This window comes from Haliotis asinina, chromosome 15 (assembly GCF_037392515.1).
Source record: "Haliotis asinina isolate JCU_RB_2024 chromosome 15, JCU_Hal_asi_v2, whole genome shotgun sequence".
Taxonomy (NCBI): domain Eukaryota; kingdom Metazoa; phylum Mollusca; class Gastropoda; order Lepetellida; family Haliotidae; genus Haliotis; species Haliotis asinina.
Genome location: NC_090294.1, coordinates 35,651,336 through 35,795,514, shown reverse-complemented (window position 1 = coordinate 35,795,514; position 144,179 = coordinate 35,651,336). Strand labels below are relative to the sequence as shown.

General features: G+C 40.2%; 3 protein-coding genes across 4 annotated transcripts; 2 read left to right on the top strand and 1 right to left on the bottom strand.

The window, feature by feature from the left end:
* The first annotated feature begins 37,068 nt into the window (after positions 1-37,068).
* LOC137264824 (large ribosomal subunit protein uL24-like) lies at positions 37,069-44,036 on the top strand. The gene is made up of 4 exons (XM_067800157.1): positions 37,069-37,116; positions 37,789-37,977; positions 38,226-38,366; positions 43,891-44,036. Exons 2-4 carry the CDS (start codon positions 37,810-37,812, stop codon positions 44,014-44,016), a joined length of 435 nt encoding a protein of 144 aa, XP_067656258.1. The 5' UTR covers positions 37,069-37,116; positions 37,789-37,809; the 3' UTR covers positions 44,017-44,036.
* A 4,624-nt stretch (positions 44,037-48,660) lies between these two features.
* Positions 48,661-95,258, bottom strand: LOC137265473 (VPS10 domain-containing receptor SorCS2-like). Of its 2 annotated transcripts, none has more exons than XM_067800878.1 (26): positions 94,940-95,258; positions 86,786-86,850; positions 81,429-81,531; positions 76,632-76,787; positions 75,653-75,726; positions 75,340-75,401; positions 73,340-73,461; positions 72,813-72,902; positions 72,035-72,202; positions 70,399-70,533; positions 68,557-68,727; positions 68,299-68,399; positions 67,604-67,714; positions 66,276-66,393; positions 65,144-65,283; positions 63,966-64,076; positions 61,270-61,441; positions 57,697-57,880; positions 57,029-57,165; positions 55,719-55,857; positions 54,666-54,781; positions 53,950-54,063; positions 53,335-53,446; positions 52,214-52,331; positions 51,228-51,385; positions 48,661-50,183 (listed from the first exon to the last, which is right to left on the bottom strand). In XM_067800878.1, the coding sequence occupies exons 1-26, from the start codon at positions 95,246-95,248 to the stop codon at positions 50,122-50,124; spliced, it is 3,348 nt and encodes a 1,115-aa protein (XP_067656979.1). In that variant the 5' UTR covers positions 95,249-95,258; the 3' UTR covers positions 48,661-50,121. The 2 variants fall into 2 exon arrangements, with proteins under 2 accessions (XP_067656979.1, XP_067656980.1); XM_067800879.1 differs by having other exon boundaries at positions 49,284-50,179.
* Positions 95,259-141,752: 46,494 nt separating this feature from the next.
* LOC137264995 (uncharacterized) lies at positions 141,753-142,109 on the top strand. Its single transcript, XM_067800332.1, has one exon. It carries the CDS (start codon positions 141,753-141,755, stop codon positions 142,107-142,109), a length of 357 nt encoding a protein of 118 aa, XP_067656433.1.
* Positions 142,110-144,179: the final 2,070 nt, after the last annotated feature.

Here is a 144,179-nt window from a genome sequence, read left to right as displayed (position 1 = left end):
CGCTTGTAAATATGAAGGCCATTTGAAACAGTCGAAGGACAGATTACTCTGAAATGTCTGTGCTCTTCCGGCACTTTTCGTGTGTGTGGGCCGACCTTCCTTCTTTGCTGCAGACTGTGTGTATTTTGTTTGCAATCTGTACTTAGTAATGCTGGAAAGGGTCTTTATGGATTGGTTGAGATGCCCTACATATCGCCTTGTCGCTTAAAATAAGGGAAGACGATTGCCAAAGAGATATAGGGTCTTGAAACGCTATGGAACACATTGCTGATGTTGCCAAGCGGAAACTGCTGGCGTCGACAATGGAGCCACGTCATTGTATATTGTGGCAACATAAGTAATGACATCACAGACAGAATACGTCAACAATCAGCTGACGTCATAGACAAAGGGACTGTGGGCAGTGAAGTGGGCCGCAGGGTATGCTGCGTTTGGGATGTACCACAAAAGCAGGTTTTGATCTTACATTAACGGAATTAGACAGAGGTAAGTCTGGGGCTACATTCTTTCATGCGAAACCATTTCCTTCAACATTCAACAAGGCCATTACTGTGCGCACACTTGCAACGACTGTCTACATTTGGTGATTATACCTTTCTTTGTGTGGTAATTTAGTAGAATGCGATAAAGGCGATGATCATGTGAGATATTGTTCTTGGAAACGCAAACATTGTGCCGTGAATGAGTGGGCTTGTCAGAAAAGTGAGCTCTACTTCTGACTGAATGTGTTTGGATCACTAGTTAGAAAGCCTTCCAAAGGAATCTATTCAGGTAAATGGCTGTGGCTGCAAGGGACGGATTTGTGTAGTGATTGTTGATTGCCGTCAAACATGACTGAGATGTGTGTGGCTTGACGAGATCGGGTAGGTGAACGAGAAACATTTGATTTGGGTTGTGGGCTCCGTCCGTTCAGACAGATCCTTTGGTTGCACTGACGCTGCAGTGGGTAAGGAAAAGCATTGTGTTATCATCCAGCTTAGCTCTCTCGGTTATCCTTTTCTTTAAAAATACATCAGCAAGTCTCAGACGTAGGCGTGAGATGAGACTGTCGTAGGTAGGTGTGCACGGCATGAGACTGACTTGGTAAATGCTATATGTTGAAAGACGTCTGAAGTTGCATGTCATTGCTTTTCATTTCGTTTGCGAGAACGTTTGCACGATGTTTGAGAGTGTGAGAAAAGAATTCGCTTGTAAATATGAAGGCCATTTGAAACAGTCGAAGGACAGATTACTCTGAAATGTCTGTGCTCTTCCGGCACTTTTCGTGTGTGTGGGCCGACCTTCCTTCTTTGCTGCAGATTGTGTGTATTTTGTTTGCAATCTGTACTTATCAATGCTGGAAAGGGTCTCTATGGACTGGTTGAGATGCCCTACATATCGCATTGTCGCTTAAAAGAAGGGAAGACGATTGCCAAAGAGATATAGGGTCTTGAAACGCTATGGAACACATTGCTGATGTTGCCAAGCGGAAACTGCTGGCGTCGACAATGGAGCCACGTCATTGTATATTGTGGCAACATAAGTAATGACATCACAGACAGAATACGTCAACAATCAGCTGACGTCATAGACAAAGGGACTGTGGGCAGTGAAGTGGGCCGCAGGGTATGCTGCGTTTGGGATGTACCACAAAAGCAGGTTTTGATCTTACATTAACGGAATTAGACAGAGGTAAGTCTGGGGCTACATTCTTTCATGCGAAACCATTTCCTTCAACATTCAACAAGGCCATTACTGTGCGCACACTTGCAACGACTGTCTACATTTGGTGATTATACCTTTCTTTGTGTGGTAATTTAGTAGAATGCGATAAAGGCGATGATCATGTGAGATATTGTTCTTGGAAACGCAAACATTGTGCCGTGAATGAGTGGTCTTGTCAGAAAAGTGAGCTCTACTTCTGACTGAATGTGTTTGGATCACTAGTTAGAAAGCCTTCCAAAGGAATCTATTCAGGTAAATGGCTGTGGCTGCAAGGGACGGATTTGTGTAGTGATTGTTGATTGCCGTCAAACATGACTGAGATGTGTGTGGCTTGACGAGATCGGGTAGGTGAACGAGAAACATTTGATTTGGGTTGTGGGCTCCGTCCGTTCAGACAGATCCTTTGGTTGCACTGACGCTGCAGTGGGTAAGGAAAAGCATTGTGTTATCATCCAGCTTAGCTCTCTCGGTTATCCTTTTCTTTAAAAATACATCAGCAAGTCTCAGACGTAGGCGTGAGATGAGACTGTCGTAGGTAGGTGTGCACGGCATGAGACTGACTTGGTAAATGCTATATGTTGAAAGACGTCTGAAGTTGCATGTCATTGCTTTTCATTTCGTTTGCGAGAACGTTTGCACGATGTTTGAGAGTGTGAGAAAAGAATTCGCTTGTAAATATGAAGGCCATTTGAAACAGTCGAAGGACAGATTACTCTGAAATGTCTGTGCTCTTCCGGCACTTTTCGTGTGTGTGGGCCGACCTTCCTTCTTTGCTGCAGATTGTGTGTATTTTGTTTGCAATCTGTACTTATCAATGCTGGAAAGGGTCTCTATGGACTGGTTGAGATGCCCTACATATCGCATTGTCGCTTAAAAGAAGGGAAGACGATTGCCAAAGAGATATAGGGTCTTGAAACGCTATGGAACACATTGCTGATGTTGCCAAGCGGAAACTGCTGGCGTCGACAATGGAGCCACGTCATTGTATATTGTGGCAACATAAGTAATGACATCACAGACAGAATACGTCAACAATCAGCTGACGTCATAGACAAAGGGACTGTGGGCAGTGAAGTGGGCCGCAGGGTATGCTGCGTTTGGGATGTACCACAAAAGCAGGTTTTGATCTTACATTAACGGAATTAGACAGAGGTAAGTCTGGGGCTACATTCTTTTATGCGAAACCATTTCCTTCAACATTCAACAAGGCCATTACTGTGCGCACACTTGCAACGACTGTCTACATTTGGTGATTATACCTTTCTTTGTGTGGTAATTTAGTAGAATGCGATAAAGGCGATGATCATGTGAGATATTGTTCTTGGAAACGCAAACATTGTGCCGTGAATGAGTGGGCTTGTCAGAAAAGTGAGCCCTACTTCTGACTGAATGTGTTTGGATCACTAGTTAGAAAGCCTTCCAAAGGAATCTATTCAGGTAAATGGCTGTGGCTGCAAGGGACGGATTTGTGTTGTGATTGTTGATTGCCGTCAAACATGACTGAGATGTGTGTGGCTTGACGAGATCGGGTAGGTGAACGAGAAACATTTGATTTGGGTTGTGGGCTCCGTCCGTTCAGACAGATCCTTTGGTTGCACTGACGCTGCAGTGGGTAAACAAAAGCATTGTGTTATCATCCAGCTTAGCTCTCTCGGTTATCCTTTTCTTTAAAAAAACATCATCAAGTCTCAGACGTAGACCTGAGATGAGACTGTCGTAGGTAGGTGTGCACGGCATGAGACTGACTTGGTAAATGCTATATGTTGAAAGAGGTCTGAAGTTGCATGTCATAGCTTTTCATTTCGTTTGCGAGAACGTTTGCACGATGTTTGAGAGTGTGAGAAAAGAATTCGCTTGTAAATATGAAGGCCATTTGAAACAGTCGAAGGACAGATTACTCTGAAATGTCTGTGCTCTTCCGGCACTTTTCGTGTGTGTGGGCCGACCTTCCTTCTTTGCTGCAGACTGTGTGTATTTTGTTTGCAATCTGTACTTAGTAATGCTGGAAAGGGTCTTTATGGATTGGTTGAGATGCCCTACATATCGCATTGTCGCTTAAAATAAGGGAAGACGATTGCCAAAGAGATATAGGGTCTTGAAACGCTATGGAACACATTGCTGATGTTGCCAAGCGGAAACTGCTGGCGTCGACAATGGAGCCACGTCATTGTATATTGTGGCAACATAAGTAATGACATCACAGACAGAATACGTCAACAATCAGCTGACGTCATAGACAAAGGGACTGTGGGCAGTGAAGTGGGCCGCAGGGTATGCTGCGTTTGGGATGTACCACAAAAGCAGGTTTTGATCTTACATTAACGGAATTAGACAGAGGTAAGTCTGGGGCTACATTCTTTCATGCGAAACCATTTCCTTCAACATTCAACAAGGCCATTACTGTGCGCACACTTGCAACGACTGTCTACATTTGGTGATTATACCTTTCTTTGTGTGGTAATTTAGTAGAATGCGATAAAGGCGATGATCATGTGAGATATTGTTCTTGGAAACGCAAACATTGTGCCGTGAATGAGTGGGCTTGTCAGAAAAGTGAGCTCTACTTCTGACTGAATGTGTTTGGATCACTAGTTAGAAAGCCTTCCAAAGGAATCTATTCAGGTAAATGGCTGTGGCTGCAAGGGACGGATTTGTGTAGTGATTGTTGATTGCCGTCAAACATGACTGAGATGTGTGTGGCTTGACGAGATCGGGTAGGTGAACGAGAAACATTTGATTTGGGTTGTGGGCTCCGTCCGTTCAGACAGATCCTTTGGTTGCACTGACGCTGCAGTGGGTAAGGAAAAGCATTGTGTTATCATCCAGCTTAGCTCTCTCGGTTATCCTTTTCTTTAAAAATACATCAGCAAGTCTCAGACGTAGGCGTGAGATGAGACTGTCGTAGGTAGGTGTGCACGGCATGAGACTGACTTGGTAAATGCTATATGTTGAAAGACGTCTGAAGTTGCATGTCATTGCTTTTCATTTCGTTTGCGAGAACGTTTGCACGATGTTTGAGAGTGTGAGAAAAGAATTCGCTTGTAAATATGAAGGCCATTTGAAACAGTCGAAGGACAGATTACTCTGAAATGTCTGTGCTCTTCCGGCACTTTTCGTGTGTGTGGGCCGACCTTCCTTCTTTGCTGCAGACTGTGTGTATTTTGTTTGCAATCTGTACTTAGTAATGCTGGAAAGGGTCTTTATGGATTGGTTGAGATGCCCTACATATCGCATTGTCGCTTAAAATAAGGGAAGACGATTGCCAAAGAGATATAGGGTCTTGAAACGCTATGGAACACATTGCTGATATTGCCAAGCGGAAACTGCTGGCGTCGACAATGGAGCCACGTCATTGTATATTGTGGCAACATAAGTAATGACATCACAGACAGAATACGTCAACAATCAGCTGACGTCATAGACAAAGGGACTGTGGGCAGTGAAGTGGGCCGCAGGGTATGCTGCGTTTGGGATGTACCACAAAAGCAGGTTTTGATCTTACATTAACGGAATTAGACTGAGGTAAGTCCGGGGCTACATTCTTTCATGCGAAACCATTTCCTTCAACATTCAACAACTCCATTACTGTGCGCACACTTGCAACGACTGTCTACATTTGGTGATTATACCTTTCTTTGTGTGGTAATTTAGTAGAATGCGATAAAGGCGATGATCATGTGAGATATTGTTCTTGGAAACGCAAACATTGTGCCGTGAATGAGTGGTCTTGTCAGAAAAGTGAGCTCTACTTCTGACTGAATGTGTTTGGATCACTAGTTAGAAAGCCTTCCAAAGGAATCTATTCAGGTAAATGGCTGTGGCTGCAAGGGACGGATTTGTGTAGTGATTGTTGATTGCCGTCAAACATGACTGAGATGTGTGTGGCTTGACGAGATCGGGTAGGTGAACGAGAAACATTTGATTTGGGTTGTGGGCTCCGTCCGTTCAGACAGATCCTTTGGTTGCACTGACGCTGCAGTGGGTAAGGAAAAGCATTGTGTTATCATCCAGCTTAGCTCTCTCGGTTATCCTTTTCTTTAAAAATACATCAGCAAGTCTCAGACGTAGGCGTGAGATGAGACTGTCGTAGGTAGGTGTGCACGGCATGAGACTGACTTGGTAAATGCTATATGTTGAAAGACGTCTGAAGTTGCATGTCATTGCTTTTCATTTCGTTTGCGAGAACGTTTGCACGATGTTTGAGAGTGTGAGAAAAGAATTCGCTTGTAAATATGAAGGCCATTTGAAACAGTCGAAGGACAGATTACTCTGAAATGTCTGTGCTCTTCCGGCACTTTTCGTGTGTGTGGGCCGACCTTCCTTCTTTGCTGCAGACTGTGTGTATTTTGTTTGCAATCTGTACTTAGTAATGCTGGAAAGGGTCTTTATGGATTGGTTGAGATGCCCTACATATCGCATTGTCGCTTAAAATAAGGGAAGACGATTGCCAAAGAGATATAGGGTCTTGAAACGCTATGGAACACATTGCTGATGTTGCCAAGCGGAAACTGCTGGCGTCGACAATGGAGCCACGTCATTGTATATTGTGGCAACATAAGTAATGACATCACAGACAGAATACGTCAACAATCAGCTGACGTCATAGACAAAGGGACTGTGGGCAGTGAAGTGGGCCGCAGGGTATGCTGCGTTTGGGATGTACCACAAAAGCAGGTTTTGATCTTACATTAACGGAATTAGACAGAGGTAAGTCTGGGGCTACATTCTTTCATGCGAAACCATTTCCTTCAACATTCAACAAGGCCATTACTGTGCGCACACTTGCAACGACTGTCTACATTTGGTGATTATACCTTTCTTTGTGTGGTAATTTAGTAGAATGCGATAAAGGCGATGATCATGTGAGATATTGTTCTTGGAAACGCAAACATTGTGCCGTTAATGAGTGGTCTTGTCAGAAAAGTGAGCTCTACTTCTGACTGAATGTGTTTGGATCACTAGTTAGAAAGCCTTCCAAAGGAATCTATTCAGGTAAATGGCTGTGGCTGCAAGGGACGGATTTGTGTAGTGATTGTTGATTGCCGTCAAACATGACTGAGATGTGTGTGGCTTGACGAGATCGGGTAGGTGAACGAGAAACATTTGATTTGGGTTGTGGGCTCCGTCCGTTCAGACAGATCCTTTGGTTGCACTGACGCTGCAGTGGGTAAGGAAAAGCATTGTGTTGTCATCCAGCTTAGCTCTCTCGGTTATCCTTTTCTTTAAAAATACATCAGCAAGTCTCAGACGTAGGCGTGAGATGAGACTGTCGTAGGTAGGTGTGCACGGCATGAGACTGACTTGGTAAATGCTATATGTTGAAAGACGTCTGAAGTTGCATGTCATTGCTTTTCATTTCGTTTGCGAGAACGTTTGCACGATGTTTGAGAGTGTGAGAAAAGAATTCGCTTGTAAATATGAAGGCCATTTGAAACAGTCGAAGGACAGATTACTCTGAAATGTCTGTGCTCTTCCGGCACTTTTCGTGTGTGTGGGCCGACCTTCCTTCTTTGCTGCAGATTGTGTGTATTTTGTTTGCAATCTGTACTTATCAATGCTGGAAAGGGTCTCTATGGACTGGTTGAGATGCCCTACATATCGCATTGTCGCTTAAAAGAAGGGAAGACGATTGCCAAAGAGATATAGGGTCTTGAAACGCTATGGAACACATTGCTGATGTTGCCAAGCGGAAACTGCTGGCGTCGACAATGGAGCCACGTCATTGTATATTGTGGCAACATAAGTAATGACATCACAGACAGAATACGTCAACAATCAGCTGACGTCATAGACAAAGGGACTGTGGGCAGTGAAGTGGGCCGCAGGGTATGCTGCGTTTGGGATGTACCACAAAAGCAGGTTTTGATCTTACATTAACGGAATTAGACAGAGGTAAGTCTGGGGCTACATTCTTTCATGCGAAACCATTTCCTTCAACATTCAACAAGGCCATTACTGTGCGCACACTTGCAACGACTGTCTACATTTGGTGATTATACCTTTCTTTGTGTGGTAATTTAGTAGAATGCGATAAAGGCGATGATCATGTGAGATATTGTTCTTGGAAACGCAAACATTGTGCCGTGAATGAGTGGGCTTGTCAGAAAAGTGAGCTCTACTTCTGACTGAATGTGTTTGGATCACTAGTTAGAAAGCCTTCCAAAGGAATCTATTCAGGTAAATGGCTGTGGCTGCAAGGGACGGATTTGTGTAGTGATTGTTGATTGCCGTCAAACATGACTGAGATGTGTGTGGCTTGACGAGATCGGGTAGGTGAACGAGAAACATTTGATTTGGGTTGTGGGCTCCGTCCGTTCAGACAGATCCTTTGGTTGCACTGACGCTGCAGTGGGTAAACAAAAGCATTGTGTTATCATCCAGCTTAGCTCTCTCGGTTATCCTTTTCTTTAAAAATACATCAGCAAGTCTCAGACGTAGGCGTGAGATGAGACTGTCGTAGGTAGGTGTGCACGGCATGAGACTGACTTGGTAAATGCTATATGTTGAAAGAGGTCTGAAGTTGCATGTCATTGCTTTTCATTTCGTTTGCGAGAACGTTTGCACGATGTTTGAGAGTGTGAGAAAAGAATTCGCTTGTAAATATGAAGGCCATTTGAAACAGTCGAAGGACAGATTACTCTGAAATGTCTGTGCTCTTCCGGCACTTTTCGTGTGTGTGGGCCGACCTTCCTTCTTTGCTGCAGACTGTGTGTATTTTGTTTGCAATCTGTACTTAGTAATGCTGGAAAGGGTCTTTATGGATTGGTTGAGATGCCCTACATATCGCATTGTCGCTTAAAATAAGGGAAGACGATTGCCAAAGAGATATAGGGTCTTGAAACGCTATGGAACACATTGCTGATATTGCCAAGCGGAAACTGCTGGCGTCGACAATGGAGCCACGTCATTGTATATTGTGGCAACATAAGTAATGACATCACAGACAGAATACGTCAACAATCAGCTGACGTCATAGACAAAGGGACTGTGGGCAGTGAAGTGGGCCGCAGGGTATGCTGCGTTTGGGATGTACCACAAAAGCAGGTTTTGATCTTACATTAACGGAATTAGACTGAGGTAAGTCCGGGGCTACATTCTTTCATGCGAAACCATTTCCTTCAACATTCAACAACTCCATTACTGTGCGCACACTTGCAACGACTGTCTACATTTGGTGATTATACCTTTCTTTGTGTGGTAATTTAGTAGAATGCGATAAAGGCGATGATCATGTGAGATATTGTTCTTGGAAACGCAAACATTGTGCCGTGAATGAGTGGTCTTGTCAGAAAAGTGAGCTCTACTTCTGACTGAATGTGTTTGGATCACTAGTTAGAAAGCCTTCCAAAGGAATCTATTCAGGTAAATGGCTGTGGCTGCAAGGGACGGATTTGTGTAGTGATTGTTGATTGCCGTCAAACATGACTGAGATGTGTGTGGCTTGACGAGATCGGGTAGGTGAACGAGAAACATTTGATTTGGGTTGTGGGCTCCGTCCGTTCAGACAGATCCTTTGGTTGCACTGACGCTGCAGTGGGTAAGGAAAAGCATTGTGTTATCATCCAGCTTAGCTCTCTCGGTTATCCTTTTCTTTAAAAATACATCAGCAAGTCTCAGACGTAGGCGTGAGATGAGACTGTCGTAGGTAGGTGTGCACGGCATGAGACTGACTTGGTAAATGCTATATGTTGAAAGACGTCTGAAGTTGCATGTCATTGCTTTTCATTTCGTTTGCGAGAACGTTTGCACGATGTTTGAGAGTGTGAGAAAAGAATTCGCTTGTAAATATGAAGGCCATTTGAAACAGTCGAAGGACAGATTACTCTGAAATGTCTGTGCTCTTCCGGCACTTTTCGTGTGTGTGGGCCGACCTTCCTTCTTTGCTGCAGACTGTGTGTATTTTGTTTGCAATCTGTACTTAGTAATGCTGGAAAGGGTCTTTATGGATTGGTTGAGATGCCCTACATATCGCATTGTCGCTTAAAATAAGGGAAGACGATTGCCAAAGAGATATAGGGTCTTGAAACGCTATGGAACACATTGCTGATGTTGCCAAGCGGAAACTGCTGGCGTCGACAATGGAGCCACGTCGTTGTATATTGTGGCAACATAAGTAATGACATCACAGACAGAATACGTCAACAATCAGCTGACGTCATAGACAAAGGGACTGTGGGCAGTGAAGTGGGCCGCAGGGTATGCTGCGTTTGGGATGTACCACAAAAGCAGGTTTTGATCTTACATTAACGGAATTAGACAGAGGTAAGTCTGGGGCTACATTCTTTCATGCGAAACCATTTCCTTCAACATTCAACAAGGCCATTACTGTGCGCACACTTGCAACGACTGTCTACATTTGGTGATTATACCTTTCTTTGTGTGGTAATTTAGTAGAATGCGATAAAGGCGATGATCATGTGAGATATTGTTCTTGGAAACGCAAACATTGTGCCGTGAATGAGTGGGCTTGTCAGAAAAGTGAGCTCTACTTCTGACTGAATGTGTTTGGATCACTAGTTAGAAAGCCTTCCAAAGGAATCTATTCAGGTAAATGGCTGTGGCTGCAAGGGACGGATTTGTGTAGTGATTGTTGATTGCCGTCAAACATGACTGAGATGTGTGTGGCTTGACGAGATCGGGTAGGTGAACGAGAAACATTTGATTTGGGTTGTGGGCTCCGTCCGTTCAGACAGATCCTTTGGTTGCACTGACGCTGCAGTGGGTAAACAAAAGCATTGTGTTATCATCCAGCTTAGCTCTCTCGGTTATCCTTTTCTTTAAAAATACATCAGCAAGTCTCAGACGTAGGCGTGAGATGAGACTGTCGTAGGTAGGTGTGCACGGCATGAGACTGACTTGGTAAATGCTATATGTTGAAAGAGGTCTGAAGTTGCATGTCATTGCTTTTCATTTCGTTTGCGAGAACGTTTGCACGATGTTTGAGAGTGTGAGAAAAGAATTCGCTTGTAAATATGAAGGCCATTTGAAACAGTCGAAGGACAGATTACTCTGAAATGTCTGTGCTCTTCCGGCACTTTTCGTGTGTGTGGGCCGACCTTCCTTCTTTGCTGCAGACTGTGTGTATTTTGTTTGCAATCTGTACTTAGTAATGCTGGAAAGGGTCTTTATGGATTGGTTGAGATGCCCTACATATCGCATTGTCGCTTAAAATAAGGGAAGACGATTGCCAAAGAGATATAGGGTCTTGAAACGCTATGGAACACATTGCTGATATTGCCAAGCGGAAACTGCTGGCGTCGACAATGGAGCCACGTCATTGTATATTGTGGCAACATAAGTAATGACATCACAGACAGAATACGTCAACAATCAGCTGACGTCATAGACAAAGGGACTGTGGGCAGTGAAGTGGGCCGCAGGGTATGCTGCGTTTGGGATGTACCACAAAAGCAGGTTTTGATCTTACATTAACGGAATTAGACTGAGGTAAGTCCGGGGCTACATTCTTTCATGCGAAACCATTTCCTTCAACATTCAACAACTCCATTACTGTGCGCACACTTGCAACGACTGTCTACATTTGGTGATTATACCTTTCTTTGTGTGGTAATTTAGTAGAATGCGATAAAGGCGATGATCATGTGAGATATTGTTCTTGGAAACGCAAACATTGTGCCGTGAATGAGTGGTCTTGTCAGAAAAGTGAGCTCTACTTCTGACTGAATGTGTTTGGATCACTAGTTAGAAAGCCTTCCAAAGGAATCTATTCAGGTAAATGGCTGTGGCTGCAAGGGACGGATTTGTGTAGTGATTGTTGATTGCCGTCAAACATGACTGAGATGTGTGTGGCTTGACGAGATCGGGTAGGTGAACGAGAAACATTTGATTTGGGTTGTGGGCTCCGTCCGTTCAGACAGATCCTTTGGTTGCACTGACGCTGCAGTGGGTAAGGAAAAGCATTGTGTTATCATCCAGCTTAGCTCTCTCGGTTATCCTTTTCTTTAAAAATACATCAGCAAGTCTCAGACGTAGGCGTGAGATGAGACTGTCGTAGGTAGGTGTGCACGGCATGAGACTGACTTGGTAAATGCTATATGTTGAAAGACGTCTGAAGTTGCATGTCATTGCTTTTCATTTCGTTTGCGAGAACGTTTGCACGATGTTTGAGAGTGTGAGAAAAGAATTCGCTTGTAAATATGAAGGCCATTTGAAACAGTCGAAGGACAGATTACTCTGAAATGTCTGTGCTCTTCCGGCACTTTTCGTGTGTGTGGGCCGACCTTCCTTCTTTGCTGCAGACTGTGTGTATTTTGTTTGCAATCTGTACTTAGTAATGCTGGAAAGGGTCTTTATGGATTGGTTGAGATGCCCTACATATCGCATTGTCGCTTAAAATAAGGGAAGACGATTGCCAAAGAGATATAGGGTCTTGAAACGCTATGGAACACATTGCTGATGTTGCCAAGCGGAAACTGCTGGCGTCGACAATGGAGCCACGTCGTTGTATATTGTGGCAACATAAGTAATGACATCACAGACAGAATACGTCAACAATCAGCTGACGTCATAGACAAAGGGACTGTGGGCAGTGAAGTGGGCCGCAGGGTATGCTGCGTTTGGGATGTACCACAAAAGCAGGTTTTGATCTTACATTAACGGAATTAGACAGAGGTAAGTCTGGGGCTACATTCTTTCATGCGAAACCATTTCCTTCAACATTCAACAAGGCCATTACTGTGCGCACACTTGCAACGACTGTCTACATTTGGTGATTATACCTTTCTTTGTGTGGTAATTTAGTAGAATGCGATAAAGGCGATGATCATGTGAGATATTGTTCTTGGAAACGCAAACATTGTGCCGTGAATGAGTGGTCTTGTCAGAAAAGTGAGCTCTACTTCTGACTGAATGTGTTTGGATCACTAGTTAGAAAGCCTTCCAAAGGAATCTATTCAGGTAAATGGCTGTGGCTGCAAGGGACGGATTTGTGTAGTGATTGTTGATTGCCGTCAAACATGACTGAGATGTGTGTGGCTTGACGAGATCGGGTAGGTGAACGAGAAACATTTGATTTGGGTTGTGGGCTCCGTCCGTTCAGACAGATCCTTTGGTTGCACTGACGCTGCAGTGGGTAAGGAAAAGCATTGTGTTATCATCCAGCTTAGCTCTCTCGGTTATCCTTTTCTTTAAAAATACATCAGCAAGTCTCAGACGTAGGCGTGAGATGAGACTGTCGTAGGTAGGTGTGCACGGCATGAGACTGACTTGGTAAATGCTATATGTTGAAAGAGGTCTGAAGTTGCATGTCATTGCTTTTCATTTCGTTTGCGAGAACGTTTGCACGATGTTTGAGAGTGTGAGAAAAGAATTCGCTTGTAAATATGAAGGCCATTTGAAACAGTCGAAGGACAGATTACTCTGAAATGTCTGTGCTCTTCCGGCACTTTTCGTGTGTGTGGGCCGACCTTCCTTCTTTGCTGCAGACTGTGTGTATTTTGTTTGCAATCTGTACTTAGTAATGCTGGAAAGGGTCTTTATGGATTGGTTGAGATGCCCTACATATCGCATTGTCGCTTAAAATAAGGGAAGACGATTGCCAAAGAGATATAGGGTCTTGAAACGCTATGGAACACATTGCTGATGTTGCCAAGCGGAAACTGCTGGCGTCGACAATGGAGCCACGTCGTTGTATATTGTGGCTACATAAGTAATGACATCACAGACAGAATACGTCAACAATCAGCTGACGTCATAGACAAAGGGACTGTGGGCAGTGAAGTGGGCCGCAGGGTATGCTGCGTTTGGGATGTACCACAAAAGCAGGTTTTGATCTTACATTAACGGAATTAGACAGAGGTAAGTCTGGGGCTACATTCTTTCATGCGAAACCATTTCCTTCAACATTCAACAAGGCCATTACTGTGCGCACACTTGCAACGACTGTCTACATTTGGTGATTATACCTTTCTTTGTGTGGTAATTTAGTAGAATGCGATAAAGGCGATGATCATGTGAGATATTGTTCTTGGAAACGCAAACATTGTGCCGTTAATGAGTGGTCTTGTCAGAAAAGTGAGCTCTACTTCTGACTGAATGTGTTTGGATCACTAGTTAGAAAGCCTTCCAAAGGAATCTATTCAGGTAAATGGCTGTGGGTGCAAGGGACGGATTTGTGTAGTGATTGTTGACTGCCGTCAAACATGACTGAGATGTGTGTGGCTTGACGAGATCGGGTAGGTGAACGAGAAACATTTGATTTGGGTTGTGGGCTCCGTCCGTTCAGACAGATCCTTTGGTTGCACTGACGCTGCAGTGGGTAAGGAAAAGCATTGTGTTGTCATCCAGCTTAGCTCTCTCGGTTATCCTTTTCTTTAAAAATACATCAGCAAGTCTCAGACGTAGGCGTGAGATGAGACTGTCGTAGGTAGGTGTGCACGGCATGAGACTGACTTGGTAAATGCTATATGTTGAAAGACGTCTGAAGTTGCATGTCATTGCTTTTCATTTCGTTTGCGAGAACGTTTGCACGATGTTTGAGAGTGTGAGAAAAGAATTCGCTTGTAAATATGAAGGCCATTTGAAACAGTCGAAGGACAGATTACTCTGAAATGTCTGTGCTCTTCCGGCACTTTTCGTGTGTGTGGGCCGACCTTCCTTCTTTGCTGCAGATTGTGTGTATTTTGTTTGCAATCTGTACTTATCAATGCTGGAAAGGGTCTCTATGGACTGGTTGAGATGCCCTACATATCGCATTGTCGCTTAAAAGAAGGGAAGACGATTGCCAAAGAGATATAGGGTCTTGAAACGCTATGGAACACATTGCTGATGTTGCCAAGCGGAAACTGCTGGCGTCGACAATGGAGCCACGTCATTGTATATTGTGGCAACATAAGTAATGACATCACAGACAGAATACGTCAACAATCAGCTGACGTCATAGACAAAGGGACTGTGGGCAGTGAAGTGGGCCGCAGGGTATGCTGCGTTTGGGATGTACCACAAAAGCAGGTTTTGATCTTACATTAACGGAATTAGACAGAGGTAAGTCTGGGGCTACATTCTTTCATGCGAAACCATTTCCTTCAACATTCAACAAGGCCATTACTGTGCGCACACTTGCAACGACTGTCTACATTTGGTGATTATACCTTTCTTTGTGTGGTAATTTAGTAGAATGCGATAAAGGCGATGATCATGTGAGATATTGTTCTTGGAAACGCAAACATTGTGCCGTGAATGAGTGGGCTTGTCAGAAAAGTGAGCTCTACTTCTGACTGAATGTGTTTGGATCACTAGTTAGAAAGCCTTCCAAAGGAATCTATTCAGGTAAATGGCTGTGGCTGCAAGGGACGGATTTGTGTAGTGATTGTTGATTGCCGTCAAACATGACTGAGATGTGTGTGGCTTGACGAGATCGGGTAGGTGAACGAGAAACATTTGATTTGGGTTGTGGGCTCCGTCCGTTCAGACAGATCCTTTGGTTGCACTGACGCTGCAGTGGGTAAGGAAAAGCATTGTGTTATCATCCAGCTTAGCTCTCTCGGTTATCCTTTTCTTTAAAAATACATCAGCAAGTCTCAGACGTAGACGTGAGATGAGACTGTCGTAGGTAGGTGTGCACGGCATGAGACTGACTTGGTAAATGCTATATGTTGAAAGACGTCTGAAGTTGCATGTCATTGCTTTTCATTTCGTTTGCGAGAACGTTTGCACGATGTTTGAGAGTGTGAGAAAAGAATTCGCTTGTAAATATGAAGGCCATTTGAAACAGTCGAAGGACAGATTACTCTGAAATGTCTGTGCTCTTCCGGCACTTTTCGTGTGTGTGGGCCGACCTTCCTTCTTTGCTGCAGATTGTGTGTATTTTGTTTGCAATCTGTACTTATCAATGCTGGAAAGGGTCTCTATGGACTGGTTGAGATGCCCTACATATCGCATTGTCGCTTAAAAGAAGGGAAGACGATTGCCAAAGAGATATAGGGTCTTGAAACGCTATGGAACACATTGCTGATGTTGCCAAGCGGAAACTGCTGGCGTCGACAATGGAGCCACGTCATTGTATATTGTGGCAACATAAGTAATGACATCACAGACAGAATACGTCAACAATCAGCTGACGTCATAGACAAAGGGACTGTGGACTGTGAAGTGGGCCCCAGGGTATTCTGCGTTTGGGATGTACCACAAAAGCAGGTTTTGATCTTACATTAACGGAATTAGACAGAGGTAAGTCTGGGGCTACATTCTTTCATGCGAAACCATTTCCTTCAACATTCAACAAGGCCATTACTGTGCGCACACTTGCAACGACTGTCTACATTTGGTGATTATACCTTTCTTTGTGTGGTAATTTAGTAGAATGCGATAAAGGCGATGATCATGTGAGATATTGTTCTTGGAAACGAAAACATTGTGCCGTGAATGAGTGGGCTTGTCAGAAAAGTGAGCTCTACTTCTGACTGAATGTGTTTGGATCACTAGTTAGAAAGCCTTCCAAAGGAATCTATTCAGGTAAATGGCTGTGGCTGCAAGGGACGGATTTGTGTAGTGATTGTTGATTGCCGTCAAACATGACTGGGATGTGTGTGGCTTGACGAGATCGGGTAGGTGAACGAGAAACATTTGATTTGGGTTGTGGGCTCCGTTCAGACAGATCCTTTGGTTCCACTGACGCTGCAGTGGGTAAGGAAAAGCATTGTGTTGTCATCCAGCTTAGCTCTCTCGGTTATCCTTTTCTTTAAAAATACATCAGCAAGTCTCAGACGTAGACGTGAGATGAGACTGTCGTAGGTAGGTGTGCACGGCATGAGACTGGTTTGGTAAATGCTATATGTTGAAAGACGTCTGAAGTTGCATGTCAATGCTTTTCATTTCGTTTGCGAGAACGTTTGCACGATGTTTGAGAGTGTGAGAAAAGAATTCGCTTGTAAATATGAAGGCCATTTGAAACAGTCGAAGGACAGATTACTCTGAAATGTCTGTGCTCTTCCGGCACTTTTCGTGTGTGTGGGCCGACCTTTCTTCTTTGCTGCAGATTGTGTGTATTTTGTTTGCAATCTGTACTTAGTAATGCTGGAAAGGGTCTCTATGGGTTGGTTGAGATGCCCTACATCTCGCATTGTCGCTTAAAAGAAGGGAAAACAATTGATGTCGGGTCTTGAAACGCTATACAAGACACTGGTGATGTTACCAAGCGGAAACTGCTGGCATCGACAATGGAGCCACGTCATTGTATATAGTGGCAACATAAGTAATGACATCACAGACAGAATACGTCAACAATCAGCTGACGTCATAGACAAAGGGACTGTGGGCAGTGAGGTGGGCCGCAGGGTATGCTGCGTTTGGGATGTACCACAAAAGCAGGTTTTGATCTTACATTAACGGAATTAGGCAGAGGTATGTCTGGGGCTACATTCTTTGATGCGAAACCATTTCCTTCAACATTCAACAAGGCCATTACTGTGCGCACACTTGCAACGACTGTCTACATTTGGTGAATATACCTTTCTGTGTGTGGTAATTTAGTAGAATGCGATAAAGGCGATGATCATGTGAGATATTGTTCTTGGAAACGAAAACATTGTGCCGTTAATGAGTGGGCTTGTCAGAAAAGTGAGCTCTACTTCTGACTGAATGTGTTTGGATCACTAGTTAGAAAGCCTTCCAAAGGAATCTATTCAGGTAAATGGCTGTGGCTGCAAGGGACGGATTTGTGTAGTGATTGTTGATTGCCGTCAAACATGACTGGGATGTGTGTGGCTTGACGAGATCGGGTAGGTGAACGAGAAACATTTGATTTGGGTTGTGGGCTCCGTTCAGACAGATCCTTTGGTTGCACTGACGCTGCAGTGGGTAAGGAAAAGCATTGTGTTGTCATCCAGCTTAGCTCTCTCGGTTATCCTTTTCTTTAAAAATACATCATCAAGTCTCAGACGTAGGCGTGAGATGAGACTGTCGTAGGTAGGTGTGCACGGCATGAGACTGGTTTGGTAAATGCTATATGTTGAAAGAGGTCTGAAGTTGCATGTCATTGCTTTTCATTTCGTTTGCGAGAACGTTTGCACGATGTTTGAGAGTGTGAGAAAAGAATTCGCTTGTAAATATGAAGGCCATTTGAAACAGTCGAAGGACAGATTACTCTGAAATGTCTGTGCTCTTCCGGCACTTTTCGTGTGTGTGGGCCGACCTTTCTTCTTTGCTGCAGATTGTGTGTATTTTGTTTGCAATCTGTACTTATTAATGCTGGAAAGGGTCTCTATGGGTTGGTTGAGATGCCCTACATCTCGCATTGTCGCTTAAAAGAAGGGAAGACGATTGATGTCGGGTCTTGAAACGCTATACAAGACACTGGTGATGTTACCAAGCGGAAACTGCTGGCATCGACAATGGAGCCACGTCATTGTATATAGTGGCAACATAAGTAATGACATCACAGACAGAATACGTCAACAATCAGCTGACGTCATAGACAAAGGGACTGTGGGCAGTGAGGTGGGCCGCAGAGTATGCTGCGTTTGGGATGTACCACAAAAGCAGGTTTTGATCTTACATTAACGGAATTAGGCAGAGGTATCTCTGGGGCTACAGTCTTTGATGCGAAACCATTTCCTTCAACATTCAACAAGGCCATTACTGTGCGCACACTTGCAACGACTGTCTACATCTGGTGAATATACCTATCTGTGTGTGGTAATTTAGTAGAATGCGATAAAGGCGATGATCATGTGAGATATTGTTCTAGGAAACGAAAACATTGTGCCGTGAATGAGTGGGCTTGTCAGAAAAGTGAGCTCTACTTCTGACTGAATTTGTTTGGATCACTAGTTAGAAAGCCTTCCAAAGGAGTCTATTCAGGTAAATGGCTGTGGCTGCAAGGGACGGATTTGTGTTGTGATTGGTGATTGCCGTCAAACATGACTGGGATGTGTGTGGCTTGACGAGATCGGGTAGGTGAACGAGAAACATTTGATTTGGGTTGTGGGCTCCGTTCAGACAGATCCTTTGGTTGCACTGACGCTGCAGTGGGTAAGGAAAAGCATTGTGTTGTCATCCAGCTTAGCTCTCTCGGTTATCCTTTTCTTTAAAAATACATCAGCAAGTCTCAGACGTAGACGTGAGATGAGACTGTCGTAGGTAGGTGTGCACGGCATGAGACTGACTTGGTAAATGCTATATGTTGAAAGAGGTCTGAAGTTGCATGTCATTGCTTTTCATTCCGTTTGCGAGAACGTTTGCACGATGTTTGAGAGTGTGAGAAAAGAATTCGCTTGTAAATATGAAGGCCATTTGAAACAGTCGAAGGACAGATTACTCTGAAATGTCTGTGCTCTTCCGGCACTTTTCGTGTGTGTGGGCCGACCTTCCTTCTTTGCTGCAGATTGTGTGTATTTTGTTTGCAATCTGTACTTATCAATGCTGGAAAGGGTCTCTATGGATTGGTTGAGATGCCCTACATATCGCATTGTCGCTTAAAAGAAGGGAAGACGATTGCCGAGGAGATATAGGGTCTTGAAACGCTATGGAACACATTGCTGATGTTGCCAAGCGGAAACTGCTGTCGTCGACAGTGGAGCCACGTCATTGTATATTGTGGCAACATAAGTAATGACATCACAGACAGAATACGTCAACAATCAGCTGACGTCATAGACAAAGGGACTGTGGGCAGTGAAGTGGGCCCCAGGGTATGCTGCGTTTGGGATGTACCACAAAAGCAGGTTTTGATCTTACATTAACGGAATTAGACAGAGGTAAGTCTGGGGCTACAGTCTTTGATGCGAAACCATTTCCTTCAACATTCAACAAGGCCATTACTGTGCGCACACTTGCAACGACTGTCTACATTTGGTGAATATACCTTTCTGTGTGTGGTAATTTAGTAGAATGCGATAAAGGCGATGATCATGTGAGATATTGTTCTTGGAAACGAAAACATTGTGCCGTGAATGAGTGGGCTTGTCAGAAAAGTGAGCTCTACTTCTGACTGAATGTGTTTGGATCACTAGTTAGAAAGCCTTCCAAAGGAATCTATTCAGGTAAATGGCTGTGGCTGCAAGGGACGGATTTGTGTAGTGATTGTTGATTGCCGTCAAACATGACTGGGATGTGTGTGGCTTGACGAGATCGGGTAGGTGAACGAGAAACATTTGATTTGGGTTGTGGGCTCCGTTCAGACAGATCCTTTGGTTGCACTGACGCTGCAGTGGGTAAGGAAAAGCATTGTGTTGTCATCCAGCTTAGCTCTCTCGGTTATCCTTTTCTTTAAAAATACATCAGCAAGTCTCAGACGTAGGCGTGAGATGAGACTGTCGTAGGTAGGTGTGCACGGCATGAGACTGGTTTGGTAAATGCTATATGTTGAAAGAGGTCTGAAGTTGCGTGTCATTGCTTTTCATTTCGTTTGCGAGAACGTTTGCACGATGTTTGAGAGTGTGAGAAAAGAATTCGCTTGTAAATATGAAGGCCATTTGAAACAGTCGAAGGACAGATTACTCTGAAATGTCTGTGCTCTTCCGGCACTTTTCGTGTGTGTGGGCCGACCTTTCTTCTTTGCTGCAGATTGTGTGTATTTTGTTTGCAATCTGTACTTATTAATGCTGGAAAGGGTCTCTATGGGTTGGTTGAGATGCCCTACATCTCGCATTGTCTCTTGAAAGAAGGGAAGACGATTGATGTCGGGTCTTGAAACGCTATACAAGACACTGGTGATGTTACCAAGCGGAAACTGCTGGCATCGACAATGGAGCCACGTCATTGTATATAGTGGCAACATAAGTAATGACATCACAGACAGAATACGTCAACAATCAGCTGACGTCATAGACAAAGGGACTGTGGGCAGTGAGGTGGGCCGCAGAGTATGCTGCGTTTGGGATGTACCACAAAAGCAGGTTTTGATCTTACATTAACGGAATTAGGCAGAGGTATGTCTGGGGCTACAGTCTTTGATGCGAAACCATTTCCTTCAACATTCAACAAGGCCATTACTGTGCGCACACTTGCAACGACTGTCTACATTTGGTGAATATACCTATCTGTGTGTGGTAATTTAGTAGAATGCGATAAAGGCGATGATCATGTGAGATATTGTTCTTGGAAACGAAAACATTGTGCCGTGAATGAGTGGGCTTGTCAGAAAAGTGAGCTCTACTTCTGACTGAATGTGTTTAGATCACTAGTTAGAAAGCCTTCCAAAGGAGTCTATTCAGGTAAATGGCTGTGGCTGCAAGGGACGGATTTGTGTTGTGATTGTTGATTGCCGTCAAACATGACTGGGATGTGTGTGGCTTGACGAGATCGGGTAGGTGAACGAGAAACATTTGATTTGGGTTGTGGGCTCCGTTCAGACAGATCCTTTGGTTGCACTGACGCTGCAGTGGGTAAGGAAAAGCATTGTGTTATCATCCAGCTTAGCTCTCTCGGTTATCCTTTTCTTTAAAAATACATCATCAAGTCTCAGACGTAGACGTGAGATGAGACTGTCGTAGGTAGGTGTGCACGGCATGAGACTGGTTTGGTAAATGCTATATGCTGAAAGAGGTCTGAAGTTGCATGTCATTGCTTTTCATTTCGTTTGCGAGAACGTTTGCACGATGTTTGAGAGTGTGAGAAAAGAATTCGCTTGTAAATATGAAGGCCATTTGAAACAGTCGAAGGACAGATTACTCTGAAATGTCTGTGCTCTTCCGGCACTTTTCGTGTGTGTGGACCGACCTTCCTTCTTTGCTGCAGATTGTGTGTATTTTGTTTGCAATCTGTACTTAGTAATGCTGGAAAGGGTTTCTATGGATTGGTTGAGATGCCCTACATATCGCATTGTCGCTTAAAAGAAGGGAAGACGATTGCCAAAGAGATATAGGGTCTTGAAACGCTATGGAACACATTGCTGATGTTGCCAAGCGGAAACTGCTGTCGTCGACAGTGGAGCCACGTCATTGTATATTGTGGCAACATAAGTAATGACATCACAGACAGAATACGTCAACAATCAGCTGACGTCATAGACAAAGGGACTGTGGGCAGTGAAGTGGGCCCCAGGGTATGCTGCGTTTGGGATGTACCACAAAAGCAGGTTTTGATCTTACATTAACGGAATTAGACAGAGGTAAGTCTGGGGCTACATTCTTTGATGCGAAACCATTTCCTTCAACATTCAACAAGGCCATTACTGTGCGCACACTTGCAACGACTGTCTACATTTGGTGATAATACCTTTCTGTGTGTGGTAATTTAGTAGAATGCGATAAAGGCGATGATCATGTGAGATATTGTTCTTGGAAACGAAAACATTGTGCCGTGAATGAGTGGGCTTGTCAGAAAAGTGAGCTCTACTTCTGACTGAATGTGTTTGGATCACTAGTTAGAAAGACTTCCAAAGGAATCTATTCAGGTAAATGGCTGTGGCTGCAAGGGACGGATTTGTGTAGTGATTGTTGATTGCCGTCAAACATGACTGGGATGTGTGTGGCTTGACGAGATCGGGTAGGTGAACGAGAAACATTTGATTTGGGTTGTGGGCTCCGTTCAGACAGATCCTTTGGTTCCACTGACGCTGCAGTGGGTAAGGAAAAGCATTGTGTTGTCATCCAGCTTAGCTCTCTCGGTTATCCTTTTCTTTAAAAATACATCAGCAAGTCTCAGACGTAGGCGTGAGATGAGACTGTCGTAGGTAGGTGTGCACGGCATGAGACTGGTTTGGTAAATGCTATATGTTGAAAGAGGTCTGAAGTTGCATGTCATTGCTTTTCATTTCGTTTGCGAGAACGTTTGCACGATGTTTGAGAGTGTGAGAAAAGAATTCGCTTGTAAATATGAAGGCCATTTGAAACAGTCGAAGGACAGATTACTCTGAAATGTCTGTGCTCTTCCGGCACTTTTCGTGTGTGTGGGCCGACCTTTCTTCTTTGCTGCAGATTGTGTGTATTTTGTTTGCAATCTGTACTTATTAATGCTGGAAAGGGTCTCTATGGATTGGTTGAGATGCCCTACATCTCGCATTGTCGCTTAAAAGAAGGGAAGACGATTGATGTCGGGTCTTGAAACGCTATACAAGACACTGGTGATGTTACCAAGCGGAAACTGCTGGCATCAACAATGGAGCCACGTCATTGTATATAGTGGCAACATAAGTAATGACATCACAGACAGAATACGTCAACAATCAGCTGACGTCATAGACAAAGGGACTGCGGGCAGTGAGGTGGGCCGCAGAGTATGCTGCGTTTGGGATGTACCACAAAAGCAGGTTTTGATCTTACATTAACGGAATTAGGCAGAGGTATGTCTGGGGCTACAGTCTTTGATGCGAAACCATTTCCTTCAACATTCAACAAGGCCATTACTGTGCGCACACTTGCAACGACTGTCTACATTTGGTGAATATACCTATCTGTGTGTGGTAATTTAGTAGAATGCGATAAAGGCGATGATCATGTGAGATATTGTTCTTGGAAACGAAAACATTGTGCCGTGAATGAGTGGGCTTGTCAGAAAAGTGAGCTCTACTTCTGACTGAATTTGTTTGGATCACTGGTTAGAAAGCCTTCCAAAGGAGTCTATTCAGGTAAATGGCTGTGGCTGCAAGGGACGGATTTGTGTTGTGATTGTTGATTGCCGTCAAACATGACTGGGATGTGTGTGGCTTGACGAGATCGGGTAGGTGAACGAGAAACATTTGATTTGGGTTGTGGGCTCCGTTCAGACAGATCCTTTGGTTGCACTGACGCTGCAGTGGGTAAGGAAAAGCATTGTGTTATCATCCAGCTTAGCTCTCTCGGTTATCCTTTTCTTTAAAAATACATCAGCAAGTCTCAGACGTAGACGTGAGATGAGACTGTCGTAGGTAGGTGTGCACGGCATGAGACTGACTTGGTAAATGCTATATGTTGAAAGAGGTCTGAAGTTGCATGTCATTGCTTTTCATTTCGTTTGCGAGAACGTTTGCACGATGTTTGAGAGTGTGAGAAAAGAATTCGCTTGTAAATATGAAGGCCATTTGAAACAGTCGAAGGACAGATTACTCTGAAATGTCTGTGCTCTTCCGGCACTTTTCGTGTGTGTGGGCCGACCTTCCTTCTTTGCTGCAGATTGTGTGTATTTTGTTTGCAATCTGTACTTATCAATGCTGGAAAGGGTCTCTATGGATTGGTTGAGATGCCCTACATATCGCATTGTCGCTTAAAAGAAGGGAAGACGATTGCCAAAGAGATATAGGGTCTTGAAACGCTATGGAACACATTGCTGATGTTGCCAAGCGGAAACTGCTGTCGTCGACAGTGGAGCCACGTCATTGTATATTGTGGCAACATAAGTAATGACATCACAGACAGAATACGTCAACAATCAGCTGACGTCATAGACAAAGGGACTGTGGGCAGTGAAGTGGGCCCCAGGGTATGCTGCGTTTGGGATGTACCACAAAAGCAGGTTTTGATCTTACATTAACGGAATTAGACAGAGGTAAGTCTGGGGCTACATTCTTTGATGCGAAACCATTTCCTTCAACATTCAACAAGGCCATTACTGTGCGCACACTTGCAACGACTGTCTACATTTGGTGATAATACCTTTCTGTGTGTGGTAATTTAGTAGAATGCGATAAAGGCGATGATCATGTGAGATATTGTTCTTGGAAACGAAAACATTGTGCCGTTAATGAGTGGGCTTGTCAGAAAAGTGAGCTCTACTTCTGACTGAATGTGTTTGGATCACTAGTTAGAAAGACTTCCAAAGGAATCTATTCAGGTAAATGGCTGTGGCTGCAAGGGACGGATTTGTGTAGTGATTGTTGATTGCCGTCAAACATGACTGGGATGTGTGTGGCTTGACGAGATCGGGTAGGTGAACGAGAAACATTTGATTTGGGTTGTGGGCTCCGTTCAGACAGATCCTTTGGTTCCACTGACGCTGCAGTGGGTAAGGAAAAGCATTGTGTTGTCATCCAGCTTAGCTCTCTCGGTTATCCTTTTCTTTAAAAATACATCAGCAAGTCTCAGACGTAGGCGTGAGATGAGACTGTCGTAGGTAGGTGTGCACGGCATGAGACTGGTTTGGTAAATGCTATATGTTGAAAGAGGTCTGAAGTTGCATGTCATTGCTTTTCATTTCGTTTGCGAGAACGTTTGCACGATGTTTGAGAGTGTGAGAAAAGAATTCGCTTGTAAATATGAAGGCCATTTGAAACAGTCGAAGGACAGATTACTCTGAAATGTCTGTGCTCTTCCGGCACTTTTCGTGTGTGTGGGCCGACCTTTCTTCTTTGCTGCAGATTGTGTGTATTTTGTTTGCAATCTGTACTTATTAATGCTGGAAAGGGTCTCTATGGATTGGTTGAGATGCCCTACATCTCGCATTGTCGCTTAAAAGAAGGGAAGACGATTGATGTCGGGTCTTGAAACGTTATACAAGACACTGGTGATGTTACCAAGCGGAAACTGCTGGCATCGACAATGGAGCCACGTCATTGTATATAGTGGCAACATAAGTAATGACATCACAGACAGAATACGTCAACAATCAGCTGACGTCATAGACAAAGGGACTGTGGGCAGTGAGGTGGGCCGCAGAGTATGCTGCGTTTGGGATGTACCACAAAAGCAGGTTTTGATCTTACATTAACGGAATTAGGCAGAGGTATGTCTGGGGCTACAGTCTTTGATGCGAAACCATTTCCTTCAACATTCAACAAGGCCATTACTGTGCGCACACTTGCAACGACTGTCTACATTTGGTGAATATACCTATCTGTGTGTGGTAATTTAGTAGAATGCGATAAAGGCGATGATCATGTGAGATATTGTTCTTGGAAACGAAAACATTGTGCCGTGAATGAGTGGGCTTGTCAGAAAAGTGAGCTCTACTTCTGACTGAATTTGTTTGGATCACTGGTTAGAAAGCCTTCCAAAGGAGTCTATTCAGGTAAATGGCTGTGGCTGCAAGGGACGGATTTGTGTTGTGATTGGTGATTGCCGTCAAACATGACTGGGATGTGTGTGGCTTGACGAGATCGGGTAGGTGAACGAGAAACATTTGATTTGGGTTGTGGGCTCCGTTCAGACAGATCCTTTGGTTGCACTGACGCTGCAGTGGGTAAGGAAAAGCATTGTGTTATCATCCAGCTTAGCTCTCTCGGTTATCCTTTTCTTTAAAAATACATCATCAAGTCTCAGACGTAGACGTGAGATGAGACTGTCGTAGGTAGGTGTGCACGGCATGAGACTGACTTGGTAAATGCTATATGTTGAAAGAGGTCTGAAGTTGCATGTCATTGCTTTTCATTTCGTTTGCGAGAACGTTTGCACGATGTTTGAGAGTGTGAGAAAAGAATTCGCTTGTAAATATGAAGGCCATTTGAAACAGTCGAAGGACAGATTACTCTGAAATGTCTGTGCTCTTCCGGCACTTTTCGTGTGTGTGGGCCGACCTTCCTTCTTTGCTGCAGATTGTGTGTATTTTGTTTGCAATCTGTACTTATCAATGCTGGAAAGGGTCTCTATGGATTGGTTGAGATGCCCTACATATCGCATTGTCGCTTAAAAGAAGGGAAGACGATTGCCAAAGAGATATAGGGTCTTGAAACGCTATGGAACACATTGCTGATGTTGCCAAGCGGAAACTGCTGTCGTCGACAGTGGAGCCACGTCATTGTATATTGTGGCAACATAAGTAATGACATCACAGACAGAATACGTCAACAATCAGCTGACGTCATAGACAAAGGGACTGTGGGCAGTGAAGTGGGCCGCAGGGTATGCTGCGTTTGGGATGTACCACAAAAGCAGGTTTTGATCTTACATTAACGGAATTAGACAGAGGTAAGTCTGGGGCTACATTCTTTGATGCGAAACCATTTCCTTCAACATTCAACAAGGCCATTACTGTGCGCACACTTGCAGCGACTTCTACATTTGGTGATAATACCTTTCTGTGTGTGGTAATTTAGTAGAATGCGATAAAGGCGATGATCATGTGAGATATTGTTCTTGGAAACGAAAACATTGTGCCGTTAATGAGTGGGCTTGTCAGAAAAGTGAGCTCTACTTCTGACTGAATGTGTTTGGATCACTAGTTAGAAAGCCTTCCAAAGGAATCTATTCAGGTAAATGGCTGTGGCTGCAAGGGACGGATTTGTGTAGTGATTGTTGATTGCCGTCAAACATGACTGGGATGTGTGTGGCTTGACGAGATCGGGTAGGTGAACGAGAAACATTTGATTTGGGTTGTGGGCTCCGTTCAGACAGATCCTTTGGTTGCACTGACGCTGCAGTGGGTAAGGAAAAGCATTGTGTTGTCATCCAGCTTAGCTCTCTCGATTATCCTTTTCTTTAAAAATACATCAGCAAGTCTCAGACGTAGGCGTGAGATGAGACTGTCGTAGGTAGGTGTGCACGGCATGAGACTGGTTTGGTAAATGCTATATGTTGAAAGAGGTCTGAAGTTGCATGTCATTGCTTTTCATTTCGTTTGCGAGAACGTTTGCACGATGTTTGAGAGTGTGAGAAAAGAATTCGCTTGTAAATATGAAGGCCATTTGAAACAGTCGAAGGACAGATTACTCTGAAATGTCTGTGCTCTTCCGGCACTTTTCGTGTGTGTGGGCCGACCTTTCTTCTTTGCTGCAGATTGTGTGTATTTTGTTTGCAATCTGTACTTATTAATGCTGGAAAGGGTCTCTATGGGTTGGTTGAGATGCCCTACATCTCGCATTGTCGCTTAAAAGAAGGGAAGACGATTGATGTCGGGTCTTGAAACGCTATACAAGACACTAGTGATGTTACCAAGCGGAAACTCCTGGCATCGACAATGGAGCCACGTCATTGTATATAGTGGCAACATAAGTAATGACATCACAGACAGAATACGTCAACAATCAGCTGACGTCATAGACAAAGGGACTGTGGGCAGTGAGGTGGGCCGCAGAGTATGCTGCGTTTGGGATGTACCACAAAAGCAGGTTTTGATCTTACATTAACGGAATTAGGCAGAGGTATCTCTGGGGCTACAGTCTTTGATGCGAAACCATTTCCTTCAACATTCAACAAGGCCATTACTGTGCGCACACTTGCAACGACTGTCTACATTTGGTGAATATACCTATCTGTGTGTGGTAATTTAGTAGAATGCGATAAAGGCGATGATCATGTGAGATATTGTTCTTGGAAACGAAAACATTGTGCCGTGAAAGAGTGGGCTTGTCAGAAAAGTGAGCTCTACTTCTGACTGAATTTGTTTGGATCACTAGTTAGAAAGCCTTCCAAAGGAGTCTATTCAGGTAAATGGCTGTGGGTGCAAGGGACGGATTTGTGTTGTGATTGGTGATTGCCGTCAAACATGACTGGGATGTGTGTGGCTTGACGAGATCGGGTAGGTGAACGAGAAACATTTGATTTGGGTTGTGGGCTCCGTTCAGACAGATCCTTTGGTTGCACTGACGCTGCAGTGGGTAAGGAAAAGCATTGTGTTGTCATCCAGCTTAGCTCTCTCGGTTATCCTTTTCTTTAAAAATACATCATCAAGTCTCAGACGTAGACGTGAGATGAGACTGTCGTAGGTAGGTGTGCACGGCATGAGACTGACTTGGTAAATGCTATATGTTGAAAGAGGTCTGAAGTTGCATGTCATTGCTTTTCATTTCGTTTGCGAGAACGTTTGCACGATGTTTGAGAGTGTGAGAAAAGAATTCGCTTGTAAATATGAAGGCCATTTGAAACAGTCGAAGGACAGATTACTCTGAAATGTCTGTGCTCTTCCGGCACTTTTCGTGTGTGTGGGTCGACCTTCCTTCTTTGCTGCAGATTGTGTGTATTTTGTTTGCAATCTGTACTTATCAATGCTGGAAAGGGTCTCTATGGATTGGTTGAGATGCCCTACATATCGCATTGTCGCTTAAAAGAAGGGAAGACGATTGCCAAAGAGATATAGGGTCTTGAAACGCTATGGAACACATTGCTGATGTTGCCAAGCGGAAACTGCTGTCGTCGACAGTGGAGCCACGTCATTGTATATTGTGGCAACATAAGTAATGACATCACAGACAGAATACGTCAACAATCAGCTGACGTCATAGACAAAGGGACTGTGGGCAGTGAGGTGGGCCCAGGGTATGCTGCGTTTGGGATGTACCACAAAAGCAGGTTTTGATCTTACATTAACGGAATTAGACAGAGGTAAGTCTGGGGCTACATTCTTTGATGCGAAACCATTTCCTTCAACATTCAACAAGGCCATTACTGTGCGCACACTTGCAACGACTGTCTACATTTGGTGATAATACCTTTCTGTGTGTGGTAATTTAGTAGAATGCGATAAAGGCGATGATCATGTGAGATATTGTTCTTGGAAACGAAAACATTGTGCCGTTAATGAGTGGGCTTGTCAGAAAAGTGAGCTCTACTTCTGACTGAATGTGTTTGGATCACTGGTTTGAAAGCCTTCCAAAGGAATCTATTCAGGTAAATGGCTGTGGGTGCAAGGGACGGATTTGTGTTGTGATTGTTGATTGCCGTGAAACATGACTGGGATGTGTGTGGCTTGACGAGATCGGGTAGGTGAACGAGAAACATTTGATTTGGGTTGTGGGCTCCGTTCAGACAGATCCTTTGGTAGCACTGACGCTGCAGTGGGTAAGGAAAAGCATTGTGTTGTCATCCAGCTTAGCTCTCTCGGTTATCCTTTTCTTTAAAAATACATCATCAAGTCTCAGACGTAGACGTGAGATGAGACTGTCGTAGGTAGGTGTGCACGGCATGAGACTGGTTTGGTAAATGCTATATGTTGAAAGAGGTCTGAAGTTGCATGTCATTGCTTTTCATTTCGTTTGCGAGAACGTTTGCACGATGTTTGAGAGTGTGAGAAAAGAATTCGCTTGTAAATATGAAGGCCATTTGAAACAGTCGAAGGACAGATTACTCTGAAATGTCTGTGCTCTTCCGGCACTTCTCGTGTGTGTGGGCCGACCTTTCTTCTTTGCTGCAGATTGTGTGTATTTTGTTTGCAATCTGTACTTAGTAATGCTGGAAAGGGTCTTTATGGATTGGTTGAGATGCACTACATATCGCATTGTCGCTTAAAAGAAGGGAAGACGATTGCCAAAGAGATATAGGGTCTTGAAACGCTATGGAACACATTGCTGATGTTGCCAAGCGGAAACTGCTGGCGTCGACAGTGGAGCCACGTCACTGTATATTGTGGCAACATAAGTAATGACATCACAGACAGAATACGTCAACAATCAGCTGACGTCATAGACAGAGGGACTGTGGGCAGTGAAGTGGGCCCCAGGGTATGCTGCGTTTGGGATGTACCACAAAAGCAGGTTTTGATCTTACATTAACGGAATTAGACAGAGGTAAGTCTGGGGCTACATTCTTTCATGCGAAACCATTTCCTTCAACATTCAACAAGGCCATTACTGTGCGCACACTTGCAACGACTGTCTACATTTGGTGATAATACCTTTCTGTGTGTGGTAATTTAGTAGAATGCGATAAAGGCGATGATCATGTGAGATATTGTTCTTGGAAACGAAAACATTGTGCCGTTAATGAGTGGGCTTGTCAGAAAAGTGAGCTCTACTTCTGACTGAATGTGTTTGGATCACTAGTTAGAAAGCCTTCCAAAGGAATCTATTCAGGTAAATGGCTGTGGGTGCAAGGGACGGATTTGTGTTGTGATTGTTGATTGCCGTCAAACATGACTGGGATGTGTGTGGCTTGACGAGATCGGGTAGGTGAACGAGAAACATTTGATTTGGGTTGTGGGCTCCGTTCAGACAGATCCTTTGGTTGCACTGACGCTGCAGTGGGTAAGGAAAAGCATTGTGTTGTCATCCAGCTTAACTCTCTCGGTTATCCTTTTCTTTAAAAATACATCAGCAAGTCTCAGACGTAGGCGTGAGATGAGACTGTCGTAGGTAGGTGTGCACGGCATGAGACTGGTTTGGTAAATGCTATATGTTGAAAGACGTCTGAAGTTGCATGTCATTGCTTTTCATTTCGTTTGCGAGAACGTTTGCACGATGTTTGAGTGTGTGAGAAAAGAATTCGCTTGTAAATATGAAGGCCATTTGAAACAGTCGAAGGACAGATTACTCTGAAATGTCTGTGCTCTTCCGGCACTTTTCGTGTGTGTGGGCCGACCTTTCTTCTTTGCTGCAGATTGTGTGTATTTTGTTTGCAATCTGTACTTATTAATGCTGGAAAGGGTCTCTATGGGTTGGTTGAGATGCCCTACATCTCGCATTGTCGCTTAAAAGAAGGGAAGACGATTGATGTCGGGTCTTGAAACGCTATACAAGACACTGGTGATGTTACCAAGCGGAAACTGCTGGCATCGACAATGGAGCCACGTCATTGTATATAGTGGCAACATAAGTAATGACATCACAGACAGAATACGTCAACAATCAGCTGACGTCATAGACAAAGGGACTGTGGGCAGTGAAGTGGGCCCCAGGGTATGCTGCGTTTGGGATGTACCACAAAAGCAGGTTTTGATCTTACATTAACGGAATTAGACAGAGGTAAGTCTGGGGCTACATTCTTTCATGCGAAACCATTTCCTTCAACATTCAACAAGGCCATTACTGTGCGCACACTTGCAACGTCTGTCTACATTTGGTGATAATACCTTTCTGTGTGTGGTAATTTAGTAGAATGCGATAAAGGCGATGATCATGTGAGATATTGTTCTTGGAAACGAAAACATTGTGCCGTGAATGAGTGGGCTTGTCAGAAAAGTGAGCTCTACTTCTGACTGAATGTGTTTGGATCACTAGTTAGAAAGCCTTCCAAAGGAATCTATTCAGGTAAATGGCTGTGGGTGCAAGGGACGGATTTGTGTTGTGATTGTTGATTGCCGTCAAACATGACTGGGATGTGTGTGGCTTGACGAGATCGGGTAGGTGAACGAGAAACATTTGATTTGGGTTGTGGGCTCCGTTCAGACAGATCCTTTGGTTGCACTGACGCTGCAGTGGGTAAGGAAAAGCATTGTGTTGTCATCCAGCTTAGCTCTCTCGCTTATCCTTTTCTTTAAAAATACATCAGCAAGTCTCAGACGTAGGCATGAGATGAGACTGTCGTAGGTAGGTGTGCACGGCATGAGACTGGTTTGGTAAATGCTATATGTTGAAAGACGTCTGAAGTTGCATGTCATTGCTTTTCATTTCGTTTGCGAGAACGTTTGCACGATGTTTGAGAGTGTGAGAAAAGAATTCGCTTGTAAATATGAAGGCCATTTGAAACAGTCGAAGGACAGATTACTCTGAAATGTCTGTGCTCTTCCGGCTCTTTTCGTGTGTGTGGGCCGACCTTTCTTCTTTGCTGCAGATTGTGTGGATCTTAGTTGCAATCTGTACTTAGTATTGCTGGAAATGTTTTTATGGGTTGGTTCAGATGCCCTGCATATCGCATTGTCGCTTAAAAGAAGGGAAGACGATTGCCAAAGAGATATAGGGTCTTGAAACGCTATGGAACACATTGCTGATGTTGCCAAGCGGAAATTGCTGGCGTCGACAATGGAGCCACGTCATTGTATATTGTGGCAACATAAGTAATGACATCACAGACAGAATACGTCAACAATCAGCTGACGTCATAGACAAAGGGACTGTGGGCAGTGAAGTGGGCCGCAGGGTATGCTGCGTTTGGGATGTACCACAAAAGCAGGTTTTGATCTTACATTAACGGAATTAGACAGAGGTAAGTCTGGGGCTACAGTCTTTGATGCGAAACCGTTTCCTTCAACATTCAACAAGGCCATTACTGTGCGCACACTTGCAACGACTGTCTACATTTGGTGAATATACCTTTCTGTGTGTGGTAATTTAGTAGAATGCGATAAAGGCGATGATCATGTGAGATATTGTTCTTGGAAACGAAAACATTGTGCTGTGAATGAGTGGGCTTGTCAGAAAGGTGAGCTCTACTTCTGACTGAATGTGTTTGGATCACTAGTTAGAAAGCCTTCCAAAGGAATCTATTCAGGTAAATGGCTGTGGGTGCAAGGGACGGATTTGTGTTGTGATTGTTGATTGCCGTCAAACATGACTGGGATGTGTGTGGCTTGACGAGGTCGGGTAGGTGAACGAGAAACATTTGATTTGGGTTGTGGGCTCCGTTCAGACAGATCCTTTGGTTGCACTGACGCTGCAGTGGGTAAGGAAAAGCATTGTGTTGTCATCCAGCTTAGCTCTCTCGGTTATCCTTTTCTTTAAAAATACATCATCAAGTCTCAGACGTAGGCGTGAGATGAGACTGTCGTAGGTAGGTGTGCACGGCATGAGACTGGTTTGGTGCCATTAGTAAATGCTGTGTGTTGAAGGAGGTCTGAAGTTGCATGTCATTGCTTTTCATTTCGTTTGCACGATGTTTGAGAGTGTGAGAAAAGAATTCGCTTGTGAATATGAAGGCCATTTGAAACAGTCGAAGGACAGATTACTCTGAAATGTCTGTGCTCTTCAGGCACTTTTCGTGTGTGTGGGTCGACCTTCCTTCTTTGCTGCAGATTGTGTGGATTTTGTTTCCAATCTGTACTTAGTAATGCTGGAAAGTATCTTTATGGGTTGGTTGAGATGCCCTACATATCGCATTGTCGCTTAAAATAAGGAAAGACGATTGCCAAATAAATATAGGGTCTTGAAACGCTATAGAACACACTAGTGATGTTACCAAGCGGAAATTGCTGGCGTCGACAATGGAGCCACGTCATTGTATATTGTGGCAACATAAGTAATGACATCACAGACAGAATACGTCAACAATCAGCTGACGTCATAGACAGAGGGACTGTGGGCAGTGAAGTGGGCCGCAGGGTATGCTGCGTTTGGGATGTACCACAAAAGCAGGTTTTGATCTTACATTAACGGAATTAGGCAGAGGTAAGTCTGGGGCTACATTCTTTGATGCGAAACCATTTCCTTCAACATTCAACAAGGCCATTACTGTGCGCACACTTGCAACGACTGTCTACATTTGGTGAATATACCTTTCTGTGTGTGGTAATTTAGTAGAATGCGATAAAGGCGATGATCAAGTGGGCTATTGTTTTTGGAAACGCAAACATTGTGCCGTGAATGAGTGGGCTTGTCATTAAGGGGGAACGAGGGTGGTAAGCTCGGTGATCAGACATGTTCCTTCTGGTCGGGCGGTCAAGAGTCTCCATGTTTTGTTTTGTCCAATCACCTACTCCAGAGGAATAGCAAAGTATTGGTGTTTCGAACATTCTGCTGTGAACTCTGAACAGATTTTCTTTATGTGAGATTAATACGCTGCCCGACGTTTATCTTGAATCTGGTCATTCCAAGCTTATCTCGTACTTGCATCCAAGATAGCTGTAGGCCTGATCTTCCTTAAGATGCTCAATAACTCCTCCCACTTGTAACGTGACCGATCTATCAGTACTTACCTTGACATGTTTCAAATGAAGAGTATTTCCTTTATCGAGTCCAAATGCCATGCCAGCATGATTAGAAAAGGACTCGATTAGGAGAACTGTTCTTTCAATTTGGTATCTCCTTTGGCAAGGAGCTCGGTGTCATCCATGTGGAGAAGATGAGCAGGAGGTTTTTGAGTATCTGTGCTGGTGAGGTTCGGGATGGTAACCCTTCTCCATACTGAGCAGAAAACTCAAAGGATGTAAAGACAGGCAAAAAAGAAAAGAACTGAAGGATTTCCCCTGAAATATTCGCCTTCTGATTGGAATAGATTCCGACGTCTGCACCTTTAACTCATTAATGACTTGAGTAAAGGGAGGTCAATACACTGAAGAGAGATCAGAATCATTCTGTGAGGGACACGACTTTTGGTAGTCAATCCAGTACATGGACAGGCTGCGGTGATACGTGTTAGTCTCTTCCAAAATCCTTTTCTGTACAAGAAGTTGATCCTTGCACTCCCAACATCCCCTCCTTGCCCTCTTCTGCTGACTGTATAGCGTGTCATTGGAAGAGCAGTAATATGACACAAGGTTTGTAACACACCCTAGGAATAATATTTATTGTGTATTCAAACATGTGATGTGGCGGAAGTTTTTGGAATCAGTTATGCCTCTTTTTTAAGGAAGGAGTACTGTGCGGCCTTTGCAGAACCATGGAGGAACATCACATGTGTCCACAAGAGATTTAAACAGTGAAGTAACTATCTGTTTACACATGGGAACAGTTTCCAGTACCGGTTTCGAATGCAAGCCGAACGCATGAGATTTTTAAGCCGTATGTGCATGGCATTGTCCCAATTCAGCTTAAGCGACGTAGCATTGATACATGGATTATCGGGTCACCCTGTCGCCTCCGCACACTCATGTGGTGTGGATATTAGACATTTACCAAGATATTCTTGGCCGGCTTCTGTGTCTTCACCTTGGAAGTCCTTCAGTCCTATCTCCAGTAAGGCTGGTTTGTGTACCGAAGGAAGGCTGACTTGGCTGCGGAAGTGAAATATTAAATTCTTCTTAGCTGTTGGTAACCTTGTGGAAAATCAAGCTTCGGGGGTTCAGTCCGCACTATGTGATGTACGTTTCATTAGTACATCATTAGTTGTTGTTGTTTTGTTTTGTTTTTAATTGCAGTAGTAGCAGTAGCAGTAGTTGCAGTAGTAGTAGTAGTAGTGGTGGTGGTGGTGGTGGTGGTGGTAGTGGTAGTAGTAGTAGTAGTAGTAGTATGTTATTGTGGCATCTTTCTTACATCTAAATTTGTTTATCTTCAGATTGTTGTGAGAAATTCGGAATTTGCAGTATGCACGAATTAGGTATTTGTTTTTCAATTCAGTGATATACGGTTCCAAGTGAAGGTTATATTTGAATTGTGAATAGTGTTTTAGAAAGGTTGAGCTGCAAACATCATTATGCCAAGTCTGGCAGGCTATATCTTTGATGCGTTGTTCGAAGGTTAGGATGAATAATTGTACATCGCCAACGCCTTGGTTTAGCCATACATGTGAAAACCCGTTTCTGAATAAAATAGATCTCACACTTGACACCCAATTAATTTTGCCCAAATCGTCAAACACTTTGAGCATCTTATAACACTGTATGGGATAACACTGTGGATTCATGTGTAACAGTCTGGACCAAAACTTAATTACTTTGATCTGGCTGAAGACATACATTGGATAACGTCCAAGTTCACCGAGGATGGCCTTGTTGGATGCAAATTTTCCAGTTCTGAGAAATCTTTTAAAATACATCATCTGAATCCTTTCAATTGAATCTGAATACTTGTGTCCCCAAATTTCAGCTCCATAGAGTACTATCTTCGTGTCAAATTTCATCCGTACCGTAGAGTATGTTATTTCCTGGCTTTTCCTAAAGATTCTAAACAACGAAAGACAGGCTTTGTTTGCTTGTTGTGCAAGGGTTTCACACGGTTTTGTCCATATTAATCTTGATGAAAACACAATCCCAAGATATTTATAGTAAGTAACAACCTCCATTGGCTGATTACCGAAGAACCATCTCTCCGATTTTGTCAGAATTCCGCCATTTCGAAATAACGATGATATTTGACTTTTTTAAGTTCAACTCCATTTTAAACAGAATGACTCCAGGATCCTTAGTTGTCGTTGCAGACCAATAACACTCATGGCAAAAAGGACGATGTCGTCGGCAAACATTAGTAGCAGTAGATCTCGTATATCCTGTGTAACGAACACTCCACTGTTACAAGACCTGTACAGTTCAGTGTCAAATTCATTAATAAACAGAATAAAGAGTACGGGACTTAAGACACATCCTTGCCTTGCCTTAGTAGTAGTAGTAGTAGTAGTAGTAGTAGTAGTAGTAGTAGTAGTAGTAGTAGTAGTAGTAGTAGTAGTAGTTTCATTTAATCGTGGGCGCGGTGGGATAGCTTTATGGCTTTTATTAAAGCGTTCGCTCGTCAAGCCTAAGTCCCAGGTTCGATTCCTATCATATGTGTGAAGCCCGTTTCTGGCGTCCCTCGTCGTCATATTGCTGGAAAATGTCTTAAAGCGACGCAAAAGTAAACCCACACTCAGTCATTTTTATCGCAACGCTTAGAATTCAGTTTACGGGTAACGTTAATTGATTAAAGGATATTTTTTTTATTATTTTCAAATTTCATCTGATAGACATAAGACCAGAATTGGTGGATTTGGCGAAACTAGTCCGTCGATCTTCGGAGCGATATCGGCGTACACTGAGAGACGGATTCTAGTCGGATGCGACATAAAATATTAGATAGATCTAGAGTGACTTCCCTTGGACGTAATAGTCCAGCACGATATTTTTGCTTCGGGCTTTGCAATGCGCTTGTGTTGTATCTTATGCGTGTATTTGAATCAAAATATGATAATATGAATATTTTAGGTAATATATATAAATATTATTTGTTCTCATTCAGTGACAATACAAATACTTACGAATGTTTTTGCAGGGGACATCATTCATGTCTACACCCCGGATGTTCCCTTTCAGCCGAGCGGCCATTGACGCGAGGTTTGTTGTTTGAGTGTTCACCAGCATCGATGCGCATCGTCACATGTGTTTATTCAGTTACTCAAATAAACTAATCGTACTTTTCCCAAGACACCCTTTCATTCATTTAGATGTTTATTTTTGAAATGATAAACTGTTTACACATTGAAATAGGCACGTAAACATCGCATGGTAAACACGTCGTAAACACATCCAGGTCGGTGAAAATTACTTGATATGGTTTCCATGATTTGATTCGTTGTAGTCATTACTTCGACTTAAATGTGGCAAACTGTACTGATGGGCCAATCTCTGAACATTTACATACAGTACGCTGCCTTCGAAGGGGTGTCAGTATTAGCGATTTAGTCTTGAACGAGCATAATTTCGACTATGCTGTTGTACCCATGTGTGTTTGTTGTTACATACCCGTAAAGGCGAGCTATTTTCCTTTAGCAGTACGTTTTGCATATGCTAATTCTCATCGAGTCTTCATATTCTCCAAGCTGAAGATGAACAAATAGCTTTGTCATTGATGCAGGTTTTATATTTTATGTCGATTCCTATTTACAGGTTTGTTTCCTTTTCCATCACATTCTAAACACATTCCCAGACCATAGGAAGTTACCACGTTGAAATTGTTTACTGTTACATTTATGTGTATCTCAAGAAAATCTGCATATGTCGTTTCAGGACGCTCCTCAGACTTCCACCATGAAGTTCAACAAGATGGTAACCTCCTCACGGAGGAAGAACCGCAAGAGGCACTTCAACGCCCCCTCACACATCAGGCGCAAGATCATGAGCTCAGCTCTTTCAAAGGAACTGCGTCAAAAATACAATGTTAGAAGTATGCCCATTAGGAAGGACGATGAAGTGCAGGTGTGGATTACTGGATATAAACATTTTCAAACTTATAGAAATAATGGTGAATTACAAGTAATGAGGGAATAGGGTCTTTTTTGTACAATTGTGTTAATAATGGTAAATTACAATGATATAGGGATTGAGTTTGAGGTAGTGCTCTGTTAAATGTGTTTCCAATTAATGTTAATATTCTAGAGTCAGAACTAATTGATATTAACCAGGTTTTCCAAATATTGACTAGCTATTGATGTTTACTTTTTCAGGTTGTCCGAGGCCACTATAAAGGTCAGCAGGTTGGAAAAGTTGTCCAGGTGTACAGAAAGAAGTATGTTATATACATTGAGAGGATACAAAGAGAGAAGGCCAATGGTGCCACAGTCCATGTTGGCATCCATCCTTCAAAGGTTTGTAATCGAACCAACACACTATAAATCTTTTGCAGGATTTGCTGATGTTTAGAAGATGAAGATTTTTTCCAGTTTTTTTTTTTTGGTCCTGCATTGTTGACTTTACACTGCAAAATGTACTTTAAAATCTGAAAACAAATGTTAGAATTGAAGACAGTAGCTTTATTAAAGGGTGCCGGATAACCATTTTTATTCCAGGCTGTTTGGTTCCCAAGAACACAAGGCATGAATGGGCCTTTTTCATGGGAATTCCTTTTAAATCATTCCGATGAGGGACAGGCTATATAATAACAGAACAGAGTTTGACAACATAAATGTTTTAGTTTAGAAGCCAGTTTGCTTGTATTTGTAACAGATAGCATTGATAGATTACAAAAATAGTTTATTGTGGGAGCTGGTACAATTATGACATTTCTCGAGCAAAGTACTAATCTCCCTTACTGTATGACAATTGACTCCCCAATTCATGCACTGAACGTGCTTTGTTTAGTCAGCACTAACTTCATTCACAGAAGTAACTGTTGGCAACCATGCTACTATTCATAATTTGGAAAGATGTTAGTTTCTTCAGTGGGATTAGGCTCAGTAAATCCTTCTTCAAACCTTGTGGTTTTTACGTTAAAAAAAATCCATCAAAGGTCCTGTCCAACATGTTTATGAACAAAAGGGAAAAACAATTATTATATTCATACACGATCAGTCACTTACATTAGCATTCCTAAACTGTCATTCAAGTCAGATTTTGTTGAGCTCTCAACCAATCAGTATCAGATATCAGTCTGTTGTACTAGAATAATAGCGTTAAATTTTGTTTCCTCAAAGTTTTTCATAATATTAGAAACTTGTAAGGTCTAAGTTGTAAAGTTCTGAGTAGCCCCATATTCGGCTGCTTTCTTGCTGACATTACAAGTTAGCATGCTGTAGCACGTGGACATGGGAAGAGTAAATGTTTGGTAAGCAGAGAACTGTTTTCCTAGACAGGTTCACTTTACCAACCATACTACAGGTGTTTCACTACTTTTTACCAGCACCTTGAGTGGAAGGTGAATATTGGAATGCATGCTGTCGAGCATAATTTTCAGAACATAACGTAATATTTCTGAATAAATGTCTCTTTTGCAACAAGTTTGAGTTAAATGCATAGGGCAGCCTCCACAATCATGTGTTCTTTGTGATTGCTCAGTTTAGGGCTGGAAGTTGCAAGATTGACCAAACAAATGGGTCTTTAGCTATTCAGGGGTTCAAAAATATTTTGGAAAACCACTTGCCACAGGGCAAGTGACTTCAAGAAATTAACTTGTCCGGACTAATTTTTAACTTTTATGACACAATGCGTGATGTTAATGATCTACTGGTCTATTTATATAAGAGTGATAATTTCACTCTCAACCACCTTTACTTTATAATTACTGCAAATTTTAATAGTTTCGTTATGAGCAGATATGAAATAAAATCCAAGATTATTTGCAGTTTGAAACCATAAGTGGAAATTACTTAGTAGTCCACGGACAAGTAAGATGCCCTAAATTAAAACTGACTTGTCCCCAGCTTCGGGCGATTGGACCTTTGAACCTCTGCTATTATATGAAAAGAATGAGACAGTGGAGCAGTTTTCACATTTCGCTGCTGCCCTGAAAGATGTTTTTCCTGAAAGTAGATTTCAGTTATTGAACAGAGGATATGTTGATCTTGAGTGTTGATCTTGACACATTAGACACAAAGGTGTTGACTGTTTGAGCATTTATGGCCCTCCAGGATTTACTCTTTGTGAACATGGTGTAGTAAAGTGTACAGTGAAATGCATAACATGGTGAAACCCTATTTCTTTCATTGTGTGTCTTGTCTTTTGGCAAGTGGCATTAGAGAAACTGATGATCATAAAGTTGTGTAGCTGGAGATATCCTTACCAATAGGATAGGTCCTTTACCAACCTCATGACATCTTTAGTCATTTGAAGTTTTCTTTGTCAATATTCCTTCCATATGCCTTTGTATAAATTTGTGAATACATTCAACTGCCTTATGTGGTGGTATGGTGTGTGGAATCCTATGAGGTTTTATTTTAAAAAAGCCTTAGCATTTGTATCAAAGATACTTGTTTTTTCCCTGGAATTTACTTCACCCTTCCCCTTCTTTATGATTTCGACCTGTGAAGGTCTCGGGGTAGAATTGGCCTTCAGCAACCAATGCTTGCCATAAAAGGCAACTATGCTTGTCGTAAGAGGCGACTAACAGGATCTGGTGGTCAGACTTGCTGACTTGGTTGACACATGTCATCGGTTCCCAATTGCGCAGATTGATGCTCATGTTGTTGATCACTGGATTGTCTGGTCCAGATCCGATTATTTACAGACTGCCGCCATATAGCTAGAATATTGCTCAGTGTGGTGTAAAACTAAACTCGCCCACTTTATGATTTCACTTCTCTTAAAAAACACATTTCTAATTTTCTCAATGGTAGGTGAACGGTGATGAAGTTGTTTTCTGTCAGTGTCACTTCTGCTGGTGTATTGTTGCTCATTTAAGGTGATTTAACATGTTCATATTAGTTGCTGAATAAGATGTGAGGATCTTGCAATAATTTACGAATTAAGAATAAATTCATTAAATTATCCACAGAAACGCTGTTTGTGTCAATTTCTCAGTGAGGTTTTTGTTTGTGAAGTGGGACCAAATGGTGATGTAGACCGCGGGTTTAAGCATTTCTAGGCCCACCAGGATCTGCTGTTGTGAACATACCATACTAAAGTGTAACATGGAATGCAATACTTATTGGAACCCTTTCTCTTTTATTGTGTTTCTCGTCTCTTATGGCGAGCGGCTGCAAGGAAAGGGGAGATAATAAGTTTGTGTAGCTGGAGATCATCCTTACCCATAGGATAGGTCCATTACCAACCTAACGACATCCCCAGTGATTACAATTTTAGTTGTCATTATTTCGACCATTCCCTCTGTAGACTTTGAGTAAATCCAGTGTACATTGAACTGGCTTGAGAGTTGTGGTGTCTGAGTTATGAGTCAGCTGGTGATAATGAAGTCTTATCTGTGCATGAACTATATGAATCATACAGTGTGTCTGCTGGTGTCATTACTGTGTAATGTCATGGAGGATACTATTGTTATTTGTCACAGTGGTTATTGTTGTTAGGTTTGGTCCTCTCAGACTCAAATTTTACAGTTTGTGTGTTGTTTCTTTTTCTGTATGAGATGTTTTATTTTATTGGTAGGTCATCTGATTCTATTATGGTTTAACTGTTTTGTATGGAATGCCAGGCTAGAAGATTTATCTTTACCTGAAGGCTGAGTTCGTGATTCATGTTTAAAACCCTCCTTGATATCTGTCTCACTTGTAAAAAGTGGCCTCAGAGAAACAGGAGATTATAAGGTTGTGAAGCTGGAGATACTCAGTCCCAGGATTTGGTCCATCCTAACCAAAAGCTTGTTCATTATACAGTCGACCCGTGAAGGTCCCGGGGTAGAATAGGCCTTCAGCAACCCATGCTTGCCATAAAAGGTGACTATGCTTGTCGTAAGAGGCGACTAACGGGATCGGGTAGTCAGGCTCGCTGACTTGGTTGACACATGTCATCGGTTCCCCATTGCGCAGATCGATGCTCATGTTGTTGATCACTGGATTGTCTGGTCCAGACTCGATTATTTACAGACCGTCGCCATATAGCTGGAATATTGCTAAGTGCGACGTAAAACTAAACTCACTCACTCACTCATTATACAGTCATTAAACTTCAGGTGATATTGTTGTATGGGTAAATATATATAGATACACGTGAAGGCCCTAAATCATTAAATGCAAACCATCTTAGATCAGCCATGCTGTATTTGTTCAAAGGACTGTAGTTGTACAACCTGAGTGCAGTTCCTTAAACTTCTTAAAGATAAACATCAATTCAAAATGATACTGATGTGGAAGACAGGGGGATATCTAGATGGGACTGAAGCATGTTAATGTTATCCCATGGAAATAATAGCGTCCTTGATGTTAACCTAGTAATTTCTGAGCCATGAGTGACAACCCATATTCGGCTGCTTTCTTGCCGACATTACAAGTTAGCATGCTGTAGCACGTGGACATGGGAAGAGTAAGTGTTTGGTAAGCAGAGAACTGTTTTCCTAGACAGGTTCACTTTACCAACCATACTACAGGTGTTTCACTACTTTATACCAGCACCTTGAAGTGGAAGGTGAATATTGGAATGTGTACTACCAGCTGTGATTAATTTTTGGAACATAGCATGGTATTTCTGAATGTTTCTTTGCAACAAACTGGACGTAAGCTTGAAATGCGTTACAAGATTTCTCGTTCAGCTTCATGTATGATGGTGACAAATTTTCACATCAACTATCAATAATATATGCATTTATAGAGCACAGCAACTCATAATCATGATGCATTCTGTGTTCTGGCAGAATTCGAGGCTGGAAGTTGTAGGATTGATTAAAGAAGTGTTAAGCTGTGATTTGAAATTAAGTTTAGGTACCTGTCACAGTTCCATTTGTATGACATCTTTTGAGAGAAGGATGTTGATCTCATGAGTGGATCTTGCCATGTCAGACAAAATCTAATTTAGATAGTGTTTGAGCATTTTGGGCCCTCTTGTATCACCAGTGTGTGGAAGTCAAGTATAATGTGAAATGAAATATTCGCTGAAACCGTTCTCATCTCTTATGGCGAGTGGTTTCCATGAAATTAGAAAGGATGTTTGTGTAGCTGGAGAATCATCCTTACTCATAGGATAGGTCCATTACCAACTAACTACATCCCCAATGATTACAGTTTTCGTTGTCCACAGTCCTACCATTCCTTTCATCATTTGTGTTGATCCCTGAATACATTAAACTGCCTTGGTTTGCAGTAATATGTATGATAGTAATGTCAAATTGGCTGTATTCTATGCTTGAACTGGGTGCATCATGATTGGTGTCATAACAGTGTAATGCTGTATGGAATTGAATGAACAATGGCATTTAGGGCATCAACGCTTGTCCTGGCGATCCTGCTAATCATCCTCAATAGATGTGTTCATGTCATCTGTAAAAACGACCTTGTACAAGCCTTCAAAATCAATGGTACTTTACGTACCATGTTGATATCCAGTCCTGAATGAAGCCCATGAGAGCAAACATGATTCCCATATTTGTAATGCAACATTCCAGAAAATTTAAGGTAACCTTATATCCAGTAAAATCTGTCAACACCGGCATAAAATCTCGGCGTCAATCCAGCACTTTGTTGGTGTAGTACCACAGGACGAATCTTATGGATAACAATTCTAATTTCTAATTTTGCTTTAGATTGAACCCATTTCTTTATTTGTGGCACCTCGTCCTTTTTGACAAGTGGCCTCCAAGAAAGGGGAGATAATAAGTTTGTGTAGCTGGAGATCATCCTTACCCATAGGATAGGTCCATTACCAACCTAACGACACAACTCGAATATGAATTTACTGTTCCTATAGTTGTGTAAACATATGGTTTATTACTTAGTATACTGTCTGTTTTAGGTGGTGCTGGTCAAGCTGAAGATGGACAAGGATAGGAAACGCATTCTGGAGCGTAAGGCTCGCTCTCGGCAACAAGCTATGGCCGACAAAGGCAAGCACACGGAAGAAACCATCATGGAGTCTTAAAAATAAATGCTTGATGTGTATTTATTATGTTTGTTTTCATGTCCAACTACATAAATTCAGAATGATCTGAAATGGTTTCTTTGTACTCTGTATTAATGAAGGAGGTAGATGTGTTCAGTATTCCAGTCAAGTGTTCCCATACATCATGGTGACATGCTGGAGTCCTTAAGGGACAATAACCAGAAACCCATAAGCATTTTTATGCTGACATCATCCCTATTATCATTCTTCATCAGGGTAAAATGGGAGTGAAACCCATGGTCATGGTGTACAAGAGGCACCAGCTTGTGAATGCAATCTCTTATGAGAAGAAACATTTCTCATGTCAGAATAGAAAACCAGTTATTTATGCCACACACAAAAGATACATTGTATTTTATTTGTTTATTTACAAGTAATGTGATTACTGGTATGTACAGCAACAGTTACCAAAGATGCAGATTCAACAAAAGTATCTAGTTGCATTACAATGAAATCAATGGCCTCTGCCTGTCCATTATTAAGGTACAATTATTTAGTAAATCTTTTCCCTCTGCCAAGTAATACATCATGGTTATGTCATGAAGGACAAGCATGATTGTGCTAGAGAATACTTCTGTACAATCTGTTTTCTGCAGAAGATTAACTTCACAGTTCCAATTCAGGTAAATACAGTTCTTCTATAAACAGCAGCTATATGTGTATATATAAATATGACATCATTAAAGGCGTGCTGGGATACTCACACGTTAAATGGTCAGGTATCATAATCAGCTATTTGACATTACACAATTTTTAATATTAAAAGAAAAGAATAGCCCACAAAATAGAAACAATATATTTATCAATACTATGTTTCAAGGTGTGCAAAATAACATGGACAACGGACAAGTCATGAGCACAAACCAAATAATCAATGACCAGTTGAGAAAAGACTGAATTCATTTAATGCCGCTTAGAAATGTGTTGGCTATATTACATGTCAGGTTCATGTTGAGGATAGATAAGTGCTGGGAGTGTCATACCTTTACCAGTTCATCAAACCCATACACAGGGGTTTGGTTCTGGCTAACACTAACACAGTTGAGGCAAACCAGCTTTTGTACTAATGATCATGGGTTTAAAGCAAGGCCAGGGCATGCAACTCTGTACAGAACATGGTCTTATGCCAGTAAAAGCATTGATCTAGCAAAACATGACACCAATAGTCTTCATAACCAAGCGTGTTACTGATGAAATGGTTATTCAGAAGGGAATTTCAGCGCCCTCAGTAACTGACTCAATGCTGAATCACTGACAGATCCTGGAGAATAAAGAAGCACTGGTCCAGAACTTCTGGGGGAAAGAGACAGCAGTTCTGTTCATAAGAGGGTGCATGACCACCATGTGCTCTGTTCTTCACTGCATGTTGCTTTAGAGCAGAAACAATGAACCTTTGGATCATAGCAGGAGGATTATTGTGTTCATGAAATAATAAACATGATTGAATTCACCATACAAGGATTCCCAGGCAAAAGATGGGATAATCCAATTTACATGTAAAGCAAATGCAACAATCGATCCGCTGTTATTAATGCGGAAAATAGGACTTTTTTTTTATTTTACTGACAAGTTTATTAAGATTTATAATTAGACTGAATCAAAACAGGCATGACCAAACATTTTGCTTCATGTATACTTCTAGTCAATATGACTGCAGTTGACTGTCACATGGACAATGTGAAAGAAAACTAAGGATTACAGAAACCTGTACTTGTATGGACCCATATGTCTTAACATGCTGCTGGATATGACTTCGTAACTGAGCTGGCAACAAAATGGCACATCTGCAGAATGAACTGTAACATTATCTTAGTGTAAAAACATGAAGTAAGTGTGTGCAAACCTTGAGAAGTCAAAGAAATACTGACTGAGCTGTGTGCTGATGATAATGTTTCAGTCACAATGAACAAGGTCCAAGAATTTCAAAACTGGGACCTGGCAACTCCAGTATGCAAATCTTGGCTTCAAACTCAAGCTCACTTTCTTTTTCTTGTCTTCAAGGAAAAGGCTGACTAACAATACTGACTTCAAGCAGAAGCAGGAGAACCAGAGTCAGTGGTACTCCATGTTCTTTTCATCATAGTTTTATTACTACCAACAATATGAACAGAGGCGGCTACAGAATGCCACATCAGATACAGTAAGAAACATCATTTGTCAGATCTTGAAACGTCACCATCTCAATTTGAACCTCTCAATCATAATCAGTTAGAGCTACCTTCCACAAACATGGACTGCGGACATAACAAACAAACATTAAACATTTCTTTTCCATCTGATAAAGCTGAAAAGTAACAATCATTTTGGGATGAAAATTGACAGGAATCTCTATCTTGTAAATATTTCATATCATTCTGAACAAATAAACACACCAACATAATACAATAATGAAACACAGAAACTGCAGTCAAATATACTGTAGTATGTCACTTTGAAACCACTCTCCAACTAAACATGAGTAGCATGAAGTCATATCCACAGAAATAATACACAATATACAGAAGAATATACAGTCGATTTCTACCATTACATGGATGGAAGGAACGTGTGGCACAACCAGGTGTAGCACTAAGTGTCAAGTAATACAGACAATATTACTCTATGCTATGGGAACGATGAATGAAATTTGAAAATGCAACCAATTCAATGACAAGATAATTGCCGTCATCACTGTATGGATCAGAATCAGATGGCTTTTATTCTAGGATTAAGTTAGGTTGGCTGTCAGTATGAATACTTTTCAATAGGAAGCATTGAACAAATTGTTTTAAAATTCCTTTGGTAATTGAGCCAGTTAACTATTAAATGGTATTAGGATTATTTCAGTGCACAAGCAATAAATCTGAACATATTATTTTTATGCAAAAAATGAAAAATCAATGGACAAAGTAACAAAATTGGACCAAAGATTCTTTGAGACTGAACAATGAGCAAAATCAGTGGAAATGGGGACAAAATGAAACTGGATGCAAATAAATATATTTGTGTGTACAAAAATGTGCGCATGCATTGTGTGGAAATGATTTATCTGCCTGTACAGGGACACGGATATGTAAAAGCAAGTGATCAACCTGGTCAGACATCAAACATGAAACCAAACAATACACATGGCTCCATTTGTTTCATGTCACTGTTTACAAATTATTCAACTGTACAGTTGATGAAAACAACAAGACGTACCATCACCCAAAACTAACCTTCAACACGCAAATCCCGAATAATAGATATAATTACTTTATCAACGATCATAGACAAGCCGAAGAGATAACAACATTGTTTACTACTGGTGTAACAACAGGATTTACTTGCACAATTCAATATGGATTGTTGTCACTCTATTTTCAGAAGTCTGATAGCGACAAGAAGTTTAACAGGGGTTCATGGCTTATGAAGGGCACATACTAGTTTAATGCTGATTACATGGGTCAAGTTAGGACCTTGGCTTATCTATGAGATCGGCTTATCTATGGTCATACATGCATTTATAATGATTTTGCTACCAGCAGACTATCCCAATCCACCAACAATAATTGGTAACCTATGTACCCAAAACATTAGTGTTGTCTACTATACAGATTAAACAAGGAAACACAACTTCTCACTAGAGACTCACCTGTTACAGAAGTAGACTGGTTAGTAGGATAATAGTTGATAAATGCATTATACAGGTACATTGGTTAGGTTGGTAGGTAGTTGACATTCGTTACTAAGTAAATAGTTCACATATTGCACAATTTAACAACACATCAAACAAAGATGATAATATCACAAAAAAGTGATTAATACAGATAGGAAGTACACAATATTCCTGCTTTGACTTCAGAACAACTAATTGCCACCACAATGTATCACTAACTTATCCTCGTGGACAACCAGATTCTTTAATTCAACTGCCATGTGGTAGGGTTAAAATTGGATATGAAGACATTTGTAGGTAGTTTACCTGGCAAGTTTTAGATCTAACCAGCCATATGGTCTGGCTGAAAATTTGGGGAGTTTCATACCCAGCATATTCATGATCAAAACTCTGACAAGAGCTATCAAGTGTCTCAACTCAAACAACTTAAACAATCTTGAAAAGGAGTAATCTCTTGCTTGATGTTAATACTAATTTCATTTTATGAACTGACTTCACTCAGAAGTATAAACATTTATAAACAGATGTACATACCCTTTACTTCAATATTTCAAAGTGGTTGTAATGTTTTGAACTCAGTGCATGCTTTAGTCACCAATGATATTAACAACTTCACACTCCTTACTTAATCATTAACACAAAAAGCATAAAAAATGTAGAAAAGAGTAAAAAATAGTGGTATTGCTCAGTGCAGAAGTGTAGTATGAGCCCTCAGACAATAGGGTAAGAGAAGGAAGCTGTGTTTTTTGCTGTACATTTGTTTCTTGACACAAACTAAAACATGTGCCATGGAATCACTTGCAATTTATTGGTAAAGGATTAAATTTTCAAAGTTGTTTCAGCAAAACATGCTATTTGAATCTCACAGAAATACAAATTTTATAACTATGAAATAGTATCCAGTTGTATTTGCCTGAAGCTCTTTGTACCGCAAAGAAATATTGAACTGTTTATGAGTTATGCTCTAGAAAAACATTGTAAAAGTTAGATTTACAATAGATTTTAATACAGAATTATAAAAATTATCACAAAACCAAACATATCTAATTATGATCATTGTTTAGGAGCACCCCTCATTACGCATTTCATGCACACAAGATGTAACAGGTGCATTGAAACAAGTTGCTTTCATTACTTTAGCATCTATACATTCCTTATAAATATTGGACTGCTAAAACAACAGAGTGCTGTCACAAGTGTAATTAAAGTGAGTTCACATGTACACACTAATGGCTATGTTAGTACAGCATTTATATATGTATTGACAAAGACGAAAATACACGCAAAACTGGCTTCAAAGAATTACTGACATGAAGATCATGGACAATAAGTATTCGTAATATATAGGTACAATCGTGAGAAAATATGTTTATATGTTATGGTGTTCTTCATTTTTAGAAAATGTGATTGTTTCTCATCACTTCCGAGGTATGTGAGCTTAATAAGCAGAAAATTCTAATATTCTTCCAAAGAAATGGAATATCCAAAATACTTTCGTCAAACCAACATCATATCAATTCCAGATATATTGGAAGTACCAATAATGTAGACACACAAAGATCAAAATCATCAGGTTATAAAATCAATCATATCAAATCATCTTCTTTACTTTTATCACTTAAATTTCAAATTTCAGACACCTTTCTAAAATAACATGCATTTAAAGCTTAACAATTTCAGGCACAAAACATAAAAAGTTAAGGAGACTATTTCTGATCAGCAAGCTTCAAACTTCAAAATTTCGAGTAAAATTTAGACTAGACTCAGTTTATAATGATTTAACAAAATCCAAACTTGTGGGCATGAAACAAAGTATTGTGTGGCCATTCATGGCAATATCCCAGTCTGCATGGCAACCTGTTTCCAGAAATTATAAATGTACAGAAAATATTCATCTGCACACAAAAAAATTAATGTTTCATCCAATCTTTATCTAGAACTACAAATATGGCCAACAAAGGGAGGTAATTCACATTTCAAGAAAGCTGAAACATCTCAAATCAGATAAGTATAAGCCCTTACAATTACGCTCAAATATACAAGCACGGCATCAAAAAGCAACAGAATCTCAACATCCACACTACCATATCATTTTAGAATTCAACTGTTTCAATTCAGCAAACGACACCATTAACTATATTTTTTAATACAATCACCAATTTGTTTCAGAAGCTATGCATTTTTCTTAACCAGATGGGTGTGATGTTACACAGTAAACAACTAACTGCAACATTTTCTAAGTGATCACGACAACAATCAGATTTCATTCTTCCTGGATACAAAATAACAAGCAATTTAACAATTGAGACTGTTTGGTTAACCAGTACTTACTAACAGTCACACGCAACACATTCACCCTCTCATCCTCCTGACTTTCTTCATCTATGCAACTACTTCATCACAGATCATTTTGGAATGTCCTTCATCATCGCTCATTAATCTCTTCTTCAGCAGTTGATAGAGTTGTCTCCCCCATCTCCACGGCCAGTGACCATCACCAGGTGGCTGCCTTAAAAAAAAAAATCCATATCAACAACGGGATATACAGAAAGCTGATGTCATCTCTTTGAAGAGGGATATCATGTATATTCTGAACAAAAGAAACAACTGGGGTTTTTTCTGTCAAGTTTTCAAATAGAAGACAAACATGAACTCTCACTTTAATGAGATTTCATTTTTTCTAAACTTTCATTTTTTTTGCTGTTCAGTACAGTCAAGTCTCGTTAATCCAACATCGTCTGTTGCACAGCAAAATATCAGCTGTCGAACTAAACAATTGAGACTAAATTACAATTATTCAATTTGTTACCAACAAAAGCGTCGGATAAAATTGAAAGATAAACAGAGGTCAGATTAACAGGACTTGACTGTATATGACTGATGGTAAGAAAAAAGAATACAAACTGAGAGAAACAAATAAAGGATCATTACAGCACTACTAAAAGATGATGAAAACTGGAAAATATGAAAGGAAGACATGAATTTTCCTTTGATCCTTTGTTTCTCTCAGTATACATTAGACTCCCCTGAAGCTTATCAAATTGGAGAATATAGAACAATTCTATTACAAATTGCCAGAGTGGACCTGACCAACACACATGAAACGTTTATAAAGATGTGACTGGAGTGCACTGATCAACACAGTAACAGATTCTGTGTCACTTAAGGATTTTTGATTGATCAGTCAAGTCTGACTGACAAGTGGATGGTTCCCAGTTCTCTCTGGGTCGCCAGTCTTTCATTTCAGTATATCTAACTCATGAAACCCTCTGCGCAACTTGTAATCAATGACATGTGTCAACCAAGTCAGTGACCCTGACCACCTGATCCCTTTAGTCACCTCTCACAACAAGCAGAGTCGCCTTTTATGGCAAGCATGGGTTGCTGAAGGCCTATTCTACCTCAGGACCTTCACGGGTCCAACAAACAAGACACAGCATCAATTCCAGTGTTGAACAATAACATCAAAACAACCAAGGTTGAGCACCAGATTTTACCATCTAACGAAACATTCAAGCACACTAGCATAAGAAAACTATAGTGAAACCCTAACCTGTGCCTAAGTCCAACTGGTCATCATCAGCACGGTCATTGTTACCAAAGTCTGGGTTCAAATCCAGTGGTGGGTCATCATCTTCATCAGCTCCTAACAAGGCATCTGAGTCTGACCTGTGTCTCAGGATACAGTAGCGACGTACTTCATTGAACTTCCTGCAGGGCCACAAAACACATAATCACTGGTCAGAAGCTCATCGGTGTGGGTGTTCACGGAGTATATCAGAAGTGAATAAATTAGTGATTATGGTTTTATACTGTTTTTAGCAAATATTCCAGCAATATCAAGGTAGGGGACACCAGAAATGGGTTTCACACATTGTACCCATATATGTGGAAGCGAACTCAGGTCTTTGGCATGACAAGCAAATGCTTTTAACCAGTAGGCTACCCCATCGTCCCTACATAACAAGTGACTGGCATTAAAATATGAACAACTCTATATGAAGGATTAATAACAGCCTCTACTCTCATGTATTTAATGTGCACTTTCACATCCTATGATGATTACATGACATTACAAAGGACAAAATGGCTATTGTCAATCACTGATAAGTTGTCTGTCCATATTTCCTGACATCTTCAAAAACATATTAAGTCTGTATCCTGCAGTTGTCAGTTCCTTATTGACAAGAGATTCAACAAAACACAGTCAAGCACTAGATGGCTTGCTAGATCTCTTGCTAGAACAAATCTGTCATATCACATGACTAGCAACAGTTCACACTGCAGAGATCACACAAAACCATAAAAACAAATATTTGCTGTCAGCGACATTGTTGTCCTATGGTCTATTTGTCTGTTGTAACAGCAACACCATGGACAGCAGGGATTAATGAGAAAACATGTCAGGTCTGATGCTAGCCAAATAAGGATCCAGTTGAATTATGGACTGGAACAGCAATCATGAATGCTGACATGGCTACAGACTACTGCTGCCAGTGACTGGTGGTGCAATGTTGAACAGGGCTATCTTATTGTTACCTTCTGTAGTACACGATGACAAGGATGGTGACGAAGGCTGCTCCCAGCAACACAGGCACGGCAATGTAGACAGCTCGCATATTGGGCCCCTTGTTGTCTGGTGCTGATGGGCTGCTGTCTGTAGGCAGACATTATGACAGTATGCAGTGATTTGTTTAAAAACTGTGTATGCATCCAGTAAGAAGGTATTTGTTGTGAGTATATCAGGTTGATGCGAGTGTTCATAAGGAGAGTGTGTGTGAGCTGGGAATTCATGAGGACAGGATGTGTTATGTTTGGATCTCTTTGAGGACAATTTATGTGATGATAATGCCGCATAAAAAAATCAAATGTTATCTTGGGGCGTTAGGACTTTATTTCTAATTTTTTTATAGAAAAATTTGTGGCGAGGGAGGAAGACAATTTATTTTTTTCTCTCACAAATACAGCTTGGGAAGTTTCACACGTATTAATGAATTGTAGACTCATTGACATTCATTCTTACAGACACTCAATCTTGTATGGGACAAATGGATGATTAGGACAGGGCGAAGTCAAAATTATTGTTTTTAAAACTGACAATAAAAAATTGTTATGCCCACAAACAGAAGTAACGCACTGATGCCTGAAAAATATTTCACCTTTTTTATTTTGACTAAGATCTGTATGAGGACAGGATCTGTGATGCAAGTGTCTCAATGAGGACAGGATATGTTACGTTTGGATCTCTTTGGGGACAATTTAAGTCATGATAAGATCTATATGAGGACAGGATCTATGATGCAAGGGTCTCAATGAGGATAGGATCCGTTACGTCTGGGTCTGTATGAGAACAAGGCCTACATTATTTCAATACCTTACTCCATGGTAGTATTTATCAAGATTATTTTACTGTCTGTCTCTGACAGGTTTTCATAATTTACATGTATTTGTGATGAATTTACAACCTGTTTAATCACGATATGCCAGAAATACTGCTGATGTGACTTTGAATTCTCACTCCCTCACTCACTCACTCACCCACTCACCCACCCACCCACCTCACTCTTATCAAGAACCCACACAAAAAAAACCCCACATTCCAAAGGAAGTTGTTGCAAAATATCAGCAGCAATGAAACCAGCCAAGTTGCTTTTCCCTACCATTGACAACCTGGGCTCCCACGACATAGATGAGTTTACTCCTGACACTACTTCCATCCATTGCAAGGACGATGGTCTTGCTCTTTGCAGCCTTCTGTATCCTGGACACAAACTGAAACACAATCCATAGCACCCAGTAGTGCTCAAACCCCTATCTTGGCCTTATTACCATCACATGTTGGACCAGTCTGTGTCTTCCTTAGATCCCTTCATTATACTGCCGCCATGGGAAACCACAGACTTGTGAAAGATTTGATTTCACTTTGTTGACTTTATTCTTTGAGTGGATATTAGAAGTTGGTGTAATGAACAATGGGGAGAGTTCTACAGATATACAACTTCTTTATCATCAATATGACATTTCATCATTTGCTTGATAACTGTGTCAGTAGCTGTGACACATTGCTCATATTAATAATCAAGAGGTTGTATCAATAGAACAGTTGTTCAATGAAAAATTGGTATAGCATGTTAACTTCCCTTAAATAAGTTTTTAAAAAAAAAACACGTAAAATGAAAGCTATTTACATTCATCCCTAAAAAATGTCAGAGCATTATTCTTAAAAAAACCCATTGTTTTTGTATGGAAATATACAGGGAGCTAAAGGTCCTCACATCAGCATTGGACATGTCCTCAGGGTGCTGGGGCGGGACAAGGAGGACATCGGCAAGCACGGGGCTGGTGCTGTGGATCTGGACAGCCAGTCGGTTGGCACCTTGTCCGCATGTCTGAAATAGAATGATAAGTGAATGATAGTGATGGGTGGAAATAACTTTGAAATTGCTACGAGCTCCACATGCTCCACACTCAGTAGTGGAGTGTAACAAAACATACTAAGACTAAATTTACTTAGACTGACAATAAATGAGGCTGATAATATAAAATCTTCAACACAAACAGTGTCTGTCATGAAGTAGGATAAACCACATATATAGGGCTCCACTTCCTAGATCAATTAGTCTGGGCCCAATGCACACAACCATTTAAGCTCTATGACTATCATAAGCCTATGGTAAAGTTACAGCATTGTTACAGATGCAATCTACTTGTGAAGATCCAGGTTGGAACTGATCTTCAGCAACCAATGATAGTTGTTTACGGTGACTAATGGGGTCCATTAGTGGAGTCGGGTGGTCAGGTTGATGTGACTGATACGTCATCATATCCTTAGTGCATAGATTAATGCTCATCATGTTGGTCACTGTATTTTCTGGTCCAGAGTCGAGTGTTAACAGTCCACAACCATATAGCTGGACTATTGCTGAGTGTGGCATTAAAGAACAAACAAACAAACAAACAAACAAACAAAATGCCAACTTCCGCTACTTACCTTAGACAGAACCTGCCTGAGTAACTGTATAAACAACATCTTGTTGTAGACATTTTTTTCAAAGTGCAACCTTTGTGCATTTGGTGAGAAACTGAGACGGACGATGGTAGCCTTGTCTGTAAAAACAATACGCCAAATCCCAGTACAACAAGTGTTAGCCACTAACATGGCAATGTCCCCTGCCGCTAAATAAGAATGAAATATTTATAACATATTCATTAGTCTTTACTTTTTGCTCACACACATGATGTGTGAAATGGCTGGTGTCTGGATAATCACCATTGGCCAATGCAGGCTGTCAACAAAATTGAGGACATTGGTCGCATTGTTTTTATGGAATATTAAGTTAACATAAGTTAGAAAAGTGGACGAAGTGTTGTGGTCATATTGAAATAAGATCATGGTCACCCAAATAGGCTGGTGTTTGCACAATCCCCTAATGTAGACTCACCAACTGTAGGATGTCACCAAATTTGAAGACATCAAATAAAATAGTTCATGAGATGTGTTAAAGAGTGTGTCAAGGTCACCACCAAAACAGACTAGTGTCTTCGTAATTGCCCAATGAAGGCTGTCACCAATTTTGAAGGTATTGGGTATAATAGTTCAGGATATATCGTGTTAAGAAGAATCTGAAAAATGGCCAAAGTGTCTTGGTAACCTTGAAGATATGCTCAAGGTGATCTAAACTCACTGGTGTCTGCATGATCACTCAATAAAGGCTGTCACCACATTTGAAGACATTGGGTACTACAGTTCATGAGATAACAAGAACTGAACAAGAACTGGACAAACTGATGGTCTAGATCTTTTTTTATTCTAGTCTAGTGTACATTTCAGAGCTTGTTTTGGTCCCATCTTCAGACAGAACTGAACAAGTCCTGAAATGTTGTACTCCAGAATCAAAAAGAAGATGTAACCCAGAAAACTATGTTCATCAAACAGCACCTTCTAAAATGCCAGTCAAGCATCTAGCTGCAGAGTTGGAGTGAAATATTTGTGTCTGTGGTCTAGAAAGTTACTGTTAGAAGTCTGTGGAAAGTGTTGACTTACCGAACACCTGGACATTGAAGCGCTTGTACACGGTGCCCACTGAGTTGATGGCTTCCACCGTCACGGTGTAATTGCCGTGTCCGCTGTAGGAGTGCTGGACATGTCTGTCCCATGACAACAGTGGCCTTGTATCTCCAGTCTACAGCAGATCAGTAGTTAAGTAGCAAGTGGTGCTCAACATTGTTAATGGTTTATAAATAGCTGACATCCTTCATACAGAAAAGTTGAATAAAATGCAGAAGAAGAAATGAAGATATGAATATATTTTTTGTGTTATAACAAGGGTGAGTGATTGAGTTGGGTTCTTCGCTGCTTTTAGCAACATTCCAGCAATAACATGGCGGGAAACATCAGAAATGGGCTTCACATATTGAATCCACGTGGACAATTGAACATGGAACTTGTGAATGCCATAACCACTACACTATCTCACTACTCCCTGTTATAACAAAGAATACTGACTAACTAGGAAACATAAATCAAGGCTAGTGAGGGTGATGAGGATTCTTAGGAGAAGCATGTACAGAGATAGTGACCTCCCTACATGTCATGCACAAAAGACCACCCCATGACCACCCTCAAAATCCCCACTTTTCTTAAGCATAAGTTTGTAACATTTCTATGTACAAAGCTGATGACACCCTTAGTTTATGTGTACAAATTTGATGACACCACCTCCATTGGGTTAATAATGAATGGTCCCTAGTGTTTGATAGAAAGTACAAAAGCACCATGCTGTCAGGCTTGAGCCTCAATGAAACATACTTACAATCCACACATCTATGTTTATAGGCAGGTCATTGTTAGCTGTTTAGTATCACATATTCCAGTTGAGTGTTAGCAGTCTATATATAATTCAGTCAGCTATTAACATTATGTGAGACCTTAGTACTTCCAGGGACCAACAGCCCTTCATACCTTTTCCAATAATTTCCTGGTAATCAGTTGACAGTAAGGAATTGATAATCCTTGCAGGAATAACTAATTTCCTATCTAACCATCCCCAAATTAGTCGACTATTATGACTGTGATAGCCATGCACGGTTGTAAACATGGTCTGGTCCAGTAAAGTTATATCTAGCAGTCGTGTAATTTGGAAACAGAACCGGTTCTTAAACGTCTGCCTGTCACTGGAAATCTGGTACCAGAAGTAAGCTGGAACGCGTTGGTGTATGCAAAGACAGTCAGGAACCAGCCTACAACCGGAAGCAGTGCTACACGAGACTTACATGCACCACTACAGTAACACCTTATCAAGTCAATGATCTGATCCATAGTGAGTTTTGAGAAGAGAAAAGGGGATGACTCACTTCATCACCAAATGTCCACAGGAAGTGTATATGAGTCTGCTTGTTGGTTACCAGTGGTCCAGAAATATCAATTTCAAAGTTGGTCAAGTGATTCACTTTTGTTGCTTGTGGTCCAACATTTGTGGTGCTGATCTTATCTATTGAATGAGAACAAATCAATCAGTACTCTCTCCAGCTGAAATCTGCAATATCATGGCTTTTCACAGTAGCATATCTGCATGTCTTTAACTAAAACAGACTCAAAGAGGTCAACATATCTCAACTATTTCACAATAATCGCAAAATATTTATTGTGTAATAAATGGGAAAAGAAGAGTATGTAAACATAAACAACAAACTGTTCACACAAATGACATATCAAAATAAGAAATTTCTATTGGACAGTTTCACTTCTCCATTAATGAGAAATAATATGAATAAATTTGTAATAACTAAATCAGCATATATACCGGTAACACAGACAGACAGACAGACACAGACAGACAGAGAGACAGACAGACACAGACAGATACATATGAACTGAAAATCTTAACTGCCTGGTAATACATCAAAACCATGTTGGTTTGCATCTCTGCTTAGCTATACTGTCGTCCTGAGGCGAAAACTGCAAGCAAAGCAAATTATGATACATTTCAGTTCACTTGTCTTATCAAGAAATGTTTACTAACCTTCAACTCTGAACTCCAGTGACGTGGTGACACTGCCCTTGACATTGGTGGCTGTGACCGTGATGTTTTTAAGTCCATGTCTAGAGAACCTGTGTGTCACAGAGCTGTTCTTGAAACTTGTCCTGTTTACAGGTTGGGATCCATCGTCGAGTGTCCATGTGTATTTCGTAGACATCTTAGATCCCTGATATTGAAGACGAATGACCATGACCAGACATTTAAGCAAATCCTAACTGCCTTTTCAAATAGCTAACATATATTGAGGGAAAAGATAATGGATCACATGAAAGGAAAAGTGTTCCTTTATTTCTTCAAGGTTTCTCCCCAAGCTCTGTATTGCATAGCTTGAAAGAAATCTCGAAAAAAATATGGGAACACTTGTGCTTTCATGTGATCCCTTATTTTTTTCCCTCTTTATATAAACAACTGTTTTGGACAAAGCTGAACCAATGGAAGGATGATGTTTTAATTCAGTTGAAATTAACATTGGTTGTGTTTTGGTAATGTTTTAATTTGGCAACTGTGACTGTTTGTCTGCTTATCAGAATCAGTGAGTGAGATTAGTTTAATGCCCCACGCTGGGAATTGAACCAAGGTCTTTGGTGTGATGGGCTATGCTTTAACAATAACGTTACCCCATCGACCCCTTGGTTGTCATACAAGATGAACTTTTTTCACAACTCACAAATATATGCATATCAGTTCAAGATACAAAATATCACAGCTAATAGTGATCACATTTGTAAAGTCTACTGTATAACGCAGACCTGTATAGTATTTTGTATTTAAGGTAGATCTTGGAATGGGTGAATACTGCATGTTCTAATTATCAATGAAACAGTAAAAGTTGTCAGTGAACTTGGATCATGAAAAGTAGTTCCGTCAAACAGTCATATTTCTTCTCTACTAAGCTGACCAATCAACACTGAGAATCACTGAAAACCACATGTGCAATTGTCACAAAAATAATCATGTACATAACCTAGCCTGCATGGGTAACAATATGACTTATACCACACACCATGTAGCTGAGCACATACAATCAGCCACCTGCAGCCGGACCTCTCCATCAGTGTAGCTGCTGACCAATCAAGAATGAAAATCAAAGCTAAGTTACTATGGGAACCAATCACATCAAAGAAGGGAGAAAACTCTACTGACTCAAACTCTATCTCCATACACAACTTGGTCATCAACCGTCTCAGCTTGTCACAGCAATATTCCAGAACTTTGACAACAAGCAGAAAATAAATAGGTCTGGACCAGAGAATCAGGTAATCAACATTGCAGGTAGTGAGTCCCTCCATTGGGCAAGACAAGTAATCAAGAAAATTTCTGAGTATGGCCAGTCCATTAGGCTACTACTACCAGCAGAAGTTACAACCGATCTATTCCAACCTGGAATCTCTGTTGAGATGGTAGGAGAAGGTTCCAAATATGTCAGAGATATTCTGTATATTACCGTGTATAAGCCGAATTTTGAAGACCAAAGAATGTTGTCTGTAGAAGGGGGTCGGCTTATCTATGAGGCACAATTTCACAAAAGTATTATTCTGGTTGTCAGTATGCTGTGAGGACGATTTTACAGGTTAGCGGTACATCTGCTAGAAAGTTTACGATGATTACACCCACTTTGTCAAACATGATCAATAAAATACAAAGTGAAGTATCCAGTTTTCATTATTTCAAATTATTTTGCCCATAGGCATTATTAAGTTCTGTACCTACCTATTTCCACACAATATTAATTTCTAAAAAGTTATAATCCTGTCCGGTCGCCATTTGATGCGACAATCAGATCAGTTGTTTCCTGACACTTCACATACGGTGATTGCTTCCTGTTGTTTCGTAGATGCCACGCAAGCGATAGGTGGTGAGATTGCTATTGTTTTGTTGAAGTGTTCAAGAAGTGAGCGATTATTGGAGTAGGGGCATTCATTTGTAACATGTAATTATACCCCCCAGCTGAGAGCCACGATGCAATACCGCAAAGTTTCCCTTCACCCTTTTATAGTTTCATTTTCGTGTAATCAAAAAATTATTACTATAGATTTCTCAGATAATATCTGTGGTCATCTTTTTCCCAATATCAATGGCATTCCGCTCGGTAACAGCATACAGCTGGGGCAAATACCTTCATTTTCAAAATTCCATACAATTAACATTTGAGGTGGCGATTCTTTTGATAGGGGATATCGTTCAAAAGCTCTGAACATCAACCTTGCCAAGAGTATTTTCCAATTTGTAAGAAGCAATCTTATTGGATAAAAACTAGTTTCTAATGATGCTTATTTCCCCCAGTCTGCTACAAGGATCGTGAATGGTCAAAATCAAACACGTGACCTGTGGCAGCCAATCAGATAACAGCAACGGATATTATCGTTTGTAAACTTATAGATTCAGACGAAAGTTTTGAGTAAAATCATGCTATTCTAAACGTGTTAGACAACATACCACCACCTATACATACATTACGGACCTTAGTGCATTTATCGTGCTAGGTTATGACCTTTCACAAAAATTCTTTATGCACATTTTTTATCATTAAACACCGTGTCCGAGCGTTAAGTTCGAGGCGATGAAAGCCGAGATGTCGCTTAAGTACAGCACACAATGGCTCAAAAAAGATGAACATAGTAAGTTATAATGTTCATTTGACAACTTTTACGAGTACTGTTGTTGATTGTATTCTTCAGCTTATTCACTTTGATTAATTATCCCTCAGAAACATTGTTACTTTGCTCTTTGACAACTTGATGATATGGACCCGTTGATGATGCACGTGTACGAGAATTTTTTCCGATAAAATAGGGAAAAATAGTTTATAATTCTAATTCTGTCGGGTTTAACCTCTTACTGTGGATACAGAACGGAAAACAAACACAGATTTTTAGAATAATGGTCAGTATAATCTTTATTAGATATTATTCTCACTTTGCATACTTACGTTTCACATCCAAGATTGTAAGTGCGAGATGTCTTGTGGTGTGAATTGACCGCGACCATAGTTACGTTTTACATGATCCAAGACTGTAACTGGCAGATGTCTGATGCAGGGGGTTGGCTTATGCACGAAACATACTATTTTGACACTGATTTGGGGGGCCAAGTTAAGGGATTGGCTTATCTATGGGTTCGGCTTATACACGGTAACATACTGTAGTAAATCCTATCTGATGCTGGATGTATCTTTACAACTCCACCTTATAATTGACCTTCCTCTGGATTCACTGCAGTATTATGGCAACAATATATTGATGTTGTTGTTGTTATACGCCATACTCAGCACTATTCCAGCTATGGGGTGTTGGTCAGTAAATAACTGAGTCTGGCCCATAAAATCCAGCGATCAACATCATGAGCATCAAACTACACTATTGGGATATGATTGACATGACTCGTTCCACCCACATCCACCACCAAGTCCTTGAGTCTGACCACTCAAATACCAAAGTAAAGGGCAATGATGTGGTACTCGCCTCTTATGACAAGCACCTGTTACTGAAGACGTATTCTAACTAAGATCCTCACAGGTGGCACAGGTTGATGTGATTACCTGATGCCTGCACTCACCTTCCCTTGTATCAGCCTGAACTCTACATCTGTGTTTGTAGCTGCAATGGCCTGATCTGTCTGAATCTCTAGATCCCCTGGTTTAATAGTTGGACAGGTTTCTGTCGAAGACTTGTACTTGTCATCATCAGCCTTGCCACCCGTACAAACATCTGCAGCAATCTTGCGGTATCTGTGCCAGAACAGAACATAACAGACCTGTTATTACACTACACAGATACCCCGCATAAATATAAGGCACAAATATACAGTTGTGACTACATGGGATGGTGTGATGGTTACATGGAAGACTGCACAGCTTTCATGATAGTTCTACAAAATATACACAGGTTTCTTCAAACACTACTTTGTTAAATAAGTTAAACAATTAATCAAATCTTAAAACAGTTGCGTTTTCTACTTAATGGTTTGGGATTTCAGTATACTGATGATGTCTGAAGATAAGGCAGACAAAAAAGTAGTGAAATTCATTGCTGACATAACAATTGTCGCAGAGGTTACACATTCTTCCTTCAGAAGGAATTTTGTGTCACATATCTACTTTTATAGATTAAAGAATGGCAGTAAGTTCTAAATGAGAGAAACTTAAAGGTCACATGCAACGTAAAACACAACTTTGCAGATTCTGGTACCTTTCGGTATGCACTTACCGAAACAAATCATCAAAAATGCCAATTCAGCCTATAAAGTTGAAAAAAACGCGATGAAAAAAAAGCCCGCGAAATCGGGGTTCAAACGTTTTACTAAATTCCCCCCAGCGCTGGGGGAAAAACTGGTTTCAGCAGCTGTGCTGCGCTGCGTCCATGACGCATGCGCAGTGAATAGGTTCGCGGAGCTTGAAACAGTATGCATGCCCAGCGTCTGAGGTCGTGAGCAGGAGTCTAATCTTGGTTGTGTACACAAACAAGTAAATAATCTACTCGTTACGTAAAACAATTTGTTGATTGTGGTAAGCAGTCTCTGTCACAGAGAAAGCTCAGTGTCTGGTTTATTTACACCTATATGTCTGTCTGCCTGTCTGCTAAAGACAACATGCAGTACACAGCTTCAATCATTGACCACATGCAATTTGAACTTAACACCTATCAGACAATAAGACATAAAGAAAATAAGTTGATTTATGACTCGTGCACCCGAGTCCCGTGTCTGCCACATTATGTAATCAGGCACGTGTGATACACACGACATGTTTTTATGTCTGTGGGTTGCAAACAAACTACATTCATTTTTTCGGATGACTGGATCTGACGGAAACTGGTGCAAACTCTTGTCAGTTTCAAGTCCTACTTTGTACTTGGACGAATGACAGATTCCAGCCACGCAGGATTTTTATTGGATCGAGCGCAAATTCAGAGAAAATGTATTTTCCAAACCCAACATCCCTATATACATTCTTCATGGATAACGACTTCTTTTCGTGTATATGATTTTGTTTGACAACAGTATATGAATCCATACTGAAACGACGCATCAAGTACACAAAAAGAAGTTGTTATGCATAAAGAATCTTACTTTCTTGTGACTGGCTATACTTCTAAAATGCCCATCAAAAAGATCATCTTTCTGTACACACAATGAACCCTCAGCATATCAGCAAATGAAACAGCCAATCGGAAGCCGCCGTTACACTTGAGTGCATATCCACCCGCTATGACTGGGTTCGGTCTCCCGAGGGCTTCATTTCGGGGGAAGTAAGCCCAAGTACAAAATATTGCACTTTTGAATCGCGATTATACACTTATAATTGTGTTTATTTGCTTTTTTAGAAGCAGCAATGTATATTATATGTCATGAATAAGTGATAAATGTGTTTTAATTATGTTTCATTTTTTGGTTGCATGTGACCTTTAAGAGCCATGGAGAAAGGGATATATGTGAGATATTCTTTAAAGATATGTTCAGCTAATGAAAAGAGAATGTTAAGTTTTATCAGACGAATTAGTGACTGATATGACACCACCTGCAATGGGGACTAAAACATCAGAGTTATATGTGATAGACACCTCAGAACTCTCAAAACGTCTTCACAAACAGTAATTCATCTATTCATTTTCTGCCAAATGTGTTGCCATTCATACCTAAATTATTTGTGAAACTAGTAAGCAGAACAATCCATTTAGGGTGTGGGCTAATTGAAGCTGTTTAAATCCCATTCATGTGCATGGATATGGGTAAATCAGTTGCAGTTGTAGATCTTGTATTTCAAAATGAATGTTCACAATTCTTAAAAAAGATACTTTTTTCTGTATCTTTATATATATTCAGCTTTTAGGTCATGATCAGCTATATCAGAGGTAGTGAGTGTGATTTGCCTTTTGTCAAAACTCAAGAGAGAAATATGTGCTGTATTGCAACTAAATAATGGCTTGATGTGAAAGGATAGCCTAGGTCAAAGACATATACAAGACTAACAAACTGAAGGCCACAGATATGGTGCTAAGGATAAAAGCACAACAATCATACAGTTATAAGAAATGATCTTCTCAACAAATTACCCTTAATGATCCACGAAAAAATTCTTTGAACTGCAAATTGTGCAGTCCTAAATGATAAATGATAGTTAAGTGTTCTTAGCAATTAAAGCCATGCTTAACACCTCACCCACAACAATTCAAAGTTGAATGTTTTCACATGTAGTGGTCATTGTCCACAAGACACAATGCTGTGACACTAAATAAGCACTACACAATGTTTACCCTTTACTGCGGTTAAACTCCTTTCCTTCCTCACACTCATTGATGATGCTTTCCTCTGTAAACCATCCTGCCTTCTTGCAGTTGCCTTTGTTGAGGACGTAGCCATAGTCACTGGAGAACAAATACTACATGCGTACTCACACTAAACCTCTCTTCACAGCGAGATGGTTACGTTTTATGCCACTTTGAGCAATATTTCAGCAATATCATGGCGGGAGACACCAACACACTTTACTCATGTAGGGAATCGAACTCAGGTATTCGGTGTGATAAGTGAACACATTAAGTATATGCAACCATCTTCTCACAGCAGTCTTTGTATTACCAAATGTAAGACTCGATTTGAGTCTTGACAAACAAAAATATATCAAGGCGGTTTCAAAAATAAGCCAAACAATGAACTTTAGCATAGCAACAGACATGTCAAAGGTCAGACAGACACAGTTGTCTTGGGGATTATATATGCGTCAAATTCTTACTAAGGCTTCAGCAGAGCATTCCTTTATACCTAAAATATTCCAAGTAAATATTGAAGTGTGAACTAGACAAACTGGTGGTTGATATTGTAAGCAGCATCCCCTGCTTTTGGGAGTGATGTAACAAAATCAACAAAGTTAGACCACCAGGGGGGCCACTGATCAGAGCGATCTTAGCGCTAAGGTGAAAGTAGCTTTCACTCTCTAACTTTCGACTGACATAGTGCCAAGACTGCTTTGTCCAATGGCACCCAGGTCTGACGTTATCTCCTTATTGGGAACCTATTCTAAACCATTCAAAACTCTGGGGGATATTGGGGTTTACAAGACATAAAATGCAAATGATGATGAAGATAGAGGAAACAGATGTTGAAGAGAAACTATGGCAAAATGTGACAAGTTATTCCATTCCTTTGCCAATGTTTCATCTGTATTGATATATATTACTTTTTCTCACATGCTTTGGCATTGGCTAGTGGTTTACACACAAAATGGAATATCCCCTTCTTTTTTTGAAAGGCATATATGCTTACATGGTCCATCCAACTTTGAAAACGAATCCTTGAAAAATAGCAGGAGTTTTCATAGTACTTAAAACCTTCAAATCCCCATCAGTATGACCTAACCTCAGTTTAAATACCTACTATTTGTCAGCTGTCGTCATTTATACCACAGGAGTGAGATATCCGACAGGATGCCTACCATTCAAAGTCCTCCTCTTCACATCGACAAATAGTAGTGTTTGTGGGTCTTCTGTAATCAGCTCCATTGTAGCATTGAGAATCTTGCTTTCTGCGCTCATAGACAATTTTGCCCCCCAAGATGCATTTTTGAGTATCCATCTATGAAATAAAAGTAATTTTTGTTAGATATTCAAGTCATAATGTCAATACTTTATTGCAGCACAATTATGTCCCATTGCCTAGAACCTATGATAAAAAGTTGTGGGCAATCTGTTTCATATGATCCTCATTTGTATGACACAAGCAATGACAAAAAAATATTTATAGTGAAACCTGCCAACCGGCACCTGTCTGATCTGGCACTCTGTCAAAACCAGCATAAAATCTTGGCCCATTTTACAATGATATTATGATCATTAAGACACTATCTAAATCAGCATCTGTCTATTCCACATTCCTGCACCACTTTCCAGTCCCTACACGGAACTTTAACACTGTCTAAACCGGCATGGGTACAAGGAGTCCAATCAAGCACCCATAATCCAATACGCTAATCAATCTTGACACTTGATAATCAGGAAGCAGTGATTAAGCAGTGAATTAAACGCTTGTAGGATTACCACGGTTATTCTTTATAAACACTAGGGGATTGTGTTAACTCTTTTCAAGTGAATGACTTGTCAGTAAATAAATATCTGACTTTTTCTGGCGAATTTTTTTATTTGTGCTTGTTATTTGATCAATGTTTAGTGGTACATAAAGACTGATTAGCTGTCATCAACACTGTTTTAGTTTGTTGCACAATTACAGGAGATCAAAGGCACACAAGAGATTGACGAATATAAATGGTAGCCATGTTGGAAAATGATTGCCAATCTCATCTGGCACCCTGTCTTAAGCATTTTGTTTTGGTCCCATGGAGTGCTATTCGGTTTAGACAGGTTTTACTGTATAGTGTGCATGTAGTCATTAGACCTTAGTATAGACATGACACAGCACTGAATGTACTTCTCTTTCTATAAGCTGACCAACAGACAACTCATTGAAAACCAATTTTCATTCTGTTGTATGTGCAATAGTGCTGGGCTGGTTAGCTGCCTTGCAGCATTGACCAATCCATAACAGGGACACCATGTTTGATGACTTCTCACCTGGTCAGCAGGGGTCCATGTTGTGTAGTTGTCCTTCACACATTTTTGGGTCAATACCGACGAGAAGTTGAGCTTGACCACTGTCCAGACACTGCTTCTGTTCTCATGGCCATATACACTGTAACCATAGTACCAGGAGCCACAATTTAAAAAATCTCTGATAGATAGATAGGATATCTATATAGCGCACATATCCATGCACCAGTGCATGCTCAATGCGCTGGTATTTTTCCCTCGATCACTGGATGTCAATCTCAACAGCACATCATATTTCAATCTCAACTCCCTGGGGAGTATACAACTCTTGCTGCCACTATGTAGGCGCACTGAGTTGATTGTGGCTCTCTCATCTCTCTCTGCCACCATACATATCATTAAAATACAAACATACCACAGCAACACTATTAATGAAACAAAAGTATAAACTGGTGCCACAATTGTTTTCAAGAAGTATAGAAACTCTGTGTTAAGCTAGTGGTAAGGGAGAGAGAGTGAATGAATTTAGTTTTACGCCACTTCAGCTGAGACACCAGAAATTGGTTTCACACATTGAACCCACGTAGGAAATCGAACCAAGGTCTTTGACATGACGACAAACACTCTAACCCCTACGCTACCCCTACTGCTCCTAAAGGAGATGGAAATAGGGACACCACCCTTGTTCTGTATCAGTGAATAATTTCATCATCTTCGACACAAGTTGTCATGGACATATACAACCTATAACAAACAATTTTGAACACAGAGTACCACAACTTTCAGATCAGAGACTCACATCATCTTATGATTACACGATGCCATTTAGAAAGTGGTCAAATGCAACATATGTCATATTTGGGATTTCACTTTCTTAGTAAAGTACACATTCTAGTACTTTTTTCGGTTTAGTCCCATCCGGGATTCGAACCCGCACCCTCAGAGTCAGGCACCTAATCGCCAGCACACAAAGTCAGCCGCCTAGCCCGTTCAGCCACCGCAACTTCCACAAAAATGAAAGTCGGACAACTGGTAGTCTAGACTGCGTACTTTGTGTACCCCTCTGATGAGTGTAAATTGGCACGGCTCCCACGGCCGAAAGCTATGATTACACGATGCCATTTAGAAAGTGGTCAAATGCAACATATGTCATATTTGGGATTTCACTTTCTTAGTAAAGTACACATTCTAGTACTTTTTTCGGTTTAGTCCCATCCGGGATTCGAACCCGCACCCTCAGAGTCAGGCACCTAGAGATTAATTTAGATAGGGCAAACAATACAAAGTGAATTCCTGTTGATTCTGTCACCTCTGTTGGAATGTACATGGTTATGATTCTGTTTTCTCCAAACCTTGCAATGAGTGAGGTTATGCCCGGCTCATTAAGAACCCCATCAACACGGATCTTCTTCCCTGACAGGAACTTCTCAGTGTGCCAAGTCTTGCCCTCATCAAGAGAGTAGCTGCAACCAATGAATGTGGCTTTACACAATGTTCAGCAAAATCAGCTACGCTCAGTAATGGCATAGCTGTGTTACACCATGTTCAGAAATATCACATCAATGTTCAGCAATATCACTGCAATATTACGCCAAGTTCAGCAATAACACAGCAATGTTCAGCAATATCATCGCAAATGTACATCATGTTCAGCAATTTTTCAGTATGTCCAGCGATGATACATCACGTTCAGCAATGTTAGAACATGCTCAGCAATGTGATAACATGCTCAGCAATGTTACACCATGTTACAGCAATGTTCAGCAATGTTAAGCATGTTCAGCAATGCCACAGCATGCTCAGCAATGTTACACCATGTTCAGCATTGCTTGCAGCAATGTTCAGCAGTTTTACAGCAATACTCATCATTTTATTACAGATGACTAAGTAACGTAGATGTAGGCAACGTCTCAGTAGTTGACATCTTTGATATCTCCAGGGTATACCACCCAATCAATGCTTAATGAATTGCATCATTGACCTGATGCAGACGTTCCTACATAATTATGTAAAACTTCCAAAAGCTACAAGGAGGTCATAGACTTACTGCACATTGTCTGTCTGGTTAATGGAGGCATCTTCTATGGCAGTCAGCACGCTGCCCTGGTCAAGGATGTTGAACTTGTACCGACCTGCCGCCAGTGAAGTCTGGACCAAACAAAAAACAGACATCCTTTGTATTGCAGGCTGTGATTTTTCAACTGTCTTAAAGATATTAACATAGTATGAAACAAGCCAAAACATGTCAGTAAGGGCCACCAATACTCCGTAAGCAGAATGAAGTTAGGGTTGCTGACACACTTACCTGGGTCCAGGTCCAGCCCCCATCACGACTGATGAAGACAGATAATGGTCCATCCTTGAGCTTGGTGCCAATGTTGCCGTGGGCCATTAGGATACCAGGCGCCTTGGCTTCTGCCAGGATGCTGATCACATACAGACTGTGGACCATTAAGTGGATGGAACAGTCGCTGGTCTGAGACAGAAAGTTGTAGATGGCGTTAATGTTAAAACGATGCTACTGAAAAAATTACAGAGGGTAAACTATACCCAAAAGAACTTTGCATGAGAGAGACAGTATGGTTTTACACCCCTTCTTATCAATAGTCCAGCTTTAACACACCAGGGAACACCAGAAAGGGGCTTCACCCATTGTGCCCACATGGGAAATTGAAGATTTGAACCCAGATCTTTAGTGTGATGAGCAGATGCTTTAACCACTTGGCCATCCAATCGCCATTACTGTGAACAGTTATTTCATTGTACCACCTATTAACACAGACCAGCAAACCACACTTTGAACCTTGTGCAACACACCTCGGTGGAGTGCAACCAGGTATCATATCATGAACCTGTCATGCAACCAATTGTCAGCAGATCCTGATGATGCTTAGGGACACCACTCTTGCAAGGCTTCCTTACAAAAACACCCTTTGAAAGCATATATTACTGTTCATGAACTACTGATTCTAATTGCATATTGAATAAAATGTCAATATAACAATGCTCAAAAAGTAGAAATTGTGGGAACATCACTAATACCAATGTGTAAAGGTATTCATGTCATAACATGTCAAAAGGATGCAATAATTGATTTTTTTTTAAAATTCAGACACAAATATTTCAAAGATAAACATGTCATTTTTATGAAATGCCATACAATACCATGGATAAGTTGATCTAATAGACATGCTGACCCCTGTAACCTGACCCTTCAAACCAGTATCAAAATGGTATGCTCCATGGATAAGCTGACCCTCCAGCCTTCAGTCATCTTTTCAGTGTGATCAGTTGTCAAGAACAGTGTATAAAGTCCATACTGAATTATGCAGGTTCATCCCCCAGTAATTACGGTAACAACCTAACAATCAGCTGTGCTAAACTCAATTTAACCAAGTCTAAGTAAACTTAATCTCAGTACTATTCGTTACAATCCTCCACTGAGTCTAACAAACCCTAGTAGTAGGTCGCGTCAGGTAACCTTTGAGTGACCTATGACTGTCCAATCAAACCCAAGTTGGCCGAACGGTTTCAACCAATCAGACAACAGCTACTGTTTGGGGTTTCCCAGCACTTATGAAATTCCCCTGTCACTGACACTGATCCCTCAACAAACGAAAAATCCACATAAAACACATATGCAGTAAACACTCTTATGGCTTTCTGATGACATGGTTACCATTGGCCAATATTTCTGCAAGCTGACATCCTTGAATACTGACAAAATGCAATTTCAGTGACTGTTTAGCATGCTCCATGTGGAAGCAATCATACAGAAAATGGCATTCAGAATCATTTGGGTACAAACCTTTTAGAGATAAAAGTTTAAACGGTATGAGCGAATGGTCCACTTTCGCAATTTGGTAAGTTGTGTTCTAATTGGCTAAAAGTTACCTGATGCCACCTCATACTAGGGTTTGTTAGACTCCTTAGTGGAATGTAATGAACAATACTGAGACTAAGTGTATCCTAACCTCGCCTCAGCTCTCGTACATATGAACAGAATAACCAAAATCATGGGAGCCATCTTGTGCACTAATCACTAATTCTGTGGGGAAGATCTGGGATGTTTTTCAAAATGACATTTGAAAAGGAACATACTGAAATAATTTCAAACAAATCAAAGATTAATTCTTAAGCAACTCACATTACATTTTGTCTTTGCTGATTTAGGAGTGGGAATGTCATTCCAGTTACCTCCCTTGTCAAAAGAGATTTTGGTATGGAAGCCACCATCATCCGCCACCTGGTTCACGATGTAAGTCCCAGATATGCCCTTCACCTGTTGAGACAAAAACTAATATTGAAGAGACATACTATTTTTCATGTTTTATTGAATAATACTGGTCATGCAATCATGAAAAACAAATGTTTACCACTTTCATGGCAATGTCCCCTCTGCTAAAGAACAATGTACCATAACATACTCACTTGTTTTATTTTTCTTTTGGTCAGATAAAATGGGGATTATGTATTCAGCTGCATAATCCCCCAGTGTAGGATGTCACTACATTTGAACACACTGCTTTCCACACTGTACACAATATTACATTAACAAGAGTTAGGAAAGTGGTCATTGTCATGGTGATCTTGAAAATAAGCTCGAAGTAACCCAAATTGACAGGTGTCTGAGTAATCTACAGTGTAGTCTGTCACCAAAATTTGTACAAACCTGTAGAGGTTATAAATTCTTTGAAGAAAGTCCTCCTTGAGGTACATATAAGAATTTATATATCTCTACGGCAGTTGTAACTACTTTGAAAATAAAATATTTACAAAACAAAAACCTCGTTTTTGTCTTGTGAGACCACCTTTACTGCCCCCCCCCCCGACAGTCAAGAGCAGGTAACTCTGATCACCTACCTCGCACCTCACTTTTCACACTGAATGTATCAGACAGAATGAGGGGAGGAGGGTGCCATACCTCAAGGAGGACTTTCCTCAAAGAATTCATAACCTCTACAGGTTTGTACAATTCTTTTTCAGAAGAAATCCTCCTTGGCGTACATATAAGCATTAAACTCCCAAAGATAAACAACAGATAGCGGTATTCTGTCTGACAGCACAGTCCATTCGATTGAAGTGCGAATCTACAACAACACAGATATAGAAAAAGCCGCTGATGTCAGTCATGGCAGGGCGTGACAAAGCTGAGGACCCACTTGTCAAAGCTGATATGCCCATTGGCTAGAAACCCCAAATGACAAACCCTGCCCACCCAAATCAAAGTTTGGAGACCTGGACATATGGGAAACTCAACAAACCAAACCCTGTCCATATCACATTAGCAAGCAAAGCGGGGAAATGGAAAGGAAAGTAAGGCATCCAGCCAAAGTGGGGCGGGACTACAAAACCATCACCAAATACCACCACCGATAAAATGCGAATGGATATTAACCCACCACCGAGTGCAAACAGATGACAAAGCTTAATCAGCTTGAGCTTAGCTCCTTTGTCCACTGTGGACAACTGACGAGGTAGACAGGCAGTTACCTGCTCTTGGCTGTGGGGGGCCCTGTAAAGGTGGTCTCACAAGACAAAAACGAGTTTTTTGTTTTGTAAATGTTTTATTATCAAAATTAGTTACAACTGTCGTATGGATTTTTAATGGACATAAAAATGCTTATATGTACCCAAAGGAGAACTTCTGAAAAAGAATGAAGACATTGGGTACAACAGTTCATGAGATATTGTGTTGACTAATAACAAATACAGGGATAATGAACGCAGTCCCGTGCAAAAGGACAGACAGATTATTCGCAGTTGTATGTAAATATACTCACCTCATATATGTCAACACTGAACCAGTTTGCTTGAGGCTTGAATACACAGTTAGCAATGGTCAAGACATAGTACTGTCCAGTGGCATCTGACAGGTAGAGGTTTGCATTGGTCAGGTGATTGACAGCAATGAATACCTGTCCCTCGTCTGCATTTACAATCAGGTAGTCCTGAAACACCAATCAGTTTATGAGTGAGTGAGTTTAGTTTTACATCACACTCAGCCATAGTCCATCAATATGACAGCAGTTTGTAGTTAATTACATCTGGAGCAGACAATCAAGTGTGAACAGGATCAGCATCAATCTTCTCGGTTGGATATGTTAACATGTCAACAAGTAAGCAAGCCTGATCACCCAATCCTGTTCATCGCTTTCATGTCAAGCATGAAGATCATTTGATCGTACTATGATCAGTTCGATCCCAAATCTCCACGGGTCAATAAGTTCATGCCATCCCAGGGGAACATATTATTTTTGATAATAATTCCGGCAATAACACCAGTAATCTGACAAGAAATACATCTCTCTCTGAAAATTCTATTGAATACAATGTATACTTGAATATAATACTCAACACTGAATGCAGGTTTCAGAAATAAATGTGATGATATGCAATAAAGTCCAATAAAAAATATTAATACCATGAGAAGAGTTTATAAAATGTTAAAACCAAAAGCAAGATGAATAGTGCTGACAAAGATACTCATGGGGACACAACATTTGAACCAACAATCATATATTTATAGCAAATCCTGAAACATTCAACTCAAGTACCTACCTTGGCGCTGGCCTCCGGGGGAAAGTAGGCTCTCTTGAAGTCTCCACCCTTGTAGGAGACATACATAACACTGTTGTACAGATCACTTTTCTGAAACAAAACGGATACATGTACCTCACTCAGTCAAAACTAATTCCTTTGCCCTAATGTAGACCCTAAATACAAAAACAAATGTATAAGGCTGCCCAAAAAAATTAAATGTTTCTCGGGCAGACTTTTTTTCAAACATGACAAGGGCATTATGATTTTCTTTCTTGATTTTTTGTAGAAAAAAGTGACAAATGAGGAGCACATTATTATTTTTTCCTTTCACAAAAATACCACTTGGAAAGTTTACAAGCATGTGTTATTAGGTAGTAGATTCAGTCACACTCGTTCTTACAGATATGCATTCTTATAGTGGACATATCAAGGTGTGACAAGGTAAAAATAATATTTTTAAAATGACAATATCAAAATAAAGTTAGGGGCACAAATAAAAGTGGCGTATGAATGTCCATGAAACACTTTTCTATCCACCATTCTACCTGCACAAAGATGTACTCATTGATGACCAGCATACTGAATGCATCAAAACTTCCAACACTGCTCTCAAACACCACAGCATCACACTTGCAGACAATGCTGCATTTCTTGTAACGAGCTAAACCTGTTGAAAACATATGAAAGTAGTGTAATACACAGTATATATGACATTGAGTGAGGGGGGTTACCTATTGTATTTAGACTTGTACTACATTTAGACCTAAAGGTCTGGAAAGTACTACAGGGTACTGGTCCCACTCTACTGCCTTGGAAGAAAGGTCTGGAATCTGTTTCTCTGGTATATAACATCAAGGGAGTTAACTCTTGTCTCACACTGCATCTCAATGAAAAAGGAGACTAGACGGTTGACTCAAAAGCACACTGATGAATTGCAAGTCAACTCGAATACTAATACACATGTAATACTCAATAAAATGCTGATTATTATCAAAACATCAGACCAACTGTGTGAGTTTTTTCACAGAATGTAAGTCCTAAAATAAAAAAAAAAGTTGTCTAACAAACTATCCTTAAAATATTGACACAGTACACGATTATGAGGGAGAAGTGCAATGAAAGTGACAGCCTGGTGCTTTTGGTTTGCAACCCACAGACAAAATAATGTCATGTTTACAAGTATCACCCCAGTCTGACTGTGTAGTTACAGAATGTGACAGAGACAGACACAAATCAATGTATTTTGTTTATGGTGTATAGCCAGAGAGGTGTTGCATGTGGTCAATGATTGAAGTTGTGTACTGTACACTAGGGGTTGTGACAACAAAGTTGACTCTCAGGTTTTCACACTCGGTCACAGGTGGGCTCGATCCGGGCACCTCAACCTCACTGGATCACTGGCCTGGCACTTTAGCCAGCACGCACCACAAAACAGGTGTAGTGAAACAGTGAAATGTCTAGATAGGGACATGTCATGTGAGGAATTGTCCTACCGGTGTAGTGAAATGTCAAGATAGGGACATGTCATGTGAGGAATTGTCCTACTGGTGTAGTGAAATGTCAAGATAGGGACATGTCATGTGAGGAATTGTCCTACTGGTGTAGAGAAATGTCTACATGGGGACATGTCATGTGAGGAATTGTCCTACTGGTGTAGTGAAATGTCTAGATAGGGACATGTCATGTGAGGAATTGTCCTACCGGTGTAGTGAAATGTCTAGATAGGGACATGTCATGTGAGGAATTGTCCTACCGGTGTAGTGAAATGTCAAGATAGGGACATGTCATGTGAGGAATTGTCCTACTGGTGTAGTGAAATGTCAAGATAGGGACATGTCATGTGAGGAATTGTCCTACTGGTGTAGTGAAATGTCTACATGGGGACATGTCATGTGGGGAATTGTCCTACTGGTGTCCTACTGGTGTAGTGACTGCTGTCCTACTTGGATGCAACACAGCACAGCACAGCTGTTTGTGTTAATCATTTGAACTCAAACTTCGTGGGGGTTTTTTTCTATCGCATTATTTTATCAACTTTAAAAGTTGAATTAGCATTATTGATAATGTATTTCCATATCAAAAAGTATCAGAATCTGCAAAGTTGTGTTTTGCGTTCAAGTGACCTTTAAGTTTCCCTGCGATCTAACGGTGCTTCGGTTAAAAACATACACAATATAACAGAATATTTACTGATGTAGTGAGCTGGGAATCTACAGTATCACAGAAATGAACGTACCGGTAATAGTCTTACAGGACAAATTTTATGGATAATAAGTTCTTGAATTTATTTCTCAAAACATTTCAGGGCTTGATCTAGCGCAATCATCAGGTTAAACGGAATCCAAAAGGCTTAACTGTTAATTCTGCCAGTGACGTCACAATGCTTATGACGTCACAATGCCATGACAACATAATACAAGTGGAAGTGAATGGTTATGAAATGTTGTGAGAAATAAATACAAGAAGTTGTTATCCATAAATCTTTGTCCTGTATTTCTACACCAACTTCTAAATGCCTTTGAAGAATCACATGTTCTGGTCTTACCACTGGTGGTCTGAACTTCCATATGCACAAACACATCATTCTTGTCATGCTTGGCATCAGCCCTGAAACAAACATCAATCCATGCTGCACTTTAACAAACAAGTGAATCAGGCTACCTAACAGTGTGTAGTACTACTACATCAGTGATGATCCATTACTGAACACGGAAATAGTTCTACTTTAAGTGAGTGATGTGTCACATTCATTTATCTTCAAACAATAACACTGCAGCCTGTGAATGAACTAATGCTCACCCAAGGAACCAGTGATTGATATCATGTAAAGTAAAAGTGAAGAAGAACTCAATACTTACCAAAACACCCGTGGAGTGACACCTTCTTGGTTCATGTCTTGCCATGTTTCACCAAAGTCCATTGACACATACAGCTGTAAAGAGGGTCAGTGTTAGAAAGTACTAACAATATGAATTAAGACATGTGAGTGAGTGAGTGAGTGAGTGAGTGAGTGAGTGAGTGAGTGAGTGAGTGAGTGTAAGTGAATGAGTGAGTGAGTGAAGTTTAGTTCTGAGTGAGTGGGTGAAGTTCCGGCATCTGTAACCAATTGAGGCTGGACCAGACAACTCAGTGATCAACAGCATGAGCATCAATCTGCACAACTGGGAACCGATCAAGTATCAACTAAGAAAGCGAATCTAACCACCAATCCCATTAGTTGCCTCTTACAAGACGTTTCGCCATGTGTGTTTCCGTAACACAGTATTATTAATTAACATCTATGTAAACATGCCAAAAATAATGCATATTTCATATAATGTATGACTTACATGATACAATGATCTATTGCTTATATTGGGATAGTGAGGTAGCCTAGTCGTTAGAATGTTCGCCGGTGCTACCAATAACATGGGTAATGATTTCCCACATGTGCCACATGTGAGGTTCATTTCTGAAGGTCTCTCCTGTGATATCGCTGAAATTTTGTTACAAGCAGCATAAAACAATATCACTCTATCATATACCCTACTGGACAAAAACAGTTAGGGATGTATGTAAATGTTGAAATTCTGAATAATTATCTATTTGTTCACTGAAACACTAACAAAATATCAATCCTTAAAATACCAATATCCCTAACCTTAAAATAATCTGACTTCAAAACCTGTTTTCACTTCCTGAAGTCACTCTTGAGAATAATGATAGCACTCCTTCATACTTCAAATTACTCAAGCTACACCATTTTTGTACTAATCAGATGGATAGGAATTGTACTGTACAAAACTAGTTTCTATGTCAGACTGGTTAAAAGATACACTGCTGCCCCATGTCACTCACCTTCCTCTGTGCAAGCGTGTACCCCAGGACATAGTCAGCCACAGTGGGATGGGGCACCAGTCGGTCCGGGACAAAGGGGGTGCTCACTGTCTTCACATTCCTCAGCTCGTCATATGTGATATACAACGTCTTATTTGCTGTGTCAGCAAAAATCAGCTGTTGAGAAAATGCAACAACTAGGTTACTGTTGTGTATATACAAGTTACTGCTTCCTTTGAATTGTCACTTGAATCTAAATAAGTAGAGAAGCAAGTGAGTTTAGTTTTATGCCACACCCATCAATATTTCAGCCATAGAGGGGCAGTCTGTATATAAGTGAGCCTTGACCAGACAATCCAGTGATCAACATCATGAGCATTGATCTACGCAAATGGGACAGAATGACGTGTCAAACGAGTCTGACCACACAATTCTGTTAGTCACTGCTTTTGACAAGTATGGGTTACTGAAGGTCTGTTCTAACCTGGATCTTCACAGGTATGGAACTACATGACAAGAGACATAAACATGATGCACAGAGCCATGATTGTACCTCAGCCAGATGTTTGTCAAGAATATGAAGTACCACATTGAACTTCATTACTAGGGCACTGATCTACTGCAATTCTTAAACTGTCGTTTTTGTTATGGCTTTTCATGTGAGTACCTGGACGATATCCCCACTTCAGATTTTAATGGCACTCATTCAAGACATCTGCTGGCTCTAAGGGTTATGTTCTCACATTGATCAACAAAGATGACATACAGTTTTCATCTTGGATTTATTTGGGAAATGTACTGATTCCATAATATTTTGAGATATTTTACTGACTAGGATTCCAAACTAGAACTCAAACTGACCAAAGAGTTGGGATTAAAAGAAAACACAATTCAACATGTCTTCATATACTCTTCAAAAAAAGTAGGGGATAATGAACTTTCAATTTGGATAGGAAGTGTAAACATTACCAAACGTATCAAGGACAGATATCTTATGAACGCATTACCATTTCCCTCTATTACCACCCCTTAACACAAAGCATGATATGCACATGCACAGCGCAGTAGACCCATACACGTGCATGGGGCCAATTCTTGATTTTGACATTTTTTCAAGAAGGTCAAGAAATCACTTAAATCATTAATTTTGACACTCATCTAGCATCACACATTTGTTAGTGTTTGTTTTTAGTTGTTTGTTTTAAAATGAAAATCATATACATGCAAATATACCATACACCAATCATATTTCAAAAGTGACTACATTCCAAATTACTATGGTTGTAGGGAAGTGCAAATGGTGATGCACTCTCAAAACATTCAGTAATATCATATCAACATTGATTGACTCCAATAAATCCCCTAAATATTGTTAATCGTAAATAAAAAAAATTACGATCCCCTACTTTTTTTTAAGAGGATATATATGGCTTATAATGATTGCATAATAAATCTATATTATGTTTCTATGCACCTTGGAACTTAAAAAAAAATAAATGCTGATCTGTTTTTTTTCACTGAATTGAAATAAATTTCCTAAGTGAGGCTTACTTTAGATTTACTGGTCCACAACGAAAAGATTTTTAAAACAATGACTTAGTATTGTCTTTCATCACTGAAGAAATTCCCAACCACAACGTAACTGAAGAGGAATGATTCTGTTCAATTCCACAACAAATGTGTGAAAAAAAATACAAATATTGGAAACTATTACTAACAAAACTTACATCAATAATATGAGTCAGTTACCTATTTGAGTTATGCATCTATCAATACATACACAAAGGAACAATACCCCATCAACCAACAGCTGTTCCATGTCATGTGTCTTTTAACAATCTAATATTGTAAAATCTATATAATCTTTGGGGATATCATAACTTATAATAGTTTCTCAAGTGGTCATGTAACTTTATTTCAGGTTCTTCACGTCAGCTTCAAGTTACATTGGTCAGCCAAAATATGATCTTGATGACCACAAGTCTTTATAAATTGATCAGCTTGAGTTCCACGACAATGAGCAATCAGTCAACAGATTATCAATCAATCCTCGTGAGTGATTGAGTGAGTTTAATTTTTATGCTGCAATTACCAATGTCACATCTATATGGTGGCGGTCTGTAAATAATAAACCAGACAATACAGTGATCAACAACATGAGCATCAAACTGGGCATTTGGGAAACGATGCCATGTGTCAACCAAGTCAGCGAGCCTGACCACCCGATCCTGTTAGTCATCTCTTACGACAAGCACAGATGCCTTCTGTGGCAAGCATAAGTTGACCTATTCTACCATAGATCCTACCAAAGATCTTCTTTGAACAAAGCATGTCGTCTTTACCCAAGACTTAACAACATATGTATGTATTCTGTCTGTGTTAGTCAACATGTATACATAAGCCTTCCAATATGCATGACAACAGTGATTAATCAACCAACATGGTATAGTTTCATCTGTATATTGTAAACTTAGATCATAGATCCAAAGATCTTCTTTGAACAAAGTATGTCGTCTTTACCCAAGACTTAACAACAACATATGTATGTATTCTGTCTGTGTTAGTCAACATGTATACATAAACCTTCCAATATGCATGACAACAGTGATTAATCAACCAACATGGTATAGTTTCATCTGTATATTGTAAACTTAATTTATGATACCCCCAAGATCTGAACCTGAGGTGGCTGCAAGATTCCATGCTCACCTTGATGGCTCTGTGCTTCCACGTGCATAGCACATAACATGTAACACATTTGCCAAGTCGGACTTGAATTTGTATTATTGAATAATTAAAGCCAATGCAAGAAAAACCAAATGGGTACCCTTTCGAGTCATGTGAGTGAAATTACCACTAATTATACCGGTTATGAATTCATTAACTGACCATCAAGTAAATAATGACAAGTAAACAGGTGTGGGTTAAGGCCAACAAACATGGAAAACATCAACAGAACAATAATTGCTGTACTACATGTAATTTAGTTCCCTGGAAATTGTATGGTCTTTGTGGTAATGTTGATATGAAAGGAACTTTATGGTGGCAGAAATAACATGTGCACAAATTTGCTGAGTGATAAAGTTAATAATTGTATGTATACTGTAAATTGTCTTATTTCTGCGCCTTTACATTTTGAGTGATGGTCACTAAACCTTTTCGCGCCTTCTTAATTTTGCGAGGTGATCTTGTTACAGGGGCGTCTCTGAATGTTTTTACACGACACACAGGTGTGTGACCATTGAGCTGTTATAAAATAAACAGATTTGCGAAGTGATCTAACAACAAATTAATGTAATTGATTTCAGAATTAATCCTTTTTAATTAGGTGTTAGAGCAATGAAAATAAATGTGATTAAGCCGTGTTAATCCAGATTAGCCCAGCGGTGACACATGATTGAGCAATGACACCTGTATTGTTTTTGTGTTGTTGACTTACCTGAATAGAGTGTATGATATATCTATATTATCGCATGTTTTTATTCTCATGTCGTTAAGTCTGACGCAAAGTTCACGAAATTTAAACGGTTGCGAAAATTTGGCTGTTTACAGTATATGGACACATCTATCTAAGGGCATTTTTAATTATAGAAAAGTGAGGTTTACAGCTTCAAAAAAATCAAACAAGTTTTTTTCATAGTCTACGTCAAATGAACTGACCTTATAAGTTGCATGCTTTTCTCAAGGGTAATATGGTCTGATGTATCTTTGTAGCAGTGTCATTCGAGAAGGTAGCCGAGGGTCAACATAGTTACAAAAGATGCATACATCAGACTGTATTACCTCAGGAAGACATTTATCCATGAATACATATTCATCTTAACGCTATGTTAAGTGTAAAAATATCATCTTATTTTATTTTGAAGATCGATAAACTTGCTACCGACTAATATAGCTATGTCGGCCTCTTGACTGGATTATCAAAATCAGTGAATCCCATTCTGACAAGCTTGAAACTGCTATGATCAGTATGGTTGATTGAGTTAAAACTGAGTGTGCATATGACTTAACGTACAAAATAGTTAACTCAAAAACCCATAGCAAACTAAGAAAAATCACTTGTTATCAGCTGACATAATAGGGTTTTACACATATATGTATGTCCAATATGCATAAATGTAGAGAATGGATGCAGAAAATATTATTCAGTGTACTCACAACATATCTATGACTTTGTTATTTGAATGTTTTTTCAAAGCAGTTACTTGAATCGTTTCATCCATAAGTCGACATGATCAATGATTCATTTCATGTTTTCAGATTCTAAAGAAATTATCAAAATATACACATCTCTACAGGAGACACACATCACACAAGACCCTGGGACCCCAAAGTTTGTAAGTCGAAAACAATTATGTTAATATTTACTAACCTGTTTCAACTATGTCAATAGTGTCAATGTTTGAATATTTTCCTGCCTACCTTAGGCCATATTACTTTCTGCATATTTCACTTTGATACACACAAATTCAAGTAAGTAACTCCTTGTCATAACATTCATGATTCCAGTGATAGCAAATAACAAATTGAATTCATGAAGGAATGAATACACAAATGGATCACATAAGCCTGAATAAACCCAATATCCTACAATATTTCCCCACCACAGTAAAACATTAGCATGTCACAATATTGTTTCCATACACCCTGGGGTTAACAAACGCTAACACAAAACATCACTTTCATAACCCACAACACAGAAAATCACTTTCTACTATGCTAAAACATTACTGAGCTTCCAAATACAATTTCTGCCACTATTATTTTAAAAAATACTAGATTGGTTTCACAATTCTCACAATGTGATGGTTTTCTTACCCTACTAGAGTTGGCAGGGGAGACGTAGAAGAAGGTGATCAGAGCCTCTTTCCCGGGATGTCCAAGAGAAACTTTCGTGTATGTGGATCCATAGTCCTGGGATCTGGAATACAAAGCACTTGTGTTACTCGGACATGTAAGTCTTCACAACTTTGATACCTAGCACACCTTTGCTTTTAAGGTCAACAAGTACAGTATCCATGCTCTACTATCCATAAATAACAAATGTTTGCCACAAATATGGCAACGCCCCCACCACTAAAGAACAATGAAATATTTACAATATATTCACTACTTAGTCACAGCCAAGATGCCTGAAATGACTGGTTTCTGCATAATCACCCAATGTAGGCTGTTGACAAAACTGAAGACACTGGGTGCAACGTTTTATGAGGTACATTTGAAAAGTTGTCAAAGTATCATGGTCACCTTGAAAACAAGGTCAAGGTCAACCAAATCAACAGATGTATGTGTAATCCCCCACCAATGTAGGTTATCACCAAACTTGAAAACATTGGGTAAAACAGTTCATGACATATCGTGTTAACAAGACTTGGGACGTTTATACGGTCGAACGCTGCTGAAAACATAGTGTCCCATTCCACACTGCAGCAAGGGACAAAAAGTCAGATTAATCTTGGTTGTATATTAGTCATATGCTTTAAAACTGAAGTCTCACAAAGTCTGAATGTTGAAGTTCTACAATAGTTTTCAACAGAAGTCCATTCTTCAATAATTTGAAGTTCCTGCCACAAATATTCATGTTCATGTCATCATCAATCATGGTGATATAGCAAACTTTCAAAGCTCCTTTTGGCTTGAAAAAAAATTCAAAACAAATGGCCTTCCAGTATCTATGCATGTGCATATTGGGTGAGCACTAGTTAACCATTTTACAATTTTTCAATGTGATTTTGCTGGGGTTTTTTAATTGGGTCTTTCAAAGTCATGATTAATTTTACATGAGGGGCTCATTTTTGGTCAAGTCACGTAAAGTCGATCATGACTTTCAGTTTCAGACCATACCCTACTCTTACATTTGTCAAGTTCCATGGCAAACACCAAACCATAAGTGCATACAACATTCATCATTCTGTGTAACAACACAATATGGTCACAGATGGAAGCTCATTTTCATCCAAGTTCTCTTAGATATTTGATTCATTTCCCTGATTCAACTGAGGTGTTGGTGGGTGTTATGTCACAATGAGACAGTCGGAGAGGAATTGGAGCTCAGTCATTTGTCTGTCGAGGCATGATGCCCTGTGCTGCATATTGTGGAAGGCAAGATCAAAACAATGTAGGCCAGGGATGTTCACCATGCTTGTGAGTGAGTGAGTAGGTGAAGTTCAGATTTACTGTCTCAGCAATATTTCAGCCATATTGTAACTGAAACAAGCTTTAAATTCACCATAAATTCATGTACATTATAAAAAGTCTGTCAACAAAGGACAGTAAAACAACTACAGTATCACAGTTGTGAATATCAAAGTAGTATACAAGTCTAAACTATTTTAACTACAGAAGAGATTACAATATAAACAAGATGACAAAGACATCAATATCTCCACAGTGACAAAATACTTTTAATGAATAAGGAAAATTGAAGAAGAGTATTGAAAGGTTTAGAGGTTCTGCACCAAAAAGGAGCACTATCCTACATACAGTATAAGTCAAACTTCTTGTCATGGAAACGCAAATATTTCACTCAGTAATCCAAACTACTGAAAGGCACCACTTCACCACTTGACCTACCTATATATGAAATATTGAACAGTTTCAAAGGAAAAAGAACACTATTACCAATTTCAATTTCAAAGTCAAACTTTGTGCCATGTTTAGTGAAGAAACAGTGAATGGTTTTAAGTTCTGCTCTGGTAAAAAACACTACCACCAAATTTCAGTCTATGCCAAACTTGGCCATGTTGCCATGGAAACTCATAAATATCTTATTCAGAATTCCAAACTATCAAATGACACCATTACACCACAAGGTCTATCTATGTGCCAAGTTGGTGAAGAAACACTTCAAACAGTGAACCATTTTAACATTCTGCTCCGGAAAAGATAAATGTGTATGGACACATGCACTGGTGCAGTCCATTTTACTACCCCTAGGAAATCGTGCTGTGCAGGATAAAAACATGCTGAAGATAGATCTACATATTACTGCTAGACACATATTAGATGATTCTGCGCACTAAACGCATTTGTGACATGAGAGGCGGTACAACGAACTGGGCGGCTGCTACACGTCGCTTGAAGATTATGCACATGCAATACATGCTAACCGAGACATGAAATCAACACCGCATATTCCTTCGAATGATAAGACTGCAATTTCAGGCATAAAAGACTGATATTCCACACTAACCTTTAGTTAAGACAAGACAAATAGATGATTGGGGCATTGACAAGCATTTTAGATATTCAACAATTTTGTTAAAAAAAACCCAGGAAAAGTCATTTGCTTCGTGAATGGATCGGTGGTCCTAAACATATTTGCTCAGTATATTGAGTTCATTCAATTCGTTGGGATTGTACCTGTTCCCATATCGAGTGTACTACAACAATTCATGCGTGAAACGTACTGGGAAAATGAACTTCTCGATATTTATCAGACAACCTGTCTCCCTCTTGTTCCCAAGTATGCAAATTGGGGTCATTTGTCAGGTCGTGGATCATCTTATATGTGTTTACAAGTAGGAGTCCACATACTAGGAGTAGGAACCATGGGGACTTAAATTTACAGTATATTTGCTTCCTGCATGGACCACAGCTGGATTTACACCATTCCTTCAGCTGTTAACAAACAAGCCTACTGTTTCACAATCTAGCCATAACTTGAAATAACACAAATTCTATGATTAAAACGGTGGTATCCTCTCTGGCAAGTCGGGCAAGTTGTCTATTTAAGGAGTAAGAGGGTTATGAGACATCGTTGATTGGGTTTGTTTGTTTGTTTGTTGTTTAACTAATCCCTCACAGTTTGAAGAGGGTAGAGGGAATGATTTTTATTCAGTTATTACATTGCTTTATAGCTAAAATGGATAGAATTATCATTAAAACAACCACATGTTACAGGCCACAGTAACTTGATAATGCCCGTCATAAGTAGCTCAGCTATTGAAGTTCAATCACCTACGGCTCGATTGAACTTGGGTTCATTATTGACCATATATCTGGCTCACATTCGTCACATGTGCCTGTGCCATTATGCGCTTTCCTGCCTGTGCCAACCATAACAATTGTACCATAAATTACAACATACAGCAATGAAAATGTTGACTTGAAGTCTTAACGTTGTTGATCACTGAAAACAATGGCGGCTGGTAGTATGAGCAAAGGTCAAGGTCGAATGTCGTCACTCTCAATAGTGACGTCATCTGTGTTGTTCTATGACGTGACTATATTTGTAAAATGTGTGTCAGTGACCTCTGTCATTTCATTGTTGGCAGTAAATGCTTCTAAACCGATGCCGCTGTTTTTATTCTTATTTTATTAAAAATTCTATTCATTTTAGCTATAATAACGGTAACGCTATTTTTCAGGGCATTGTCATTTGCAGAAGCCCTCGGTCTTTTCGACTGCCCTCCTTCGTTGGGTTAATGAAAGACCTCGGATTTCTGCAAATGATTATCCCATGAAAAATTGCGTTACCCTTATAGTTCCTTATACATCTCCATGTTCTCTATGCTGTTGTTTTTCGTAAACATATTTTTATTCATAAATATAAATTGAAATTAGTGAACAAGCTTTACAACTCATATAAACACCAGTCCCATACAACATGTAGTACAATATATAAATGAAGCATGAGTCATCATTGATAAGGACTATTTCATAAATAATATGTATGTATACATATTACATCAAATACAAGTACAACTATCAACTAAGGAAACAGAGTAACAGTTTGGTGTGACAAACAAGCCATTTGTAGAAACACAGAACAATTATGAGAAGGGCAACTCAAGCTGTGAGAAATCTACATTTAATGCTGTGATCTTAGATACACCATGCTGGTGAGACCATGAACAATGATGAACATGCAGACTGGGGAATATAATAACTACTGGTGTGAAGATTCATCGATACGTATCATGGCATTGATTCATACGGCATTAGTTCATGGGTCACCGATACAGTGATTCCCGATACAAAGCTTCCAGTCAGCCAAAAAAAAATCAATCTTTTACTCTGAATATTGCAAAATCGTGATATCTGTCAAGAAAAACTTACATTTGTTTGATGATTAAAAGATATGCATACTTATTTGAAACTCTTGCATCTGGAACTGTATCAAACATAATACTCGCATTTTATCATCATTCACAAAGTCCATGTATAAACTTAATTAATCCATTTCTGAATAAACATTGGAAAACATTGGCGTGATTAGATCAAATACTTTAAAATGGTTTTGTTTTGACCTCAAGGTGCTGGTGTTGGAATTAAAGATTTTAGCATCATGATAAGCATCGTATTGCCACCACAGTATCAGAATTGTATCGCAGCTTCAATCGAAAATACTTTGGTGATATATCGTGATGACTATAGTGTTAGTATCGTGATGTATCGTATCGCTGGTTGTATGCCAATACCACAACTAGTAATAATAATACAAGAACTAGTAATAATAATACCAGAACTAGTAACAGAACTAGTAATAATAATACCAGAACTAGTAATAATAATAATACCAGAACTAGTAATAATAATAATACCAGAACTAGTAATAATAATAATACCAGAACCAGAACTAGTAATAATAATACCAGATCTAGTAATACTAAGGCAGGAAGGAACAATGAGCATGACTATGAGTGAAATAATATGAAGACATGGAGAAAACATGAACATATTGATTGCCATAGCAATGTGTGACTGAGTTTAGTTTTACACAGCTTTCAGCAATATTCCTGCAATAACATGATGGGGAACACCAGATATGAGCTTCTCACAATTTACCCATGTGCAGAATCAAACCTGGGTCTTTGGTGAGATAAGTGAATGACTTAACCACTTGGCTACCCCACTGTCCTCATAAGATGTGAAATAACAAGACATGGGGAAATTTAATAATGAAGCATGAGCACAAGTGAACATAATAACACAACATGGATGAAAATCAGTGAGAATCTTTGGTTCAAACACAGAAAAAACCTGAAATTTAAGTGTACACAGAAATGTATAGTATATCGCATGTAGCTCAGCAGAACCAAAGGGTATCGACAGTTTAACAATAACATCCCAATCACTTATACACTTTAAATAATGCTCATGTGACTTAACACCTCAATTTACTCACAATAATATCAAACTTACATTAATTCGAAACACAAAATAATACCTACTGCCAAAGTTTACTGCTGGCTACCTGTCCTGACAGGGCTCTTTGACGAGTGAGAATGAAAATCACCTGAAAAAGACAGAAGAAGAATATAAAACATGTTCAGCTGTTGGAACATGACTTGTGAATGGGATGAGTCAATACTGAACAATACAAGTCTAAACACATCCAAGGTTAACAAAATGACAACAAATACAAGGATGATTAATGTTACCAGGATCTAGGGCTACCCAGAGCTCCACATAAGGCCGGTATTTGCGTATTTTACTGGATAAAAATCACATTTACTCAATCAATTACAAATCTAGGGGTACAAACAACACATAAGAATTACTTAAAACCCATTAAACCTAAACCCAAACTGGCTTGCATATGATAATTCAATGTGGAGCCCGCACTCTACAACGAATGTCCTAGCTACATATACTAGTATGGCCGCTGTGGCTACCAGCATGACCAGTTGGTAATAAGTTTCAGAATATATTTCTCACAAATAAAACAAAATCATAATGGTAATACCAAGCAGTTCACATAGCTCAAGGATATATAGCTTTTAGTTTACAAATCACACATATTAAATAACCCTTGAAGATCAAGGTTACATTTGATCTTCATCAACCCATGGTTATCATAAGAGGTAACTGATGGAATCTGGTGGTCATAGTTGCTTGACACATGTCATTATAATCCAATTGTGTAGATCTTCATCAACCCGTGGTTATCATAAGAGGTAACTGATGGAATCTGGTGGTCATAGTTGCTTGACACATGTCATTATATCCCAATTGTGTAGATCTTCATCAACCCGTGGTTATCATAAGAGGTAACTGATGGAATCTGGTGGTCATAGTTGCTTGACACATGTCATTATATCCCAGTTGTGTAGATCTTCATCAACCTGTGGTTATCATAAGAGGTAACTGATGGAATCTGGTGGTCATAGTTGCTTGACACATGTCATTATATCCCAATTGTGTAGATCTTCATCAACCCGTGGTTATCATAAGAGGTAACTGATGGAATCTGGTGGTCATAGTTGCTTGACACATGTCATTATATCCCAATTGTGTAGATCTTCATCAACCCGTGGTTATCATAAGAGGTAACTGATGGAATCTGGTGGTCATAGTTGCTTGACACATGTCATTATATCCCAATTGTGTAGATCTTCATCAACCCGTGGTTATCATAAGAGGTAAATGGTGGAATCTGGTGGTCATAGTGGCTTGACAGATGTCATTGCATCCCAATTGTGTAGATCGATGCTCATGCTGTTGGTCACTGGATTGTTTACAGACCTCCGCCATATAGCTGGAGCATTGCAGAGTGAGACACTAAACAACAATTGATCATATTGAAATTTCAATAAAGGCACACATTTACTATCTGCACAACAGAAGTTACGTTCATTAAGTTTAAACATGGTAAATACTTGTTTTCCTATTACACGTGTATAGATTTACATAAATACTGATCCAAAAAGATAGGATTTGTCTAGGAATATTTCAAACTTTTCCACCCAAAATGACATGCCTATCTCAAATTTTACCAACTCGAATGTCTTGCCTACTTCAAACCAATTTTTGAATCACAAATATCTCCTCATGTAGAGACTGAGTATATTGTACATTTACCTTGCACTTCTAAATTCATATTCATGGAACCTTGCATACAGGATGTGTAACTATTGACTCACTTCCTGTATTAAGATGATTAGTTGTATATCTGTCTCAAGAAAATAATCATATAATGCAAATCTACCACATTTCTCCCTTCATTGTTGATCAGCACCAACTACAGTAGTGACAGCACATGAATGAGTCTTCATTCAATATTCAACCATATTGAGCTTGGGCAGTCCTTGGACATGTTGGATGGGTGACCATGTTTGGCAGTTTGACTCTTGAGAAATTCTAAGACTTCATTCCTGCCCCACAACAAAGCACAGAACACATGTGGTCTCACATCTGGCAAATGAGTTTGTTCAAAATTGCCTCTGTTCACCATAAATTCATGTACATTATTAAAAAGTCTGTCAACAAAGGACAGTAAAGCAACTACAATATCACAGTTCTGAATATCAAAGCAGTATACAAAACTATTTTAACTACAGAAGAGATTACAATATAAACAAGATGACAAAGACATCAATATCTCCACAGTGACAAAATACTCTTAATGAATAAGGAAAATTGAAGAAGAGTATTGAAAGGTTTAGAGGTTCTGCACCAAAAGGAGCACTATCCTACATACAGTATAAGTCAAACTTCTTGTCATGAAAACGCAAATATTTCACTCAGTAATCCAAACTACTAAAAGGCACTACTTCACCACTTGACCTACCTATGTATGAAATACTGAACAGTTTCAAAGGAAAAAGAACACTATTACCAATTTCAATTTCAACGTCAAACTTTGTGCCATGTTTAGTGAAGAAACAGTGAATGGTTTTAAGTTCTGCTCTGGAAAAAAACACTACCACCAAATTTCAGTCTATGCCAAACTTGGCCATGTTGCCATGGAAACTCATAAATATCTTATTCAGAATTCCAAACCATCAAATGACACCATTACATTACAAGGTCTATCTATGTGCCAAGTTTGGTGATGAAACAGTGAACCATTTTTTCTGCTCCGGAAAAGATAAATGTGCACGGACGCAGGCACTGGTGCAGTCCATTTTACTACCCCTAGGAAATCGTGCTGTGCAGGATAAAAACATGCTGAAGATAGATCTACATACTAGGAACCATGGGGACTTAAATTTACAGTATATTTGCTTCCTGCATGGACCACAGCTGGATTTACACCATCCTTTCAGCTGTTAACAAACACGCCTACTGTTTCACAATCTAGCCATAACTTGAAATAACACAAATTCTATGATTAAAACAGTGGTATCGTCTCTGGCAAGTCGGGCAAGCTATTTATTTAAGGAGTAAGAGGGTTATGAAGCATGGTTGATTGGGTTTGTTTGTTTGTTTGTTTGTTTAACTAACCCCTTGCAGTCTGAAGAGGGTAGAGGGAATGATTTTTATTCAGTTATTACATTGCTCTTCTTTATACATCTCAATGTTCTCCATATTTTTATTCATAAATATAAATTGAAATTAGTGAATAAGCCTTACAACTTATAGTATTCCCAGAAATTATTGAGAATCATGTTGCGTCATGTAACTCATTACGTTTATTAACTTCTGGCGTTTTACTTACATAAACATGTTAAAACATCATCCTTTTACAGTCTCAGTCTTGTTTTAGTACTTTGTTAGACCTCCTCGCTCAGCAATGCATGCCTGAATACGCCTAGGCACACTACCCATAAACGTTTGTAGGTAATCGTGTGACAGGGTATCCCAATATTGGACCACCTCGGCCTTCATATCTTCAATATTTCTCAGTCCCTTTTGGTTTATTCTGTCCTTCATGACTCCCCACACATTCTCAATTGGGTTTAGGTCTGGGCTGTAACTGGGCCAGTCTAAAACTTGAACATTTTTGCCCGACAACCACTGTTTTGTGTAGCGCGCAGTGTGTTTTGGGTCATTATCATGCTGGAAAATCCAATCATCTTCATACAATGTTTGTGCTGTCGGAAGAAGGTGACCATTTAGAATGTCAACGTATCTTTCTTTTGTCAAGTTTCCCGTGAAAACACACAATGGCGTCACTCCGCGAGCCGATATGCCACCCCACATGTGAAACTTTGGGCTATGTTTTGGTCGCTGGTAGATAGATTTGACAGTATCTTTGGTCCAAATTTTCACACAATTAGGGAAAAGCCAAACAGAACTTTCATCCGAAAAGAAAACATTATCCCAGTCTTGATTTTCATGAGCCCGACACCAGTTTAAACGTTTTTCCTTTAGTGCATCTTTCATCAACGGCGAGGGAATTCCACGTTTTTTCACCCAACTAAGTCTCTGTAATTCCTGCCTAACTGTATCATTGCATACCTGAGGACTTCCTCTGCTAATCATTTCATTTCTGATGTTCTCAACACTTTTCAATTTGCCCCTACTCACAATCTGCCCAAGTCTTCGGCGATCCACAACACTGAATTTCCTAGGCCGCCATGCCCCTGCTTTGTGCTCTATCCCGGTTCCTGTTTGAATATTCTTCAAAGTTCTGTATACTGTAGACAGAGGAATACCATGTCTACAAGCTAACACTTTAGCATCAGCCTCACCCCTTTCAAAATCATCTAGAATGAGCTTTCTTTTCTCTCTTGCTGTAAATTCTGCCATGTCAACACAGGAAACCGTCTGTTCAGACAAGGGAGATAACTCTTGACGTAATGAGCTGCCTTCTAAGCCTTCAAGAGTTGTCTCACTTATTTAGTATGCTTAGTGCATAGTGAAAGCCCTTTTTCCAATCTTAACATCATTAGAAAATAAACAAAGATTTTCTCAATAATTTCTGGGAATACTGTATGTGTCCCACTCCCATACAACAAATAATACAATATAATACTTTATATACTGCTCGGGTAGTCCTTGGATGGGTGAATGTGTTTGGCAGTTTGACTTCTGAGAGATTCTAGGACTTCAGTCCTTCCCCACAACAAAGCGCATAACACATGTGGTGTCAGCTTAGGCAAGTGGGTTTGTTCAGAATTGCCTCTGTTCAACCAGCAGCAAAAGGGTATCCGGTGGAATAAGTCATGTGACCACTAACCTTCTAGCATCTAACAGGCAGCTTGGGTTTATCGGGGTAATAATAATCAGATTCTTTGGGTGCTTCGAGCATCCATCGTGCATGGAGCAATGTGCATGATAAAGAGACTATTATTATTATTACTACTTATTTTTAACCATAAAAAACAACCTCCGTCTTTGTGAGTATGGTTTTATGGCACTTTTAGCAATATTCCAGCAATATCACAGCAGGGCACATCAGAAATGGGCCTCACACACGGTATCCATGTGGGGAATCAAACAAGGGTCTTAGGCATGATGAGTAAACACTTAAGCTACTAAGGCTACCCGCTGACCCCTCTTGTCATTGTTATTTGGTATGTCTACATGGTCTAGTTGAGCAGTAGATGATAAGTTTCCAGAATTCAACAATATGATCTGACCTTGTTACATGTAACCACAATGTTTCAACAACTGACAGGCGTGGGTTTAACAAAAGGTCGCTGCTATGAAAAGACTCATCCAAGGTAAACAGAGTGCAAGCTGTCAAGGTCGGCTGAACCATATCTAACGGAATGCAAGGACACTATTTGCAAGATCTATGGTGTTGGTATAAAAAGTCAAAAGATATGACTGAAAGGAAAAAGGCTTTGGAAGGTCTTAAGGGATTTTGATCAATGACTGAACACCAGATGTTTTAAAAATGTACAGCATCATTGATCATATGACATGTAAAATGGTGCTCAGTTGTCACTATGTGTTGTAAAAACACCACAGGACAGAAAGGTATGAGTAATATATTTTATTAGCTTTAATATTTGCATCTCAAAGCATGTGTTATTTTTAACTTGAAGGGTAGGTTTTTTCTGCTTCTAGATAGAGAGAGTTCAACATAGTCAAATGCTTGTCAAAAAATGGTCACTTTCACATGTGGTTTCAAAACATGTGGAAAGATCCATGTATCACCTCCAATAGAAAACCAATCTGAGTACACTCAGGATATGCAGTAGGGTAAATAGTAGGATATTCAAAATCTGCAAAATCTGAAGATTATTCAACCTGAATTCCAGCAGCAATCTTATCCATCAAACTTATTTGATGAGCATTCGAGACATTCTGACAGTACTGAAGTGGCTTACCATTTCTCCATTGAATACATCAATAATAATAATAATAACAATAATAATGTCAAGTATTATAATGCGCTAATCTCCATGCAACAAAACATGCTCAAAGCATCAACACACTGATCATCATTATTACCCCAGATAACCCAAGCTGCCTGTTAGGCACTAGAAGTTTATAGTCACATGAATTTTATCTCACCGGGTACCCATTTTCTGCTGGGTGAACAGGCAATTTTTGAACAAACTCACTTGCCTAAGGTGAGACCACGTTTCACATGTGCTTCGCTGTGGGGCAGGAGTGACCTCCTAGAAACTCTCAGGAGTCAAACTGCCAAACACAGCCACCCCATCCAAAGACTGTCCAAGCTCGACAGTGCATAACTTATTTGTGACCTGAGCACTACGCATAGGACCACTCGCCACCACATTCAGAATACTTTGAATGCAGTTAAAGTACTTCGCATGTACCTGAAATGAAACATGTTTGAAACATTCGGGAATGTTACAAGAATTGGCCCAAATAGTTGGAATGCATTTGGATTGCGGTAAGAAGTTTTTACAATTTAGTTAGAATTTTCAGGAATTTCCAGAAATTTTCATTGCAATAGCATGCCAGCTCATTTCGCCCTAAGTGTGAATGGGCTATAAGACCCATCTGTTTTATATAATAAAATCACCAATGTTTTATCTTTTTATTTGTTTGTGCCTCAAGCTTGCTATGTAGGTTGTGGAGTTCAGCACTGTCTTATTATTAGTATGTATTTGGTCACTAACTTAGTTGCCAAATATCAAGGTCAAATGCCTTATGCTTGATGTGAGCTCAACCAAAAAGTACCCTTAAAATATTTTTCTTTCTCACACTAGTAGACATGGTAATTTTAAGCCATGGCATCATCATAAAAGTGTTACATCAGGTAATATCTTCACATCATGAACAATAAGTGAGTGACTTCCATTTTACACTGCACAATAATCCAGCCATATGGCAGTTGTCTGTAAATAATCAAGTCTGGACCAGACAATCCAGTGATCAACAGCAGGAGCTTTGATCTGCGCAATTGGGAACCAATGACGTGTCAGCCATGTCAGTGAGCCTGACCACCGTGATCCCATTAGTTGCCTCCTATGACAGGCACAGCCACCTGATATGGCAAACATGGGTTGCTGAAGGCCTATTCTAGTATTTCTACTCCACACCTTCACGGGTGTCACAAACAGTAACTGGTAACTAGGTAATGGACATATGTCAATTTTATAATACATGAATACAATGATACCTCTCATCATATCTGAAGTTGTTTCCAACATTACCATGGTTACTGTCAGCTGTTAAAATGTCAACAAAGCCTTAGTACAGAAATAATGAGAAAACCTTCAATATTTGTTTTTACTGCAGAACAAAATACATGTCAATTTACATACTGTCACCATGTTCATGTCAAACATGAATGCAGGTGTAATTTGTAATATACAGTGGAAGCTGTCCAAACCGGCATCTTTCAAATTTGGCAAGTTGTAAACACTGGCGTAAAATCTCAGTCCCGTTCATGGCTTGTTCATTTATCATCAGCTCTACAATCTGGAACATTATTTCTTCAGTCCCAATGAGTGCTGGTTTAGACAGCTTCGGCTGTATTTAAGTAATATCTGCTATACACTAGTCGGTCAAGTCATGCTATCAAACATTTGTTAAATATAATCCTAAAACCTTCAGCGTCAGCTATTTACTTCTCAAATGACAACTTCCTCATTAGTTGGTTCTTAGTCATCATTTAGATTTACATGGAATATTCAGTTACCTAACCATGCTAACTGTGGCAAGAATATTTTGCAATCAGAACATGTCTACAGCAGCATATATGGATGGGATGTCAGTTTTGTTTTTGCAAGTCACTTGGAAGCATGGGACAGAGTACATAATCATGATAATATTGATCATTGGTTTGCATGATTCAAACTTTTGATTATTGTTATACATATCAGCATGTTGAGCCTGCAGTTAGTAACGGTTCGTGAATTCATTTAACAAGACTGATCACATATATTAAATATATTAATGACCAATTTGTCACACTATTTACTAACAAAGTGTGACCTTAAAATATATTTTCGTAACCCACTTGAACGGAATTGATTTCCCTTCCTCCTGTCATGTCCTTTGGAATGTCATGTGATTGACAGTCATCGAAATATCATGGGAAGAGTCATACGTAGGTCAGTGCACAAAATATTCGTCCGACAAAGGTCTAGGACACCATTAGCCTGTGTCCATGTCACATCGTACCTGGTACATCCCCTCTCCCCTGGCTACTTGACGTTGAAAGTAAACACACCTGTCTACACCCCACAATATATAATTCAGATATGTCTTGTCGTATAAATAACAATACATACGTTGCTTTTGTTCCCTGACCAATGCATATACGCCTCTCTGTGTCTTTCGGTCTCCGTGAGGTATGCATCTGTGAAATTGAGGTGTTTACCACCGGGGTTGGACGGCGCCGAGTTCGCGACATCGCGTCTCACTCTGACCGGAAGGAAATCCCCATGATGCTCGCTAATGTCGAGTTTCCTTGGAGTACAGCTAGCCGTGTATCTATCCTCATGTAAATGAACAGCTGAAACGTGTGAGAGTTCGAAGGAGACAAAAACAGCGATGCAAACAACCATGCACACAAAGCCCGGAATGTTTTGGTACGCCATCTTTGATCTACTACCGTCCGCAGCAAATACATTGAGCGTTTTGATTGGTTTAAAGTTTCTCAACTTCCGTGTTGGGAAAAGATCAAAGGATGCATGCATTAAATGACATTAAGCACTTACATGACATTACGTATGGCAGACAGTTTCATACTGAATTCAGTGAAGATATCTTGAATTGAGGAAATCGCGATGTCTCCAATGTGAATATAACTGATGATTTTTAATTCAGAAAATGTTGAAACCAGAGACCATATAATAGACTCTATATGGTCTCTGTTGAAACATATTAATGAGAACTTGAAATAAATTGCTGATGTCTTGAAGTGAATTAGATATATTTTTAAATGAATTTAGACATGTCATGAAATGAATTGGCGATATCTCAATCAGGGATAATGCACTGAGAAATTACCAATATCGTAATTTGTTTTGAAGATATCGTTAATTGAATTGGATAGAGGTATATTCAAAACGATTTCAAGATAACTATCTTCAAACATTTCTGCCTACATGTCCGTAAATACTTCCGGTTCTGTAAAGTACTGTGTGTAATGTTCATAATCATGGCGGGCGATTCTCCACGTGTTCTTGGTTGTATTCATTCCACCACGGGTGACATACAGCTTTCGTTGACTGAAAGTGCCAATGTTTCGTCAGCTCAACAACTCCTCCAAACTGCTTTCTCATCACATCGTATATCGCCTTCAGCTGGTAATGCGAAGTCCCTCAGAAAGCTAATCCAGCAGCTGTCATTGAAGAGAGGGCCTTGGTCATACCGTTAAACATCTTTTTCACTGTAATTTTCAGGCTGAGCAGGAGTTAGCTCTGGGTTAGCTCTGGGTTAGCACTGGGTTTGTCAGATTTTAGTTAGCTGAGGAGTCGTCGAATTTGAAAATGTTATTGTCATTCCGGAGGTTTGTGACTGTCATAACGCCGTGCCCTCATCTCGTGCCTTGACCATGAATGGTCTGATGTTATTCCTTACATTCTGCTCCATGTCAGTGAAAACCTAAGTGATGCTAATGTTACCCCATTTAAGGGTTTAGAAGACTTTAGCACATCTACTTTACCCCTGTAGAGACCCATTGACACTAACGTTGGTCTGAATCTGGTTGCTTTACTTGGAAGTCGACGCGCTGAGAACGTTTCCTGTCTGCAGCTACAGCTTCATGCATCTTTCCGGACATAACATTCTGTATTTTGTCTTCAGTTTCACCTTTACTTTCATTTCTCGATGCATCCAGATTAAAGAAGCTTAAATTGTTTCTTTTCTGATTATTTTCTAAGAAAATTATCTTTTGTCTGAGTCCATCCACGTCCGCTGATGAATATTAATGCTTTCTGTGCACTTAAGGGCACCACGCACTTTTTTTAGGCCAGCATTGCCTGCAATTAACGTTTTGTATTTCTTTCTCAACGTTGATATTTTGTCTGATAATGTATTAAAGCTTTCCGATGCTTCGATCTTTTCTCATAGTTAGAATTTCAGCAGATACCTCATGAATTGACAGAGGTGGTTAATTTAGAGTATACTAATGTACTTAATTTTGTTTGTGGGCCAGGGTTGCTTTCAATGTCATATGACAACAGTTTCAATGGAGTTACAGAAAAAGAAGCACAAACCCACCGCCATGCTTGTTGCTCGTTAAATGGGCAGATGAACGATGTCCACGATGATTCTACCGTTACATTTTGTTGTTAAAGACAAGACAAAATTCATGTTTTGTTGTATTTGTGACATTAAATTCTTATGAATTTCACTTTCGGTGTGTGTTTGTCCTCATTAGTTTTTCAGCATTATGACGGTTGGAATTAAATAAAAAAAATGAACGTTGATGTATAAAGATCTTGACCTTGTACCACGTGGACCTGAAAAGAAGTGGGTGACATTATGAACAGCGATCGTGATTATGAATTACGACGGCCCAGAAGATTTCTCTTGCAGCCAGCAAGCTTACTGTGTTTGAGAAACATCTTTGCCTCGGAATCCAATCAGACTAGATATCAAAGGTGTAATTGGTTCGTGTTGTTTTAAACATATTTTCTGTGATCTGAAGCAGATCAGGCAATGAGTACTGAAATATACAATGTCAAACGTTTCTTAAAACAGTACCTGTGAAGATCTGAAGTAGAACTGATCTTCAGTAACCCACGCTTGTCGTAAGGGGCGACTAACGGAATCGGGTGGTCAGGCTTGCTGACTTGGTTGACACGTGTAATTGTATCAGCAGACCAATGCTCATTATGTTGATCACTGGATTGTCTTGTCACGACACGATTATTTAAAGACCGCTGCCATATAGCTGGAATATAGCTGAGTGTGGCGTAAAACTAAACTCAATGACTTCCTAAAACACCACAGGAACACCAGTAGGTGACATGGCATATCTGTGCTGGAACAACGCATGTTACATATACTGACGCCACCAAATGTGATTTAGAACAGGTCATATAATGGTCATTTCAATAAACATCCCCAAGGGATATTTCTCAGTTCAAAGAGCAACGCACTCGCTTGCCTTTCACCGACGCACCGTTGTGTAACGGACCAGAATGATATGCAATGCGTGCTTTGTAATAACGAGGGTCAGGTAAGCAATGCTTGATATCGATATTAGAGCAAAAAGTAAAACAAAATAGAAAACAAAACAAAATGGCAAGCGTTATTAGAAAAAAAAATCTTGGTGTTAATCGAAATAGGTTGCTTCTGATCTCTACCTGACTTTATGGTTACAGAATTTACCCAGAGAGACACGTGATGTGACAATGATTTATGTTCACGGTTGGTTCAATCTGTGACGGACCATGAACAGTGAGATAAGTCACACCTTAAGGGCTAGATACAGGCCACCATTAGATATTTTTCACGTTTTGCACGCTCGGCACTGTTTTAAGGTTCACTGTCCTCCCGAAGATGATCAACGACTGGGGGTAGCGTGGTGGTTAAAACGTTCTTTCGGCACGGCAAACAGCGGGATAGATTTGCTATATGTACTATATATATGCAGCCTTTGCCCGTCGTCCTGGGAAGGGGTATTGGTGGAATATTGCCCTAAGTGGGGTAGAACCATATTTTATCTGTCACTCAGTCGTTCTCGAATGTCCTGTGTTTGGAAATATGTTCATACGAGCTTCCATAAGAGTGTTATGACTCGGAACCAATATTTGCAATACTTTAATTTGCTAGTTGGCCACCAGGGTCTGCTGCCTCCTGCAATTTTTAATATCTGCAGGACCGGACTGAAATCTGCGGGCCCATTTTGTTGACGTCACGCTGCACACAGTTTTAAACTGTTTCTACAAAACCAATTAACGAAGCAATTTAAGTCGGTGGCACAGAGAGATGTTCTTATTTGGCAAATATGCACAAAGCGCTGAAATACCAGTGAAACTGTATTTTACCTAACATAATGGATGATCCCCGAAAGATAACAAAGAAAACTATTATGGGAAAGATTCCATTTGAAAAAAACCCCAGACTGACAGATAATTTACTGAAACCCTCAAGGATTATTTCGAACGCTTCTCGGAACGCCCAATATGGCGGTGACTGATCAGGTGGAACACTCAGAGTGGGTCGTTACCCTTGAGAAGCCTTGAGGCCAGAGTTAGCACCTTTTGCTTGTGATTGTTATTCTAAGGAATGATGCCCACCGATACACTTGGGTTCGTGGGTCAGAGGATGTTTTGACACGAGGTAACTACGTTCGCCAGTTAGCCTTTAACCCTCTTGGGATTGGCATCAGCGCTTTAATTCTGGAACAGGTCTTTACAGTTCTTAAAGAAAGACTCCGAATGGCTGTCACCAGAGTTCTCACCGCAACAAAGATCAATTCACAGGGGCGCAGTATTAGCATTACTGCCTTGTCACAGACATGATTCATGGGATCTCATAATTGTTTCCATAGGTGCATATGTTTCCTGCTGTATCATTTAAAAGGGTAATTTGACCCGTGAAGATCCGGGGTAGAACAGGCCTTCAGCAACCAATGCTTGCCATAAAAGGCGACTATGCTTGTCGTGGGAGGCGGCTAACGGGATCGGATGGTCAGACTTGCTGATTTGGTTGACACATGTCATCGGTTCCCACTTGCGAAGATCGATGCTCATGTTGTTGATCAATGGATTGTCTGGTCTGGACTCGATTATTTACAGACCGCCGCCATATAGCTGTAATATTACTGAGTTCGGTGTAAAACTAAACTCACTCACTCACTCACTCACTAAAAGGGTAATTTAGAATATTTTACACGCAATTGTCACAATCCTGGCGATATCACTCAAAGCAATAGCCGGGTAAATTCATAATCTGATCTTTGGATTCCTTGTCCCTTAGTATAACGAGATTTGCATCAAAGCTGATCCGATAGTGAGTATTTTCGTTTTACGCCACACACAGCCATATTTCATCTTCATGGCATAGGTCTGTAGATACTCCAACGTGAACCGAGTAATCAGGTGATCAATAGCATCGATGTAAGCAGTTAGGTTATGACACTTGGGTTAGATAGATTCTAACCCGGATCTTCAGTGATCCAATGACCTGTGATCCAATGACCTCTGTTATCTAATGGCTGATTTTATTAACGTTAAGACCGATTCAGGTCTTGTGAAAATCGCAAATACACGAATGGATCATGAAGACCTACAACCTTGGATTCGAACTCAGGTACATTGGTTAATCTCAGACTAAAGTACGATGAGATGCACTTTAAACCACAGTGTCACTTGTGCACTAGGCGAATGGAAAACATGTTCTTGTCATTTGAACGCGTTGGAATTAATTCAACAGAAATATGCTACCTAGTCCTTAAGGCAAACTGACCTATGTGTTTTGTTACTCTCTTCCAAGATGCAAAAACATTTCCAAGTATCAAAAAATTCAAGTCAATCTGGCACTTCATTATTTTCTTCTGTGGTTACCTGGGCTACTGGAAAACTCGATGACGTCAATGTCAATAATTACGTTTGGAGTGTGGTGAAACGGGCCTTACGTTGAGCAATCTTCATCACCACATGGGCGCCTGTGTGCGTTGCTGTTTGTACCAGTCCTGATTTGTACTGTCATTGGGTCTTTCCTTAATGACAGCTCCTATGGACTCTGTAATCTGAGATAGTTAGTCTGTAGATCAACCCTTTGTTGGTTGCTTACAGAGAAGCAAGAGTGCACAACAAGCGTTGGTTCATTAAGCATGGTATATGGGAACAAACATGTTGTGACTCGGTAGGTTCATTTCCGGCTATTGACCTCCTTGTTTCAGATCTCAACCGATCACTTCTTCTTTACGTATTGATTGTCGAGTTGTCTGGTGAGGTCTATTAGATTTATCATAACATACCGACTGCGTGGGTCCGACAGTTCCACATCTCAGTCTTTATCAGGGTGAATAAATTATGCTTTGTGTCACTCAGGATTATTAGTGGTATGTCACAGGTCATCAGCGACTCTGGAATAGCCAACCAGTTGCAAGCGTAGTGAGTGAGCTGGGTTTTACGCCCAAATATTACAACGGAGGACACCAGAAACGGGCTTCACACATGGTACCCATGTGGAGAATTGAACCAGAGCCTTCGGTGTTAAGAGCCAACTCGTTAACCACTAGGCTACCCCACCGCCCCTGTAAGCATGGATGTCTACTATTACACGTTTTACATTTACCTGGGTATATTGTCACCCAATCTTAGACCTGGTGGTCAAAGAAATGATAGAGTTACGTCCCTTACATCCTACATGTACCCACGATAACGTGTTCGAATGCCAGATTCCACATGAGAATGCTTCCACGTTCTAAGCATTATGTTTAACACAAATGGTCAACAGTATAGGATCTGCATGACTTAGAACTCTCTTACTAAATTCAGATGACATCTTGTGCTATACCTGAAAATGTTCGCAGCGCAGTTTCAAAACTTACGGTTAAGGACTGATATCAGATATGGAGAGGGTCCTATTGAGTCAAAGTCTCTAGCACATGTTTACTAAATGCCGGAATTCGTCCTTGAACTCGCGGACTCGACGGCGCATGTTCTAAGCCTGGCATTATTGGATTCTCCGACTTAATGGATGCAACATCGTTACATGAGTAGTGTTCATGGGTGGAATTAAGTTGTTTTGAAGTTTGTGACACTATCAATTGTCGATCTGAGTTTGTTTTATATCATTTAATGATCATCTACAGAATGAAAACACCTTCGTATGTTGCACGACCATATCACGTAAACATGGATCATAGTAAAACCGAACATCATCACATATTTGTGTATTTTTGAGAACAATACTATGCATATCATAAAAATGGGGACATGTATTGTTGTATTGTTGATGTATTTGCTGGGAATCTGATATCTCACAAGAATACATCCAGTAAAGTCGGCATTCACGACATCTGAAAAGACAAATCCTTCTAGTGGTGTGTCTTGGGTTGCATTCGTTCATTTGCTTGTGTAGTGATACACTGATGAATACTGAATAACACTTTGATCAACTAATGCATTGTTTTATTACACGCAGAACGTTTAAAGGTGAGCGATGCATGGTAAAGTATCAATCATAGACACACTCTCCACCATACAATCGTTTGAGTGGTTTCGGCAAACCAGATCCCGGGGATAGCAGATCAAATCATACTCATTTACGTAATCAGTTCTGAGATGCATTCACGATATGAGAATCGGAGTTATGGGATTATTTGAATTCACAAACAACCCTGATAGCTCCTGTTTTGATTTCTTATTTGATTTTTTAAATCTTAAATGTTTTTCGTCAATGGAATGATAAACACCTTTGGTAAAGCTTTACTTCATTCATATTCTTCCAATATTCATGTTATGAACGGGTGTTGTTGGGCTGATTTGCTAATTGGGGATATACTGGTCAGAAGGGTGGAAATGTTGTAGACTGTGTTATTTCACTTCCACCTTAACAGACCACGTAAAATACTTGTCCATACCATCTCGTTCAGAATCATCACACCGCCCAGTCACACGCAAATTACGAGCGCTTCATGTACATTGACCTTCAGTAGGTAATAGTACTAGCTGACTGTATCAACAGTTTCAAGTTTGTTTGGGACAAGAATAAATTAGAAACTGTTAGCAGAATCAGTATAAGAAATATTAGATTAGAAATATTAAATCTGTGGATAGCGCTTTTACATGTATCGATAGAGGTATCGACTTTTCTGTAGAGGCTGTTGATCTTGCTGCACAAGTGGAGTCACCTCGAGTATTATGTCAACAATTGGCATCATTGTGTATGCAAAAGCATTAAGACCGATTGTTGCAGAGCACAGACCAGTTCCCGAGAACGGAAGGATAGTATCAGATCAGTATGATACTTCCAGAAATAGATACAATATTGTTTGTAAAAAGACACGGACTGATTATTAAATTTGTAGACGAAAGCAAGACAGTCTTGAAAACAAACATCAATAATTCTGAAATTTTTGGTGTGATCTACTAAAATGTTTGAATAATAGAAAGATAAAAAAAGTAAAATTCATGTCAGTGCATGGTTCGAACATTTTAGACCTTTGTTTGCTGTTGATGATGAAACCAATAATGAGAATAACAGTCGTAACAACCCATCACATTTTGTTCCAGATCAAAATCAAGAACTTCCACAAGACATTCTTGATTCCTCTATATCAAGAGATTTTACCATATCTTGAGCTTGTGTTCAATTTAATATTGGAAAGACTTACTTTACGTAAAGGTTGAAAGATATATACCAGCAAAACTTCTTGAATGCCCTCCCTTTTCTATGAAATGTGATTACAGTGGAAACTATCTAAACCGGAACTCATTGGGACTGAAGAAATAATAGACAATGTGTCGGATTGACGAGGTGATGATAAATGTACAAGCCAACTTGCCGGATTGGAGATATGCCGGTTTGGACAGCTTCCACTGTACTATTGATCTTTTAAACCTTACATTTATTCTGAGTAATATGTATCACATGTCACAGTAAAAAACAGAGTTAGTTTAGAACGTTTTCGATGCTCCTCATAAAATCTGTAGGCTGAAAAAGGTGAGTGAGTGAGTGAGTTTAGTTTTACGTCGCACTTAGCAATATTCCAGCTATATGGCGACGATCTGTAAATAATCGAGTCTGGACCAGACAATCCAGTGATCAACAACATGAGCATCGATCTGCGCAATGGGGAACCGATGACATGTGTCAATCAAGTCAGCTAGTCTGACCACCCGATCCCGTTAGTCGCCTCTTACGACAAGCATAGTCACCTTTTATGGCAAGCATGGGTTGCTGAAGGCCTATTCTACCCCGGGACCTTCACGGGTCCTGCAAAAGGTAGATTTCTGAAGAACAACAGAGAAGATAGATTACATATATCATGCAATACTAATGTCCACTTTTTGCTCGTATGTCCATTATATGTTAAACTACGTAGAATGTACCTTAAAGAATTTAATTATGACCACCTATCTGTGCGTGTGCGTGTGCGTGTGCGTGTGCGTGTGCGTGTGCGTGTGCGTGTGTTCTATGACCTTAAAATATATGTATAGGACTTGATTTTCCTTCCTCATGCACACACGCACACACACACCTACCTACCTACCTACCTAGTTACATACATACATGCCTGCCTGCCTGCCTGCCTGCCTGCCTGCCTACATACATACATACATACATACATACATACATACATACATACATACATACATACACATGCAAACACATGTAGACATACCTACCTACATACATACAAACAAAAGATACACATGTACTATGATCGTACATTACATACGCACATACATACAGATACCCTGTACACAATGCCATGTAACACAATGTAAACAATACAATGAAATACAAGGCAACTATAGAATACAACACGCGGTTGCATACGTACAGTTTATACAATACAGAACATTCACACACCAGTGATACGTGATAATTAATGTGGAGCAGTCAAATGAATGTAAAAGTAAAATGCTACAGTATCAAATAGTACAGCAAACCGTCATGTATGAGAAAATGAAAATTCTTATGGTTACCCCATCTGAAAGGTTTGGTTTTGATCGTTAAAATCCGTCCCTTAATGTTTGGCCTGGTCCATTGTATGAAATAGGTAACAGGCAGGAGATTAGCAGTGGCCTGGACCATGAACTTTGTTGTTCTAAGCTGTAGGGGTTATGAACTGTCGGGGTTTTGGGGAGGTTATCTCTCAGCCAGTTAGGGTTCGGTAGGCTAGTGGTTAGAGTGTTCACTTATCACGCTGAAAACTCGGGTTCGATTCTCCACATGAGTACAATGTTAGAAGCTCTTTTCGTGACATTGCTGGAATATTGTTATAAGCGGCGTAAAACCAAACTCACTCACTCACAGTTCCATTGATGATGTACATTTCATGTGCATACCAAGCGCTCAATAATTTACTGTCGCAAGGACCATCATCTACAATCACATGGCCTGACACACAGGGCTGAATGAACCCTGAATCCATTGAATTTGATTTCCTTTAATCAGAGTGACTTCAAACTAGAGGCTCAAAGCTTCTCAACCCGTTAAAAAAGACTTTGAATGGTGCATTTCTAATGGAGTTGATGTCTCGCTGGAGTAGAGATGGGATTGACAGTCCGCAAAGATGATGGAGGTGAGTGTTGGTGTACGGATGCTCTCGAGGACAGGAGGATCATCTCGGCTGTTACCGTCAGAATTCGGAATAGCGTGTGTTGTCCGGTTGTGGTGTAGTGGCGAGAGATGTGTGAATTTGTTTTAGTCAGTGGTGTGTTAGAAATGTGGTGCGTGAGCAGTGTGATGGTTTGACTGTTTTAATGTATGTTTTGATAAGATATATTCTGTTGAGTATTTTTATAAAGCTTACATCACAATAAAACGTTTGCCATTTAGGGACTGACCATTTTATTTTCTATTTTTACAGCTACAGTTCTTATTTTAAGCTAAACTACGATTGTTTTAGATTTTTCCAAATTAAGTCAGTTGTGTATTGCAACAGGTCCAAGCATAATTGTTTTCAAGCATTTTCTTAATTTGAATATTATGTTGATAAAATCGCTATCAATCAGCCTCTCCAACATCACTAGCAACATCCCACCCTACCTCACCCAACCCATCCCAATTCGAAGGATATAAAATGGCCGTACAGTTATCAATATCTCAACGTCACCACACCCTGTTACGATATACTGTCAATGTTCATTCTGAAGGAAGCTAGACCTTCATCCCTGTGAAAATCAGCTCTGGAAATGAAATGCATCTGCCATATTCCCGGAAAAAATTGAATCGGCCATTCTTTATACCATTCTGTCACGTTGACTGTAAAGTGTATTAAACGTATTGCTGCACATTGTGAATTGTCGTCGCGATCTACCATCCACACAGCGGTGATGCTGTCTCTGACAGACTGGAACTCATCAGAGAGACCGCTGTGAAGTGATCAATGGGCTCATTAAATTTTAGTAGGTTTTACTCTGAGAACAGTCTTTCACCACAAATAGCAAATATCATCAAGTCACATGGCAACAGACAGATATTTGCACATGCTCTTAATGTCTGGTACTTCCACACACGAGGTGCTGGCGTTATGTGTTGCCGGAGTAGGTATTCTTTCTTTATATCCCAACAAAATAGGACATAGATTTCTATGACTCATCCCGAACTTCAGTGACCTGGACGGCGGGAGGGGCCATCGTCGCATCGCATCGTCACAATGGAATCAATAGCCTGCGGAGAGATGTCCCGCTGTGAGGTAAACACTCGGATATGTCCCTTTCGGTGTTCCGTAGATCAGGCAATGAATACAACGACCCATATGGTTGATCTGAAGGATATTCTCCATGGTTTCGTATTGGTGCACTTTCAGTTCTTAGCAATCCTCGAGTTAATACCATTCATAAAAATGGCGCATGGAATGCCTTTACGAAACGGGGTTGCTTCTTTGAAGAACATGAATGAAATAGAATTTATAGCTTGTCACGTTTTTCTGTTTTGTGGTTGACGTTGTTTAAAATTTGTAATGATCTATTTGTGTGAACAGTTTGCTATCAAGTAGTATCTAACATCCACCATCAAACTGTAGCGTGAACCACCCAGTAGTGTCTAACATCTAGAAATAGCCACCATTAGCGGGTAACACACGATTGGAAACACAAAGATCCACGAAACAATTGGAAGCGGTAATTAGGTATAGCCCCTCACCTTACCTTTGGCTTCTGGAGTGGACTGTAATCCGCGTTAAATAGAGCAATGATTTGCTCTGAATGTTGTGCTTTAATTCAGCATGAACCTTTTTTATTGTAATGTATTCCAATTTCAAGTGGTAAAATTCAGCTCACAATGCCAAAAGGTAGGACATTGGGGGTATAATAAAGACATAATTTCTGATCCATATGGTGTGGGCACCATAGATGAATAGCCGATCAGATCCAAAAAGGTCAAGATTTAATGTTGACCTTGGCATGACATTCTGTTGAAATTGGGCCACAATCTTGACAGCATCAGTACATGTATTATATTTTTTAAAGACGAAACATTCCTCAACTAGTTGCGCAAATAAATTAAATTGACCTAACGACGATTGTTCCCGCTGTTGACATCACCGACACCACTAATGCCACCTGTTCAAAGGTCACACATGACACGTGGACGTCTTGCACTCAAAGACGTGCAGATGATTTGGCCCCGCACCTGTTGCGACCGGTTCCCTATCTGAGTGGCAGTTTGGAACAGATTCCTTGGACAGTCCTTTCAACTAATTTGTCCTTGGAGTGAATTGCCTTTGTGTGTCCACGTCGATTATCAACGTTTTGTGTTTGTTAGTGTCAGGTCTCAAATGTTCTTATTAAGAAACATGGAGTGTTTGGGCAATAGCATTCTGAGGTGACCCTCCTGAAACTTACTATTTTCATGGAAATGTTCCGCACCTTGAAAACTTCCCATATTTCATTAAACTGTTATGGTGAATAATTTGACGTGACAAAAGGTATAAGAAATCACCAGCAAAAATAAAGTTAAAATATGCAATATGTTTGTATTGAGCAGAGCGGAAGATACAAAGATCCACAATAGCAGTGAAAGCTGACGTATTGGGACACAAATATATTATCAGCTCACCAAGGTCTTGGTGTGAGAATGAGAAACAGTTATACACGGCGAGCGGTCAGGCTGCGCTTATGTATGTCAAGCGTTGACGGAGACAGGCTGATATATGTACTCTAGTTAATCGGTGTGTGTCCGTGTCGTCAACACAATAACCAGCCTAACCAATTCTTGATTATTCGAGCACATGTACAACCATCGCCATTAACGGAGAGGCTAATCGTAGTCTCCCGGAAGTACGCACAACTGATCAAATCACGTACTCGAAGGGAGATAACTCTAAAGTGCTGTCTTAAAGCCTGCTGCCAAAGAACGAAAACCACTGAACATTTATGATATGAAATGTGACCCATGATAATTATCACTCAAAACACTAAGCGTTGTGACCTCATATTCATTATTACTTAATCAATTGTACAGTTTGCAGAAAATACACTCTCGTAACAAAATGCATATATGAGAGGCGCAACATGCTGAAAACGTTTCTTCCCAGATGAGGAGAGCCGAGTTGGGAAACTTTCGGGACCTGTTGATACTGGGATCGTAGACTTCCGTAGGGCACATACTTGGTTAGGAGAGATGAGAGATAGGGAGGGGCAAGGTCGTTGAGACAATTAAGGACTGTGCACAGTACTTGCTGGTAGTCACTCTGCTAGTATTAACATCACTACTGTAACACTATTTTGCAATAGCATCTTCACATCTGCTTACATATAAGTTACCTTGTACGTGAATCACCAGTCCACCAGTCTAGTATCTACCGCTTCTCTTTATCTACCACGAACTTACATGTCTTTTTTTCTACCAGTGTGGATCATTCAGTGATATCTACCATATAGCCTCGTCTACTAGCACCTTGTATTTATGATCCAGTAGTATGTATCTACTGTTGACTTGTATCTAGATTCAATATAAGATTTAGTTGTATCTTCTACCAAGTAGTATCTACTATTTTGTTGGCGCTCCCAGTATCAGTACCAACTCTACTCAAGTAATAACCCTCTTGTCATGTTTACGCGAGATTTCAAGGGACCCGCCGACCGGAAACACAAGATCATCTGTGCTCGGGCGGAAGAAGGAAGTGGAAATGAGGCAGTTGAATTTATAGAATCGCCTCCTTGCGGATATTGCCATCGGTGGTATATCTGGCTCATGCGCGGTTATGAACTCTGGAGACAGTCAGGTAGATAACCCATATCTAACGTCAATATCGACATATTTGTTTCTAGCCAGCAATATTTCCTATGTTTTGGAAATGCAAAATTATTTCAAAACCATTGTCACCCACACGGTGATTGATTGAGTGAGTAGGTTGTCTTTAACACCGATTTGAATATGATCTTACTCATAGGGTACCCAGTAATATAAGTGATGAGACAATAACCTTCTAACGCATCACAGGTACCTTGAGTTATCCGGTGTAGGAATGAGCAGACTGTGCGTTTAGATCTGGGTGTAAGCCTGGAAAAGGCGTGTTATAAGTATTCTCATTTTCTTATCATTACTAGATGTTTGTCAACACTGAATGTGTGGAAAACATGCAACGCAAATAATATGTACTGACACCGAGGCTACCAGATTACCAGTACACTAACTTCTTTCGTCGCATTAACGTTGAGGCAGCGGAATAGTTGTCATTATATCTCCGTGTCTGTGCGGGTAGGACCACACAACGTTCACTTCCGGGCAGACGAAAGTGGTCATAAGCGTTTGTGAATGACTGTATTTTTCACATACAGGCCCCGTCAATATGCTCATCGAACAGTTGTTGTGTGTACGCAAAGTTAATTAATTCTGATCTCTATGTGGGCACATCTGGTATCCTTAAACTTTAAATATTATTTAGAAGAAGAGTGTCTATTAAATTGAGGCCCAATTTACCATTCGAGCAATTTGAGAAAAAAAATCGCCCACGAATGTTTCCTGTTTGAATTTAATTATTCTTTAAAACAATTGGCTTTCAAGCAAAACTTTGGAAATCGATGAGTTAATGACGTCACTTTGCTTACCCGAGAAAACGAAACAGGAATTGTATTATTTTCCAGAAAACCTTGTCACACTGCCTTCGAGACGCAAGACTATCTGTAGCTCAATCAACTTTTCAAATTTCGAGGATCATGAGTTGTTTTTCGAACGCCTATTTTTGTGCTAATCAAAGAGCCAGTGTTTGTCTAGCGAGGTTGATGACGTCACAATCGTCCCAGAGGACGGCGGTGATGAATCGGGCTGTATAAGACAACGATGGGTAGTCTGTCAAGCCAAGTCGTACTCTGCTGAGGTCGCCGTAGATCGACAAAGGCGTTCGGAAATAAACCCTCGGTTAGGGGTCAGACTCGCGTGTCCATTCTCAGACGCAGCCTTGCTTATTTTGGGCGCTAGTGCATTATTTTTGGTTTGTTTTTTTTTCTGTCAATTCGTAGTTGCGTGTGTTTAAATGTTTGGCAATTTCAGTCAGAAAACTACTAATTCCTTAAAGCCTTGTTTAGGAGAAAAAGACTTGCCCACACAATGTATGTATAATTAATTTGGTTAAACTGACTGGAAATACATCATTGTCACTCCCTCGTTGCTGTTTAAAAACAGTCGTAAAGAAGGCTGAATTCACTGCAGGCGGATGAGGTCGCCTAGCTGCTTATGGTACAAACATCAAAGGAAGAACATATTCTCGCCGCCGTTCTTAGATTAGCATTTTCTTATCGAGATTTAACGTGAACACGGACCCTGCTTCACGTCTTGTATGTTGTTTGTGGAGATTGATAACCCTCCGATTATCGAAAATCTTTGAATGGGCGACGGAGGCATATATTTTGGAGGGCTTTAATAAGTTTCGGCATTTATTTAAAAAGGCCCTTATCGTTGCGTCGATTCACTGCAATACTGTTCAAATAACTATTTCAATAGTCATATAAAATATTTACTCCGCCATGAAAAAGTAAACATATCCCCTATCATTCCTGGTTAAAACTGTCCTTTGCAAAGATGAACAAAATAATTCGAAAATGCGATTTGATTGCTCGAGAGCTTGAGACCTGTAGCGGTATTTAGGACAATTCCGGTGTCTTACAGCGACTAGTTGTATGCGATCTTAAATCGTTACGATTTGTGTGTTCACACGTTGCAACCGTACAAGTGTTGCGTGCTGCAAGTTGTTACTACAAGTCGCACCGTGAGAACGCACCTTTAAGCTACAAGGGAGAGAGCACAGAACGAATGTTGACACCTCAAGGGGCTACCACCAGCCTTTGTCTTGTGACTGGCGTTGAATGACTGTCCCCAGGACCTGATACAGGCAGATTGGGAGACGGGAATCAGGCGCAGAAAAGCCAGACCTTTCCCTCATCACTCAGGAAAACGCTTCATGTGTATCCTCCGTCTGAGGAATTGAAATATGACGGTGACGTCGTCAGCCGGAACATCCGTCCTGTCCGTCCAGACATCAGCGTCAGTGCCGCGGAGCATCTGCCAGATGTGGTACAGAAACTGGAACAATGTCATCGGTTGGCTCAGACACTGAAATGGTTTTGGAAAAAAGGATCATACTTACTGAAGGAAGAACACTCCACTTGTCAGGGCAAATAGTTGTGTCTGTGCTGGGCGGGGAGCATAGGTCGGGTTGTAGGGTTTAGGAGGTTGCCCTATGTAAAGGTGGCCTGGTCCTGTAACTTCACCATCTCAAGCTGTAGTCAAGGCAGTTTCTCCAGCCAAGTTAAGACGACTGTGGTTAATTTGGTACATAACATTACTGGATAGCCTTACTTAGACCATTCTACCCTTTGTATTATGTGTTGTATTATCTTCAACCACGTTACTTTTTATTACTTGTCCCTGTTACACCACCCTTGTCTGTTCTGGGCTAGGTGCTGTATTTTAGCCCAGGTGTGGTACAAGGTTCGGTTCGCTCTCCACTGTGCGTTGTCAGGTGTTCTTTGGCCTTCATTGCTTCCGTTGTCCTTCTGGGGTCCATTATGTTGGTCAGCACAATGACCAAAATGACTAAACATATCTCCTCTTGACCACTTGGGGGATGACGTTTAGAGTCAAAGTCTAGCACAGCCTTCCTTGTCTCCGTCGTCCTTCTAGTGTTCATTGCAAGGCAGTGCGTGTAATGTTGCCGGGCTCCATCCTGAGAATATGACTAATCCACCTCCATCTGCCTCTATAGTTTGGCATGAAATGCACGTGTACCCTTTTTTCGTAAATAACTCTTCATCCAATGATCCAATCGATCTCAAACTTTGCAAGTGATTATGTTTGCAGACAACATAATCACATTGTAAATTACCGATTTTATGTATTTGTATGTTACGAGACTGTATTTTCCGTGATTTGAGTTGTTACTAATTGTTACTGCAGTAGTTGTAATTGGGTCACAATATTTAAGGTTTTAGTGTGAGTTACTATTGGTCACATTTCACATTATTTATGCGACACGCCTGTAAGGCAGTACTTTAGAGTTACCTCCCTTTGATAAACATATAAACGCGAAATCCACGTTAGTGGCGATGGTCGTATGTGCTCGAACCTTCAGTAAATGACTGTATATATATATATATATATATATATATATATATATAAATGCTAGTTGGCGTGTTGGACACAGACACACATTACTGGAGTCTACATCATCATTCGCTGCCAACGCTTGATCTTCATAGCCGCCGTCAGACCGTTCGCTTTGTTACATTTTGCATAACTGTTTCCCTCTCGCACTATGACTTTGGTGGGTTTGCCATATATTTTGTGACCCATTGCCTCAGATTTTGTCTCAATGTATTGAATTTGAAATCGGTATTGTGAAATTGACCTGTGACTTTGTATAACTTGCTCTCTTTGCTAAATAATACAATATATGAATGTTTTAGACTTGTCTTTGTTCTGTTTTGCTGGTTCACAGGGAATTTCCTACACCTTTTGTCACGGCAAAATTCTTAACCGTAACATATGAAAGAATCTGTATATGTAACTGTCAACAGAAACAGCAGAATGCAGACTGCTTGCAGAGGGAGAGAGCCAATGACCTGTAACAGCGGCAGTGTTGGGTCAGAAAGGTGCAGTTCATGATAGTTATCTATTCACTGCACAGTGATAGACCGTTTGGATCATTCACATTGACTACTTCTAGCTGTCCTCATGAAAGTTTATTCAGATGATGCTAAACGTTTAATTAGGAAGGTGTTTAAGATTTTTGGAGAGAGAGAGAGAGAGAGAGAGAGAGAAAGAGAGTAAACGTAGCAAACCGATTTCTAAGGTGTCGGATTACATGAAACGTACGACTTTTACTCTTGGCATGAAAAAGAAAATTGTGAGAAATAAACCAACAACCAATAAACAAAACTAGTACAAAAAGGTAGGTATCCAATGTTCTTTTAGCATCAGGGTCATTAGAGATGTCATTCGCCGGCTATTTGCTAGAAATGAACACCTGTCCACAAGAAAGGATCACGGCATTAATGTTTCTAGGTTTGTGCTAAGCAAACTACTGCTCAAAGTTGGATACAAGTACACGAAGATAGCATTCCAGAAACTTGCAATGTGTGAGAGATCTGATATTGTGAAAATAAGGTGTAACTATCTGAGAGAAATTAAGCAGGCAAGAGAGGATGGGTTCGAACCTATATATCTGGATGAGACCTGGGTCAGTGAAAACCATACTGTTGCCAGTCAGTGGCTACTCATTGATCCCAGTGATGGTAGAAAAATACCAATCGGCAAAGGTGCACGTTTAATCGTTCTTCATCCTGGTTCCCACCGTGGATTCCTACCTGGGTGTGATCTGCTATTTAGGTCTAAGAGCACAGATGGTAGGACTGTCATACAGAAATGAACTTAACGGTTTTCACACAGAATGTTGAGGGACAATTGTTGCCAGCTCTGCTTGACAAAAGTCTTCTTGTCATGGACAATGCTCCCTATCACAGTGTTTGAGATCCAAACAATAGGTGCCCAACTTCCAATACAATGAAGTCAGATATGCAAAAATGGCTAACAAATAACAATATACAGTTTTCCATTATGAGCACTAAACCACAGTCGTACTCTTTGATTAAAACTAACAAACCTCCACCCACATACATCGTTGACAGCACACTACGCCCGCCAACACGGTCATAAGGTCTTGGGATTACTGCCGTACCACTGTGATCTTAACCAAATCGAACTTATCTGGAGAGACCTTAAAAGTACAACTAGTGGCCCGGAAAAAGCAATCATTCAATGATGTCAAGCACATTGTAAGCACTGCTATATGTGACATTGACATTGCACGCTGGCATGCATGTGTTGAACATGTCAAGAAGGTGGAGAAAGAGTACTGGTTCAAATATGGCTTGAAGGAGGAAACAGTTAAACCAGTTGTCATTCGTCTGGACACTGATGACTCCTCTGTGGAAGAATGGAGTGAACCTGATGGAGTGAAGATTGATTCTGTTATTATATTTACAGATAATAATAGTATCCAGCCAGATATGCTCAAAGAAATATAAATTCTTTTAACAATGACAGCACTGACTAATTCCAACGACTGATAGTGTAACATGAAACACTCATTTCAAATAAAATTACAATGAAGTAACTATCTATATGGTTAAAGCTATTAGAAATGCATTGCTGAATTTGGAATGTGAACGACATCAAAACATCAAAACACTTTTGACTTCATTATATCTTTTCTTCAGTGTGTGTGCGTGATTGTATGTGTTTGTGTCCGAGGGAACAGGACGTAAAGTTGTTGAGTTCTAACCATAGGTGTTCCGATTGATGATTTAGTGTATATATACTTTCTGTGTTCTTTAAATGCATTTCCACTTAGATACTGCATAAACAAAATATGGCATTAACATTAACATTACAAATTTAAAGATTTCAACCATCACTAATGGGTTTTGTGGTTCATGTTGAACAACTCAGAGAAAACAACTCCGTATGATGGTTAACAGTTGGCCCCTACCTTGCCCTATTCACGACATGTGACACCTCTGCATACCTGTCCCGTGCAGAGCTGTCCTACATTGACAAACGTTGACCTTTCTGACCCAACACTGGCGCTGTTACAGGTTATTGGCTCTCTCCCTTTGTAAGCAGTCTGCGTTCTGCTGTTATTGTTACATAGATTCTTTCATACAAATGCATAAAATCGGTGATTTACAATGTGATTATGTTGTCTGCAAACATAATCACTAGCACAATTTGAGATCGATTGGATCATTGGATGAAGAGTTATTTACAAAAAAAACAATAAACAAACCAAAAAAAAACCCGAGTCCACATGCATTTCATGCCAAACTATAGTTAAGATGGTATTTATGCTTTCCATTGTAGCATGTTAGCAGTTTGCTAACCATATACCCTTACATAACAGCTTGTTTGGATCAGCACAATGATCAAACCTATCTCCTCTTGACCACTTGGGGGCTGACGAACAGTACCAAAGTCTAACACGTCCGAGTCGCCCACGGACTAGGCTGAGCTAGTGCAGCCCTTTAATACCATCGTGTTGTGATCGCACGTCAAACTTCTTCTGGCCAGTGCGTCGTTGTAGGTAAATGCGACCTTGACTGACAAGCGTGACATTCTCATGGACTGAAATCTTCATGCGCTGTTATCTGTCTTTATTAATCGATTATTAACAACTGTCCCCAACAATTCTGAACACAATGCATTCATTTGTTTTGCTCATTCATCACTCTAATGATGTTTTTCATTCCTGTACTTAGACAATGCACGTATCTTCTTTGACCTTGGATGAATTATTGTTATTGCATTTCTCATCACAGTCGACGACGACAATCTCTTTCAGTCACATCCTAACAAGACAATGGCCTTGTCCAAGGATACACTGACTGAATGGAAGATTCGCATGACTTTAACTAAAGGTGTGTACACTCGTGGCTCTCTGTGAAATATTATGAGTGAGTGAGTTGGGTTTTGCGTTGCAGTTAGCAATATTCCAGCAATATCACGACGGGGGGCACCTTAAATGTGTTTCACACTTTGTACTCATGGGAGAATCGAGCCCGAGTCTCCAAAGTGGCTCGATGGATTCAGTTGAGATCTTGTGCATGGATTCGAATCAGAAACGGTCATGGGGCCACTAGACCGTCAGGTGGTTTACCAAGCGTTGTGCCTGGATTGATGTAGCATTTCATCGTTTCTCTCTATGATCATTTTCTCAACCACTATTTTTGAGTATTACTTGATCTCAGTGGAATAGTATTTGCACATTTCTAAACTGCGAACAAACATAAAAACATAATGTGCACAGGTTTGATACCCTACTGTATCGCGGATGTCGTCATTTATACAAAGCCATGTATCCTAAACATAACGACACTTTTCCGCTTTCTCTTTGAAGGCAGACCCAAATATGCCATCATATCTCCATCTGCATACGTATATATCATATTATATAGTCTTACTCTGTGATATTTACAACTGATGACATATGTATTCACGGCAATTATAGAGTTCGCTAACCAGGTCATATTCTTTTAAACCAAAAGCATTTATATCAAGACAGGGTGGTCTTTTGAATGGCGTTCTATATTTTATATTGACTAATTGTAGGAAATGTGAAATTGTTCACTTCCTCGTTCACAGACGAAACTTATGTTTGAGGAGATGGTGGTATTTTAATGAATTGATATTCTGCCTTGGAACATGTTATAATGTCAAAAATGTTATAAAGCCAAAGACTTTCAGCGATGCATTGGTGCATTTTTTAGAACATGCAGCGTTTTTGTGCAAGGAACGATAGTTGAATTAACAAGCGTGTTAATGTCAAGGGGCACTACCTACGAAATCAAAAGTACTTTTTCCTCCGCATGTTTGTTCATACTGCTAATTTAGAACACTCTGTCTGTATGAAATAACAAAGGTACAATTTGCATCCGCCCTGTCTACAAGCCTCTTACGTGGCGTGAACGCTGGGTTCCATTGATTACTGATATCGTTTCATCTTAAACACCAACCCTTGATCATTGAGACGATTAGCTGTAGGGATTATTAGATGCTCGGCTTCGATCTTCTGCCTGACATGATTACAGTCTACGGTACTGTGCCGATTATGTTCAAGGCTTTACCTAAGAAAGACCGTGAGGAAAGGAGAGCTGTTAACTTGTTAACTTGATAAAGCAAATAAAGCTAGTTTTTTTAGTTTTAGTTTTTTTTCTACTTATTTGATGATTATGCGTCAGGTAAAACGCCTCTGATTTAAAGCTGCGAGAAAGTGGCAGAATCTTCCTGAGTAATTGTTTTTATATGCAAATAACACAGTTTGTAATATTTCATTAGACAAAACACGTTTTAAAGTGTTCTTGTTCAACAAAGCGGTAATGCAGCGTATTGTGCTCGTTGTAGTGAGCAAAAGCATTATTTTATGCCTCAACATTCCGTATCCAGGGGGTAATGGAACCCTGGTCTTACTTGAAGAGAAATGGTTGTATCACTGGGCTATCCACAGTTTCGAAGAAAGCAAACTATTTTGAGAAAATAATCCTTCCAAACATTTTAAGTAAGTACCTCACGTAGCTAGAAATAGATTGAAATATATCAATATATGTACATGTGACAACATTTGACGGCCCACGCTACCTATCACACCCATCTCACTTCGGTCATTTGACTCGCAATAAAAATCACCAACGGGTCAGACAACAGAGCAGGAAAACCTTGGCACATAGAAGAATATATTTATAAACGATATCAATTTATTTCTTCGTTTCATGTGAATATACAGATAAGATGTCAATAAATAACAGTTAGATAGCTACACAACACATTCATTGGGTAAAACTTGATGCTGCATTATGAAGTACACGTGTACTGGGCAATAACACGACAATATCTTTTATAACATTAACAACAAGTCACTTTCCATCATTTTTTGGACATTTTCCAAGTCATGATTGATTCGCATCATCCTTGCACCTCACTGATTTTCCGACCCATCCACACCGACCTCAATCCCTCACTACCAACATCATGCTACAGATAAATAGACAGATACTCCAGAGAACAAAAGATTATTTCTCAAACCCATAAAACAACACCTATTCAATATATTGTTTTCAGTGGCTTCCTTGATCTGCTGGAAGCCGTTTCATGTTACACATCTACAAAGAAAAATAATATTCCCTGTACTATTCGTTAAGATTCAAGACGTTTATCAATCACCAAGACTACGGCTACATCAAACGATGCGGCATATGTCAATCATCCGCTAGAAGTTCATTCAGTTTAGGAAGTCAAGATGCTCTCGCAATCCAGTGTAACTATCATCAGCAATCTAAAGTTTGCACAAAACATTTTGATTGTCAGCAATCAGTTGGCGAAAGATTTATTCGATTATTAAAATAACATTTATTTGCCTTTAACGAAAATGTATATTTTTTCGTGAAAATAAGCTAATTACAGACGTGTTTTTATTACGTGGTATTGCCGAACTCTGATTTGTTGAATTTCTGTTTTTGCTTTTAAACTAGGCGTAACCACGGCAAATGAGACAATTTCAACAAATTGAGTTTTATGAAAATGCACATTATTGATCAAGGGGTGAAGAGCGGAAGACCCATTGAAACCAGGTCAGTCTTTGATGTGTCGTGGTTTGTTTGTTTGAAGAGCGGATGACGCAGTTATAAGTAGGAGAGGATTTTGTCTTGGGACCGATCACTTGATTTTCTCTTGCTAGACACTCCGAGGTGTGCCAGTAGGAGGTTAGCTCACCATGTATTATGTCTCTATTCTATTGTGATAAGCATAAAAAATAATATTAGTTCCGTCAGAATGGACATTCATGCAATGTTCAAGGGCTTCACGCAAAGCGCAATGGGTTTATGCAAAGCATGCAAAATGTTGTTGTAAAATATTGCCATTATCTAGAAAACAGATGGAGACAATTCTTGAAATAATAACCTTCCGCTATGTTTGGAGGTCGTTCTGTCCAGCGCGGTGGTCGCTTTCTTGATATATTGATATTAACTCGAAAACAGATGGAGACAATTCTTAAAATAATAACTTCAAAGACTATTTATTTGTCAAGTTTTGCATTTTGATTTCTTTGAAAGCATAAAAAAGCTGTATTTGTTATCCGATCAAATTCCAGAAATTTATTTACTTGTAGACTGAAGAATATTCACTAATCTGATGCTATGATGAAAATGAAGACAGAAATCAGGGCATCAGGGTTGTATGGCTCAATGGATAAAGCGTGCGCTCGTCACGCGGAAGACCCGGGTTCGATTCCCCACATGGGTACACCGAGTGTATTGCTAGAATATTGCTGAAAACGGTGCAAAACTAACTCTTTCCTCCAATCAGAACATATATATCTAGACTCAAGGATATCAACTAAGTCAACGATTAATGGTGGACATTTTGTCTTTTAAGGAGAAATGAAGTGCTGCAGGACAGAATAGGTCATCTTCCTGATGCAAGATTTTCCTCAAGCCTATACCACGGCCCAGATTTGATAAGGTTTACATACTGGCAGCTGGGCGTCCTTGTTTTAGGACGATTGTGTGAATGGTCTTCACTAGGTAGTATAGATGTTATGTCAAATTCATCCATCATTAATTTTCAATGGCAATAACAGACATATCAAGCTACTCACGATGTGTCATCCATAAAACTGCCACTGTATAAACGAACCGAGTTCAAGAGGTGGCCAGTTCTGTTTGTTATTAATCAGTTTGGAAAAAAAACGAAAAAAAGTATCAGAAAAGACCAAAACAACCTGAGGACCTACTTCCCTGCCTGGGAATATATACATATGCACTCGCTTGATTCATAAGGCACTCGGAGAATGAAACACTGTGAATTCACAAAATGTCTTGACTGGTGTGACATCAACTTCCTTAAATTAAATGTTAAAAAAATAAAAAAGAGATGATTATTTATTTTCGGAAAGTAAATGTGAGCTGTGACTGCGCGCGCCGATATTCAGAACAAACAGGGCTCGAAATTCTTTAATGCCAGCAAGCATCAGCGTTTTAAATGAAATGTTTTAATGTTCGTGAATCATTCTAATCATTTTATCAGTTGTTTGAAGCTAATACACTTTTAGTGCTAATATTCCTCACCAAACATTTGATATCGCCACTATACAGATCTGAATCTTAAATATATTATTATTATTATTTATCTTTTGAAAAAAATATGCTCAAAACAGTTGTTTACATATGTATACAAATGAAAGATATTTACTATTTTTATTGAAGTGATTCTGCTATCTCAACAGTATGACAAGAACGGGTTATAACGTAAACGGACACCAGCGAAACCGACCTTCCCCTATGTTTGGAGGTCGTTCTGTCCAGCGCGGTGGTCGCTTTTTCGCTAGGGTCCGTTTTCGGTGTATAAATAGGAAGATTTTGAACATTTCATTTCAGAAAAATCGATGTTTAAAAGCTGAATTACGCGGATGAATGTTTCCTGTTGAGCTGATAATCTTTTGAACATGTCTTATAAGCCCAGAACACCAGAGCGATGGTGAGTGTTAATGGTTATCCTCCTTTAATGATAACACGTCCCGATTTAAATTCTGGAACCCGTGTGGCGAGGATCTCCCTTCAGTGTGACTAATCTTGGGCAAAGGTAGTGACACATTTGAATGTGCGGTCTTTGTGAGCACATATCAAATAGAAAAGAAACTTCATGTATTGTTTGTGTGGCGTTAGACCGTTCATTTTTCTCTTTAGGAACTCGTCCTAAAACAGTCAATGCCTCCCTTCAAACGATATGTTTTTGAATTTACTTGGAATGATAAAAAGACTACAACATAGAAGGGGATCGTCTGAACTGATTATGTAAAGATGATGGTTTGCGAATGGTTGATACTTGACGTGTTAGGTGCTTTGAAATTAACCAACTTTAGAATGCAACCATCAATAACCCACGCAAAGTATATTTTTTTAACACTTTAAGATTTACAGCTAATTGTTATACAATCACTCACATTGAAAATCCTTACTGGCAATAGTGTGCTTCATTGCAACTGAAACATGGATAGCAACATGAAACTATGGGAACGACTAATAAGTGTACACGACACGAATCATGGTGTGTGTGTGTGTGTCTGTGTGTCTGTGTGTCTGTGTGTTTGTGTGTCTGTGTGCAAACAATAGTAGGGAGTTCATGTTGACGTATGAGAATGTATACAGCAGTAGGTAGTCCATGTTGAATGAGCGAGTGAGTTTAGTTTTACGCCGCACTCAGCAATATTCCAGCTATATGGTGGAGTCCAAGTGTGAGAGAGTATACAACAGTAGGATAGCCCATGTTGATGTACTAGAGTGTATACTATACCAATGTATGCCATGTTGAAGTATGAGAGTGTATACAACAGTAGGGTAGTCCATGTTGAAGTAGGAGAGTCTATACAACAGTCGGGTAGTCAATGTTGAAGTAGGAGAGTGTAGTAGGATAGTCCATGTTGAAGTATGAGAGTGCATACAACAGTAGGGTAGTCCATGTTGAAGTGTGAGAGTCTATACAACAGTAGGATAGTCCATGTTGAAGTAGGAGAGTCTATACAACAGTAGGATAGTCCATGCTGAAATATGAGAGCGTAGTAGGATAGCCCATGTTGAAGTATGAAGTGTATACAACAGCAGGGTAGTACATGTTGAAGTATGAGAGTGTATACAACAGTAGGGTAGTCCATGTTTAAGTATGAGAGTATATACAACAGTAGGGTAGTCCATGTTGAAGCATGAGACGTAGTATGATAGTCCATGTTCAAGTATGAGAGTGTATACAACAGTAGGATAGTCCATGTTGAAGTGTGAGAGTGTATACAACAGTAGGGTAGTCCAAGTTGAAGTATGAGAATGTAGTAGGATAGTCCATGTTGAAGTATGAGAGCGTAGTACGATAGTCCATGTTGAAGTATGAGAGTGTATACAACAGTAGGGTAGTCCATGTTGAAGTATGAGAATGTAGTAGGATAGTCCATGTTGATGTATGAGAGCGTATACAACAGTAGGATAGTCCATGTTGAAGTGTGAGAGTGTATACAACAGTAGGTTAGTCCATGTTGAAGTGTGAGAGTGTATACAACAGCAAGACCATGGTAAAGAGCGCGACAGTATGTTCCACTATGGGAGCGTTGAAGTGTGGTAGTCCACTTAGACGTATGAGAGTTCATGTAAATGTATGCGATCACTGAGCTATTCACAGAACCCTGTCATGAAATATGTAGTCCACGTTAGAGCGTTAGAATGCACAATATTGCAGAATATGTTACAACATTAGAGTACATGTGGAAGTATGGGAGTACATGTGGAAGTATGGGAGTACATGTTAAGGTCTGCGACAACTTAGCTGTCACAAACCTGTAACATTCCCCACTACACCGCCAACAAACAACTCTGCAGCTCAAAAGATGTCGCTTCACCATATTACCTTGACATCAGCACATGTTTTTTCTTCCATTCTTCCAACCTTGAACTATTTACGACGAGAATGTCACTCTGTGTAACACAATCTCCTTTGAGACAATGAGAACAATTTAAGTTGAAGCAGAATACCTATCGCCCTTTGATGTCCCTAAAACCTGATCGTAATAATAAATAATATTAATACATACAGCAATACATACTACACACAGTATAGCAATCTATTCCTGAGCTTTATTTATACCCCGAGTTTTGAATATATGGCCTTTCCTTTTCCTTGACACACAATCTCTCTTTTCAGAATATCAAATGCCACAGGGTTTAATACGATAGTGTATGTGTTTGTTGGCTATCACATGTATTGCTGGTGCTCGGTTTACAAGAACTACGCGAATCAGGCCCAGAAGCTGTTCTGGTGCACCTGTATGCTGGTGAACGCCGCTTTCGATCTACTGTTGTTACATCAGAAGGTAATCTGTATGTATAAGTTATTGCTAACTGCAACGTGCAACTACATTCACTCATATATATGCTAACAAGGTCTAATCAGATGTTGTGATTTGGCTAACACCATTTACCCCAAGAGGGTACTCAGTTAATTATTATTACACGATATCTATATGGCGCTCATATCCACACAAGTAGTGCATGCTGAAGACCTTGGCAATTTCCCCTCTATGACTGGATCTCGGCAACATCGTATTATCAGTCTCAACTCCCCGGGGAGTATACAATACTTGCAGCCACTAGGGGCACGGAGTTATTGTGGCTTTCTCATCCTAACGCGGTACCCATTCACAAACTGTGTGGGCCGGGAAAGACAGTCACAGTACTTTATCCAGGTTTACTGCACGTTGCTATACACGCAACTGAATGTTTGCACGTATTGATGTGGTCACCATCTGGTCATTTACTAACAGATTCATGGGTTTTTTCAAGTCTACATGGCTGTGTACAGTGCACTAAAGGTTGTAACAACACTGAAAAAATTGCAAACAAAGTTGGTGTTTGTGTTCTCGTTTTTACACCCGGTCACAGGTGGGCTCGATCCCGGCACCTCATTTTTGTTGAATTATTCGCCTGGTGCCTTACACACCTCGCCTCCCACGCCTACTTAAACCATATATATTTACAAAATAAAAAGTTAAATCCAAATGAAATCCAGAACCATGCTTACATAAGTTTGCTAATATTTCCAGACTTAGATGGCGTGTATGATATTCTCTGGATCATATGCAATGACACTTTATGAATGGTCCACAGTTATACGCGAGCTTGGACAGACGGGCATAGCAGCCATTGGTAAATGTCAGATATATGAAGGGTTGCATTTCAGAAGCTCGTCATCTAATTGGCCTATTGATAGTGGTGGGGGTCACTGGTTCTGAATGATTTAATCTCGACTAACGTTTAGTTTCCCTCTGTCATTGGATGTTAACCTCAAAGCCACATCGTATTACGTCTCAACTCCCTCGGGATTATACAACTCTTGCTGCCACTAGGCTACTTCCTGCGTCTGTTTGTATGTATACCAACGTCATAAGCAGTATACCAGCTGTATGACGACGGTCTGTAAATAACCAAGTGAGGGTCGGACAATCCAATGGTTGACATCATGAGTACGATATATGATGGGGTACGATGACATCGTCTCATAGCATGGGCACGCTAGGCAGTTGCCATGGGACCCAAGAGCATTAGGAAACCCATGCATATCTATGTATACATGTTGAGACCTGCTGTCAATAAGTAAAACAATACATGACAATAACAAACAAAATCTACACCCCAATACCAATCACTGCACTACATCACAATCATGTTGTTATGACGGTATTAAATATCATGCTTCATATGAAGTAAGCAAGTCTTACCACCCGCTAATCACCTCTTAAAACAAGCGCTGGTTGCTGAAGACCTGTTCTAACCCAGAAGTCCAGGTCTTTACCCGTTACATCATCCAGAAAGTAAAGAAAGGGGTTAACTTAGAAATATTTTTGATGCAATGAAAATGACACTCTGGTAACGGTCATTGCGTGATTCTGTGGCTGAAATAGCTGAAATAGACTTGGACAAGGTAATCCAGTGATCAACATCATGAGCATCGACCTACGCAATTGGGATGATGACATGTTTCAACCAATTCAGCGAGCCTTACCATCCGAAAAGCATGGCGTGTCGAAGAGCATTTCTAACCCTAATCATAACGGGGCTAGAAATGTCAAATCATTTGACATTCTTTAATCATACACACAAACATGGCTAAACTGAGTGATAACTATAAATGACAACGGCTTCTTAAATCTAACCTCAACCATAGAAATATGTGTCCCATGGACGCAAAAGAGGATGCCATCACACAATATGCTTTAAGAAGATGAACACGTCAATATACCTATCGCTCACAAAGACACTGAACAGTTGAAGACATATATCACTTTAAAGGTCAGGGCGCCTTTTATTACCTGTTTGGTCGATAAAACCCTATATTAAAGTGACCTTTTTAGTCTGATATTGATAGCCCTATTAATGTATCTGGGTCGTTGAATCCTTTTCATCGCATGCACATACCTTTTATGTCCATTCGCCTTCAGACAATCCATTTTTAGTTATAACAAAATACGCGTAAAGGATGTGTTTCTTTCTATTTCAATACGTGTGAGCAGATATTTAGTTATTTCAGGCAAACGCGGAGGTCTGTGTTGTGAGATTACATAAAGATGCCATCCAAGACACAGGCGTATAAGTTGGTTGTTATGGGGGCGTTGCAATAATCATTCACTGTGAATAACCAGTGTCACTTGTCGTTAGAAAAGATACATGCCAAATCCAACTGGTTTTTGTGTAAGTTTGTGAAATTCTAACTTGACATTGGCTGTCAATGTTTTAGCGACGTCACTAAACCCTGATTATCATTTTACAAGTTTGTAGGTAACAATAAAGGCAAGAGCTTCTAGGAATGAGGAATTCTCGATTCTATTATATTACAACGTCTCGCTGTATGATGTACAACGGTATAAGAATCTATGCCTAAACGGTACGTCATAACAGAATAAAGAATTTCTCATCCATAAAAGTGTCTTGCCGTCTCTACACTCGATGGTACCTTTACCGCCAACGCCCAGGGTCACTGACCGAAGCTGTTTGTTTATGGTTAATCCGTTATGTGAGTTTGTTCAACGAAGATACATACAGATCACACATATTCATCTGACCTCGCGTACCTTTTCGAGACAGCACTTCTATTCCAGTCCCAGGACTGGTGCAGTTTCCGGTGAAACACCTCATTCACCTCATTGGCATCTACCCAAACCTCTGTACTCGTAGCTTAAAAGTATACCATAAAAAACCACTGCTTACTCTGTTAAGGAACATGTGTTTTAACCGGATGAAGTTTGGAAGGAAACGTATACTCTCATAGGGTGATAGCGTAGATACTGCGTTACACCCTACACCTCCAGTCTCACCCCCTCCCCTATTCACGACGATCGTGGCGCGGGATCCTACCTCTGGCAACAGTCAGCACTGTTCGTCTGTCACATTATCCAACGAAGCTTACGTTCCTTCGATTATACATCAATGACAGAATCAACTTTGGGGGCTCAACACATGTTTTGACAGAATTCAGTAGTTCCATATAAAACTAAACGCCAAAATAAAAATAAAACAAGGACTGAAGTGTTCCAAGTTTAAAAAACACTCTCTCTCGTTCTCTCCCTCTCTCTCTCGGTCTAGACGTGTGCACAATGTAGGGGGGTAGTCAATCCACAATAATTATGGACAAAGTAAAATGGGATTAGTAGCTAGTGAGCTAGAGTCACCTCACCTCCAAATCTGTGGACACCATGATTTCACCTGGAGACATAGCTCATTCTCTTTATTGTCACACTGATTCAGCCCTGACGCTGGTAGAAAATTTGTGTAATATTTCTAATTATCAACATCGTTGATGAAAACACTGCCAAAGTCCAAGTATACAGCCTATTCCCAACACCGAGCTTCTGTTACAATCTGTTTATCTTGCCTTGTATATAAGCTGGCCACTTCCCAGCAACTTACAAAAGCAACTCGTGGGAAACAATACTATTCTAACAGCCATTCATCTCGAAGTGATATCATCACCATACACAAAGCATCTGTATCCTAGCTATTGTTTTTCATTTGCATATGATATGAAATATGGACAACTGTGATAGGGAAACGCTCCAAACCGGTTCGTTGGAGATCTGGTACTTCAAATCGTACTCACTGGATGTGACTTTAGCCCCACAACTATTAGCTGTATAGTTCCAGAAACAACACTGTCTCTGATTATTGTTTTATTGTTAATTGTGTCGACAGGCATGCAGTGTTATAACTGATAAATGGCCAACTAGTTCTTGTAGATGAGGAATCGCTCATGAAACCGTTCATTGACTGGTCCCTTCGTCAGATAAATCTATAGAACCTGTAGAACTAATTATTATATCACCAGTAAGAGTTCCTTGAGTCGACAGGTACGACGTGGTCTCTCACGTTGGATTCCATAACACTGGACAACCTTGACAACGTGACCTTTACAGGTCTCGCCAATGCCCGAAGATCTCGTCCGTGACGTCACTGTTGGTAAATACGAATGCCCCTGGCAAGGCCAACTGACATTTCGAGAGGCTAGCCGTGACGTCAGAAAGGGCTGTCTCGAGGGGCGACGGGCTGTAAAATGTGCCATCACCCCTCAGCATTGACTGGCTGGGGGGTAGGGTGCGGTGTTGGTGCAAAGTGTGCTGCATCGTCACGTTTTGTCTGTTTACAGCAGGATACTGTAGTATAAAACAAGTACATATGTTTAAGTATTAGGAGAGGAGAGTGTCTGTAGGAGGAATCGTGAGAAGTTACTAGTTACTGCCAGACCAACAAAATCGCACATATGATCAGATATGGAATCTCTTTTATAATTAATTAAAGGTATAAAAGTAGGACGCCAATAAAACTAGCCAATCCTTAATGCGCCCCAGCTTCTACTTCGATTGATCAACGATCCTTCCGACGTTGAAGTGGCTCAATGACATTCACTAAACAAAATACAAGCGCTTTAATAATGCTATTTAGCTTACTGCTAAGTCTGTTAGACAGTTTGTAATGAGATGTGTGATCATTGTAGACACGTCCGTGATGATGGATGTTGTATATATCTGCAATTAATACAGTAAATAAGTATTAGTTTTTGAAATGTCTGCAATACATAAATGACATTATTTACACGTTGGAGGAAATAGGTAAATGACAAAACGTGACCTTTGTGTACAGACTGAACTCTACCATACATACATTGCACGGAACTAAGAACATTATTGATTTTAAAACCCTTGAAGTTAACAACAGTGCTGCATGGAACAATCTGGGTAACATGAGGTTTCAGTTACGGAGGAGACATAGTACACTTCAGAGTGAGTAATCTTACAATTGTAAATTGCTTCACCTACACACGAGAATTACTGACTGATTCTGATAAATGCTGGAAACACGATAGAAAGCGCCCTGGGCATACGTGACGTTATTAGAGCCGTCTATCGAACAATACCCGTCATCCGCGACTATGTAGAAGGCGTTGCGTTGTAAGTGACTGTTTGGTGGGTCTGGCCGCGATGCTTGCAGTCATTGCTGTTGCAGTGTATAGGCATGCTATCAAGCACTGAGTTATCCCCCCACCCACCCTGGATCATGAAATGAAATTCTCAAGTCTGATTTTTGATGAGTTGACAAAACTCGATTCTCATTTAGTGGGTGATCTACGCAAATGTGTCAACCAAGTCAGCGAAGCTGATTACATGATCCCGTTAGTAGCCTCTTACGACAACATGGGTTACTGAAGATCAGTTCTAACCCGGATATTCACAGGTCGGTTCTCATTATATTTAAAGATAATGGGTCGCATCTTCCTGTGCTATTAAGGCGATAAGCACACTGTGGTATAAATTTCCTAACTGCAGTGTGTGTGCGCTACAGTTTTATGAACTGATTTAAAAGATGATTGTACCACATATTCACCATTGTAAAGACAAGACGCAGTTAATTCATGATGACAAGTTGCTGGCGGGCAACAGACTTTAACTTCTCTGAGAAGAATTCTAGAGGTTGTACAGGCAAAGTAAAACCAAATTCTATGGATAGACATTGTCGACTTCTTTCTTGCAATGAATGCTACGTTTCGGTGTAGATGCCAACACCGTTATCGATACAAAGAGGTGAGGCAAGACTATATAGTTAGCTACATAGTGAGTATATATCACTGACATGTTGATGTACAGTATTTACCAGTGAAGGTCCTGGGGTAGAATAGACCTCCAGCCACCCATGCTTGTCCTAAGAGGCGACTAACGGGATCGGGTGGTCAGGCTTGCTGACTTGGTTGACACATGTCGTTGGTTCCCAAATGTGCAGATTGATGCTCATGTTGTTGATCACTGGATTGTCTGGTCCAGACTCGATTGTTTACAGACCGCCGCCATATAGCTGGAATATTGCTGTGTGCGGCGTAAAACTAAACTCACTCACTCACACTCGATATTTAATCAGTGCGTTTGCTTCCTGAAAAAGGGTCGTCCTTTCGAAATACCGGTATTAACTCGAACATTTACATCAGTCGACTAAAGGGTAGGGACGTGGCCACCTGTGATGTAAAGGATCGTCCAAGACCCCGAACATAAAACAACTGCCAATGAATGAGTCCTGCGTCGTCAGGCAAGACTCAGTCCATAGGAAAATCTTTGGGTCTCTCTTGGACGCCAAGTCTGAGTTACAGTGGACTCTGAGGCAGCCACTATGAGGAGGTGACTGTTATCCGCCAGACACCAATCGCCAACACTCACGCCACCGATCTAACGTATTCAGTCACGGCGTAACACCAGTTATTTTGGGCATCACATTTTCTCATTAAAATACAGATTCTATTTCCTTTTCTCAGGTTACATACAATCTGGTTTTCGATCACTTTTAATAATTCATAGCTTTCGGTCGTGACAGTCGTGCTAATTTAAACTTGTCTGAGGGGTACACAAGTACGTGATCTAGACTAGCAGATATCCGTCTTCTATATTCGTGGAAGCCGTGGTGGCGAAGTGGGTTAGATTGCTAACTTGGTGTGCTAGCGATTAGGTGCCTTGGTGGAGGTTTAATCCTAGATGGCATTGTGAATGATCCATGGCGGCTTCTACAAAAACTGTCAGAACACTGGTAGTCAAGATCACGTGGGATGCGTACCTCTCTGACAAGTGTAAACTGGCACAGCTCCCACAGAAAGTGGTCAGATGTGAAATAACACATTCAAAGCAACGTACATGCAGGTCTTTTGAAATCAAAATAGTCTGGACAGCGAAAGCCTCCTCCACAAAGAAACATGATTTCTCAAACATCACTAAAGTACATTCATCAACTGCACACTGCAAATCTCTGTATAGAGTTACGTCCCTTAGTCGTCACTGACTCCTATAACCGTTAATCTAATTCGCTCTGATTACATTTACATGTTAGTCAGCACCACGACCGCAAAAGTGGATCTCATCCATGTGGATAAATGTCAAATACCTACACTGCTTTGGACTTACACCCATCCGATTGATTGAATGTTGTTTAACGTCGCACTCAACAGTATTCCAGCTATATGGCGGCGGTCTGCAAGTAACGAGTGAGTTTAGTTTTACGCCGCTTTTAGCAATATTCCAGCAATATTACGGCGGGGGCACCAGAAATGGGGTTCACACTGTGGATCCATGTGAGGGATCGAACCTGGGTATTTGGTGTGACGAGCGAACGCTTTAACCACTGGTTACACCGCCTCTCCCTGTAAATGATTGAGTCTGGGCCAGACAATCCAGTGATAACCATTGTCAACCACGTCTCCGAGACCACCACCTGTACCGGACCCTCTTACGACATCGATGAGTTTGCTGAGGGCCGGTTCTAGCCCGAGCCTTCATGGTTACACCCAGCTGGTATGTTGTGATATAACCTAATACAATGAGTCTTTAAAATCAAACAGCCCTTTTTTCCTTACAAACACGATCAGACCATTCAACATAACACACAAATACATTTCGACATTGATTCTAATGTGTGTTTTTTGTTCAAAACAATTTCCTAAAAATGAACCACAGAAGACGAGTTCTATCAGATATGACTAAATGTGTCTATATACCTTCGTGTCTGTCTCATCTCGAGTCGAAGAGTTTTTTATGTTCTACGCATTCTAATATGTATCACCTTGTTTTGAAAATAGGACGGTTTTCCAAAGTCACGAAATAGCCTTCGCTATACTCCGTCTATATGCCATTCAAAATAGAGCAGTGTCTGTCGTAAGTCATATCTTCACGTGTCAAGCTCTCTTCACCGATGCATCTTGTATCCACTCAACGCTTTACACGGATATTCAGTGTGAATACATAGGTAAAGACAGAGTCTCACTCGTTGAAGATGATGTCGGACGAGTGAATGAGTATTTCTCTGCTCCTCTTACAGCAGTATTCCAGCAATATCACGGCGAAAATCGACTTCACAAAGTGTACCTCTGTTAATAATCGATCTCGGTCTCCAGTGTGACGAGCAAACGCTTTAACCGCTAGGCTACCCCACCGCCTCTTCTACTGTACGAATAGAGCCTGACGCAAGTTATTTTCCTTCCATTATAAATGCATGTAACCATTTATATACGTTATTGTCTTGCCACGGTCGTATGAGTGTGAGTAATTAAATATCCCAGTAAAACCCCACACATTTGTTGTTGTTTAGCAAGAGAAATGAAGCCTTACGCAAGGCAGAATAACTTATTTCCCATTTAGTGTTTCAACACAAACGCGTTTTAGCGGAAATCCTCTAAAAGCTTGCCCCGTTGTTTGTGTTATTTCATTACAACTTAAAATGAAGTCTGACATGCATTAGTTCCATCTCACTCGGACGCTAACTTCAAGTCCCAAACGGGACTGGAGGATTTGCCGTGGAAACAAACGTCAAGCTGAATCATTTGCTGATGCGGTTCAGCAACAAAAATCACCTGAATCAATTACTTATGTATGAAACACGAATCGTGTCTTGAATTATGTGTCAGGCGCGTTGCAGACCCATTGTTTCCTGAAAGCCCACCAGGCTGCTAAGCTTTATATTTAGATAATATTGAGGTCTTGTCCAATCTTTCTAGCTCAAATCATGTGTAGGCCCGTACATTTTTTAAAATAGGTTTAGCGATGCCCATGGCTACTGTACTCAATACACTAACATCCCACCCACAGCACACCTTTCACATCAGGATGTATTCGGTCCTTTAATACCAGTAGTATATTTGAGTTTCAGTTGTGAATTCCAGCGCTGAACAAATCAACTATGGATCATATAACAACCAAGATGATAGTCTCAGCTCTGATGCTAAAACTGTTGGCCTAATCACACTCCAGCAGGCAGCTCAAGTCAATGGCGACAGAAATATAAGGCCTTTGGTCAGATTAGTTGAGTTATTAATATTATTGTTCTTGGTAATTACGGTGATATTTCATTTAGCATCGAAACTTTAGTGCTCGCACTTATAAGCGCGCCGCAGGCAACAGATGAAGGAAAGTGTACCACGCTTTGGGGTGTACCAAATTGCCGCTATCATTCCGGAAGCGAGTTGTCCTTTTAAAGACGTCATGACTTCCGAGACGTGCCCTTGGGATAAACTTCCCGTGACTTCTGGATAATCTGCAGAGTCAGTAGGACATTAAAAGATCGGTAAGTGCTTCATCATGTCAAAATATTGACATTCTGAAAAAACACACCAAAAAAAAACGGGACTATTTTCTGAAACAGGGTATTGTGAGTTGCGTTATTTTAGTGACGTAAGTGGGTGGGAGAGTCATGTATTTTACATTTCTTTCAATAATTACTGGGATCAGAACCTCCGCTAGTCACGAACAATTCCTGGCCTAACTCAGGTGTTCGTGTTTGAAGTCAGTGACTAGTTTCCCCCGCCGTGTTACTGCTGAATCTTTGTCTTACGGGGCGTAAAATCATTTTCACTCTCTCTTTGGACGGTGAGGTAGCTTACGGGTTAAAGCGCCAAAGACCCGGGTTCGAATTCCCACAAGGCCACAGTGAGCGAAACCGATTTTTGATGCCGCCTGTCGTGAGGTTGGTAAAATACAAAATGAAATTATGAAAGCAGCGTACAACTGTACTTACTTACTCACTCACCCACTGTCATAATACATTGTCTTCATAGTGTCCTCAAAAGTTATACAAGCACAGTGGTATAATCACATAACAATGGTCGACCTTGGCCACTTCTCTGTTCTTTTTATTTAACGGAGTCGTATTTAGTGTCACAAACTAAGACACGTGAACTAGTGTGAACCTTGCATGTTAGCTTTGTTATTCGACATACGTCCATATGTCTAACCGTACTTGTGGCCAGTAAATCACATCTGTATTGTTAGAATTTAAATGAATGATAACAACATAAAAACACAACAGCCGAACTTTCATTCTTATATCTCGTGGGATTAGTAATGACGTGATAAATGAAATTTTAGCAATGTAATAATATCTTTACTCACAAAGGAACTGTAAATGTACATGATCCAGCGTCTCCAGTATGTGAGGTCATTAACAATATTACTAATATACCTAGTGTATATTAGTATCTATGACAAAAGTTAATGACATGCATGGAATGTGGAACTGCTGTTACTTAATAAATGCACTACATATTGCCTTGCTTACAAAAATGACAAGACACGCAGACACAAATATAGCATGGTCAAAGGGGATGAACTGCACAATTACTGCGCATTATATTCATATAGCTGAACACCTGTCTGGAAATGACAGTGACGTGCAGTGGCAAAGTCCACGGCTGTGGTTGACGCAGTTGTACTCCTCTATCCAACGGATTCAGTTCATGACTGGAGAACGAGCAGACCATGCCAAACATTTTGTGCGTGCACGTCCCGTTGGTCGTTAGATAAGTCAGGAAGTTTTAACAAGTGTAATAAGAGATAGAGAATTCCATATGGTATTGTGTTTCACAGCACTAGTGACCCAACCCTAAAGATCCTTCTCTGTTTCAGTTTTGCATGAGGGACAAACAAAGCTGTGGACCAAACATTGATCCACAAGGTATGACACATGATATGGTCATCTTAATGTTATGGTCATCGGATTGACATCTATATAGAAGGAACGTAGAAAATGAAAAGAAGATGTTTAACCTTTGGAATCAACCCAGCAGTACGTCAACTGTGATCCATCGTGTCAAAAGCACTTGACAGGTAGAAAGATATCAAAGGTGCCAGATTACCTGAGTCAACAGAACAGCTGGATCACTTCGCACATGGCGGTACGGTAATATGGGCGGTTGATCAAAGTTGTGTGTCACCACTAGATGGAAATGCCACTACTCTGGTCTTCGTTCAAGAATCTTTTGAACGATTGGATCGAGACGGGTTGAATTTTGACAGTCAACATTGCTTTCAGTGGAAGAGACTCTACTCATTGCTTCTTCAAGTTCCACGTGATCACGTCAGTGCTTAACGTTCTGTTATCAGCCTTGTCATGGCAGTTGTAAGCCGGTCCAAGTATTACATGAGTATTCAGCTGGAATTTAATCACTGACTAAGATGTCCTCTTTAGTTAAAGGATCAAAGCAAGAAATATGCTCACAGTCTGTTTAACTTCATTGTTTGCTAGAAACCTCGTAGTGTATTTTTCTGATAATTTAGTAGCAAGAAAGGTCGTCCTTTTCCAAACTTTGTTGATGCAAGTCAAAGAGATCTGTCATTTAGATATCATTGGAACCTTATGTTGACCCAAGAAGAGACTTTCGCCAGAGACGCTCTGTGATTACGTTTGCCATGCTACCTAGCCACCATATCAGAGATCGTCATACAAAACAGGAATTTACCGAACAGTGAGTGGGCGTGTAGAGGTACAGTTTAGCCAACTCATTCACGCTATCTCCACAGCACATTATTACCTGCGGTCCTTTCAAAAAATCTTTTTTAGTAATGGATCTGAAAATCCAGTCTCGCATGTTAGTCAACCTACTCTCATTCATGGATCCATTCCCATCGCTCTCTCTCATCATTGTGTTTGATTGGCATTTTAGAAGCTGTTGAAAAATATAAAAAAAATGTAAGACTGCACAACAACGATATAAAAAGCTATATCCAAGCGTGGCATCATACAAGATTATCTATAAAATATAATATTTTTCCTATACCACCATTTACACTATACCGACCAATCACAGGCCCAGCTTAGGTAAAGCGAAAATCGGTAATGAAGACACCTTGTTCACCAAAGGAAGAAAATGCATGCATATTAGTCAGATTTTACAACTACTGAACAGTAAAAGAGACACTACTCTCGCTTTTTGTGAAGTGTTTTTAATAGAACACATACATATTAGTCAGATTTTACAACTACTGAACAGTAAAAGAGACACTACTCTCGCTTTTTGTGAAGTGTTTTTAATAGAACATATACATATGAACACTTACTTTTATGAGATTTCATTTTTTTCTAAAAAGTGCGTTTCTTTTGCTGTTCAGTAGATTACATTTCTTCACGAACTCTAATCAGCGCTATTCAGTGGACGTGACTGGTCCGTTACTGGTATCGGCAGTCACATGTACCGTTTGTAACTCGCATTCGGATTGCAATGGACTGGTCCGTTAGACAAAATTATGTCTCGTGGCAAATTAAACTGAAAACCGTGGGAGGATAATTAGAGAACGGAAGGAACTAAAGAAAAGATCTAGAGGGTAAACATCTCGACCCGTGACACATCTTTTTGGGCCGTTCAATATTCAGTGTCATTGATGTAAAATAGTGCCTGCCATCTGAACGTCTTTACCCTCCGCCTACTTAGTAAGATTGTTACCTTTAGATGTAATGACTTCATGTCTGGTGGGCCTTATCATGTTTCTTTTATCGCTATGTAAAATCTACAACACGTGAATCTACGGCAGACACAAAATAGTACATCCCCATGTTTTTATAGCTCAAAATGTTCGTTTTTGATATATACACATCGTTTCTGGGCTTTTAATTGTCCCTTCATGAGATGAATGGCGATGGACCATGATAACCCCAGACACGTCATATAGACATCCAATATAAATTGTCTTATACTTGAATACCAACTTCTGTATGCATGTCCGGGTTGTGGAGAGATTTGTGGGTATGTGCTGTAAATGTATTGTGATATTATGACAAGAAATATTTATTTCAGAAAGAAATTGAATTGATCACCAGGCCTATAAAATCGTTATAAATGACAGGTAACAAAATAACAATCACAATTAAGACAGTTCAGCTATCCTGAAGATAAAGGAAATGTAATGTAGCAAAGCTCTGTAATAGAGCACATTAAAATAATCACAAAATGCTGAAATAGTCGGCAAATTATTTTTGAGAGGGTAAGATAATTTATACAGAATCAATAATTGTAACATTAAATATGATCTTGTAGATTAGTTTTGAAGAATATGAATCTGATATTAAAACCCTTGACGTAAAGATAACATGTTGCTTTAATATGGCAGTATTTAGGAATCCATGATGAAATCGGTCCGCTCTACGGTAACCGCCACTGAAAGGAGCCACATATATTAATCTGTGAAATACGTGTGGTTTTACAGACTGGTCTTAAATTACAATGAAAATTTGACTTAATTCGGTGGGAGAGACTATTCAATAAACACGAGACAATTGAATACAAAACATAATGGCGTTTGAATGAGTTCCACTAATCTTCCCAGGACAGCAACATTGATGTACGCAAGCCTATATAGCCTTTGTCCTGTCAACGTGTATTTGGCTTGTTTAATTTACCCACGACCTTTTCAAGTCGTGAGTTGTTGTCAGCAGGTATAAAACGTGTCACGTGAATTACTCCGAATGCTACTTTCTTCAGATGCTGTCATGTAGAATGTCGTTTATTTTGTTCTTTCCTCTTAACATGATAGACAGGTAGGTTTTCATCAAGTGAATAAAAAAGATAAGGTTTAGAACAATGACACCGGGACAAATGCTGGTCACACAGCTGGGTCGTAAAGAGCCTGAATAACGACATGTTTAGTGGGGAGTGTTGTATTATCAACTATATTGAGCATATTGTTATTTCAACTCTTGGCAGCTTGATAGCGGAGGAATGTCTGAAGTGATGCTTATGTGAAATCCAGGGGCGTGAATATGATTTTTACGAGGGCTCACGGAAAGACTTTCGACTTTTCTCAGCAACAAAGCAATACCCTTTGGTGATTATAATGTTTAAATAACAGGATAGATCTTCTCGTGAAGCAATTTCAGTAGCTGAGCGACATCTGACCATGGGTTGCCTCATGGAAAACGTGACCCAAATGTGGATCAGAATCGAATGTTTCATCCGCTACATGCACCGATTCAGCCTACAGGTCGTTTACAGGAACGCTTCATTATCAGCAGCAGATTTACATCATTATCACAACCATGAATAACCCTTCCCTACCTTTTGTCCATTTTGTTTCTAACCACCACAATATTGTGTAATCACCACAACTATTATTAATGTCAACCTGTTCAATTGTATAAACGCGAACACCCCTCATTGTTACGGTTAATAATATACCGTGACAAAGTATATAAGAAATCCCCCAGAACCAGCAAAATACAATGCTGAAGAGTCTAAAATAGTCAATATTATGTATTGAGCATACAAGAGCAAGATACAACAATTCACGGTAGAGGTTTCTAGTACAATGCAGCAGATCAAATCTAAAGTAATGGATCACAAATATAATATCAACTCACCAAAGTCTTGGTTTGAGAGTTTCAGACATTTTATACTGAATGTTACATGACCAGCGGTCACTTTTGGATGATGATAATCAGATGAAGAGGCAGACAGATGTAGATAGGCTAAATGATGACACAACTCCGAATGTAAGTCTGTCCATGTGTGTTCGTGTCCCGTCAGCACAAAAGCTAGCCTTATATACACAAAGTCACTGATTCTTGAGCATTCCGGCAAAGTATGGAACACAGTCAAAACAGACACCAAAAGGAGACAACTCTAAAGCACTACCTTAAAGACGTGCAGCTAAAACACTGTTACCGTGATATGAAGTGTGACCCAATAATAACTATCACTCAATGAATAACAGTACAAACTACAGAAAACACACTCTCGTAACATCATGAATGTAAACAAACGAAATTCTTCATTCTATCACGAAAGTTTCGAGATAAGCAAAGATCAGATATGGCAAGGTTGAATGCTACAGGCCGAGATTTAGCCATTCAGTGTTTGGAAGCAGAGTAGTCTCAGTCTGCTGTTGTAAGACACCCATCTTAGCTCCATATCTCGATTTATGGCATCGATATTACCGCTTCAGTTCAACCTTGGATCGCCCAAAAAGGGGATGACCTGCTCAGGACTGATTTATCCGGGTGTTTCATCTACGTCACCAATATGCTAGGACGCTGTAGGACAGGTGCCTGGTGTTTGAAGAATTTCCGACCAAAACATCAGAAATCGTGGGAATTCGAGCATGTCAGCCAAACTTTTGACATGTCCTGGGCCCTTATTCTCGAAACTTTCGTAGCCCTAAGAATTCTTAATTAACTTTGGTCGTAGCCAGTGTGTTAAGAATGGGCTTAAGAACTTCGTAGAGCTACGAACGTTTCGAGATTAGCCAGCCTGACAGGGTACAGACATGGAACCCGGGCAACTGGTGACGCGTTTGGTTCCCTCATGCAACGACGTCGTGGGAGACAACGTATCTATCGAAGTCAACACGAAATGCTTTCGACAGGTTGGCAGATTTTGAGAGGAAAGCGTTATGGTGAGGGGAGTCATATCCTACACGGGTAGATCAGAGCTAGTGGTTCAAGGAAATCTTAAAGCACATCGCTACGCGAGACCAGATCCTGCTATCTCACTTTCTTCCACTTTGTAACCACCAGATGGAGCTGTTTCAATAACTCGTGTAACAGGTGCCTATCTCTCCAATACAAACGACAGTGCCCTTGCCTGGCCATCCAAAAAGCCGGATCTGAACCGGATCGAGCATCTTTGGAAAGAACTAATAGACGCGTCGCTATTGTCTTCAGACACCTGCAGAACTTATGTCCTCTATTTGGTCCGTGCGGGTTTTCTTCTTTTTGTTTCTTTTTGTATTTATTTATTTATTTATTTATTTATTTATTTATTTATTTATTTATTTATTTATTTATTTATTTATTTATTTATTTATTTATTTATTTATTTATTTATTTATTTATTTATTTATTTATTTATTTATTTATTTGTATGTGTGTGTGTGTGTGTGGTTTGTGGGTTTATGTATATTTCGCCAAATGAACGCTTCTGTATTATTGTTTTACGTTCCCTACATTTTCTGCTTCAAAAGAGGTTGACTTTGGTTCTGCTGAAAACGCAATTACGACACATAGTCAGGACCACAGTTTTTGCTTATCGTAATTTAAACACCACAGCTAATAGGGATGCTCATTTACTGAATTGAAACCACAACTTACTTCGGACTTCTTTCTCAGTCTTGGACAAATATCAATTTGAACTGTATCTTTCGTAATCGCTGTGTGCCATACTGAAGAGCCTGTAGCTGTCCCAGCCCCGTTATATGTGCCGAAGAAGTCGAAAAGATGGTCTGCTCTGTCTGAATCGTTATTAAACAAACACTCCAAGCACATTCATGAACTGAACGAAAGGATAGTCGTGTTTAATCATCTCTAAAAGCTGCTTCAAAAAAGGTGATATTTTTTATAGTCAGAGACATAACGTTCTTGAGGAGTTTTGCCCTTTTCATCTATGCTCCATTTATATTACATTGCTATTGTATTATATAACAGCTATAATGCATATTGAAAGAACACTGAAGATACACACAATTTGCATTGCATTGGTGAAATTGTTGTTTAAATATACGATATGGACGTTTGTATTCGGTGTAAAGACATGGAATATACAAATATATTTTTTTTCTTTAAAATGTTAATTGGGTCGAGAATGAAAAGGAAACTGAAAAAAGACATTAATTAAAAGAAGTACAATACACTGTTTCATAAAGAAAAGCAAACTTCTACTGTATTTATGATTACAGATCATCTGTATGTCTTCAGGACAAATACATAGAGACAATGCACACAACTATTAAAACATTCATATGTAACTCTATGTGTATTGTACCCGTGAAGGTCCTGGGGTATACTAGGCCTTCATGCAACCCATGCTTGACATAAAAGGCGACCATGCTTGTCGTAAGAGGCGACTAACGGGATCGGGTGGTCAGGCTCGCTGACTTGGTTGACACATGTCATCGGTTCCCCATTGCGCAGATCAATGCTCATTTTGTTGGATTGTCTGGTATGCGCAGATCAATGCTCATTTTGTTGGATTGTCCAGACTCGATTATTTACAGACCGCCGTCATATAGCTGGAATATTGCTGAATGCGCTGTAAAACTAAACTCACTCACTCACTATGTGTATTGTTTTTGTCATCTGTAACAGTTGGAACCGTTTTGCAGAGAGCTTCCTTTTGGAACAACCTGACAATATAACAGGAACAATTATTATTGCTAATGTGATTCCTACGCAAGACCTGGAAATATGCACAACAGCAAAACCAATGGTTATGTTTTGTTACAGAGTCGATGTCAATGTAAGACATCAGGTACAAGTGTAAGATGTGAAGGAGAGGGTTTCACTAAGTTGGAATAACGTGTACCCAATCCATTCTCTTAAATACATATGTTTAAATAAGATGTGAAGTGATGGGGAACACTTTTGCCAGCTGCAGATTAGACACTTAAGCCGACAACCAGGGTAGTTTCCCTGACTCCTGACTACATGAAGCTGTAGAAGTCGATAGGAAAATGAATCAGGTTTATATGCATGTATGTTGTACATACCATGTTTATATGTTGCACATGGTATGCTTTGCGATAGAATAGAACAGAGATACTAAGAAATGTCTAAGTGAGAAGTTTGCCTTTTTGTTTTGTATTTTCTTAATTCTTGATATTAATTTAGTTAATGCACATTTCAACAATATCAAACACAAAACAAGCCAGAATGCAAACTGATTGTATGACATCCTGAAGATGAAGTCAAAATAGTGTTACACGATCTCACTCGTCGACGTCCATGAGACGTGTCGAGGAGGGGGCAACTTTTTAACGTTTTGCCTACTTTTGCCTACTTTTCGGAAACGGTTCCTGACTGTCTGATCGAACTCTCTTCTGGCTCCAAACTGTTCTTGTGCTGTATCCCGGGCGGTACGATGACGGCCACGTAGGTGGGTTACCCGGATGTACCGATCCTGGACAGGTGTGGTGACTCTAGGTCTTTCTGATCTTGGACGGTCATTTGTCGAATTTGTTTAACGAAATCGACCCCACAATCGAGCTAGCTATTGTGCTGGGATGAACGTTGAAGATCCTTGCCACCTCACTCTTATATTCGCCAACTTGCAATCGGCCAATTGTCTGATTTCGATCGGCAGCGTTGAGACGTCCAATTTTCGTGTACAGTACTTGCAAAGACCATGGATGAAATTGTAAGATTCATTTGGGTCTTTCATAGTCACGTGCTGTACTCATGCTTTGCACGTTAGAAACAGTCATTGCACCTGATATTCGTGCTGCATAACATCCACGCACGTCATGACAATCCTGATTGATAAAATCGTTCAAAATCATTTTTGGTTGCGTTTGGTCAACCATGATCTTCTAAAACATTCCAGAAACAATGTGCAAACCTAAAAATGTTTGAATTGTAAGCATATTTTTTTCATTTCATTTTGAGTTTCTTTTTTTTTTTTTTTGAAAAGTGTAGTTCAGAGATATTCAACTAGGTGTATTTTACAGACTTAATTAGTAATTTAAACATGTACACATTTACTAGATTCCATTCACTTTGTTCCCTTATGTTCTCTGATTGATGTTCTCACATAGACCGAAATAAGCCCGTTGGCCTCACAACCCACAGCTGTTTATGGGATTTCGGGCCAGATAAGATCCTCTTCGCCCTGACACTTACCGGATATGGTGATCAGGGTGCATGTCATCATACCCCTCCACGTGGGACATTGCTAATCTGTTCAATACCTGATCATGTACAGCCCGGGGGCCGTTTACCGACGTTTTGAAAACAGTTACACAAACCACAAAGTTTCACATCGTGCATGTTTTGTGCCCGACCTAAAAATATAACAGCAGTAGTTATATTGTCTTTACTATGGTCTAATTTTGTACTAAAATAACGTGTTGCGTATCACTGACCTTTGGTAAGGTTATACGCCATCACGTTTAACTCGTTTGGCAAATATAGTGGCATAATTGTATCACATGAACAGAGTACTTACAGCTGTGCCATTATGAGTTGGCTAAGACCCCTGGTGGTATATGGTTTCTTGCTTTTATCTTGGTCAGTCTAGAAACCGATTTGATTGCTATATTTGTCCTTTAAATGTAGAACAAATATAGCAATCAAATCAGGAACATTCCAGATATATCACACTGGCGTGTAAATAATGCCATCCACAGCTGACAATGGGTGACATTAATGTGATCACGCCTGGCTACGACAACTAGCAGTTGGCCGAATCTCAAGGTCTGATTTCCCGACTTAGTCATTAGGGAATGGCACTTTCCCTTGGTGACATCTGCAAAACCAAATCCAGCTTGCAGTTTTGGTTAACTTAACGAAGACAGTCTATATTATGGATTCCGAAATACTAGGACATCAGATTAACATGCTATTTATACGTCAAGGGCTTTAGTACCGAATGCCGTTCTTTCGAAATACTAATAGACCTAAGTTTATAAATTTTCTGTTTCTGTTGATCAAGCTGATTTCATTATGAAACAAATATTGTTTAAGCCCTGTATGACATATCTGCATGACTTTGGGGCAAATCTGAAATGATGCCAAATGATTCAAAAGATTCTAAAGATGCTTCTAGAGTTGCTTCTAGAGATGCTTCTAGAGATGCATCTCTAGAAGAGCGATGCTTATAGAGATGCTTCTAGAGATGCTTCTACAGATGCTTCCACAGATGCTTCTAGAGTTCCTTCTACAGATGCTTCTAGAGATGCTTCTACAGATATGCATCTCTCTTCTACATATGCTTCTAGAGATGCTTCTAGAGATGCTTCTACAGATACTTCTAGAGATGCTTCTAGAGTTCCTTCTACAGATGCTTCTAGAGATGCTTCTACAGATGCTTCTAGACATGCTTCTAGAGAGGCATTTCTCTTCTAGAGATGCTTCTAGAGTTGCTTCTAGAAATGCTTCTAGAGCTGCTTCTAGAGTTGCTTCGAGAGGTGCTTCTAGAGTTGCTTTTCGAGATGCTTCTAGAGATGCATCTGTCCGCTAAAGATACTTCAAGACATGCTTTTCGAGATGCTTCTAGAGATGTTTCTCTCTTCTAGAGATGCTTCTAGAGTTGCTTCTAAAGATGCTTCTAGAGATACATCTGTCTTCTACAGATAGTTCTAGAGTTGCTTCTAGAGATGCTTCTAGAGATGCATCTCTCTTCTGAATATGCTTCTAAAGATGCTTCCAGACATGCTTATACAGTTGCTTCTAGAGATGCTTCTAGAGATGCTTCTAGAGATGTATCTCTGTTCTAGAGATGCTTCTAGAGATGCTTCTAGATGCTTCTAGAGATGCTTCTACAGATGCATCACTCTTCTAGAGATGCTTTTAGAGTTGCTTCTAGAGATGCTTCTAGAGTTGCTTCTACAGATGCTTCTAGAGATGCATCTCTCTTCTACAGATGCTTCTAAAGATGCTTCCAGACATGCTTCTAGAGATGCTTCTAGAAATGTATCTCTACTAGAGATGCTTCTAGAGATGCATCTCTCTTCTAAAGATGCTTCTAGAGTTGCTTCTAGAGATGCTTCTACAGATGATTCAATAGATGCTTCTAGAGATGCACCTCTCTTCTACAGAATGAATGAATGAATGAATGAATGAATGAATTTTCATTCATGAATAAATGAAAACAGATAAGATTTCGAAGACACCAGGACAATCCTTAGGCTGTGCAGATCACCCAGCTGGATGGTTTTGTGCTAGAATAACGACATGAATTGTGAACTGTTTGATTATCAACTTAATTGAGTATAGGGTTATTTCAACGCATGATTTCAGAGGAACGTCAGAAGAGACGCTCATGTGAAATCCAAGGATCTGAATATGCTATGTGGCGCGACGTTCGGTGTACTAAACAACACACTACGGGCGACACCCTTTTGGTGGTGATAATGTTTAGATAACAGGATGGATCGTCTTCTGAACAACATGAAATAGGTGAGAGTCAATTCATGGCTGGTGGTATCAAGGAAATCGTGACCAAAATCTGTTGCTAAAACGGGTGTTTCTTCCACACTGCATACATTGATTCAGGTCTTATGCCTACAGGCCTTGGAGAGATAGGAAAGACTTTAATGTCTTCATCGGCAGATCTTAACCACTGCAGCGAACTAATCATATGTAAAACTGGTTCTGATTATTTTTAGGAACAGACCCAGAAATACTTGTATGTAAACACTTACAATGAAATAAACGCATAGGCTACATTTGTGAAGATTTCCTGTGTTTAACTAAATCTGCATATATAGTCAGTTTAACGGATACAAGGATGAAGGTTGCGATATTCATGTGTTTTGCAGACAACTGGTTGTATTGTCACAAGACACGCATGTCCATGAGGGTGCATTTCGATCAGTACCTGTGAGACCTTTTTGATACAGATGGACGTTGCCTGGGAATTCCGACGTTTGGAAGTTTCGTCCACTCTTTCCCTGGGTCAGTTGTTTCAGTGTGTACGGTACGTTGAAATTAATGTTGACGTTTTTCGGGTTCATCCCACAGATACTTCGGGTTCAGTCCGACGTTCGCTATATCTATATGTTGTTCCAGAAAGCCTCGGTAAAAATAAATGCCTCCTCTCATCTGAGCGTCCTGTTTGTTCCTCAACACTGTTGAAACCAAGCACACTGAGTGTTGCTCGTGTGACACCTGCCTGATGCCATCATAATAAGAACATGACACACTTATGAAGGATGCTCCACCAGGTGCCCCCGTGCACGAAGAATCTTCTTCATGGGGAGTCTTCTGTTTCAAGAGGCTGACAATGGTTCAATGACAAAAAACGGCATATACATTAAGATATACATGTCCATAACCGCACCACAGCCCATTGCAATGCTCATTTACTGAAAAGAAACCAAACATTTCCTCAGGCTTCTTTCTAAGGCTTGAACAAATATCAATTTGAACTGTGTCGTTCATAATCTCCGTGTGTCATATTGAAATGCCTGTAGCTACCTCAACGTCCTAATATGTGCTGAAGAAGTCGAAATGTTGGTCTGCTCTGACGGAATCGTTACTAAACAACCCCCGAGCACATTCATGAACTGAACGATCTGAGAGTCGTGTT

Bases quoted from the DNA above. Each gene is read 5' to 3' on its own strand.
- LOC137265473 (XM_067800878.1), bottom strand. From the start codon at position 95,248: ATGGCGTACCAAAACATTCCGGGCTTTGTGTGCATGGTTGTTTGCATC. The intron at 81,532-86,785 runs GTAGGTATTATT...TTTGTATTCCAG, and splicing joins GCCAGCAGTAAACTTTGGCA to ATCCCAGGACTATGGATCCA. The intron at 67,715-68,298 runs GTAAGTCTATGA...CATTGGTTGCAG, and splicing joins AACCAGACAGACAATGTGCA to CTACTCTCTTGATGAGGGCA.
- LOC137264824 (XM_067800157.1), top strand. From the start codon at position 37,810: ATGAAGTTCAACAAGATGGTAACCTCCTCACGGAGGAAGAACCGCAAG. The intron at 37,978-38,225 runs GTGTGGATTACT...TTACTTTTTCAG, and splicing joins GGAAGGACGATGAAGTGCAG to GTTGTCCGAGGCCACTATAA. The intron at 38,367-43,890 runs GTTTGTAATCGA...TGTCTGTTTTAG, and splicing joins TTGGCATCCATCCTTCAAAG to GTGGTGCTGGTCAAGCTGAA.
- LOC137264995 (XM_067800332.1), top strand. From the start codon at position 141,753: ATGCTTCTAGAGATGCTTCTACAGATGCTTCCACAGATGCTTCTAGAG.